At 43.1% G+C, this 144,179-nt stretch overlaps 3 protein-coding genes across 4 annotated transcripts; 1 reads left to right on the top strand and 2 right to left on the bottom strand.

The window, feature by feature from the left end:
* Nucleotides 1–38,682: 38,682 nt before the first annotated feature.
* dusp1 (dual specificity phosphatase 1) lies at nt 38,683–42,437 on the bottom strand. The gene is made up of 4 exons (XM_036548664.1): nt 41,717–42,437; nt 41,181–41,329; nt 40,663–40,882; nt 38,683–39,925 (listed from the first exon to the last, which is right to left on the bottom strand). The coding sequence occupies exons 1-4, from the start codon at nt 42,123–42,125 to the stop codon at nt 39,570–39,572; spliced, it is 1,134 nt and encodes a 377-aa protein (XP_036404557.1). The 5' UTR covers nt 42,126–42,437; the 3' UTR covers nt 38,683–39,569.
* A 6,740-nt stretch (nt 42,438–49,177) lies between these two features.
* ergic1 (endoplasmic reticulum-golgi intermediate compartment 1) lies at nt 49,178–78,844 on the top strand. Its single transcript, XM_036549050.1, has 10 exons — nt 49,178–49,289; nt 58,722–58,783; nt 63,915–63,987; nt 65,866–65,960; nt 72,213–72,337; nt 73,493–73,597; nt 73,784–73,844; nt 74,442–74,542; nt 75,006–75,128; nt 76,590–78,844. The coding sequence occupies exons 1-10, from the start codon at nt 49,270–49,272 to the stop codon at nt 76,695–76,697; spliced, it is 873 nt and encodes a 290-aa protein (XP_036404943.1). The 5' UTR covers nt 49,178–49,269; the 3' UTR covers nt 76,698–78,844.
* Nucleotides 78,845–80,705: 1,861 nt separating this feature from the next.
* Nucleotides 80,706–139,871, bottom strand: flt4 (fms related receptor tyrosine kinase 4). 2 transcript variants are annotated; one of them, XM_036548406.1, is made up of 30 exons: nt 139,649–139,871; nt 110,284–110,380; nt 108,816–109,099; nt 102,007–102,134; nt 101,046–101,220; nt 99,867–100,006; nt 99,472–99,643; nt 98,467–98,584; nt 98,162–98,337; nt 97,618–97,786; nt 94,677–94,818; nt 93,660–93,768; nt 92,759–93,118; nt 91,358–91,504; nt 89,499–89,630; nt 88,465–88,571; nt 87,560–87,695; nt 86,836–86,940; nt 86,608–86,721; nt 86,088–86,176; nt 85,589–85,742; nt 84,816–84,910; nt 84,542–84,664; nt 83,993–84,104; nt 83,331–83,430; nt 82,803–82,908; nt 82,360–82,484; nt 81,694–81,814; nt 81,380–81,465; nt 80,706–81,070 (listed from the first exon to the last, which is right to left on the bottom strand). In XM_036548406.1, the coding sequence occupies exons 1-30, from the start codon at nt 139,704–139,706 to the stop codon at nt 80,878–80,880; spliced, it is 4,173 nt and encodes a 1,390-aa protein (XP_036404299.1). In that variant the 5' UTR covers nt 139,707–139,871; the 3' UTR covers nt 80,706–80,877. The 2 variants fall into 2 exon arrangements, with proteins under 2 accessions (XP_036404299.1, XP_036404300.1); XM_036548407.1 differs by lacking the exon at nt 89,499–89,630.
* Nucleotides 139,872–144,179: the final 4,308 nt, after the last annotated feature.

Here is a 144,179-nt window from a genome sequence, read left to right as displayed (position 1 = left end):
AAGCAGTTACAACCTAAAAAACTAAAAACCAAAGACATCTGTTTATTTTTAATATGCCCGTGGGTTTCCATCACGTTTTGACGTGCAGGAGAGAACTGAGATAGCAGCGTGGGGCGCCAACTGAACAAGCAAACCGTGTCTAATGAGGGAAGAGTGGTGGATGATGCACAACGGGAAAATGGCGGGTGAGCTCTCCTCCGCAGCGGTAAACTGTTCCTCTGTGTCACACACCGAGCGTTCCCGCATCCCCCGCGAGTGGCACGGCGAGAGCGTAGAATGGCAATTAGGGGGGTGATTAACCGCTCCAGATAGCCGTGTCAGTATGTTTTCTATGCCGCTCTCGACACGCTGCTAAATCACAGATTAGGCAGTGCACAGCTCTGACAGCCCCTGCAAGCTAATTATACCTCGGAGCCTGCGAGATCTGGAGGGAAAGGGGGGGGGGGGGGGGGGGTGCCGTCCTGCCCCCACAATGCCAGCAGTCCCTGGCAGCCAGCTCTTCCACCTGGACCCCCACCACGTGTGGCCCTCTGTCAGGTTAAAGGCCCTTCACCTGTAAATAGGGCTGCCATCTGCGGCACTGCACTTCTAATTCCTGTCATTTAATTACACACACACGCACACGAACTCTCATACATACAGACATGCACACATACACACACACACACACACACAGCAACAAGATAATCAACTACAACTATGTCGTTGGGAAAGAAATATTACATTTTCTTCAAGCCAATTCTGACTCCCTCATATATCGTAAAGCTTTTTGTCTGAAATTATCTGACACAAGAACCATAGTGAGGCAGCTACAAAAGTGAACAGATTGTGTGAATCACCTCTGTGTGGCTCGTTTAAGAGAAATGTGAAAAAATCACCTAAAACTCCATGCGGCAACGCTGAGTTATGTCTGTTGACGAACTATCTTGATGGCCATTTTGTCTTTCTCAGGGTTTGAATGGAGCCTACTGGTGTTTTTCTGGGTTCTACCACTGCCTTTCTGCATTAGCACTTTGCTGCACACCACATGCGTGTTGTATGGGTTTTAACTAAAGGGCGACAAAATAAGCAGAGGGGAAAAAAAAAACCTGGAGAAACTTTACAGTTGTGGCAGTTGTGGCTTCCACAAAACCACAGATCCCCACATAGACATTTCCTGTCTCCAAAAGCATTTCTGCAGATATAATCTGTATGTTTCAAGTCTAAGGCTTGAACGTCTGGCCTGGAGCAGACAGATCGACGTGTCAAAGGCTCACGCATCCCAGCGGCTGCCCTGTACCCTTGCTTGTGCTCGGTCTGGCTGTGGCGTGATGTCGCCTCGTTTCAAAGTAATTATAGATGCAGTTATTCCCATAATGTGCACTCATCCCAGTCGCGCAGGGTGCTGTTGTGGGAGAGCGAACGTGCTTATGGTCAAGCGCAAAAACACGGAGACAGCCGGCTGACAGACACAGGAGGAGGTGGTGGGGGACAAAGTGTGACGAACAAAAACTCCCCACATGCGAAAGTACCCATGCATAAACAAACACAGACATGACATGTGATGTCGTTCAGCACGCAATCAAATAAAGGCCTTTTTGAGTGAAGTTTTCAGAGCTACATAGGGCCAGGCAGGCAGCCATTCTAACAATGCCACCTTGAGATATCTTCATGGGACAACAGTTGCGTAGGGCAAATAAGGCCAGAGTTTAACAACACATCTATCCAATTACAGCATTTTACATTTTCTTTACCCTTCCTTAATTTTCCTTAGGCAAAACTTGTTTTCATTAGCATCAGATGTCTGACGCAGACCCCATGGTTTTCGTCCTGTGACAGTCCCTGAGAGCTGCTTTTATTGGAAGCTCGACCCAACAACAGCCAGTAATCTGACTGTTTTAAGTATAGCGTGCTTACCCAGGCATGGGACTTTTCCCTAATTTATTTTTCTGTGAGCGGCCCCAGATACACTTCCTTGGCGTGTTTAAAAAGAGTTTTTACGGCGGTGACTAAGAGAGGGGGCACTGCCTCTGCACGAGAGCAGCGAGGAAGGGCATCTGGGGCGGGGGAGGGGGTAGAGTTCACTGATTTACCATTACCTACAGCAGCGCTCGCGAGCCTAACGTCTGAGGAACAGCAAAAGGTGAATGTTAAGAGTGCTTAGGCGGGTTGCTGGGATGGGCTGAGGGTCTTAAAAAATGGAAGTGACAGGCTGGCACAAAGGCCTAGGTCACAGGGCATTCCTGCTCCAGGGCCGACTCCTTTGGGTGGCTACTACGTGTGACAGCACAAGAGCAGAGGTCAAGGATTCAGCCTCCAGTATCTCTGTGGCACAAGGCTCACTGTAAAAACAGAGGAAGGCCGGAGATATAGGTCACAGGCTGCCTACTCTAAACGGCAACAGTGCACCTACTTCTAACATTTTCGCTCTGTGAGCGCGCTCTGTTTGATGAACTGTGTGGCTACTACTGCACGGCACTAGTTATGGTTTGGGTTGGGGACCTCTCAATTACTCTTGTGACTGGAAAGTAACAAGCTCAATTCTTAGTCAGCATACTGGCTTTGAGCAAGGCACTTAGCCTGGTTTACTTCAGCTAACATCTATGTATATATGTGGAAAGCACGTGAGCTACGTGTGTCAACCTAGAAAAGGATGCCTGCTGAAGTTGTGTCTGTGTGATGCCTACATTCAGTCCTACACAATTTTCCATTTTGATGACTTCCTTACTCATTTCTTTTACATTTTTCTCAGAACAGCCTGAGCTGCTCTTACACAGACACGCAATCACATTTCACTGATTTTTTTAAAGTGTTTCCGACAGAGGAATGAGCTATGAGACGAGAAGCTGAGTGAGTGGGATAGAATGGCCTGGAGAGGCAGAATAGAAATGACTCACAGGTAACGGCGCAGCACCCACACACAGAGGCGGGGATACAGGTAATTACAGCTGTTGCCATCCCCCCTTCCCAGACTGCGTCTGCGACACTGTGGGTGACGTGTCATCCGGTATTTCAAACATTTCAGTCATGAAAACCTAATCAATTAGCAAGGTTCACTAAGTGGTGGGAGAGGACAGATTCAGGACAGTTTGAACCACTGTCGATGGCAGACAGGAACAGGGCCAACATTCAGTCTCTGTACTAACAGCTGAATTAGTGTGTCAATGGACAAAATCCTGATTCTAACTGGCCATCTGTAGACAGGGCCAGAGACTCTATTCAGTTTTCGGACTTGATGAATCGCAACCGTAGTTCAGATTGTGAAGCTGTCTCACAAGTGTCTTCCAGTAACTGCCTTCACGTTGCACATCCTCTCTAAATTAAGGTTCATCAAGCTAATGCATGAGAAAGGAGAAAGACAGCACAAGAAATCGGAAATGATCAACAATAGTGATTGCAAAACAAATTATTGCAAAAACACAAGCATCCAAAATATGGACTGTTTACTTTGTTGTATTTATTTTGTCAAGGACTTATTTATTTGATTCCATTGCTTTTCTTTCAGGGCTGTCATCATTTTCTGCATGATTAATTTAAAAATAACTAATGCACTTTTTTTGCAAGTAGTTTCCGATTTTGAAGATCCTATGTTATTATAAGCCATCAGTTTGTTGGCAAGATGTGAATGAGGAAGATATTGTACCAATTACAGTAGCCCCAAGAAGAGGAGGCAATGCTGGAAAAACAGGATTCTTTGGATCAAAAAAGCTACTTTAATAAGTAAGCTAGCTCTCAACTAGAACGGAATCTGCGATTCAGCTGAATCACACCCTAACCAAAAGGGCAGTCAATCTCCAAGTTTCTCATCAATAATAATGAAAAACCCATTTCTTTTCAAAGTCAAGGAACTGAAAAGGAATCACCCACCCACAGAATATATTAAACATAACAAATTATTTGTTTTCAAAAAACTGATTGAGAAATGTAACATTAGTAATAAAATTTCCTCCAGTATTAATTCAAGAATACAAAAAAATAAAATCAACCTGACAAACACCCTACAACCTTTCCCATAGAGGACCTTGTTAAAATATTTCACTTGAAGAAACCCTTATTAAGGCTACATGCACCCACGTACAACAGAGAACAAATTATCTATACCAATATCAGACCGGGAAACCGATTTCCAGATTTCCAAATTTAAAGTTTGGGAAAACAATTTGCAAATATGTCTTGCTGATTAAGAACCCCAAAATTCAACTCATTCAATATAAAATTATTCACAGATCACACAGCATAGTGTACAGTGTGAGACTGTACAGTCAGACACTGTAAATGTACCAGACAATTATTTTCACGCCATCTGGCAATGTCCTAGCACCCATCAATTCTGGGGAAAAAAATCATTAAAAAATTATTTGTTATTGTGATCTGTAGCTATGACATGCCAGTATTCCCTTCTTTATGCTTCTTAGGAGACCTCTCCATTCTCAGCCCAAATCAACCACAAGAAAAAATACGTTCATATGTCTAACTATGGCCAGGAATTCAATATGGTTGAACTGACAATCCAGGGGAAAAACTAACCACCCCTCAAAAGACTCATCTACTTGCAGAGTGCGTACTCTACACTGGAAAAGACCCACAGGCACCAAAAATGCTCTACTTAATCATTTCAGTGTAACATCTTTTTCCTTCAGTTGCCTGTGAATTAATGCCAAACCTGCCACACACATAGCCCACATATACATTACTATTACATTATTCTATACAGTTTCCTCTTGCAACTCCATCAACCCCTTCAACAGCACAGAATTTATCAATTTGTTACTTACTGTGATATTACTGGTATTTTGTGTTGTTTGTTTATATTGAGTCTTATGTCTTGTTTCCACTGGGGCACTCTGAGCACTGGGGCATGTAGTCACTTGTAGGTACAAGGATGTATTAGACATTTGATGGTGGGAGGAGCAAAGCAAACTGCAGTACAATGTACTTTATGGACAAAAATAAAATAAAATAGCTCTGTGTTGATGGAGGCAGTGTCAGTCATTACAAAAGGTACAACTAGTTTATGCATTTGATGCTAAACAATTCCTTTATCTCAAACACACATAGTCAGTCACAGGACCAGTTTCCTGTAGAGGCATAAAGTGTCGACAAAAAAGCAACTGTTTTCTGTAAGCTGTTAGTGTTTCCTTTAGACCCACAGCAAAATGCCACCAAACGAAATGGAATAAGAAAGATAAAATGAAAACACACCAAGCCAAAAACACATGCTGGACAGAAGTGGAACATGAGAAATCTAAACAGCATGGGGGTTTATTTCTTCCATCTGCACATAGCTATCACTACAAACAAGGGAAGCACTGAGAAAAAATATCAGAGAAACTTGACCGAAACAGTTGGTGATTCTTTGTGTCCTGGACTCATAATGAGTGTTTTATAACCTTAGGCTAATATCAGTAAGCACATGGCTTATAATGAAATTATGAGGTAGTGACACACAGTATGATTCCCACAACTTTGAAAACTCTTAGGGAGTGTCAGCCCTGAGTCCCCAGATTATTTAATAGCCTTTTCCTAAAGTGTCAAGTTCATCTGCATTTCATTTTGCTTGCTATTTTCAAGAATTTTTATATGGGCGTTAGGCTTTATGACGGAGTGCCGTCACTATGGTTGAGTATGTGCTCTGACTGTCGTACCAACAAGCCTGGCTCTTTGGTGTCGCGGTCAAAGTAGCATGTTTGGTACCCCGTAGACCCGGGTTCGAGGCCAGGTGGGGTGACTGCTCTTGCCCTTCGCTACAGGAGTGTTGTTATTATATCTTTATTTAATTTTGTTGTTGACTTGGAAAGACCTTCAATTAAAATGTTATTCAAGTACTTTTGGAAAATTGACTGAAATGATTAAAGTCTCATTTAAAAATAACACCATGCAATTAATTGCACCAATTATTTTAATAGTTTGACATCCCTATTTAATTTTGAGAATATAATACTTTGCAGATGGTCATGCAATGATGATGAAATGCTGAATTTGGCAGACATTTCTCAAAGTATGTAGTAACCTAACACTCTTTTCATACAAGGACCTGTTGAAACAGGTTCAGAAAGATTACAATAACACCCACCACAACTGGTCACAAAACAGGATTTGGTAGCATTCACAACCACTTTTACGGTCCAAGGTCAGTGTGAATTCCAGAGGTTTGCTTGCATAAAGTAAGAAAAAAATACTATTAAAAAAGACAAAAGAAGTTAAAAATAAAAAGCAACTTACCACATTAAACAAATACCTAAGTGAAATTAATAGAGCAGGAGCCTGTTTACAACTTTCAAGGAACCTATTAATTACAGCCACTGCTTGTTAGCTTAATAGTTAGATGAAACTGAAAAATACACACTTTTTGTAATTATCTGTCAACTCTAAAATGTACACTCAGTGCATAATCAAAATAAAACTTGCTATCCATCTATTACTTACACACTTTGTTGATGTTAAAGAAGTTAAACAAGTTGTACTGGAAGTGGAGCAGTAAAAAATGTAATACCTGGGCTAGCTGGAAGCAAATGTAGCTTGCAACTTAGCAAGCTAGCAAGATGCTACTTATTGTGACTTAGCTAGAAAGGTAAGTTCAGAAGCTTTACGGAAATCATTCCTCAGCCATTTCATTTTCAGATCAGTATTGCTGACTAGTCCTTTGAAATCCTTGCTCTGACATCTGTTGGGAAAATATACCAATCAAGTCTAATAATAGTATCTAACCATGCACAGGACATATAATTTATTAGGGCAATTCAGGTTAAGTACCTTGGCCAAGTGTATTACTGCAGTACCGCACTGAGTTCCAAGCGCTGCTCCTTACCACTTCACAACACTTCTGTAATCAATTTGTGATCTCATGGATGAAAATTGAAGAGATCAATATTTTGGTCGGATCCCTAGTGTGAAAGGTAAAAGACCAGTGTTCTCTGTAATAAAGACGCCATGGATGCAGCTTCAGGCGCCTTCTAATGTGCTTAGTGATTGTAGAGAAATCTCATCTAATTTGACGAGAGTCCCTTCCAACACCCCCTCCCTGCAGTGGCAGCCGCCAGGATGCGCAGATCGCCTTCAGAAACCTTCAGCTTTATTTTCCTATGATTCAATCCGCTTGTTTTGGCTCCTATTGCCACCACTCAATTCCAACACAAACAGTATTGTAAAAAGACTTTTTTTCATTTCACAAGGAAGAAAAAAATACAGAAACGGAAGGATTTTTATAGAAATCGCTTGATGATGATCACTTTACTTTGAGATGAATTTTACACCTCGATCATGCTAGTTTTCCCCTTACTTGGACGGTCAAAAAGAAAAACTAAGAATAAGGTGGGGAGAGCTCTACACTAATGTATGATATAACAGAATGAAAATAAATGCATAGAAATGAGGCAACACTGTTCAGATACTTCATGGGTCTCAGGTGGATCACTTAAGTTTTTTACATTAGATGCAGGATTCACCTTCTTGTCAAAAATCTTATTTTACAACACTGGGGGCACAGTGCCTCACAGGAAAGACTTTAAAAGAAGAGAAAGGAAGTTGCTGAGGAATGTAACGGCAGCTTGGATTCTCTGACCACCAACATTTCAACCAGTTACATAACTTTGAGGATGAGGGTGTGTGTGTGTGTGTGTGTGTGTGTGTGTGTGTGCGCGCGCGCGCTGTGGAAATGGGAACCAATTTGTTATCTCCAAACACAAGCAAACATCCCCGCAAGACACCTAGCATTATTCAGTAATTACCATTGGTTAAACTGATTAGACAACCACCACCCTGAGCCCATTCACAAAGTGCGGGACTTGAATAGGTCTGCTCAAGCAGAACCAGATCGAGTACCCAACCCCCACAAACTATTCTGCCTCCTTAGCCTTGGACTGAGCCCTACCATCACTCATTGTGTGGGATGTTTTGCACCAACACTGTTCCAGCTTTACACTAAAGTGGATCAGAGGGAGGGCAGCACACTTGATTGATGAGCCCTGTGCAAACGGCTTAAACAAATCATTCGTTCCGAGTGCAGCTCTCCAGACACTGTTAATCAGGTGCCAAATGGTTTCTCCATTCAGAACTGAAAAAGACAGACTGACAACCAGCTTTAGCACCCATAATCGAGTTCTCGCTCCCATGCAAAATAACTCTCCAGCATATTTTCATTACATGAAATACTACCCCTAATACAGATGCATTGCTTGAAAGAAGACAGGAGAAAGAGCTTTTAAAGGTAACTTAATTAAGATGCACAGCAATCTTCACTGGATGAGACTGTATAATCGGAGCCTTCTCTTGCTGTAATGCAATGCCCCTTCCCCCAATCTATAAAACACCTAGCAGGGAATGTAACAGATAGAAAAGGTTATCTAAACCCTTCCCAGAACACAGACAAGGAGTACATTGCTGGGGTGGTTTAGGTACCATCCATTAAGAGCTAATTGCACGCAGCAGAATCCACTCATTATCTCCAGCCAACTGGTAATTGTTTCACCTTGGAGCTCACGCGAAAGACGAGATCTTTTGTTCGCCCAACGAACGTGGGTGTGTTATGCAACTCTTCAGACATCTGAGACGGGGGTGGGTTTAAGGGTGGGGTGGTGAGCTGACGGTCGCATGCATGCTCCGGCTCACCTCGGCCTCATGCCCACTCTGCCCATCTGAGCCGCTCCTGCCGCCTGCTCTCCCGCCCTTTTCCTCGGGACTTCAGTTTCGGACACGTGCGGGGACCTTTCCTGGACCCCCCCACCAACCCCCACCCCCCCTCTAGGACATGGATACGCTGAGAGTGGAGCATTAGTGGGGGTATATTTAGACCCTGAAAATAAGGGAACTTCCTTCCTGTGAGCGTATCTGATCTCTGACAGGGCTCTTTACATTCTGGGCGACGGGCACAGTGTGCGCTTTCATATCATCCGTTTTATTATTCACTTCCTAAACCCTCCACATCAGCCGTGAGCATAAGCCGTGTAAATAAACGTGTGTGAGTGTATGTGGGCTTGCATGCATATGCATATATACTGTGCATGCCTGTATATGATCGATCCTTTAAAAAAAAAAAGTATGAACCCATTCAGTAAGTGGTATTCAAAGTCTGGAAGGACTCCAGCCTTGGGCCCCATTGTCACCAACACCTCTGCCCCAATCTGTTATCTGGCGGGGGGGGGGCGGGGACACTAAGATGACCTCAAGCCTGTCTGTGTAAACAGCTAATGATGAACATCACATCAATACAGCTCACAAATCACCAGCCTTCTCCATGTTTCCCTGTGTCTCTCCATGTTGCTTTCAATTCAAGCATCAGTTGGTTATTTTTTCCCCTCTTCTTTCATGCTCGGCCACATAGGCCTGCTAGATTTACACCTGTAACCATTTCTTTTTTGTTGACTAGTTTCATAAACCTGGGAGACAACCTTTCTCTGAAGCAAGAGCTAGAAAAGTAAGGGGTACCCTTTTGCCAATACTATACTGCACAGCACAGGCAGAAAAGGCAACACAGGCACCCACTCTTTGAAAACTTTCAAAGGATTCCATTAATTCCATGAGCTCTCTTAAAGCTGGAGGCTCCCTAATCCTCTCCCCCTCAGCCCCACCCCCACCCCCACCCCTGGCTCAGCCGTGCTTCTCTCTCTGATCCCTGCCACCAAGCTCTGATCCTGGGGTAATGTTAGGGGAGCCGAATTCCACTGTCAGCAGCCTGTCCGGATGGCCCAAAAAGTGTGAACACGTGCCGGGCGCTGATCCCCGATCAACTTAGTCCACTAAGCAGCTCTGACCCGAGGGCCAAAAAATTAATTGTTTTCGCAGATGTTGCGACGTGACGATAATCTGGCAGTCGTTTTTGGCACGTGCTTGATGCTTGAAAGGACAGCCAAAAAACAAGAACATGAATTGCTTATATGTCTGCTATAATACTTTTCTCTTCAACTTTAGTTCTTTACTCTAGTACGCAGCTGTACCATTCAGTTTTTTTTTTAATATTAAATACACAATTTACAATACAGCCATCTTGCTCACCCAGGTCAGTGATAAATGGCTTACAAATACCTTGAACATCAGAACTTTGTTTTGTGCCGGTATTTGATGTCAGCAACCTGGCGTCAGTCTGGCCAGCTCAAAATTAACGGTAGTTAGCTGTGCCTACTTAAGATAAAGCTCTTCAGTATATACATTTGCTACATGTGGGGCATATTTACTCCTTCAGAAAGCTATTATTTTGACGATGACTTTCAATTATTCTGAGCTACAACTGCAAAAATATTGACAAATTTTAATAGTACCAATGCACTACTTTGAGAAATTGAATAGTTTCCTTGAGGAAGAGCACATAAAATTACCTCTTGCCCAGGTCAGATGGGTGGGTGGCCACCATGTAATTAAAATGTACTCAATAGGTGGGCTATCTAACCAGCCATGGGTTGGGTTGTCTTAATATTCAACACAAACAGCAGTAACACATAGCTGCAGTTTCTATCTGCTTTCCGATCATGTTTCCGATCGTTTTTGTGACTCATCTTTGATATATGCAGCCAGGAAATTACCTACAAGGTTGATAATGTGCATTGTAGTATGAACTCAGTAATGTCACACCCTGCAAACAGAAAAAAAGTATTTTTGGACAGGAGATGTTGACAGAAGATTGGAAAAATAAAATGCAGAGTGTCAAACAGTGTCTCTTTTTCTCCAAGCCCTGTAATTGTTTCCCTTTTTGCTCCTGTATAATGGTCCTTTCAGGTGTTTCCCCATGTTTTGGCACTGTTTTGTCAAGGGTCATCCTGTCCCTTTTTCCTCACGCTGCGACATAATGCCCTGACATCAGCCCGGCTCGGCCCTGAAAAGAGGAGGGAAGACTCTTTTGAAGTCGGACAGAGTGCTCTGCGAGAGGAAGCGCGCTACTGGCCGAGAGACAGCTAGGAGCCTCTGTCCAGTGGGGAACTTCCTTAAGCGTAGGAACAGAGCATCATGGGAAGCCACTTCAGAAATGGAGGCCCCTTTTCAACACACCGGGGCCAGGGGTCATGCTCTGCCTCGTCACTTCACCTATTCCTCTTATCCGGGCGCTGTCCTGAGGGGGAAGGGAAAACTAACAAACACTCCGAAACACTTTATCACCTGAATTCTTATGTAAACCAACAAGAACTTTTTTTTTCCCCAAAAGCACACAAAGTACACAATTTGCAAAGCTCAGCAGGGTTGACTTTGCATACAGAGGTAAATCAATGAAGACAGAATACAAACACTGTTATTTTATTTACATACCAAAACATTTCTGTGTATTTATATCAACAAATTTTTGTCATGTCCATTTTTGGATGATGTATGCAATCTTTTCTGACCAAAATCTGATGGCGGCCTCTGCGTAACATCCCTAAAAGCAGGAAGAAGACAGAAGCAGACAGAGCCACGGCCATGAATAATGGAAGCCACTTTAAACGTTAAACCGGTCACCCTTCATGCCAGCCAACAGCTGTGTGACGTGTCAGAACAATGGCCATTCGGTCATCATAAAACATTTAAGCATACTGAGGATCGAGGGGTAAGCACGGTGACCATGAACCCATCCACTATGACAAAGTTCCTCCCACAACTAGGATAAAATGGTGGGACTACCTACAGACAAAGTCATCATATCAGAAAATTTCACGGGATAAGGGTCATATTAATAAATTAATGAATATAACAATGAACATAATAGAACAGTGTGTCATTACACAAAAATGAACCCACAAATGTGCATGCCATCTGCACTGCATAGCGCAAACCTTCTTCTGTAAGTATAGTGGTAGGTAAGATTAGGATAGCTAGATCAGACTGAAAAATCATTTTTAAAAAGTACAAACGTGACATTGACTTAGATATAATGAAATATAACTAAATTGTTAGTGTGCATGTTTTACTTTAAAACAATACATGAGTTATTCAAGCAATAACAATAACATGAAACACAACTTTGTAGTACTCAGCTTTGATGAACTGCCATGGACCTGAGGGGACCACAGACTAGTTTTGCTACAACTAAAGCAGGTGTTTAACAATTCTTCAGTGTAGATAACCATATCACCACATTGGCAACCATCTCGCCACTAGTCACAAGAATGAGCTCTGGTTTGATTTGAGTCACCAACAATGACAAGAAAAAGAAAGTGATATGTCAACAATTTCTTTGAACAATGTCACTGCTACAAATAGCAAGGAACTGCTGTGATCAACAGACAATGCATGTTGCTAATTTAGCGGAGCCCTTAGCCGTGGCTGGTGTGGATTTGGCAGCAGACATAGTCTCTGCGATAATTCGCCAAGAGTGTGCTCATGGCTGTCACCAGGCATACACCTCGTGCTCGCTGGCATGCTCATTATTACTGCTATACTGTGTTTCCCACGCAGGTTCATGAGTCATCAGGGATCAGTCTTATAAGATTCCACCTGACATTTTAAGTGCTGCAGAGATGGAACAAAAAATAAAGTAACATAACCATGACCTCGCTGTAAACTCCCTTGTTGAGCGGAAATTGGGTTGAAGGATCTGAGTTTGAAGAGGTGGCTGACATTTTTGATATCACAGCATCCAGGTGGTGCAGCTGATTTCCTTGGGTACTTCCCTCAATATGAAACTTGTTCTCGGTGTTGACCTGTAACGCAACAGGGAAAGGAATGGCAGGCCCTCACTGCAAGATGAGTCCTCTGCTGAAATAACTGAAACCTTCCATTATATCGACTTCAAAATCATCATTTAGCTGCAAGTTTAGCCTGGGTGTCCCCTTTTGCACAAGTACCCTTGGCTTGCATGTACAGAAAATCTGGAAAAAAACACTGATTCCAAGCTGAACAAAAGGCTTAGACACACCAATTGGATTAGTTTATACTCTTGGGTGTCCAATCTGTTACACATAGGCAAAGCATCAATTTGCCTTGAAATGGTTTCTCACCTAAGCTCCTTAGGTTTAGTGATATAAAATGGATGAAAAGAACGAGGACAGAAGGGTCATTTGCTCTGTCCCATGGAGCGGGAACAGCCACTGCGCGCGTAAACAGACCCAGTGGCTCTGATTAACACGGTCTGTAATCACTCTGAGGTTCGCATGCTGAGTGGCTTCATGTTTGTTTATGCAATATGCTTATTCTCCAGCGGTGTGCTGCTCTCGCAAATGCTGTCACCCGGACTCCAGATGTTACCAGTGCGGTTTGTTTCAGTGAAACTCCTCCAAGAACCCAACTGGGCCTGACGCAGTAATCACCATCTGGTATTGTTACAACCCCATCCGTAATCATGCAGGAACAATTAAATCCTAAATGATCATTACTCTCACGTTACAGCCGGTCACAGAACATAAAGCAAGGATTCCCAAACCCCATGCAAATGATTTCCTTTGCAATGTTCCTGGGTTTAATGCATAAAAGTGGTTGGAGCACTTGGTCATGCAATATTAATGCAAAAGTTGTTTTTTTCAGTAGGCAGTGTATGGCGTATGGACTACATGTGAGATTATCTATAACACGCGTGAGGCATTCTGATTTTGAAAAAGCAAAACAAAGTTGCTCTACTGGGACACTTCGATATATTCCATGTTGCCTTATTTTAATGATACTTTGTAAGCAAATAAACCTTTCTTCATTTAAAGATTTGCTGCTGTTGCTCATTTTTATTATATTACATATCATATTTGATAACTCAAATAGCAACATGCTGTTCAGAAAACCTTTCAGCTGAGAGTACCAGTGTTAATTAGGCTAATCTAACAAGTCATGAAACAGCAAGAACAGACTACTGAGTATGGAAATGACTTCTGCAATTACAGAATTAGTGACAGAATTGCAGGGTTGACATGTGAAAACAGAATTTCCACTTCCAAGCATAATCAGGCTCTTCAAATCATTTCCATGGGCATGTAATTGACTGCATCGCAACCATTATGCTATAAGCTAAACAAAGCACACTGTTCAAATGTTGTGTATCCCAACAAAGTAAGTAATGGGGGTGTGTTAATGTATTACCATTTAGGTACAGCATAGGAAGCACAAATTAAAACTGTAGATCATGTGGTCTGTCTCTGTGTTTGGTGTGTAACCTCCTCAGCACTGATACAAATAAATGTTATTTCATGAAAATGTACTGAAAAAATGCGCTCGACTCCTCCAAATGCTTCATCATGGTAATAAGTTATTTACTATAAGTGTTTCTGTGCAGATGTTTTGAACAGTTTTGATTGGTTGTAATCTTATTTTAATGTAAGAGTCTAATGTTAACAGTCGAGGAAAGCTGCGAAAAAACAATAGTGACAAAAACAATTAAAACGTGAAAAAATCTCAACTGGCAACTTTGACACAGAAATTACCCTTTTACATTACATGACAAGGCAATGGCCCTACTGTAGCCAGTTTAGACTTATCAAGCCTATATTCTGGAGTGCACTGTAGCACTGTTATATCAGGGGTCTGCTTGCACTGCACGTCCTGATAAACTCTTCCATGCATTAATAATTATGTGTTAAAAGTATACCATTTGAAAAAGTACACTGCAGGCTTGTCTGATCATTTCTCATGTGATCCCTCTGACTGTCTGACTGCATGTAATGTGTGCTTTACCATCATCAGAAAATTCACTAATAGGCAGGAAAGACAGGATGTGTTTGTTGGAGGGCTACTCATATTATTGCTATAACTGTTATTATTACTCATATTGCTTTTAAGGGCTCTTAAAGTTATCTCAAAGTCAACAACCTCACTCTAACAGCTTGATGTGATTCTTTTCTCAGTCTCCAAGCCAAACACAATGTTATCCATGGCTCTTTGTGATATGTATATGTTTGCATTGCACTGCCCCTGTTAATAACTTCAATGAACACCATCCCTTTGTCTGAACATTTCTTTCTACTGAAGCTTCAGGTGCTGTGCAGACATTCCTTTATTCACAAATGCCTGACTAACTGAGAGCATGTTTATACATATTTACATTAGCAAAATGTGGTATGGTGGAACAAAGAACTCTATATTTCACCTTTAAATCATTTCCTCTTGACTAATTTTACATGTACAGCAGTATACACAATAGCGATGGGGGAAAAAATGGATTGTTATGTATCACGGTTCTTTTGTGCAGCAATTCATGTATCACCACACTGACTTCAAAATCGATTTTTTATTCATTTTTAATTTATATATGTTTGAATTCGAGGTGGTGAAACGTTGCCGTTCCACTATAACCCTACAGCGGGCGTGCTCTAAACGATTCACACATTGGTAGGCAGCACAGCATCCTGGGTGGTAGGAGCGAATTATTTGCTAACTTTGTTTGGAAATAACAGTTATGGTGGATGACATACCAGAGATACGTGCTGCTCCTCCAGTTTAAATCGAATGTATGGAGGAACTTTGGCTTTCCTAATTTAAGTGGTAAAGGGCAGTTGGACATGAGCCATGCTGTATGCAAACTGTGCCACACTAAAGTTAAGTATTGTGGTAATAGTCACAGACAATGTGGGTAATATGGCTGTTGCTGCCCAGTTGGCCGGTTTTCTCCATGTTAAGTGCTATGCTCACACCTTCAACATGGCCTCGCAACATGCACTAGTCGTGCCACTGTTGCACAACTACTAGGATGAGTGTGATGCGTAACTAGATTCTTCCACAAAAGTGCCATAGGCCTCCATGCTTTGAAAAAAAGCAAAAGTTACTGGACCTTCCGGAGCACAGACTGACAACGGACGTATCCACAAGATGGAATTGCTGTTACAATATGGTCGAATGTTTTCTGGAGCAACAGCCAGCGGTTACTGCCGCACTACTTTGCCCGGAGGTAAGAAAGCGCGAGAAGGAAATAAACACCTTCACCAAGTCGGACATTTCTAACGCCGAAGAGTTCATTCAAACCCTGAAGCCAGTCAAGGTGGCAACATGTGTTATGTTAGACGAGAGTAACCCCACACTCTCCGTTATAGCCCCTCGACATGCACAGCTTTTGCAAGCCACCCAGGAGAGCCCTGGTGATGCTCCATTTGTAAGAGACGTCAAAGAGGCCATTCACCAAGACCTAAAGAAAAGGTATGCTGGAGATGACCACACTTACAATTGATCCACGATTCAAAGCACTGCCATTCCTGTCAGAGGATGACAGGCAAGAAACATACAAAAACTCTTTTTTTGTATTTTTTTTGATTGCTGAAGCTCCAGCAACAGCTGAGCAGCGTTCCCAAGTAAGCTCAATTGCAAATAAATTACAAATACATAAAATGATTTATGCTTTAGATTCCTTTAGTAAGTTTTAAAGTCAAACACAGTAAGTCAAACATAATTCTAATGTAATGACTACTTTACATTATTTTATTATATGCTGTTGCCTATGGCTGTATGTGGAGGAGTTTCCAGTCATGTAGCTGAAACTGATTGCTTGCAATAGGTTTCTATTGATGCAGTTTTCTTTACAAACATATATTTGCTTAATTGAAGCTAGTTTACAGTTGATAATACTTTTTTATGTTCAACTATTATTTAAACTGAATCTAGAGTTATATTATTCAGTGATATATAGAGTTATAGAGTTATATTGTTCAGTGATAACATCATGATGTACAAAACAAATTATAGACTTTGCTATTGCTGCATTATTAAATATTGAAATATAACGTGTCAAAAATGAAATTTTAAAAGCAATCAAATTTGTTGTACTGTGTATCCTTTGCTGTACCCTTCAGGACAAGAGTTGTGAGTTTGGGACAAGAGGAGCTTTATTCGGTAACACTTTTGGGGATGTCAGGAAGGCACCAGAAAAATTCCCCAATGACAAAGCAGAGGAAGAGTTAAAAAATACACAGAGGCTGCTCCTTTGCCACTGTCTGAAAACCCTTTGGACTGGTGGAAAGGACATCACCAGGAGTACCCCCTCCTTGTTAAACTGGTCAGGCGGTACTTGTGTGTGCTCAATGTAGCTTTTTTACTTCTTGTATACTTACTTGTTTACTTCTAATTTTAAGTTAAATTTTATACTGTTGTATTTGAAGTTATTTTGTATTGTTTAAATGCTGCCCTTGGTTTTTGAGGAGGGAAAAAATAATGTTATGAGTAAGCTACATTTAATTACTCATGTTCAATTAAGTTGTGCAGCTGTTTAATAAAGCTTTCAAGGTATAAAGCTTTAGAGGTATGACTCAACTTTTTTTACATGGTTTTAAAATCGTAACAAAAAATCTGAAAAAACTAATATTGAATCGGGATATTTATAGAATCGCAATATAAATCGAATCTAAGTATCGTGATAATATCGTATCAGGCAGTCCCTAGTGATTCCCATACCTAATACACAACACAGAAAATAAGTCTTGTGACAAAAAATTAAATCCCTATCACAGCGATATGAATGAGTATATGGGTACCACATTGCATAGCTGTGAATATTTTTTTCATTCTATAACAGATGTTTTATATGCAACTTCACAAGTCATCAAAATTTGCTCTAGAGCATTGCCTTCTCTATGGCCTTTGAATTTCGAAACACAGACTTGAAGCATGACCCACACTTGCTGTTTGCGTCAATGAGGCATTCTCCGCTTTCAAATAAGCGCTGCTGTCCTGGTAAAGCAAACAAGCTCTGCGCCTTTGTCACCTCTCACCGCTCACCTCTGACCTGCCTGTGCGGCCCCAGATGGGCCGTGCCCACTCCCAGTGGCAGAGATCTTCCACAGAAGAGAAAACATTGCAGCTGGTGCTGAGGAGCGATTCTTGGTGGCATCCCTGAAATAGATCACTCAGAAAAGATTGTCCTGAAATACCGCTGAACAAATGGGTTACATAATAAGCACATATATAAATACAGCTGAACAGAGGGCAACGTTGCTGAAGTTCCACAGTATTGATGAGGGCCACGTTCACTGGACCTTTCACAACTGGTCAGAAGTACAGAAGTGTGCCATCTACTGGTTGCACTCAGCACTGCAGCACAATGTCATTGATTAACAACAACTTGACCTGGCTGCCCTTGTCTTTAAGAAGCCATTTTATCATCAACATGTATTCTCCCCTGTACTATACAATGAAACATCAACAAAATGTTCTTCAGTTGATCTCTGAAGAACAGAAGAACTTTCGCCCTGACAATCTAGCATCTAACATCTTTTCAATAGGGCACTTCACCCTGGAAGTGGAGTCAATTTAACAATGTTATGTTTTGTGTTTGTTTGTGTTTTTAATACTCACACATGATTACACATTCTCTGGTCACTGTTGTGTGTGAACTGAAACAGTTTAATATTGCAGTTGTCATCTGGCAACTCTCAAGTGGGGCAGACAACATAATAACAGGTACAAGGAGTTAAAAGAACGAAAAATGGGAACTAAATATTAAGTTTATAAATAAAAAATGTAATGTATTAAGTGAAAAATGCAACAAAATAAAAACAGCAGTAACAGGGATTAACAGGAGAGGAACTAGGGAAAAAAAAGGCAAGGAAATAAAGTAAGAAGGAACAATATATTTCATCAGTAGAAATTGCTTCCGCACACATTAATGCTCAGCTGTTTCTCTTTAACAAAAACCCACAGCCCGTACCCCAAACGCCCTGCATTTAGACTATATTCTCTTGCCTGACATCAATTCAAGCAGCAACAGGTAGAACATACAGGTAGAACTGCTCTGGAATCCAAATCAACATGCAGAATAATAGGCGAAAAGACAGCTCCCACACATAGCGAGTTCATTCATCCCACAGGGAAGACAAGTATCACACACTCTATCCAGGACGCTGCTGCCAGATTGGTCTACAACTTCCTGAAATTCTCACTCCTCTGCTCCTCTGATCCCTCCACAGCCTACCAGTCATTGCTCACATCAAATCCAAGACAATGGTGCTTGCCTGCTGGGCTGCTAAAGTATCAGCCCCTCCCGACTTTCAGCTGGCTGTATCCCCCCGCCAGACCCGGCTGTACACGCCTGCCCTACATCCTCAGGACACATCCAACCAGTCCCCATTGGAAGGCTCATCCCTGTTTCATATCTTCTCAGCTCTGCACCCCCCATTGGTGAAATGCGTTCCTGTTACAAATAGAATGGTTGAGCAGTTGGCATCTTGGCAACATCTTCTGCTGCAGACTGAAAAACCATGAATGAGGACCCTCACCTAGAGCTTTAAACCATTTTTCCTCACTTGTCCACTTTGTATGTTGCTCTGAATAAAAGTGTCTGGTAAATGAATAAATGTCAGCATAAAACAGAATGAATAACCCCAGGTCACATGTAAGTACAAAGAATAATGAACCACATAATAAATGCTAGTATAAAATTACAGTAAAACTATGTACTTCTAATTGGGATCTTCTGTATTGCTCTATGTTTCTCAAGCCTTCTATACTGCTCCGAAAATGTGAGTCATTATAAGGCCAAAAGATCATCCACCATGTATGAACTGCAATCGTAATAAAGCCCAAACACAAATGAATATGACCAGAAAATAAGCAGAAAGGAGATTATCAAAAGCCAAGGAAACACATTTCATGTGATAAGACCATTAATTCATCACATGAACTGCAGCGGTAGTTAGACTGAATGCCTCCCTTTGTCTTGACATCATAACTACTCAGATATAAGTAATGGTCATTTTGAGCTTTTGCAGTGCCCAAGTACTTGATGGCTAAGATTTTGAGTTTGCGTTCTCAAATACTCCAAAATTGTCCAAAATAATAGGCATTGAACAGTATTAAAATAATTGAAATGAAATACATTTTACTAAATATAATTAACAGAAATTCTTCACTTAACACCTATTTTTATCTTTACTTAGCTATATGATGAAATGAAAGACCATTGTCACTCATGGAGGGCATTATTTGTAACAAAATATTTACACACTCTCATCAAAATGTGTACAATAATAGATTTGAACGTAGGCCTACATAGTTAGATAATTATTAAGAGCGCTAAGTCATTCAACTGATGATGTACTACACTCCAATGGCCTGCTTTTTCAGCTTTACAAGCCCAGCCAGATCAAAATGCGACCAATGTGTAGACCCACCGCACACCAGTCCACCACTTCCAGGACTGCAGGGGAAAAACCATGTACCGCACAAGTGGCTGGACTAAAGATAAGTACCGGATACTCAACCCGCAAGCATTAAAGCCATCTTCACTGAATGACAGGGAATGACTTGGACAAAGGCCCTTACTTTCAGTGAAATTCACTGGCGCCACATACTGAGCAAAAAGCACAGTTCTCCAAAATGAACAGAGTAACATCAGCAAGTGGCTAAAGAATGTTTTCCTACGTCCTTTGTTAGCTTTAGTGGCTTGTCTGCATGATTCAACTTTATGTGGTGACAGAATGAGCTGGTGGTTTTATGGAATATGAGATCCGGATGTCAAATCTTTCTTAATGGCTTGCTTTTGGCAGTTTTATCAAATTGTCCATCCATGTTTTTTTTTTTGTTTTTTTTTAAATACTGTATTCAAAGAGTTCAGAGAATGAATATGTTGCTAAGGTTTCAAACACCTGAGCTTTCAAAGCTATCAAACCACCAATCAAAACATTTAAGAGGTTCAAAGGTGCCGCATGTTGTTAATATGTTTTGCTGTCTATCCTTGACACCGATATTACAGTGTGAACATTTATGTGAATGGATCATTCAGACAGTCATCTCTTTCCCTACCTGTTTGAATGTACTGAAATATTGAGCTGATTGCATAGACTGGTTTGCACTGGGCACATTAGAAAATGCAGAGGGAAATACAATGACATCCATGTTGTTGAAAATGCCTCTTGGTGAAGAAGGTTATGTGCTTTTCCTCTATGAAATCCTCCATTTTGTCGCTATGAGGAAATCTGCCTCTGTGGAGGGGCTTATTTTTTGCTTCCTGCAGCGCCCCTTTCTTGCAGGCACACTGAGGAGTTCATGCACTGTGAGATTTACTCTGGCCTTCGGTCCCAGAGTCGTTTGAGTGGAGCCAGATTACATTCCTTCCCTCCCACCTCTCTCCCCTTCCCTCGTCATCATCCGCCTCCCGTCTCCCCCGTCACCCACAAGGCCCTGGGAAACGCATAACACCCTGCCCTCCCAAAACCTCCCGAGAGCCTTTCTGGAAACCGCGCCAGCAAGGGTCACAGAGGGTCGTTCCCTCTTCCAGCGGCGTAGGACCTCCACTTCCTGTCTGGCGGAGCGGGCCACACCCCAGAAAGTCAGTCCTCCATTCCTTGGCATTTAATCTGCAGCATCTCCGCTTCCCGTAGGTCGACCACACTCATGTGAACACATATCATTGTGTTGGCAAGATCAACAGAAAAGACAACAGAAAAGCAACATCCCCATCTGAGCCACATCCCCTGCCATCCGCTTTGGCAAAAGAAAGTAAAATTAGGGGCATTTTACATTTCATTTGTGGGAAAAACAAGACAATTCAGACTACACTGGGGCGGCAGTGTAGCATAGCGATAAGGCGCAGGACTCGTAACTGAAAGGTTGCCGGTTCAATTCCCTGCCGGGACACTGCTGCTATACCCTTGGGCAAGGTACTTAACCCAGAATTGCCTGAATATCCAGCTGTATAAATGGATAACATGTAAATTGTAACCTACTGTATGTAAGTTGCTCTGGAAGAGAGCGTCTGCTAAATGCCTGTAATGCAATGTCATTCAAAACAACTAGTGAGAGGCATCATGTGTGGAAAGGATCCTAATGCAGCAGTGGGCAGGGGCCTGAACTCCTGACGATAACTATCGGCTTTGGCTCTCGGGTGGGACATGCTGCTGAGAGTGTATTTATGGGGCAAAATTCCACTGTTTACTATAACATATTAGGTGCATGTGCACTTTGCAAATCACCCTAGACAATGCATAATACCTTGTCCTTAAATCATTTTCAGGAATCCATGATTAATGGGAAATTATATTTTACCACACAGCCCATATATATTTCGTCTTCTGGGACACTAAGGTGAAAAGTCTCACTGGGCTGTCAACCCTTTTCAATAACTGTGTCTCCATCTTCACTGAAGCATTGCGAAGGCCACTGAGAGGAGGGAAACGCAATAAAAACTCAGCCTGCTGGAGATCTTATCGTTCTGGGAGGATAACTGTTATTAAAGAGATTTATACACAACAATAAAAGCGCTTCACTCACGAGACGCTCGTGATAGGGGGGCAGCCAGTCAGGTAGGCTGTAAATTTGGAAACTCCCATACCCCTTTCCCGCCATTCCGGCTCTTGAGCCAGGCAGGGTCCAGAACTACGGAAGCCCCATTCCCACAACATTCCCGTAACGTTGCAGGAACTGCAACCATCGCAGCGCTGAGAGCCTTGCTTCCCCCGTTTCCCTTCCTTGGGAGAGCGGAGACATCTGATGGAAGTTGTGCTCCTCTGACCCGCCGGCAGGTTGTGCGCTGCGTCACGCCCCGGCGTCACGCCCCGTCGCACCGCTCAGTCACCAGGCACGAGCTGCGCGAGGGCCCCCGTGGCAGACTAAACTTACACAAACCACAGGCGCGTATCCATTTCGAAAAAGGACTGTTGAGCGATGGCTCCGGAGGCTGCAGCGCGAGCCAGCAGCTCTCTCACGCTCTCTCTCTCTCTTTCCGTCCAAGCACCAGACCCCGCCTGGCTGACAAATGGATTCTAGTGAAAATGGCTACCTTGGACACTCAAGCTGGGTACCTGGGACACACGCAAGATCTCCTTATATGACATCATTATGTGCCCTTACAAAGCCTGCAAATTACATCTATTATTATACATCTGCAAATTCATGCAAGAAATTAAAGGTAATTCATGCTACACCTTGGCCCTGGGTACAACAGCAGTGTCACATCTGTACTTGTGCACAAAAGCCTCAGCTTACAATTCCTGTGCCCTAAAAGCTATGCCATACTGCATGGGTCATTCCTGACCCCTCATCCTTCTGACCAGCGCAAAGGAAGGCCCTGTGTTTTTCCACATTTCTGGGCAAATATACTACATAGCTATACTTGTATACTATACTTATAAAAGCAGGGAATTGGCACCTCTCCTGCTCTTTCCCCGCCTTACCTGAAAAGGGGACACAAGGTAGCTGTTTATTATAAAAGCAGTGACACTCCTCCACACTGTTTCGCCTCTCCTTTCATAAACTGTGTATTCTGGATGTGTTGTAGGTCTTTTGTCTCCAAGCCTTGGAACGCGTCATTCCCATGGCTGGTGCGTCATCCTGCTCTAATCGGAGGGGACGGGCTGTGGTCGCTTGGAAAGACAGAGAACAGCTCTGCATGATCTGTCAACTTCTGCAAGGGTGACTTGGACCCCATCTGTGGAGGCGCGGAGAGATCAAAGGCATCTCCCCTCCTCTAGTGACCAAAATTGCTCAGTATACAATACTAGAAAGCTGCAGGAGGACCCAGTTTGGTGCAATTTACTGTTAGTTCATTTTTTTCTCTCTTGTTAAAAGATACCACAGTACCTCCTGAAACAAGAAAAGCATAACTGAACATGAAGGTGAAGACAGCATAAGCATGCTCCTATCAGAATTAGAGAATGTGTAAGTGTGTCTGTCCTTTTATGGTACTCATTTCCTTGACTGACGTTACAGTTTAAGCATCCACTTGACATAGGAGTGGAAATGACAGACTTCAAGGGGACAAGAAGTTATAAATGTTCATGTATCCAAATGCTTTCTTAAACTATTACATTTTTGTTACTCAAACATTTGCAGCAGGGTTAGGGGAAAGCACAAAAATAGTAATCCACATGGATATTTGTAATCTGAGTTATCAAATGAGAAACCAGTTCATCTTTGAAAGAAAAAACAACATTACTCACCAAAACATAATACTCAAAAATTTCAAAAACAAAATGAAAAATCTTCAGGACTTGCGGGAAATGGAGTCAATAAAAATGCTTCAGTACGTCCACCCTTCTGAGTGTCTTTACAAGTATGTGGTTGCCATATTAAAACTACAGTGCCCTCCATATTTATTCAAAAAGGAGCAAAAATATGCTATATATGAAAAATATAAACTTCAGCTTACATTTAAAAACAGTATAATATAATCTTAGTATCACTGTACTGAGCAAATTCAGTTTGCTCACAAATAGGCTACATTTTATTCCAGAGAGCATGAGGATCACATTTATTCACACCCCTTTATTGAAGTGCTCTGTAAATCCTCCACTGACATGGATTACATTGGCAAGATGCTTCCTGTAAAGTTTTATGAGATTCTGGCACTTCTGTGCACTTTCCACTGGTACATCATTTGTTGTTACTATTTAATCAGGAATATTAACAAATATTGAGGGCACTGTAGTTTCACAAAACATTTCCATTTTATAGAGCTCCTCTAAAAGGAAGACATCATTTCATTGAGAGGCATCACTTAGCATGTGCAAGAGAATGCATATTTTTATGTACCTGTGGTCACTTGGGCACTACCCACTCTTCATGAAGAGGGAGTCACTGCTTTTCTGAATGGTTTCTGAAAAGTCTGTATATGCAATGCATATGCCATTTTTATAATCACTGATCACTTGTTATGGTACTCTGACTTCTACAGTTATTTAAAGGTAACATGAAATGGTAACACTGGTGATCTAGAGAAGACAATCACTTGTTATAGTATTAAGAAATACAAATTTGACCATGTCAAGAATTGCACAATTTTTAGCACCTGTGACTGTCGGTCTGTGTATACAATACGGTCAACACTCAGAGCTATGAAGGCCCAAAAATCAAGGTTATAACAAAGGTCACAAAAAATGGCTGCCATATTGAAATTTTAAAGTCTCTACCATCATCAAAAGCAATCTCAGAATTGATCACAATCTTATCAGTACAAACATTTAAAACTACTTTTCCTAAGCTTTAATGGTGGGAGACATATGACATTATTGACATGGATTCTTTTGACAGACTTCTATTTTATCACAAAACAGTAAAATGTTACAAAATAAGAATAATTAAATAAAAATCAAGACTGCAAAGACACAGTTGAACTGTTGCTTTTAAGAACTTTAAGAAGGCAGTATTAATCCACTATAGAACACTTGAGTCATATTACCCAGTACTGTTACGTTCTGCCCTTATATGACTTGTAATTTGTCTTATGCTGGGTAAACTGCCAAAATAGCCTCAACTGTAGCCATTAATGTACTCTCGTAAAAAGCACTTCTCTTATTGGTTTCTAAAATAAGCACACATCAGCTATTATTCTAGCGTATACCTAAGTCACAACAACAATCATTTGGAGCATCACACCAAGGTGCCCAAACACTTAATAATGACCTTCAATAGGCTGTAATGGTAGCATCACCATGAGCGTGCTCACATGGTGTCAAACAATGATTCAGAAGAATGAAGTTATGATTCTATAATAACTTTGAAAACAAATTTATGGCACTGCTAACTGATCTTTTTGTGAATTTGTACATACGAAGTGTAATATTTATGGATCGCAGAATATATTGTTCTCTATATGCGAGTAAACTTTAAAAGCCATTAATCCATCATACCCATATCCGTCTTCGGTTACAGTTTTCATTATCGCATTTGAACACTTAAGGGGATTTCCATGAATATCATGTCATCAAAATTGTTTTGACTAATTCCTGAAAGTAAGGGTAATAAGGACTAAAATGCCGGTCACTTCGCAACTTGGTCAAGGCAATTCAAACAGTGTTTTGTTAAAATGTTTTGTATAAAATAGCTAACAGTGGCTCTAAACAGTTGGGAACTTGGCACCTGGCAGTTACCGTTGCTCTGTGTCGTATCATTTAACCGCACATGAATATAAAATGGCTTTGTCAACCTCGCCCAGGAGCCGTACATAAATAATGAATTACACTACACTGCTTCGCCACGCATGGGAAACCGTACCGTATTTCCATAACTCCAAAGGAACATATAGCGAATCTTTTTCCGTGAGGGTATATTTGAGTGGAATGCATTCGCACACAAGTCAATGTGGAAATAGCTTTACAAAGCATGACACATATTGTATAGCATGCAATATTGATAATAATAGTGCCAATAATAATCAGTGGACTCACCGGTTCTGCAGCTAGAGCGTTGCCATCGGTTTCTTTTGACCTGTATGGCCACTTCATACAAGGACGGCCGGTTCAACAGGCTGGACGATTCGCTGTTTCCCATTTTGTCTTGATTCCCGAACGAAGTTATAAGATGAATTCAGGGACATCAATAAAGTGAAGATCTCAGTAGCGAACCCTGGGATCTGTCGGTTGGTTCTTTCCTCCTACTCTGATTGCTTTGCGCTTTCGAACAAGACCCCTATTATCATGACTTCAAAATACCTAAATTCAAGAATACTGAATTTTCAACAGAAACTCCCGCCTGAACTTTGTTTAAATGATAAAAATAACAACACGTGGATATCCCTACCTTCTCAAAATTGTCCAATAGCTGCAAACGATTCTCCCCGCTCCCGTGGGGGGACGGATTTGGCAGTGTTTGTGAGAGCTCCAATTCCACAGCTGCTGCTTTACCGACTGTATTACCGCTAAAAAAGGGTCCCACAAAATCATAGCACCACTCACGGTCCAGAGTAGAAAGCATCTTTCGTTCCGAAGCTGAATCTGGGCCTCTTTAGTATCCAAAAATTTGAATTCAGCAGCGTTTTGCACTCGGTTTAATATAAAAATGTATCATAAACTTCATAGCGCAATTTTCATAATGTACAGTTGCTTCTGTCACTTAGGCACAGGCGTAACAGGAATGGTAGAAACTACTTGTTACTGTTGTTGTAGCAGTATCGTAGCTGAACATGTGCTGTGGATGTTTTCATGAGCACTGGTTTCACTCACACACATGGGGTATTTGTTTATAAGTTGTTATACGGTAACACAGAACCATGTGTAGAAAAAACAGTCACAATCAGTTGTTACTTATTAACAGTTTAAAAGTAAATATAACCCTGCCTAAGAACCCCTGTAACGTTAACGGATAGAGAAGCACGTGGTATTTGTGCAAACAAACCACCAAAATCGCCTGACAGAAAGGTATTAATTATGGGTGCAACGGCTGCAAGGAGGAAAAAAAGGCAACAGATGCAACACAACCTTTATTTTAAACACAAATATCTGCTCAAATTACAGCTCCTACAAGACCGCCCAACAGCAGAGAATAATCAAGATATACTTAGATTACACGCATCCCACGGTCGCGCCCCTTAGCACGTCCCGCTTTTGGAATATTAAAGTTTGTCAACGCATCATAACCGTATTTACTATTAAACCCAAATGCCGTCGTTGTTCTATGGTTTAGAGTTCATCTAATACTTTGTCAAACCTGGTCTTTAACACTTGAACACATTGGGTAGGCCAATGTAGTTTCTCTTAAAATGAGAACCAGTAAACTTTTACCATAATTAAAAACTTTCCGGTGTCAGTGTGAAATGTAGCCTACCTTTACACTAAACCTTTGCACTTTGAACAAAATTGAAGTGCTCCTTATCGCCCTACCTTAGCAACCTATAGCACATGGACACTTGCTAACAAAGCGTGATTGTCGTTCAAAAGTAGTCAATGAGTGTGAGTACTTCGCATGTCTCACTGAGTCCCCAACCTGAGGTCAGTGTTGGAAAGCGTGGCCATGCGCCTGGGCAGTCTTAACGCACTTACTTGTTTATTTATTTATTTATTTGCACATCAATTATAAATTGATGACTATAGCCAATAGTAGCCTAAAGTAACAATAGCAATGTAAATGAACATTGGCATTAAACCCCTTGAATGGACGTGTAGGCCTATACATGACCTTAACAAACTGTTCAAAAAAGAATATTGAAATGAAACAGGGCCCTTCCGCACTTTTGCTTATCAAAATAATTCGGCCAGGCCAGATGTTTTCGACTTCTTACTGATAAAACTAAACAGCTGTTATTTATCACGTTTAGAATGAATTACCATCGCTGCGTGTTATAGGCTACTTTCACATGAGAGAATTTGTATGATAAGTGCCTCTGAGGTGTCACCATGGTCAGAACATAAAAAATAACACTTTAAAGTTTCAAGTAGTTACAACATTTGATGCATAATAATTACAATTTGTTTTTGTTCCTCAATAGTCAAAGGGCGAACGTTAAGTCCAAGACGGGGTAAAAGTGAGGCGGGCAGTTTAACGAGTGCAATACATCTATACCAGCACTAGATGGCATGCATTCCACATGGTAACATATCTTGTGACGATGGAGTCACTTTCCTGGCCTTGCGAGTTGTGAAGTGACACAAAAAATATTGGAATGGCAAGCATGCCATCTGTCAGATTGTGGATACGCCATACTGCTAAAGCACTGAGTCTTTCCCCCTTTTTAGGGTTCGGTACAGGAATAACCACATTTTCATAGCCATTTTCTTTCACCAGTAGAGGTCGTTATTTCATTATAATGGAAACCTTGCAGAAGTGCTTGATTTTAGCTTCTGAGTGGAATGGGGTTAGTGTGGTGCTGTCTCAGTTATGTGGAAGTTGTCTTTGTGCCTGTATCATCTGTCTGTTTTTCACTATGTAACAGGCATAGAACAACACAGGTGTCACATTTTGGGAAAGAACATAATTGATTCACAAAGGTGTAATTTTGGCAGGTATGCAACCCACCTAGTTAGAGGTTGGCAGGGTGTACTGCCTGCCTATATATCTTTGAGATCTTACCCCTTTTGAGGATTTAAGGTCTACCTGCCAATAGGTTGTGATCATTCCAGCAAGCTAGCAAGATACAATGCAAACAGACTATTTACTTAAACTCAGTTATGGCCACAAAGGTACTTGCTAGCAAGCTACATGGCCACTATATCTCAGTCCTAATTTTGAGTACTGTTTCCTTTGTACATGTTTTCTTACTGATGGCTGTTGACAAGTGTTACCTAATTAATAACCCAGCTAGCTAGTTAAGCTGTACCAAAGCAATGATATTTTTTCTACCTACCTTTCTAGAACTATATCTAGGTATTTAGCTAGAGTCACATACTTCAAACCTGTCAGATATTATTGTATTCCAATGTTTTCCAACTCTGGAAAACCATTTGTTAACTTTGTGTGATTTGATAAAGGCCAAATAGTTTTCTGCAATGTCATTTCTTTTTGATCACACACAACTATTTGGTAAATATGTGTAATTTGGCTTTATTAAACCCTGAAAGTGTTTTTTTTGCCATATAGAAAGCCTCTCAAATTTAAGTTCATGTAACACCCATTAATGGGAAGGCCATAGATCATGACACAAGGTGAATTAGAGATAAACAAAATCAATTGTAACAAATATAACATAAAACAGATGAAAAAATAACAGCAAATTCACAACGACAACAGAGAGCAAATCAGCTGGGGCAATAGAATTACAAAACATCTAATTGCTTTTCAGTAATTATGGGCTGTGCATTAAGAGGCCTGATGCAATACCTTTGAGGCAGCGGACTGCCCTCCGATGATGACGTGCAAGGGTGTATTAGCTTTTCGCCTTTTTAACGACGTGTAACGTTCCAAGTTTATTTTTAACAATGGGAATCACATGTGCTCGGCTTGAAATCTGACAGCTGTGTATCACGTTTCTTGTTTACAGACAGGCTGCCATGTGGTGCAACCTTTGACTTTTCTTCGGGGGTGTCCGGTATCGCAATATGAAGTCGCGATGAGATGCAGCTTGTCACCCTGATCCCTTGTCAAGTGCTGCTCCATGAAACAGCCAAAGTGGATTTAAATGCTTTTCAAAATCATTTTATATCGTTAATCAAAACATCATTCCATTTGTATATTTGCATTGCGGTGTGACTCAGATCAAATCAACATTTGGAATTTAAGTAAACACTTGTCTCTACCCAGCTAATCTTAGCAACGACTCACTTTCCCTCCTATGTACGGTGTTGCCTTCCTATGTGTATTTTTTATATTATATGTGGGTGTAGTGTTTAGCACCTTTCTTTTAAAGCCAGTTGTGGGTGTGGGAATTAGCAGAATTAACCAAAAGGACTGCTTTGCAAACCATTCTGTACACACAGCAGCACTTTCAGGGCAGAGGATGGACAAAATGCATTTTATGTAAAAATGTTTGTGTACATCACCCTGGAAAAGAGCATCTGCTAAACAAGTAAGCCATGTAATGTGATTATGCACTCTATTGTAAGCTACTTCAGAGTGCGGTCACATATTCACCCAGAATTCAAAAGAAGCAACGATTACTCGGGAATCTTTGAATTCTGCGGCATATGTGAACATTAAACCATGCCTCCCAGTAGAGACAAATGGACAAAGCTGTTCTCTTTCCCTTCAAACAGTTGTTCAACATTCAAATGCTGGGGTCCGCCTTGTGTGTTGGAATTGCACCTTCCTCTTCTCCAGTTGCTGTGAGTGATACTGTTGGCTTTTGGCATACAAGTACAGCACTTTTTTTTACTGTTACCTGCTTTTTAAACCTGTACTTTGTTCAAAATCAAGCACTTGTCAATGTAATTTGATCACTAAACAAGATAACAAGCAGTGATTAAGCAACTATTAATTAGATAATGTAAAAATTTATAACAGTAACAGTATAGTTGCACATTCTCCAAGACAAGTAATTGATCCTTTATCGTCTTTACTGTCACTTCCGTTTGGACCATTGTATGATATATGAACTCAAAGGCACAAGGACACTCTATATGTTTTTTTTTTTCAATTTCAGTCAAAGTCTTCTCTTCTGTGCTGTGTTGATTATTATGTGCTCTTTGCAGTGACCTCTGGCCCCGTCTGTTTTGGCATTTAGAACATCAGGTCAGACAGAGAATTCACCTCACATCACCCCCACCCCATCCCTCCCAGATTCTGGGTCAGCCAGGGGACTGGAGATTTGTCAAACATTCATGGAATTTCAATCACAGGTTCAGCCCAGTCTGTCCAGAGGGTCAGCTCAGCTCAGATGGCATCTTTCAGCTGGACACTCTGAAGAGTGGGAAAAAAACCCTGTCCTTTACATGTAAAATGCTACATTTTTGGTTTATTTTAAGATAACATAGGGGCAGGACGAACATGCACTGTGAGAATGTGTTGTATTAGAACAATTGAAAAGGTTAGTTGAAACAGGTCAGATTTATATGGCAAGCAGCAGGCTGGTCTGTAACTCAAAATCTCATGGAAATGATCACAGCAGTCTCATCAAAAATAGTACATGTTTCATTTCCCTTTAGGGAATCCTCTCAGCCACAGGGAGACCGATATTCTTCTTTCACTCGAGCATACCTCACTCCAGTGAACTTTAGGGCCAAGATTTATTTTTGACTGTTTTAGGATGGCCCCTTGTCATCTTCCAACAAGGTGACAGCTACTGTGGGACTGCGTGGTTAAAATTTTCTGCCCTGATGTGGTGTAGACAGTTCTCGCTACTCCTCTGTCTGACTCAGTGGTGATATAAAAATAATTTTATATGATGTATGTTTCACAAGGGAGGACATAACGCTGACATCACACATGCAGTAATTGCACAATGGTGCCCTCTATTTTTGTTCATTTATTTTTTTTAAAAGTCACCCATGCATTTGATTATTTATGTATTCATTTGTTTGCTTTGTGCTTCTCTATTTATATTTTATGATTCAGTATTTCCCTAACTGAAGTTACTAGGAAATGATATCACTTCACCTGGGCTTTTCCTGGAATGTGCAGTGTGTCATACTCCGCGAATACGTGTGTCACCTCCATGCTACCATGCATTGTAAGGTTGCCATGTTGCGTCTCTGCACGCTGCTCTGGATTTAATTCAGAGGTTTCTCCCTAATTAATAACAGGAAACATAATACTATCTGCTGCAACTAGAAGATGAGCAGATGCACCTGTGCAGCTTTTCACAGCGCAGAGGCCCTTGCTATGCCGTCACCATCCCCTGTAATCCTGTGTAAACCGTGGGATTAATCTACAAACACACTCCTGAGCCTCTCAAAATGATACACACCAGCCGTGGGACAGCAAGGCCAGCATTTACTCTGGGAGCTCAAACCAAAGCAATCTCATTTATCCACAGTGATTAAGCACATTTCTGACCTCTTTTCATTTTGAAAGATGTGGCCCTGCTATTCTTTGGGAAATTTTGCACAAGACAGAGGTAACACACAGCTGACTAAACATGCCAAATTAACTCCAGGGCCAAATATCATTCAGCCCCTCTTGCTCTGACCCCTCAGAGTGTTCTGAATATGTTTCTTTCTTTTTGTTTTTAAAATCTATTCTTATCAATTCCCACTGAAAACTGTAATGTTGCACATTATCATTTTCTGCTTGTAGCAGTGCTGGCTGATGCATCACTCATAAACTCACAAGACAGAGAAAAATGAGCAAAAACTGATCTCAGCCTCACCTTTTGGTATGCAGGTACACTAAGTTGCTGTGGATAAAAGCTGCAGAATGACAAAATGTACATAATTAATTTTAAGCTGACCCAGCACATTTCCAGCACCACTTAAACCACCTGTGTTTGGTCACAAGGTAATGAACAGGTGAGGTTTAAGTGGTGCTGGAAATGTGCTGGGTCCGCTTAAAATTAATTATGTACATTTTGTCATTCTGCAGCCAATGGCTAGCTTTCTAACACACGCAACACAGACAATGATCATTAAAATGAATAACTTTGCAATGAATTTGACTTAATGAGCTCAGTTACTGGTGAAGTTGTAAACCGTAATCAATATATGGGATTCTCCCTTAACACATTTAAACAGACATTTTACATAAACATTTTACATAAACATTGGAACACACACAAAATATTATCGATTAACCATAACATTAAAGCAGTTAGTTTCAAGGGAAGCAGTTTTACAGGTGAAGGCTCCTCTTTTCCTCTTCACAAAAAAAAGAAAGAAAAAAATAGTACTGAAGCAAACACCACCTTAAGTTCACCGATGGCTAGTAACAGGGACTGAATGTATGTTATATAAACTTGATGGAAGTAGACTCCATCTTACCTTTTGACCTCTGGCATGCCTTGAAAGTCTCCCATTAAGGTAAAAACATGGACACCTCTGTTGTAACAGGATCCATTCACCTATGGTATATGCAAAATATAAATATAGGCTCAATAATAGGGCATGGAAAAAAAAACAGACGATTATGTAACTGTTCTCATTTAAAAGGGTAGAATGTGCTGGGATGTATGTGACTTGGAGGCTGTGCATCATAGCATGTGGTCCTAATTTGTGCAGCCGCTCGAAGGCTTATGATAGACAGAGAAATCCGAATCCATGCGCTTTTGCTGTTTCTGTTTTGGAACGGCCACAGCCGAAAGAATGTGGCTAATGAGACCGGCTTTATGTAGATTTGGTAAAATAGTTGTTTATTTGCTATTGTGAAATACCAGTGATGTCCTTCTTTAGATCTGTTTTGATGTGTGGAGATGTCTGTTGTTTCATTTTGGGGATTTTTTTTCCCTCAGTCTAGCACTTTTTACATCCTATTTTACACAATCATGTGTGTATGTGCCCTGTTCTTCTTTCAATACAAGAAAATGCAAATCTTTACTTTTGCTTGTATTGCCTGAACTTGGGCCAACACATTGTCAATTCTGAGGTTGGCCAACATATGGTCAGCCTGGGGTAATTTGTGGTAGAAATGCAGATGTCTCACTTAAATTAGGGCTAACTTACAGCTTAGCTAGCTCAGAGGAAGCATGACTACAGGCTCCGTCCTGTCAGTGTTCTGTTTTTTTTTTTTTTTTTTTTTACTGAGGCTGGATGCCGAGCAAGCGTCAGAGACAGCCACTCGAGGATATGATGGAGGAAGGGCCGCTCCCCTGAATCGTGCAATGCGGTCTCCTCGACAGATAGGAAGTCGCTCCGCTTTTGCTTTAGCTCGGTTACTCCGCCAGGCCGTGGCCCAGGCCTTGTCACGCAACGGATGCTGGCCCCGCCCTTTCTGACCGCATTGCATCAGCTCGCTCTTTTTCTCACTGCATGGCCTCACACAGGAAGTCACCAGTCACAGATGCAGGGTGGCACTCGTCATCTGCCAAGGCGAGGCTACAGAAGTCACAAAGCCACCCTAAAGATAGCCTGTGTGTCTTGACAACTTTTTTACCGTTATATTTCTTCACAGAACTTTGTTCCCACCATACGTTTTGTATTTTCATGAGGTAGGGTGAAAGTCTTTTTGTTTTTGACAATCCTTTATGCAGTATTTATTTTACAGCTCTGTCTTAAACTCTGTGGAGGTCTCCTTAGAGAAGACTTCATCCAAATCATTAGTTACTACAACTCTTTGTTAGTACCAGGAAACTGCAAAATGTGACCACAATCTTGTCTTTAATCAATTCAAAATAAAGTACTGTAGGAAGAAAATGGTTACACTATGCCCAAAAATGTGGTAGTAATTGATTGTTTATGATGATGTGAACATGATTGTTTTGAACAAAATGATCCCTGGGAGGTCAATCACTCACAGGAGGATGGCCTTACTTGGAATGCACCACCATCTGATGGCCAGATGAAGGCTGTGAGAACAGGGACAAATGTTTTTTATGGCACTGCTTCTTCATTGCCAGGCTCAGACCCCGTTCAGTCTGGCTGGTAAAAACGCAGGCGCTACTGGCACACAATCCATGCGGCTCAGGCCTGGTTTACCTCAGAGTCCGTTGTTGGCTCATGCCATTGCGGGTCACTTTAAGCCCTGGTTCTCACCGACAGACCTGAGGCAATCGTGAAACGACCAGACAGGGCAAGTCCTCCTGGCGCCACAACCAATGCAATCCCTGCACTGGCAGTGACATCAATGCACAACTTCAAAGCTCCCTCATCAACAGGGATGTGATTAGGCCAGCATTAGGACGGGATAAGGCCCTGGAGAGCTGAGGCCAGCAGTCTGACGCAGGCCGCCAGGAAGTTCGAGGCACGACTGCAGACATACTCTACCTAAGAGGTGAGAGAGACTTTCCATTCCCTAAGCGCCCGCATTAGCCGGCTGAAGAAAACCAGTGGGGCAGTCTCCGCCCTTGGAAACACCCGCACCAAATGTTTACATCTGGGCATTTGCTCAAAGCACCTCTTTAATGACTAGTTGAAGAAAACTTTATTGCATACTACATGTCTTTTCTGAAGGATGATGAAATGGTGAAAAAAAATCCAACCTGTTGGTAGCCATTTGAAGACCTACTGTAAATTGACTGGCCTAATTCATCTTGCCTCACATAATTATCTAGGGGAATAGTTACATTTGAAATGACATTTGTTTGTACATTTGTTAAAGTTTAGTTGTATTTTTACTTAATCCCAGAAGAAGTTATGGATGATATTCAGTACTATCCCTAACTTTGAACCAGTCTAGTTTTCAGATAATACAAACTCAAAGCAAATAGGGGAGCATTTATATGCCTTAGAATGTAACATAACTGCTGACAGAACTGAATTCCTAATAGCACAGGTGGTTCAATGTTTTGATTCAGTTCTTGACAGGAAATTCTATGGATTCAACAAGACTCTAAATCCACAGAAGGGGAAGAGATTCTGTTTCAAGCAACCCATTTTTAACATTCCTGTCATTGTTGAGCTGCTGATATCCGAATCCAGCCTATGACTGATGCCGATTGTGTCTACACAATTTGCCAGTCCATTTTGGAGCTGGCTGAATGTGTTCCTTAAGAATGGCTTCTGACGTTGTATATACACGCATACACACACTTTCCCTCTCATACACACTCTTTATTAGATCACACACACACACACACAAATTCAAATACTCATACACAGACATGTTCTACTTTCTCACTCGCTCATAAATACGCGCACACACCCCTCTTTCTCTTTTGCTCTCACAACACGCCGAAGGAATGTTATGTTTAAGCTCCATGAGTGTTTGTATTCATGTCTAGCTCTCGCTGCTCTTCCTGTTGGAAGAGGAAGAGTGTCAGATAAGGTGGGCAGGCATTGTTTGGTGGAGAATGTCGATTGTTGGCTGGAGGTGGAAGTCTACCTCATGACCCCATACCTCTCTGCACCACTCCCTGTCTAATGGCACTAGAGAGGACAGACCACAACAGGAAGGCCTCATTGTGTGAGGTGGGGCCTCACCGAGTGAGAGCACAGTCACCATCGCAGCCAAAATTCTTCTCAGGCAGTTGCACGTATATTATAAAGCAACAGAGAGTTCTCACTATGCCACTAAAACCTACCCTTCTCTAATGGGGAACTTTTGAAAGTTGCACACTATAAGAATATCCTGCTAACTGTATTAATAATGCATGTGTATGTGTTAGGACATGGATGGGGCTGAGTTTGCACGGTATAAGTAAATTTGTTTCAAAAACATGTCTATGGACACTTACATTATATTTTTGCCACTTAGCAGACACTCTTATCCAGAGTAACATACAAACTGTAGGTTACAATTTATACATGTTATCCTTTACACAGCTGGATGTTTAGGCAGTTCTGGGTTAAGTACCTTGCCCAAGGGTACAGCAGTAGTGCCCCAGTGGGGAATCGAACCAGCCACTTTTCGATTTTGAGTCCTGCTCCTTACCACTCTGCTATACTGCCACCCCACTTAACACTCAACTCAACATTTTTCTCACTCTTATCCCATTGAATTAATGTCAGTTGGGTAAAACAGACACACAAACAAACGTACGCGACTGTTGTATGTCACAAATTCTATAGGCCAGTTGCATAACGGTTGTTGAGATGAATGGGTGTGTTGGGGCATGGCAGGCGAAAGGCCTCTATTTTTCTGGAGGGCGAGAGGCTGGGAGGGGTGGGTGTCAATGTTGTGCTAATTTGGTGCACAAACATACTTGGTTCCCTTTGGTGGGAGTCTGTTACAGTCTCTCACACAGCGAGATACAGAGGTGGAAATGCTGGTGTCTGGCCCAGCACTGAAAGGCTCCTCAATGGTTGCACTTTTCCCAAACGCCTTGCAGCTGCCCCTATTGTCCCATCTCTGTGGGACCACGCAGGGTAATTTACAAGCGTGTTAACCCTCCTGCCGCCTGCCCACCCCCCACTCAGACGACTTTACAGAGAGGGCTCTGTGCTGCTGGGACAATGGGGGACCTCTCTGTGTGTAGCTCCATATTCATTTCAGGCAGCATGCATAGACATGCATGGGGGATTCCGATGTACCCACATTCAAAAGCACCTAACATCACCCCCTGCCCCCCCCCCCCACCCAAAAAAAATGCATGTATGTGCACAAACACGCTTGTATGCAAAAACACACACACACGTGGACACATATGCACACATACACACATTATGTAAATGTACCTCTTCCTGCCTGACGCATTCAAATTTCATGTAGTCAAAACAGTACAATGACGTAATGTCATTGTCACCTTACTTTCAACTTTCATGCTTCACTGTTTTGAATTCCTGTCCATTAGATATTACTTGCAGATCTACATCCTACTTATAGCACAACTGTTTCCTCTGCCCTTTCTTTTGCAATGAACAGGTCATTTTATGACTCCTTTTATGACATCAATCAATGAATTACGCATATTGAGAAAAAGTCGCGAACACAGTAGGCCACATGAGGCAATGTTCTTTTGCAAATGACAATTTTGGTAACAATTCTAGTTAACTGTTCAACTACTTATGGTGTCTAATCTTATATCTCTGGCTTCTGAGAATAGCAAAGGAGGTTAGTGCGGCTAGTGTTGTTTTCACATTTGCATGTTCCACTAAGCAGCCACAGATTTCATCACAGTCCTGCTGCTACAAAGACCGAGATCAGGACCCTTGACAGTGACCTCAGCTATGTATTCGCAACAACTAAAAGACCCCCTTTGTGTCCATAAGGAATAAACACAAACGCTCATTCACTCACATTTATTATGCAATAAATCGCTCCGTCTCCCACGAAAGCTTAAAACCAGAACTGGATAATACGACCACTTTAGCATTGTCTGAAGACTTCTAAGAATATGATTTTGGTAAGATTACGTTCAGGAAAAAAATTTCATTCACTTTCAGTTCACCACTACCTCAATTGAAAATACATTTCCTAGAATGTAATCTGCTGTAACAATCTAGTGTACTGTTAAAATTTCTGATTTTAAATACTTGAAACCCTTATTTATGACCTACACAGTTAGGCATAATGCTAAGATTCTGGGTGGCACAGCAAAAATAATACCATAAAATGAATTGCAATGCTATTTGTATGTGCTTTAGCGAAATGTAACATTTCTGTAACTGATGTATGTTTCACTGTTACGGTCACCCTACACAACATACAGAAAACAATGAATTCCATAAATCTTCCTACATCCCATAAATTGTTATATAAATCATAATTCTAAAGTTATGCTTGGTATTCACAGGATTCCTTAGATCTGTTTTGAAATCGTCAGTCTTGCAGAAACTGGTTTTCAGAAGCAAATCCAGACTAACAGCTTCATTCATTTCCATGCTGATTTGTTTGACTGAAATTTCCTTACAGAGGCGAATGTCCCTCACAGCCTGTATACACTTGATTATGTCTACAACTGGAACTAGCACACCGTCTAGGGAGGAAGACTTTGGGAAAATATGCAACAAACAGACACAAACGTTTAAATTTTGTATAAAAAAGATTTTTATTTCACTTTTATAAAAAACATGGTAACAGAAAATGCAAAAATATATATACGAAATATATTACTTTGGTTCTTAAATATTACATGTTAAACTGCAGTCTTCTGCCACTGGGCTCCCCTGAATCGTGCTTTTGGGAAGCAGCCACATGACTGCGTGACAGTACAGAGCAATGAGGTATTCTGCGGTCATTTTTAGGGACATTCTCAGAAGGTTTAGGAAGGCAAATATTGGCATTACTAAATAAAAAAAAAACAAAGGGCCACTCTATTGATTGTGCCAGCAGTCTTCTGCCGGTAATGAAGATAATACATTCACCATTTACTAAATCAAACATGGGGCCAGAAGCAGTTGGGTCAACCCTGCGTCTACCCACTTGCAGAGAGCAATAGCAGTCCTGTCTGAATAATACCATGGCCATTGTAAAATATAGTAGGACCACTTTGACAGCAACAAAGTACAATATTTATATGTATACAAACACACCTGAGAAAACAGCAATAAATACTTATGTCTTCAAATGAGGCCAAGGGATTTTCCCCTTGCGCTAGCTTAGACAACCTGCTCAAGGTCACGCCACCCCGGCACCGCTGGTGCAAGTTCCCAAAGACACTTCAAAGCCAGAGGCCACTAGTGACCTGCCTCCACTGCACCACGCATTCTTTAACCGAAGAGCGTGCCCCCCCAAACCCCTGCATTTGTTGCGTGTGGCACATTCACTGGCTTTTACTTGTGGGCGTAACTTCTGGTGGGGATGGCCCTTCAACCTGACCCAGAACACTTCCTTCAACAGTACGGGCTGTCACAATACTGCTGTCCGAGATTATTGCACATGGGCATGTGTAGGAATGTCAGCTGTCACAGTATTAAGGTGGGAGTAGTGCTTCGCGACACAGCAGGCCGAGCACGGACTTGGAACATGGCCTTCGCCCTGACGTCCCGCTTTTGAAGCGAAGGACCTCTGGGTGTGGAGGCTCGAGCCGTCTCTAGTCACCCCCTCTCTTTAGCCAATGAAGCCAAGACCAGCTCTGCCCCCTCCCCACCCCCACCCTCCCCGTCCCGTCCCGTCCCACTACACCTAGGGTAAAGTGGGTCAGGACAGTGTCAGTTCTTTCCAGTGTCCCTCTCGAGGGCTCAGCAGCTGGGCGAGGTGGTGATGGGGCTGTGCAGGAAGGAAAGGGGGCTGGCCGCCGAGTGCACCGGGATGGAGACGGGGAAGTTGAAGACGGTGCCGCCCTTGCCCATGGCGGGGCTCCCGGCCTCGGCCGAGCAGGTGGAGGAGGCCAGCACCTGGGACTCGAACTGCAGCAGCTGGCCCATGAAGCTGAAGTTGGGCGAGATGATGCTGCGCCGCTGCTTGACGAACTCGAAGGCCTCGTCCAGGCGCACCCGGTTGGTCCGCATCAGGTACGCCAGGCAGATGGTGGCCGAGCGGGAGATGCCGGCCTGGCAGTGCACAAACACACGCCCGCCTTTGTTCCTCACCGAGTCTGTGAGAAAGAGGCAGAAACAGGAAAGGTCAACACAAACCGAACAGAACGCCAGTGTGAAATCCACAACCTCTCTGGTTTTAGTTCAGTGTCAGGTTAGTTTTTAACACAAAAGGGAGGTGCTGCTAACAGGTGTGAGAGTGCAAACAGAAATGTGCGATTCTCTTCCTCCCTGTCTTCCTCTTTCAGTCGCAAATAAAACTGTTAATGGTGCCGCTTGCGAAAGGGACCCCCATCTCATTAAGAGACAGGAAGAGGAGTTAAATGGGGCTATGAGGGGGGGGGGGGGCAGACTCCCCCTAGGCTGGGCAGACAAAAGCTGACACAAAAGGGGGATGGCTGGCCCCCCGCTGTGTGCATGGCTAGGGGAGGAAGGCCAGCCATCGATTGATGAGACTGCCTTTTGTTCAGGCGGAACAAAGGGTGTGGGGCACATTGAAATGCACCACGCTCAGTTTGGGTCACGGCCTCATGGTTAACATGAAAAGGGGGCGCCTCCTTCAACGGGGGGCAACAGGGATGATGTAAGCTCCATTGTGATTATGCCGAAGGGGATCAGCCCGCCAGCTGGCCGATTTGGAGGGAAAACTCTTATTTGAATCCAATTCAAGGAGCTCCAGAGCCCTTGTTGTTTCCCCAGTAGCATCTGTGCAGGTTCCCCCCCCCCCCCCCCCCCCCCCCCCCCCCCAGAGGTGACATTTGTGAATGTGGGGGCTAGAGTTTGTAAGGGGACTCACCGATAAATTCGATGGCTTCGTTGAACCAGGAGCTAATGTCAGCTTTGTGGTTGTCCTCCACCGGAATGCTCTTGTACTGGTAGTGGCCCTCGAAGTGGTTGGGGCAGTTGGCTGAGACGTTGATCAGGGCTGTGATCCCCAGTGTGTCCAGCATGTCCTTTCTTGATGCGTGGTAGGCACTGCCCAGGTACAAGAATGGCAAGATCTCCACCGGGCCACCCTGACCATCACAAAACATAGAGCATGTTTAGTTAACAACATCCCAAATGAGTTTAGCAAAGCCAAGCCATATCTAACACTCCCATTGAGCAGCATTTATAGCAACTCCTTTCCATAATCCAATTTGAAACGTCACCCCATACAAACAAAAGCCCTCCTTTTTCTTTGTTCATGACAGATGAAATGAGAAAGACCACAGAAAAAATCCAATACATTTCTAAAGATGCATAGTCCCAGCACATTATTTTTTTTTCTGCTCAATGACCTTGAAAAAGATTTAATGTTGGATGCTCTCTTACCTGGTCATACAAGGGAGTATTGCATGAACTGCAGCCGGACTCGGCGCTGTCGGGCTGGCTGTTGGCGCTCAACGGCAAACACAAGCCTTGAGGAGGAGCTGGTTTGGTGCACATCTCAGGGAACTCGGAGGAAAACGTCTCGAATCCACCTGAACAATTGTAACGAATGTTAGCTCTAATCCTACCCCAAACAAACAAGTGTCAGCTGTCCTGAGTTTTTTTTTTCCCCCTTTGCACTGTCAGATTGCCAATCAGATAGACGATGCCAGTTGGTTGACAAGACAGCTGTTAAGATACCAATTGTTTGTCTCCAGCTACATTTCAACTGTTCATGTGTTAACGTAGCCAGTTCATAACGTTAACGCAGCATATAAAAAGTTAAACCATCGTTAACTACATTTAAAGCGCTATAACATAGTTTTCAGTCTGAGATAAAAGTAGCAAACTAGCCACACAACTGTTAGATTTAATAGCATAGTCATTATGTCAACAACCCTGAACAATGTATCTTTTTTTACAAAAAAAAACAGGCTTACCTTTGAGCAAAAATATACTGGCGCCACACGGGTCGCGACACAATGCAGTCACGGCGAGCATTAAAGTCCCATCCTTTTTCACATGGTCAAAGTCCAAGCTCCGATCGTCGAGAAACACCACCGCCTGGTACTCCCCAGATAAGAGACGGTTCCTCGTTTGCTCGTTGGGAACAATATGTTCCAGTCCCAAGCCTCCTCTTGCTCTCCGACGCACTATGGTGCTAAAACGCACGTTCGTTGAGCCGGGGATGTGAGAGGAGTTGAAAGAAAAGAATGAACGACAGTCCAAGACCAGGCAGCCCGCTCCGTCCCCCTCCAACAGATTTCGGAAGGTGGCGCAGTCGATACTGGGGACTTCCATTATGACCATAGTAGTGCGACGAGAGGAAAACGACAAATCTAAATACATAAAAACTGGGTATTTAGACTCTAGAGTTAAAGTTGTTAAGTGTTTATCCTGTTCTCTAAAAGAAGATAGTTTCCAAAGCCGACTTTAAGAAATATAAATATTATTTCCAGCCGTTTACTTCTTTGTTCCGCAGCTGTCGTTAAACAGGAAACTCGCAACGATTCGGTTTCTGATAATAAACCAAAATTTACCTTTGACTACAAACGGAAAAAAAATCGTACAAATCCGTCGATTCTTGAGTATCAATAATAGTTTTTTGTAGTTGGTTCGCTGTAGATCTTGAGTGTAGGTGACTTCAATCTAACTCCCTAGCCTCCGTGGCCTTTTATACTATATCTCCTCCTTGTGAATGAGAAACGATGACGTTTGAGGTCCGCCCTTCTTGGCTCTTTGCCCAGTGAATTTGCACATACGTCATGTATGAGGTTGCGCCAAACCCCACTGCCAAAGATCCCGAAAGTCTTATTCCAGTACAAGGTACTGTGGTTTTGTTTGTTTACTATTATTATTATTATTATTATTATTATGCCCACACACTGGAGGACGTGTAGGTTCTCTAGAGAGAGGGTCAATACAGTGTAGAATGTGGAATCTAGTGGTTATTATGAATAAATAAGTGAAACTATAATGATAATCATAATGATGACAATACATTTTTCCCTTTTGTATATAACAATGTCTTCTTTAAGACTTTGAACCAGAGTATAGTTACTGTGACTGAGGAACTCACTCTACTACTGCCTCCTAACAATATGGGGGTGATATATATGGTATATGTATGTGTGATGTTATCGATATAACTGCATATATGTACACTTGGAATGATACACCCGGTGAACCCTGCTCCAGATACACAATGAAACTAACTTTTTTATTCATCAGTATTTACATGGTCTTAACTTATTCACCTGTAACTACATTTAAAGGTAGTTTTTTTCAGATATGAAGAATGTGCTATTGACCTATCTATTGTGCCTATTGTGCAATCTATTGAATTAGATCAAAAGAGGAATTTTGCTGAATTTGGAAGGGAAAATTCCATGATGTTATTGTTTGTGTGTGCGTTTTATTCTCCCCCTTCAGATGAGAGCTGACAAATATCGAGACAATAAGTGAATTCCTGTCATGGCAGCAATAAAAGTTTATACTTTGTTTTTATTAGGCAGCAGTACGGTGCGTCCGATGAGGGGAGAGCGAAGGTGGGCCATAAAAGTTAATCACTGTGCAACAACTTGATCTCTGGTAGATTTCCACGAAGCTGAAAACAGAGCCGTGGCCATGGCGTGACAGCCCGGCAGCAGGTGGTAGCTTTTCTTTGAGGGTTATACGTGTTTATTTACTCCTCACAGCAAATCCAGTTAGGCAGGTTTATATCCTCCAGAATCATGTTTAAAGTATGGTGACAAAGTCAACATAATCGCTGTCATTTGGGACGGTCTTTCCCCTGCCTCTCATTGTGGGGGTGTTGTAAACATGCAGGGCGCTTTTTTAAGACAGTCACAACGCACAAGCGGTGCCAGCCGAATTGTTGTGACTAACAGGCAACCCACCTGCAGACTGTGGCAGGCGTTGCTGACAGGTGACACACCCGAGCCTTTTTGTTTTTATTTTGTTCTGTGATGCATCCTTGATTTCCTCATACCTGCCTTAAAGTGTTGCCACAGTGTGACACTTGCGTTCATTTTGACTATACTTTAACTGGAATCAGATTTTATTGTTGGAATTTTATACAAATGAAACGTTCCATTGCAGGTTTTGTTAGATGATGCATTATTTTTCTGATACTTTATGTAGCGTATCATTAGTTGAAATCATGCATTCCATGAACCAGGACAGAGAACGGGAGCTATGAGAATAAATGGTGTAACCATTTACCCATTTGATCATTCAAGTCTTCCACACCAACATCTTAACTGTGGAAAAAATATATGATCATACAAGTTCAGACATCTTTCTGAGGAATTGGAAAGGGGAAACTCAGTTTTTCTGGTGTGTTCATGAATCTGAGTTACATAAGCATGCGCAGCCATTGGGTGTGGTGGACCATTTCTCCATGCCTCTCATACACAATCATCCTTAAGATAAATTATGGCAAGCATCTCTCCTTTGGTTGCAGGGGACTCCAACAACTGAGTCATCGGTCACGCCTAAGCGCCTTGTTTTCTTTTTCTCCTGCTAATGGACAGTCACCTGACTTCTTGTTTACAGGCTTCAGGTGTTTAGGGTTTATGAGCTGTTTACGACCTTTGCTCCCTCCTGTAACTGTGCAATGTATGTGATTTCAGTGTTGTTGGACTTGATATCAACCTTAAATGTTTGAGGTTACAGAACCATTAGGTAGCTTTACAGCTTCAGAGAAAAAAATGGATTCATATTAAAAGCTAATACTTATAATTAAAACTTTTTTTTACTTCTCCAAGTGAGTATAAATATAAAGTAGGCTGTGTAGTGTAGTGTAGTGAGAACATGACAGCATACTCATTTCACATAGGAAAATTACCTGCTCTGAGGTATGCTCTTATCATTGCCCATCACAGCTAAATCTTATTTATCACAACATTCTCCTCTTCTTAAAGAATGTGGCCTGGATTTTGAATGTGAGATGGAAAGACATATATAGGTCATGACGTCAGCCCAGCATTTCTGGGACTCTGAGTCAAGGGTGGGCCTGCACTTGAGTGCGGCGTTAGAAACGAGTTTGCCTTCTCTTTTTTTCCTCCAAAACAGAGGGAGAAACAAAAGAGTGAGGGAGAGGGAAAAAAACAAGCAAAAACACAAACCAGGGTATGAAGTTTTGCAACAGCGGAGGTTAGAGAGGAACCTGCGGTTAGCCCTTACTGTCAGCCTCCTCTCTGATGAATCAGACCAATAGCAGGGGCCACAGAGCAGGAGCGTCATTTTGGGGGGGAGGGGACTGGGGAGTCCTGAACACAGTATGTACTCACACGTGCTTCCTGTACATAACGAGGCGGGCTGGGGTTTTGGAACAGAATGATGAATTGGGAACGGGGCATGTGCATTTGATTAAGAGAAGGAATGTGCTGCTTCAATGAGGCAGATTTTCTTGGAATACACAGCAAAGAGCAGTCAGACCCAGAAAACTTTGTGTGCCCAAATCCTCCTCCATAAGAGAGTGCAATCAATCAGCATGAGTTTTCTTGGAACAGGTCTGCTCATTTGCATATAGTCTAAGGTCATTAATTTACAGGGTGTAATAATCCACTCAGAGACATCCTGATGGCTACCGCTGACACTGATGTATGCTAGCTACTAAAATTAAACTCAAACTACATATTTAAAAAGCACTTGTTAGCATTACAATAAACTCCACAGAAAGCATTTTTGTGGACCTGTACCATTACCGAGAAGGTATTTATCAATCCGTTGTGTAATTGGCTAACACTGAAATAGTCTTGGTACATCCAGCTAATCACTTTTCCTTAGGTTCATTTTCAAATTCTTATTGAAGTAATGAAAAGTATTAATTAATAAAATGCATTTCAAAATCAAGCAAGGTACAGGTGTTGTATGGATGCTCCTTCTGAGTATAGAGCTCTAGAAAACACTCCATGCCAACTGGGTAAATTCCATTAGGATGAGTAGAATATGCATTTGAAGATAAAATATTTATAATAAAAATGACAACCCTTGACTGATTACACATTGTTTGTTTCTACACAATTAGACTTGATTACTGCCCCTGCGGGTCTGAAAACCAAGAATGCTTACATAATAATTCCTTGCAGAAAGTGTACTTTAATAAAGGTGTTGTGGTGTTGTTAACAAACTACATGTTTTTCCATTGATTAAGAAACATATGTAGACATCACCAAATGACAGATGGGCAGGAAACTCAGAATGAAAGAAACTGAAGTAAGATGAATGTAAAATACTGTGCATACTTGAAGTATATACCAATCATAGTGCACTTTTGTAACATAGACAATTATCCACATAGATGTGGTTACAACTGGACACACACACTGACTAAATATTTGAATTGTGACGTGCAAAAATCATGAACTCTCATATCTACACTCTTATGACTGTACTCTTCTATTATTGAGATACCTCGTTTCTGATGCCCTGAATGAAATTTGAGGAAAAAAGAAAAACAAAAACATGATATTCTGTTAGTGTCGTATTTTGTGTCCATTTGCTATAAATTCTGCATTTTGTCACTCTGACCATCCTTTGATTGCTGCAATTCAGTGTAAACAGTAAAATTGGGTTTGTGTGTATGTGTGTACCGTAAACTGCAGCAATGATCTGAGACGTGTCATACAGAGATGGCTGAACTTTGTCCTAGGCTAAAAAGGAACTGAAACGTTTGCTGACTGCCTGGTGTTTCCTGTGTGTGTGACCCTTGCTGTGGATTGCTGTCATTTCTTGACAGTTTACCGTCATGGCGCCGCCAGGGCAAGAGGGGAAGTACAAGGGCTGTCCAGTTTCTCTCACTATTTCATCCAGGAAGTACTCTTCTGGACCTCCTTGTACTCAGCCATCAGCTCCCTGTTTCCCCGTCACACCTGCCCAGTTAGTTTTTTGTGTTTGCATAATCGTGTCCTCATAGGAGACCCATTTGTCAATGATTCATTTTTCCTTTCAAGATGGTGTTGCTTTTGGTCTCACATGGATGCAGAGCACCTAATATAAGTATGTTCATAGGGCCACTCTCTGAGGAATGTGCGCACATGAATTTTGTTTTAGCTGTACGTGTTGCGTATTCACAGTAACTTACCAGGTCATTTGACTTGTAAAAAAGAAACCATAAACTCATTGTGAGCAGCTTTTATTCAAAGAAACTTGCAGCAGATAAATGCAGCAATGTGGGCCTTAACAAAAGTGCATTGTTGAATGAACGTTACAATATTTGAATAACTGAGCACTATCATTATCTGTAATGGGAATGAACATGACCCTCTCTGAAGGCAGTTTCAGTTTTAAGACACTAGTATGCAAAATTCTACCAACCCACGCAATCTATTCAGTGAATAGAATACAGGGTCTTTTCAGAATCATGTTTAACACTGGTCCATATGCTTACGTCTGTGACTTGCATACATCTGTGAGTCTCAGTGAAATGACGGCAAATTCAATTTCATTCTTTCCCATAGTTTTCAAATGTCTATAAATATATCCTGGGAATACCCCATCATGTTATTTCTGTCAGACAAATGTTGAAATTCCACGCATTACCGTGAGAGCACAGACTCTAATGAAATCATGTAGTCTGGATTTCTGTTCTGGCAAAATGAAATGAGAGAAATTTCCTTATCTAACTGATGCGCAGAATAAGATTGTACCACAAGACATTTTAATTATTGTTATGATTGTACATCAAAGCTATTATCATATATAATCATCAATAAAACAAAATAATAATTCTAATAATTCTGCCTCAAGCAATACAACATATATACCTAATATTTATGTTCTATACTGGTGAGGTTTGGACATTAAAAGCTCACAGACAGACATGCTCTGCCACATTAACTGTGTTTAAAAATACTGGATATATCAAGCTGATGTGAATTGAAAAATATAGGTTTAAGTAGAGAATTTTCTTTGCTAAGAATTATAAACAAACAGTTGCATAGTTGTTGAAGCTGAAGCAGTAAGCTATTTTACATTTACATTTATTTATTTAGCAGACGCTTTTATCCAAAGCGACTTACAAAAGTTTTCAAAGTTAAACATCAGGTAACTAAACTGACAAGGCCAATGGTGTTAGTCAAAGGGCTGGGTTATTTCTAGAGCAAAGCTAACAAAAGCAATAGTTGATACGTCTGGATGTTATAGACCAAGCCAGTTTGTGAAGTACTCCTTCAAATTCCACACAATTTAGCTGTATAACAATGATTCCTCACCTTGCTGGCCATTTGGGAGAATTTGCTGGGACATTAGGATGTTTTTGTTTAAATGTGAAATACACTACATTGATTCAGCCTCAAGATTTAGGATTGGAATCTGTACCGAATGGCCTGCAGGAGGGGTATCAACAAAGGGAATTACAAAAGGTTTATAGTTACCAAGTTTAAATTTGAATCTTAGAGAAAATCAGGCAGGTCCATCAAATTTGCTGCTCAAGATGTTCAAGATGCTTTGGTGTAGTATACTGTTCAATCAATTCAGCCAGTAAAGGTGGGTGGAAGGGGAAGCTTGAAGCCGTGCAAACCTCATGCTATGTGAGCAGGTTTATTAGTATTATTATGTATGGTAGCATTTTGTGCAGACCAGGTTACATTCATGTGAAGCGTCCAAAACTCGCCTAGTTACGTCTTGATCTGGTCTCACCACTTCATTGGTATTATTTATATAAACCACTGTACAAAGCAAAAGCAGCCTGACTTTTGCTGCGCAAGACAGAGAAGAAGGCAGTTCCTGGAAGGGGAACAGAAACTATTGAGAAATTCTGAAGTAATGTTCAGCTTGTAACTTGTCATTTACTACTGAAAGTGCAAAAAATGCACTGCCAAAACTAAAGCTGGTTGTTTTGCTCCACAGCTGGAAAAAACAGACCTATGAATTACAATAAAATGAAGGAATCTGAAATACACATTTAAATGTTAATTGTCACTATAGGATTAGTGCAGCCAGACATGAGCAGATTCCCACGTGTAGATGACCTGAATACAGACAGGGTGCATGCGACAAGCCATCCAAATGTTACCGAAACAAGCACCCAAGTATCATATAACAAGCTCAAACAATCTTCTGAATTATCCAAACACAAACAGTATCTCAACCACGGAAATCCCTCGCCGATCAAATGAAATCGTGCCAGGTTTTAGCTAAGTAACTAATGTCATATCAACCCGACAAACTACATTTAACATAACTTTCTGTATCCCCCCCGCCCCCCCAAACAAGTTTCACACTGACATTTCAAAGTGTACACTCCCTTGACAAGCAGTCCCACGATTTGCTCAGTTGAAGCGTAAATTGTAAACGTGTTCCTTCTTCAATGGGGGAAACGGAAAAAGAATCATGGTCGGTCACAGCCGAGAGCCAATCGAATTTTGCAAAGCGTCTTAAGCTGACGTCACCCCCGGTGTGAGCAGCCGGCAGGATTGAAGTGCAGACCTGAGTTGTCTTCTTTACTTTACGTTTTGTAATTGACTTTTTAAAACCTGCTAACACAATGACCTTCGATGTGAGGAGGTGAGTATGACTACGTGTCAGTTTGATTTTTCCTTCACTTTCAGCGTAGATGCATTTCATTCAACCCCCCATAGGTAGCTGACTAGCTGGCTGGCTGGATGCGCTGTATTGTTACTGGACCGTTGGCTCGCAAAGCTAGCTGGCTAGCTAACAAGTAAAAGACGCATTTTGTTAACCTGTTAATTATTGAAAACCACATCTAGTACGATTCCTCGAAATTGCATACAGCTATCAACGGGCCATCCATGCCCAGGAGCTGCAAGTAATTGCTAGCTACTTAGCTAATCATAGCTATCTTAAACGTCAAGTGACAGTGATAGATAATTAGCTGCAACTGAGCAACGGTAAGTCCCTGAAAATGTTAAAATATAGGCATATTGAAATTGAGTGTTGCTCTAGCCACCAGCCTTTACTTTTATTACTTTTGTCTCTGTCAACTCGATTAAAATGTGATCCACCTATACTGCAATATTATTACAATTGCCTAGCGTGAAATACTATAATTTAAAATATTTCTGTTTGTATTGTTTATATTACCATGTAAGACAATCTTCCTCTTCCTTAACACACGCACACACGCACACACACAAGTAATATGGCTGTGTACATGTTTACTTAAAGCAGATACTAGGAATCAAACTAGATCAAATTACTCATCCTTGCTAAAACTGTCCTGTTGTCCAAGAGGAAAAGAATAGCACTTCAGTAGCATATAGGATATGACCTTCAGTTCAGCCACATGGCCATTCATGTATACCTCTGTGTGTGTGTCTTTACATGCACTGTATATGCATGCACAAGCCTTTAATTTGACTTTATTCTAATTTCATTTGATAATAGAAAAGGGTACTCTTTAATCTCTGTATATGTAATTATATCTAGGTCTTTTCAGTTCCCAAGTTTCACTGGAGGTGTGTCTCTTTTCATAGCAAGACAAATCATTTGGTGCAAGGTCTCATGCTGTCACACCTCCAGGATGCAAACAGGAAGCAGGATTTGCCTGTCTTTCTTTGCCAAGTTTCCTAGACTACAGGCGCAGGTTATCTCAGGTTATCTCAGGTTAAGTCCATGAGGCGGAGCATTGCACTGGTTAGTTTTGTAGGGAGGAGATGAAGTCCAGAGCAAACTGAAACACACTCTGCTGTCTGTGATTCTGTGCTTCATTTCCCATCATCCCTGTTGCACCATGCTGAGCTTCCTTCTATGTGTAAGGGAACGACACTACTTTCAAAAGAACTTTTAATCAAAATGGGAAGTAAAACTAGAGGGACATTGGACCAGTTAATCTTGTTTTGTCTGTAATGGTTGACAAATTAAACAAGAAATGAGCATTGATTACAGCAAATCAAGTGTGGCGCACAAGGCAAGAATATCTGGGCAAGAATATCTGTCTTAACGGCAGAGTGAACAAGGCAGTCCTGTTTTCATTGCTTGCTTCTCTGTTGTGGGTACAAGAGACAGATATTTAATATGTTTTTCAGAATAGGTGGTAATATGGTGTGGCTTTTATGCAACGGGGCTGATAGACAACATACATTAAGCAGTGGAGGCTTGCAAGTTCAAATCCTTGATGGGACAGTTGAGTTTAACCCATGGTATTTAGCCTTCACTTACTATTACTATAGTAACCATCCAGCTTTGTTTGCCTGGCTGGATACGTGCATCTGCTAAGTTACAGTAAAATATGCAGCTGTAACTTACATGTGTCTCAGGCCTCTTTAATATAAAGACTAAAGAGGAGAAAAATCTATGGCAAAGCATTTGACCATGACAGGCAACACAAAAGACACTTCTGGTCATCATTATTTCTGTGGGAGGCCATTCAACTTCAAGATTTATCTACACAGTGTCCGCCTTTTGGTGTGTCCCCAGTGTGGCTCTTCACAAGTTCACATATTTTACACGGAATAGCATGAGCTCAGAGACTCTACTTCAGGCTCTAGTTAAGTCTGGGTAAATATGTTTAATGTTTCAAGTAATGAAATTCAACAGGACTGTGACCTATGCGGTATGTGGTGACTGGGGACCTGCCTGACATGGTTTTCATTTATTATCCAACAGCTGTGCTCCCATGAGGGTTTCCATTTACAGACCCTGTTCCTTCTGGCAAGTGATATCCCAGAGCACTCTCCCACATCCCTTGGCCCAGCCTGCAGATTAAATATTCACTGTACTTTACAAAGAGTTGAATACACTTTACTAAGTAATCACGAGAAAACTTACTCTGGTCTGGAGTCGATAAAGTCCATATCCTGCCCAGTGCTCTGCATACCTTATGCATAAGTATTATAATGTTCACAAAAAGGAGTCATGGTAACAAGTATCCCAGGGGTTCAAAATCATATATGTCAGAGAGTAACTTCTAACAGGACCTTTTGACTGAGGTCATCACATCTTAGCTATGAAAATGCTGTTTCAAGACTGCTCTTGTTCGTGTTTTCTTCCATGCAAATTCCATGCTTATTTGTCGGTCTTAATGGTGTGTTGATTCGTCAATGTCACGGACATGGTGAATGAGGCAAGACTAGATGATGTAGAGATCAGTTAATGTGCATGCAATCTGCCTAGAATCTGTGCCGTCACCTGAATCGGCATCAGCATTTCCTGGGCATTTCAGGGGGTTGCACGAGAAAGAGGAGGGAAAGGAGATCTCTGTTAGATATCTGTGTGTTTATCTGTGTTTTTTCCCTCCTTCCTGTCTGACATGCCAATTGTTGGTGGGGCAACCAATACAACAGTGCAACCTGTAGAACAGGTTTTTCTGCTGCTCATCTTCCGAAGCAGATAATGCACTGAGCCTGGCTTTTAACCTGCGCCATCTGATAACGCAGGCTAGGTAAGCCCCAGTAAAATCCATTCGATGTGGAATATCCCAGGGAATGGGACACAGTAAGAGAAAATGTAGAATCTTACAAGTGATTTCCTGAACTGAACCGAATGGGTTTTATGGAGTACCTTTGTACATTCCTAAAGCAGGGTTCCAGGCAACACCTGACTGCTATAGATCCCTGGTAAGAGGGCACAAATGGGCAGGTGTTGTCAGCTCACAATGAGGTGCCCACACAGGAAGCAGACAGTGAGGTACCTTTAAAACTATGCCCCAATGTGTTAATAAATTCCCTATTCAATTAACTCCAAACCTTATTCCTCTATTCATTTAATTCGTGGGTGGCTTTTGATTGTTCACTACTTGAATTTGAATATTAAGTGAATAACACTCAAATGAAAAAAATGCTGACTTTAAAATGCAAATAAAGAGGAAGTGAATGTATATTAGCATTTAAAGTAATGTGTATTGAAAAGGCACAGCAGAACTGAAACAGGTTGAGGTGTCATGAAGGAGCAATAGGGTGTTAGATATGACAGTTACCAAAACAAACAAATGAGATGAAAACTTTTTCAGTTGCGTGGCTTGCTAAAAGGAAGCACCTGGCAGTTTGCCAGCCCCCCATTTATTTATCTTTGTAGCATCTTTTGGAAGTGACACCAGGAAGTCAAAACAGGCAGTGAGAAATGGTAACTATAGCAACTGACACAGCTTGTTATGATAATCTTGCCACCAAACCTCACATTTTGACGATTGTGTCATATTACTGCGCATGCCTAATTTGGGGCTAGTTCTGAAATGCTATTTTAAAGTTTAATTGTTTATGGTTAATTGTTTATGTAACAAAACTCATCTGCAGCATATCAGACAACAAGAAGGAAATCTAATTTTAAGAGGATGCTGTCTGTGTATTTTCTCTGCAAGACAGCAACTTTATCTTGATTCTTTAATCACGGAGGCTGGGTGACCTGAAAGGCAGGCCATTATTAACAGAAGCAACCAATGTAAATATTAATATGCCATTGTGACATACTTGGTTTGGAGCTTGACTATAGCAAAGCACATGGGTAAGTTGCTGATCTACCCTTTAGTTAAGATGTTACTCAGCTGAAGTATTTAAGATCAAATAAGGTGATTTAGGGTACAGCAAAACACATTTTCAGAATTGAATGACCCAAGAGGCTTCGCTGACACTCAGGCTGAAATGAAAGTGGGGCTCTTTGTCCGCATACGTTTGCTCTCCAACATAAAGCACACTTCAAGTCTGTCAAAATACCACCACTGTGAAGTGAGTTATGTCAGATTAAGACAAAGGCAGTGTCCCAGGGTTACGCAGATATATTACTGCTTTGCTGTGTACATGTCGATGTGAGGACTTTGATTAGTAGCACAAGAAATTAAAATTCAGCCATATGCTGTACATTTAGACTCTGCCTAGAAATGTGTGTTGTAGCCTCTCGACACCTGTTCCTTTTTCCAACCCTGGGATTACAGTGAATACAGAGAGAAATGGCACCAGATTTTGTGTGTGTGTGTGTGTGTGACAGAGAGATCACATGGCTGGTTATGGAGGACTTGATCATTTATGTAGAAAAGGTACCAGAACTGAATTTGGTGTTCCTCCACTGTTGAATTTGCGTTGCAACAGAAATGGTGCAAGCTAGAACAGCTTTTCAAACAATCAACACATCCCTCATCTCGTGGTTGTAATGTTTCCGTGGTGAGTTGCACGCACTCAGGGTAATGTCCCGCAGCCATTAATGGACGGCTCAAATTAACCGTCTCTGTTTGCCGGCTGAATGGGTTTGTTTTTCACACTTTGGCTAAAGGAACACGCTGTCCCCTCCGTGCCAAAGCCGGCACAATCCACCCCTCTCAGAGCGGCACGGAGAGCCTGGTGGGCAGTGTTACGTCCCCAAAATCACAAAGGTTCAACCTCAGACAGCCTGGCCGTTCTTCTCGCCACGACTGGCCGCACAGAAGGGTCAATATTTATCATTTCTCGGCTCCTCCCCTCTCCTCGTGGGCCATATGCTCCTTGGTTGTTGATGCAATATGTGCTGAATTCTGTCCAAGGCTGTCCTCTTTAGCACTCTTGACAGGCTGTGTGCCGGTGAGTAATGGCTCGCTTTTCCGTCAAGTACAGCTGTAGGAAGCAATAAAAGGGGATGAAAGCTCAAGTCGTAATTGGTTTTGCGCGCCGGTTGTGGAAAAACAACACAAGGGAATAGCTAGCTTTGTTTTCCACCCTCTGTTTTTTCTTTACATTCTGCATCTCATGCTGCATAAACAGGCTTTCAGTGAATAACAGACTGCTGAAGTTTGTTTTATTTTTTTTAAAAGTGTATTGCTTAAAGTTGAAGTAGGCCCGTACACGTTCGCCACTCCTCACTACTTGTGTGTTTTGCCTTATTCTCGTACAGGCCCCACCTGGAAAGCATTGCAAGTGCAGTTGCATTCCCTCTGTTTAATCCAGGCTTTTCATTTTGGAAATGGAAATTCCTCATTAAGTGGCATAACTCAAGAAGCCCTTGATGTTTCCTCCGGCCTGTCAGACCAGATCATGCACGTCTTTTCATAATTACCAGCAAAAAAGGGCTTTGTCAGCTGCTGATCAGCCGTTGCAGAATTCGGGAAATTGCTCTGAGAGAGCTCCGTTTTTGAGGACCTCATTCTGAGTGGTGTCCATCTTTCAAGTGTCTGATAATGAGCACAGCAGGAAGTCTGAATGGCCAGGTTTTGTGATGTTTGGGCTTAGCCTGAGTTGGTAGTAAAGGGGCGGTGATAGATAGGATTTTCTCATATGAGGAGGAAAGCTCTTCTCCATCACATGCCTGCCCAAAGAAAGGCCCTGGACCTGACAGGTGGTGACGAGTGCTATGTTATGGGATATGATTCTGTTTAAAGAGAATGGGGATTACAGCCCCACACCGTCAGGTCCCCCGGCTTTATTTTTGAATTGTTGTCTAGACTACAGAGGGAAATATTATGATGGTTGCAGCGATAGTCTCCCAACAAGCCCTGCCTGGCAAGGGGGGGGGACAATGTGTTGGCCCAACAGCTGCGCTCGGATTTCTCAACTGGCCTGGTTCCTCACTTCTGTGCCATCCCCTCTCTACTCTACAAAGACTTTATAAATTACCAAAAAAGACTTCATATGAGCAGCAGTTTCTGCATATTGTATAATGTGCACCACTGTTGAAAGAAGTAAAGGTAGCCATAATTTTCCCTGAGAAGCTGAATTCTAAAAGCGGTGCAAATACCCTCCAAATCTGACTGAACATACAGTACCAGTCAAAAGTTTGGACACACCCGATTAAGATAATAGGAAATATGCGTTCAGTGGCATCTAGATCTAAAGACTTATGCTTAAATGCTTGAAAGTTGTTCCATAGACAAACATAAATAGTGAAGTTGATGCCTATGTATGAATTTCTTTCCAATTTCTTTATAATTTTAAAAAATTTTGAAGAATCTAAGATATAAGAGAGTTTTGATTTGTTTGTAACATTTTTTGATCACTCCATAATTCTGTTTCTTTTGTTTCATAGTTTTGATGTCTATTATTCCAAAATGTGGGAAATGGTAAAAATAAAGAAAAGTGCGTCCAAACTTTGGCTGGTACTGTATTCCTGTGTCCGTGTGCTGTGTGTTTAAAACAGGTTAAAAACATCACAGGGGTGTGTACCTGCTTGCACTGTGTTCCCTAGTATAAAGGACCACAGAAGGAGTCCCATTTCTCCCAGGGCTATGCGGACACTGTCCGCATCGCAGCCTCCAGTGGAAGGCATTTCCTCTCCTGCGTTGGGTGGTCTCAGCCATTTCAGGAAGGGCACGCATTTTGTGTTTATTTCCTGGAAGTGTAAACAAAGTTTTTTTTCTAGTAGCGAAAAATTGTTGAAATTACAGCGAGCCAAAATAAAAACTCAGACATGCCTACAATTCACTGTTTACAAACAGTGTTGGTGCTGCACCCTCCGCAGGGTCACCCTCATGGGTTATTGTTGCCAGCGTTTTCTCTTGCTGTGTGTTCGTTTATTACAGTTACAGATTACCATTGTGCTCGAACCAACACTAAAACATGGCTGTGATAGAATTCCATATGCCATCTTTTGTAGTGAAATGTGATGGTGGGCCACCATGCTGAACGTTAATTACTTGTTCAATTGTATGATTGGAGCATACATTACATAGGTTACTACTTACGATTCTGGCTTAAGGATCTTGCCCAAGGGTGCAGCCCCAGTGGGGAATCGAATTGGCAAACATTCAGTTACAAGTCCTGCTCTTTGCCACTATGCTATACTGCTGCCCCCTTTTTAACTTTTTTTTTTTTAACCAGAAACATGAGTAGTGCATCCACATAATACATACGCACAGACGAATAAGCTCATCCAAAAAGCTTCATTAGGAGCAAAAATAAGGATTAGTCAAGTGACATGACAAGTGGCATAGGGTAAACGGCTGTGGTGTTGTTTTTTTTTTTTTTTTTGTTAATAAAAAAGGGTTTTTTGTTTTGCATTACCCAAAAAAAAAACATTTTGTACCTGCAAAAGTATGTTTATGCTGTATATGAAAACCTGTCTTGAGTGGTGACAATATACACAAGTGGATGAATGAAATTATTGTAAAATGACTGTAACAGAGCCCAGTTATGATGTAAATTTATCTTTATTTGGGTGTAGAAGTAGGATGAAGCTTAGATCACCGGCAGTACAAAGAGTTCTTTGTTATCGCCAGAGTGTGCAGCACAGATCCAGAATCCACATGGCACAGAGTAGCTTGTTGTGAGGCCTGTGACTGGCGACATTTAAACCCTGTGTCGGTAGCGTAAGCTTATACAATAACCTTCATTTTAGCCATTTGCTATGTCACCCTTTCCTGAATGGCACTTTCCAGGGAAACTGGAAACACTCCCGCTATGCTGGCCGCCAGCAATGGCCGAGACAGGAAGTGAGCGGGAAGGTTTATCGGGGCCAAGCTCACTGTGTACCGCTGTCCCAGGTAATGCTGTGTTGCACATCCTGTGGGCTGGTGCTCCACTTGGCTGTGAGAACAGCGCGATCTCCGTGAGTGAGGAGAGAGGCACGGTGAAGAATGTGCTCTGACAGGAAGCCCCCCCCTGCTCCTTCCTCTGCCTCCTTACATTGCGTCAGCTGTGATTATCTAACTGGTGGAAGGAATCCGCGCAGATGTGAATGTTTGGGGAAGGGGGGGGGGGGGGGGGGGGGGGGGGGGGGGGGTGGGAGGGGGGCCAGCATGGGATGGGGGTGGGAGGGGGGCCAGCATGGGATGAGGGTGGGGGTTAGGCGGGAGTGTTGGAGTTTAGCAGAAAGTTTAATGCCGAAAAAGGGAAGACTTCAGTTCGCAAACAGCATGTGAGCCAGAATAGTTTTGCAATTGAGCAACCGGAGCAATTTTAAGACCAAACGGCAACGCTTGGCGAAGCAGTATCTTTAAATATTTATTCTTTTCGAGGAAGGATGATCAGATCTCTTGGTCGTGATGCAGCCTCTGGGTTGTTTTGGTCAATACTCTTGGGGGTTTAAGAGTGTGTGGTTTTAAATCTCTGGATAGTTCCGGGTAGGTTTGGTGAATGAGCCAAAGTCTTCAGTAGAATATTTAGCTGTTACTAGTACATAAACAAGGAAGATTTTGGTAGGACTGATTCATGATTAAATACAGCTACAAAGCATGTGAGGTGATTTTATCTGAAAACAAAACTAGGGGAAAGCAATGGGTTAAATGTTATTGGCCTGTTGTGTTCTTTCTCACAGTTACTGGTGTGAGCTTGTTATGTCTAAATAAGCACTTTTCCTGTGGTAATTGACTCTTACTGAAATTCTACAGAAAATAGAACTGTATGTGCCTGTCATGAGGTAACCTATTGACATCAGAGTATCAACGGGTGTAAAATGACGTTCGCTGAAAAAGCATCTCTTAACAATCTCTTAATCATCACTGTAAATTCACTGTAGAAATGCATGTTCTACATCGGCCCCACAAAACTGGACATCTTGTCCTTTTCTGAACTGAAGCAGTTGCACAAGAGTAGTTGAGGCATCTGTGCCGAGACCCTTAAAAATCCCCCTTTTTCTGGGCGGATTTGTCTGAAGTCAAAACAAACATTGTCGTTCCATGACCTTTACATTTTTCCTGGTTCAAAATCATACGCTTTTTTCTCCCAGCTCCACAACTCCCGGGAGTGTCGGCCAACTGCAGTTTGCTTTCCAAGACAAAGCGGCCCTTATGAATGACTGAACTGGGCCCAGGTTGCCAGACACTAGCCTTGCCTCTCGTTGCTGTCCGTCTTCCAGCAGAGGAAGGGTTAAAAGAGAGTGTTTGTGGAGGTCAGAGGCTGGAGGCCTCAGGGCAGGAATGTCGGGGTGGAGATGTACGACGCTTTTAAGTTGAAGCGAGCCGACACTGCGAGGTTTTTTGGTGGAAGTTTGCCAGAAGGAACATTCCAGAGCGGTACAGTAATGCCACTCGGAATGCTGGGAACAGGGTGTGCTTTCACACAGATTTTGCAGTCGCACGCTTTGTTTACTTTTTCTTTCTTTTTTACCCCCTTTCTACCTCACCTTCTCTCTTTCTTCCCCTAGATTTGATATCTACAGGAAAGTACCCAAAGACTTGACACAGCCAACATACACAGGAGCCTTCAGTAAGTGCCCCAGCCCGGCTGTCATTTCCTGGCATGGTAACACACACACACACACACTGTCATCAAGCTAATAACCACCTCAAAGGTGACAGGGCTGAATGAGTGGATTAGTATTCTTCCTTTCCCTGTGATGCTGGTTAATACACCCTCCAGCCAAAGGAAGCCATTCTCTGTGACTATCATTGTTTCCATAACCGCCAGCCGAATTGATTATTCACCGGTTAATATGTTCTAAACTATTTGATGTCATTGTTCCCATTTCCCATCTGTTAATGCCCATTGATTACTCATTGTTGTAACACTGATGACACAACAAAACATGTGACCAAGACACACACTTAATGTTATGCAGTCATAGGTGCTGCTCTCACCAGACAGCACCAGTTTTTTTTGTTTGTTTGCGGAAGTGGCTCATTCGGTGTGGTGTCATGTGATGAGTGTTTTTCTCTGTGACTCCTGCATTGTGGGTGTGGCGCCAGGTATGCAGGCTCTCGTTTAGTCATGTTTGATCACGTCCTCCATGGAAACAGACCCTCCTGGAGGCTGAACCAGATACCAAGAATATTTTAGACTAATGCAGTCCAATTTGTCAAAGATTTGTAACACACAACACACACACAAAAAAACATGTCAGTTCCAGGTTTGTGGCTTTTGATTAGGTATCTGTGAAAGGTTTCATTCTTATTTTGGTATATGCCTGTATTTTCTACAAAGTAACTGTGACTGTAACAAAGACAATACCAAAGTTTGCTTTTGCTAATGGCAAGTGTGTTAGCTTTGAGTTAATCCAGACCCAAAATGTACAAAAATCGAACAGTCAGGATTTAGGAACTGTACAGCTGTTGCTGTAAAATAGCATGACATGACATGACAAATTGAAGTTAATAAAGTAAATATTTAATTGGAAAATAACTCATAAAATGAATGCATGGAATAGAACATTTTGGGTTGAACTAGCATTCAGCATATTCAAAATAAGGTCCTTCGAACAAGTAGTTCCTCATTCAATCCAGGTCAGACGCTTTATGAAGGCACTCAGTCTTTAGTTCAAGTGGGAGAGCTGAAGGAGTGCAGACACCATAAATGTTCAAAGAAAAAGACAGCAGAAATGCAGACTGCCTGCCCGGACACCATATCAGTGTTGGCTTGTTCTCATGCTTACTCGTCCGTGGTGTTGTTTTAGAGTTAAAGATAGTAGAGACCAGAGAAAGAAAAGTAAATCCACCCCTCCCCCGCCACCCATTTCCACCTGAGAAAGACCTGGGCGTGCCTTTGGTTGATTACAGATTACGTAAGCATAGCCGAGTATCTCAAGACGTGGGGTGTGTCACGCTGCTCTAGCATTATGGGAAATTTGCAGAACGGCAATTGATTTGTCAGCGTGACAGGTAAGGTCTCTGACAGGTAGCAGCTGATCAGCTGTGCGTTTCTCACGTGAGGGTGAGTGAACTGTGCCTGTGTGACATTCAAGAAAGTCCGTTTAGACAGAGAAACACACCACACCGTGTAATGTCTCTGGAACATTCCTGTTTAGTGGCTCGAGGGCTCACATGGTATGCTCGTTATTCCTTACCTCATGTGAAAAAAGTCACGCTTTCTGAGGAAGGAAGCATGATAGCGGCGTTCATAAACTGATATCCAAGTAGAAAAAACTGTCTTGATTTTGGAACGACATTCTGTTTTATGTTCACGTGAATGTTTTGGAACAGCAAAAAGATGATAACTTTATATTTGAAAAAAGCATTGGACAGAGACATTCTAGTACTTCCTCAGTTAAACCAGGTGTAGTGACAGAATTCAGTGCGCACTGGGCAGCGTGTCCTGTTTTGCATTTGAGCCGTGGCCAGGTGCCCTTGCGTCATGCTATCTGACACTCCGAGCTAATGTGTGCTCGGGGATAAACATTACCGAAGGGGAAGCTGGAAGAAACCGCAGGACACGTAATGAACGAGGCCCCGCGCTGTGGCACGTAACGGCACACTCAGTCACACCCTCCCTGTGCCATGAGCCACTGACTGCACGTCGTGCCGTCTCCCTGGCGACGGTGACAAGCCGCGTTGTAGATCAGCAGTCACCTGTGAAATGCCTGTAAAGTAGGATCTGACTCACGGGAGCTGGTTTCAAAGTTTAGTCGAAGGGGGGACATTCCAAGTGAATTACAAACGGACAATGGCTTTAATTAAAGTTGGGAAAAACACCAGCGGGCCTGCTTGTTATTTATAAATGTGGAACATCTACGGAGCCAAAAAAAACCCTTGTCAGAAGTCTTTACTTTTCAGAGTAATGGGTATTTGTCCCACACAGTATGTGATTTTTTTTTATTATTATTGATAATCTAGTGTCTGAAAATCTTGTCCTGTAAATATTTAAAGAGGCTAAGTCATCCTCAGGAATTTGGACTCAATCCCACACCGGTTAGGCTACCAGTATTACCACTGTAATCTGGTTCTTCTGAAGAAGTCTTTTCTTAGCTGCGTGGATCGATTTGACACAGATCACTTCACACATCTCAGGAGTTGTTTCTACTGAGATCTGACTTGCCATGTGCTTCACATCAACAGTTACAAGACTTTAAAGCCAAGCTCTCACTCCCTGTTATCTAGTTCATCTACTCCACATTCCAAACCCGGCTCTCTGTCTGGCCACCCGACCACCCCTCATTAAAACGGCCAGACGATTCCTTGGCTCAGCTGATGTGTTGGTGCTCTGACTGTTGTTGCTTGTGTCGAGGCTCACTCTCTCGCCAAGCAGATCCGATGAGAAACGGCGCAGGAATGAGATCGGTCAATCAGTGCCACTGCGATTGCACCATCAGCACGTCCTCATGAACATCCTGTGCCTTTTTGTGCAACGTTCTCAGCACACGCTGATTTCAGCCTGACCCCATTACCACTGGGTGGAATGCCTCGTATCTATGAGGCCACAGGTCTGACATGGAAATCCAGCCCAGGACATCAACAGGATGACTCACGGCCATTAAGCCGAGCTGGAGAACAGGCCCTCAGAGTTCTGGCGTGGGGCTGATTGTCCGATCAGCTGCGGACTGAAGGATGACGGTGCCTGTGTTTTTCACTGTGGGATTAGGATGATGCGTATTGTTTGCTGTGACAATGGCGCCGTAGCGGCGCCAGGGAAGATCACATCATTTTGTGGATAGGTGATTACGAAGCTCCTCGCTTCAACCCCCCCACCCCCCAAGGAAACATCCTTCCATCTCATTGTTGTGAAGGCAGCTCACCCTTGAAGCGGTGCCGTGTGTGTGGATGTCATTTTGCACCGCAGGGCTTTGGTTCTCTTCAAAATGATTGGGTTGTTAGCCAAACGCAGAATGAGGAGAAAGTGGTTTCTCGGTGTTCTCTGTCTGTACCAGGGTAAGGGAGAGGCACTGGTTCAGTGTGTCCTCACTTACAAGGAGCTGGGTCTCATTGTCCTCCTTCAGTGCGCAGTATTGCAAAAGTATGTCATACAGCGGGAACCATAGTACTGAAGATGACATGTTTGATACTAATATCAATACTTGTAAGAAGGTAAACGTAAGAAACAAATAAATAGTGAAATAAAGGGGTATGCGAACATTAAAAACGAACATTATATGGTCCCCACTGTCTGTGTTTCCCCCTTCCCCGCCTTATTGCAGCTATTTGCAGCCTTGGCTCCATTCCTCAGTTCCCCTCTCACACTTGAGGTCAGGTAACCTCAACCTCAGTGAATCTCTGCCCACCTCACCTCCGCCGTAAAAAGGGCCAGCTCCTCGAGTCTTACAGCTCCCGCACAACAAGGACAAGCATGTGGACTTTAAACTGGTCTATGCTTACCAGAGTGCCTATCTTATTTCAGCTGATTAGCACATGGGTGGAGGTGAAACTTGCCAAACGTTGCCCTATTACTTAAGAGCTTCAGTAGTGCAAACCTCTCGGCTATAGCTTCGAAAATCACCCGTATGTCGAAACTGGAGTTCCTCTCTTGATTATGAAAAAACGGAGCGAGCCAGGTTGGGTAAAATTAAAGATTAAAACATCGGTAAAGCGTGTTTATTTAAAGCAAATGAGTAATCGGCATGACTAAGCGGGCAAGCTGACAAGCCACACCTGTGATTCTGAACCTGCGTTAGCCCTCTTCGTCGAGTGTGATGTCATCTCTGACTTAGTATTGGACAATAACTCACCATGGGGCAGGTTACAATGAGATGAGCTTCAGTGGGAGCGCACAGTCTGTCCCATGACAGAGTTTACGTAGAAATGGGGTGGGGGATGGGGTGGGAGTACAGAAAATGTGGCAGACTCATACCCCTTTCAGCTCCCTTCATTATCCATTACATTTAGTCATTGAGCTGACTGTACAGCTACAGCCAAACTGACATGACGTTAGTTTCAATTTATCAGACACTCTTATCCAGGGCGACTTACATGGGTTTCAGTTTTTAACTGTTGTCCATTTATACAGCTGGATATTTACTTGGGCATTCATGGGTTAAGTATCTAGCCCAAGGGTACAGCAGTAGTGCCCCAGTGCGGAATTAAACCAACAACCTTTCGGTTACGAGCCTAGCTCCTTACCACCATGCTACAAAGCCGCCCCAGGTGTATTCCAGGTGGAATACACTTGGGGTGGCAGGTGCTTCCCGGCAGATTCCAGGTGGTTTTCCATTATCCATTTTGATTTGTGCTGATTTGTGTCAGCTCATCGCGCTACTGCTGCTTGCTGACCTGTATGCAACCTGTGGGAGGAGTCAGGCGCATCACTACGTTATCTTGAGACCTGTGGTAAACTTGAGGAGATTAGCATGTAAGGAAGAAAGGAAAACCTCACCAACATGCAGAGACACACATAAGTAATAATGAGAATAAGGAGTATGTGGTTTTCACAAGGTTTCCCCCTTGTTTTCACAGTACTAGTTTATCACCTTGTACTGCATTGCCCAGTTGTCCAGGAGGTCATCTCAGCCCAGGCAAAAAGCCTGCACTCTGCATGCTGCATGATGCTGCTGCTTGTGGGTAATGCTCCACTGCAGCTTTGGCTCCAGCTCACATTGACCCAGTTACAATGGACACATTCCATACGGATGGCCTGTAATGTTGGGGCTGAGTTTGCGACACTTCTAACCCTGAACCCTTTCTGTTTCCCTCCACAGTCTCCATCTGCTGCTGTGTGTTCATGCTCTTCCTCTTCCTGTCCGAGCTCACGGGATTCATAGCCACAGAAATGTAGGTATCCTCAGGCCCTTCACATCTCCCAGTCTTGCTATTTATATGTGTGCTTTCAGTGTGTTATTGACACGTCAGTTATCAATAACGAGTTAATGACTAATAATTAATTACATATTCATACTATCAGCTGTTTAGATGGGTGCATTTGAGTGCAGCGTGTGTTAGAAGTATTCAGTGTTTAAAGCAGTAAAGAACAGCTTTAAAGGATGCATCGTTCTTTCCTCTTACCATAGTTTATGTGCCTGAATACGTACAGCCTGATGGCTTTGGCTCCTTTTAGGAGTCCTCTTCTGGAATAAAGAACATGCTTTCAAACAGCCTTTATGAAAGTTACATGTGCGTATTTGTTCTGCCCAAGTGCTGTGACAGACTGACTGGACGAAGGTCAAAATGAATCACTTTTCTTTCCCAGGGCCTGCCGTGTATGTTAAGGATGCTTCCGTGTTGATAAATTTGCCTTCATGACCGAAGTGATTCCATGTCCTGCCCGGTGAAGTGGCAAGTTGTTTATAGGAAAAAAAGGAGTTTGAGCTTACACAGTAGTCTGTTGCCAATGCAATACCTCCTTCCGTATAAATATTTAGCCTGGATGTTTCTGGCAACAAGGTAGGTAGGGGTTTGGATGTCGGTCAGGCTTTTCTTTAAACATTGTTTTATGACTAACCATAAAAAACATCCTTTTGAAACAGACCTTGAAAGGTGAACGTTGTTATTTACTGCCAGCCCTCGAAGAAGACGGTGACATCCAAACACCTCGGTTCATTTACCGTGGTACAAATAAAGAACAGGGAATTAATCATGCATGAGAGGTGTTCTCGCCGCGGCCTCTGTAACGTTGACGGAATTCCGGTGAGCGAAGGAGGACAGATTCAGTTCCTTTTCTCACGCAGGACATTGACTTGGCGTGACGACCGCGCAATCTTTTTAGTTGATTAAGTAAGTAGAGAAAGACAGGAAGGAAATGTCTAGAAAGAAGAAACCTTGCCGTCGTTTGTTTAGAAGGGACTGCCTTGACGAGGCTCTTGTTCGACCTGCGAGAGTGACGCAGGTGAAGTAATCATCTTTAGATAAAAGACCTGTGCGGTGTCTCTTGACCCTCTCAGAGAGGACTCCCACATGGTCAGACTGAAAGACTGCTGAACACACGTCCTACACTCATGGGTAATTCATACACAAACACAAAGATGAACCTCTTTTAAAAAATAGTATAACATTATTATAAATATGATTATTACTAACTCTTGATATGCCCAGTTAGTTATTCCCTGTGCCCTCTTACACTGAGAACATAACATTGACCCATAACTCCAAAAAAGTAGTTTGTACCACTTCTCTTGGCTGTTCTGTGCTTATTACAGGTTTAAATGCTTCTGTTCATTTTCTGTCAGTATAAATACCATTACGCCTAAATGTGAGGCCAAATGTTTGCAGCTGGCTGAGCTAATTGCGTCACATCATGGTATTTGAATACATTTTTACATGGCACTCCTGCAATTAATGGAGACCTTATTTAGAATACAGCTTTTACCTAAAAACTGTTGGACACTGACGCTGGTTTTGTCATTGGATTTACAGTGCAGACCTTCCTGTGCAGAGTGGCCAAATGGCATAAATCAGTTTTTCTGTATTTTTGTGATAGGAGACATTGGTGTTCAGCTGTATTTTACAGGCGTGGATCTGGCTGCAAGGGAAAATCCATGGGTCTGATTTCATGGGTAGTTTATATACGCCACAGCAGCTTCCTCCCAGTTTTATGTGAACGCGTGTGTACACGCTTGTGTGTGTTTGTACACGTTTGTGTACTGGCGTGCAGTTGTACGTGCATGCGTGCATTCTGTGACATGTTTGATGTTTGACCTCTCCCTCTGTTTGCAGAGTGAATGAGCTCTATGTGGATGACCCTGATAAAGACAGCGGGGGGAAGATTGATGTGAGTTTAAACATCAGTTTGCCAAACTTGAACTGTGATCGTGAGTATATATATACATATATATAAATACATCTCTCGCTTTCTTCCATTACATTTCAGTGCTTTCTGTCTTTCCTTTGAATTATTCCCCACATTGTGTTCTGTTTTAAAATCAGTGGCCACCTGGAATGTCCTTCGTTCTGTCTATCTGAAAGATGTTAGTCTGGCCTACATTTTCCCTCGCAGACTGTGTGTGTGCATGTGTTCTTGTATGTTCGTGTCCTTGTGTGTATGTTGAAATCTGTCACGTCACCTGATCAATTAGGCACTCCTCCAGCCGATGTGTAACACACTTTGCTATACTGCTGGGACTCTGCTGCAGTGTTATGCAAGCCTTGTAACAAGGTGATGGTAACTGAATTGCCTTTTTCATGTTGGAAATGGCACAGAGGCATTTCTATAGGGCCATTTCAGGACAGGTAGAGAACTGGAATACGTGAAACACTTTCAGAGCCTCAAAAGGCATGCATTATTTTCTGTACAAGAATAAAGCAAAAATTAAGAATCCATCCATATTAGGATCTTTTCCATAATGATTTCTCATTTATTGGATACCTGCTTCTGCTTTACTTAAAATTCCTCAGTTCTCTTGTCCAGCCTCTGAAAGTCCTTGTCCTTACTTACAGTAACAAAATGACACAAGTACACACACACATGTTTAGCTGGTGATATTCCAAAGTCTAAAGCTTGCCAGGGTATTTTGAGCACACTGGGTATGAGATCTTCATCTGGCAAGGAGCACCCAGTCTATAAACGTCAGTATTCCCCTAGATATCCTTAAAATGAGACCAAACCTGGGACTGCCTGCTTAGGCAATGTAAGAGCAGCTGTTAAGCACAGACTTTTAAGGCGCAAACGCTGCAATCAAAAACACGTGTTTCAGTTTTGGTACTCAAGCGGTGCCAGTGATCCAAGCACAAGTGGGTTCAGCGTGACTTTTTAGTAAGTAGAAGGTGAGACTGAAGTGCCCAATCGGGATACATTACCTTTAGAAGAGCCTTTGTGCCAGCACAGTGATGTGCATCCTTATGCGCACTGGAATATAGGTAAACACTGTCGTGTGAGAGTGGGGATTTGTGAAATAATTATAAAATAAAATTAAAATGCTTAACTTCACAACACTTAGCTAAAGCTAAAGTTAGCAAAAGATAATTTGGAATTTTTTGTATGTAGTTCCTTCAACTTAATATGTCATATCAGTGCCTGAATTCACACACAGATTCAAAGGCACGATTAATAAAAAACAAAAAAACAAAAAAAAAACAGTGTAGTTTATTCATGTCCTTCCTGACCTGTCCAAACAACATAGTGAAGCATGTTGACCATTCTCTCACTGAATAACGCAACATTTCGCTGTCAGGTGGCTGAAAGCTTGCTGTTCTGCAGTTTTGGGTACAGTGTATTAGCCATGCGTAGCTGGTATTCCCGGGCAAGACTTTCAGATGGTAGTTCCTCTGCATAACGGCAGAAATGTCAGTTAGGATAGAATGACACGGCAGCTCTTGTTGAGGGAGATGCAATCTTAGGTTCATAACAGCATATTGCATAGAACTGTAATAAGGATATTTTTGTAAAATGGTGTCTCATACAGAACACAGGTTATTTCATGCTATGCGTGAATGTCATTATTGCAAGGCTACACTGATGTGATTTATTGAACAAGTTCTGAGGGATGGGTAATTAATCAAACCTCTGTAGTGTTAGTGGGTAGTTATCAACTTTCTATGTTGTAGGTATAATCTGTTACAAATTGTGTATTTTTCATATATTTATTGTATACGTATACCTATATAAATGTGTATATGTATATGTATTGTATCCCTAGTTGTAAATTTGTCGTTCTGAAAATGCTGAAATTGCACTTCTGCCTTACGTCTAATCATTGTCTTTTTGGGCCCTCTAAATAGGGCTTTAGTCCTGATGTTGGTCTCTCATTTTACACTTGTGTCAGAGGGAAAGTATGCTGTTTGATTTGAACGCTTTCCAAGCCTTGATATTGACTAAAGCAAGGCATCTGGAACTAAAATACACATTTTCCATCTGTGTAAATTCATCTGCCTGAAACCCTTCACTTGAAGGTGCTAATGTGGAATATTCTTAACTCGTGGGTAATATGAATGAGAAATATTATCTTTTAAATACCACTTCTCTAACCTAACAGGAAGAGTGACCCTCATAGAAAATGATTGTGCTTTAGTCACAGCTGCACAACTGAAAATGTGAAATGTTGTCTAAATGCTGAAAGTGACTTCCTTTTGAACATGCTGAGGTTTCCACAGTACAGACAGTAAGATATAAAGGCATGGGCTTTGTAAACCTGTCTGGTTACAGTAACGGGAGAACATTCTGCTGCCATTTGTATGTCCTGCATTTAGAGCCTGTATTTGTGAATACAGTAATCAGATTTAAGTAGGCACGTCTTCACATGCACATTTAAGCCTTTTGGTTGTGCTACTATATTTCACCTCTATGTGTGATATACTACATATATATGCATGAAGTATGCCATCTGTGTAGTCCTCTGGGAAAAGGTCTCAGACAAAAATCAAATGTCGCCATCTTCTCCCAGCTACTGATGAAGGATTATTTAAAACAAACATAATGGAAATCCTGATCATTCCTTGCAAAAAGGCAAAACAAATCCGGGAACAGTGTCAGGTCAGAGATTACTAGGTAGTGCATAACTCATTTGTATCCATCAAATCACACTTGTCTCCACCAAAACGGAAATCTGCAGTCCACTACTACTAGTTATACTGGATCAGAGGAGCATGGATATGAAACGTGTGATTCTGACCTGTTATAGTATACTGTGTGCTTTATGTTTGTCGTACCATTCATTCCACATTTCATAACTAGTGCACAGTGTGCTGTTTACACATCCTGCTTACATCATAGCGTGATGTCACATAAACTTTATTTCCTTATTACTTCATTCAGAGGTAATTGTAGAGTGATGTCTCTTAGTTAGGCTTTATGTAAGAGAGTAGCCTGTTGAATACTTTCCCTGATTTTAGAGTTCAGTATCAGTGATCACAGTAGATAACCCAAGGTAAATGCAAAACCTTAGCCATTAATTTCTGGCAACATCTGGGGAGTTTCTGCATTGGGGCAGACCCCAGAATTCAGTGGCAGAATGTGGGTGGCAGTGTAGCATAGTGGTTAAGGAGCAGGACTCGTAACCGAAAAGGTTGCCGGTTCGATCCCCGCTGGTACACTGCTGCTGTACCCTTGGGCAAGGTACTTAACCCCCTGGTGCCTCAGTAAATATCCAGCTGTATAAATGGATAACATTGTAAAGAACCGTAACCTATGTACGTCGCTTTGGATAAAAGCGTCTGCTAAATGAATAAATGTAAATGTAAATGTAAATTCAGTGTGATATGTGCTACAGCTCTAGTGACAGGTACCAAGCAGTACCTCTCCTCTCCCCATTTAAACAGGATGTGAACATTATAGCAATGATAGAAGAAAGCTCTCTCACTGTCCCAGGCTACAGTCTCCCACAGACTCAGCTGTACTGAATGCTCCCTGACGCAGTCAGAACAATGCAGGCCCCGGCGGGCCGAGCCACGGCAGAGAGGAGTAATCGCTTATTCCGCTCTCATTACACAGCCCACAAAGCATTCCCCCATGACGGAACCGGAGCTGCCAATCTATCAAACATGGCCAATATCCAGGGCAGAAATCAGGAAAATGAGCAAACTCAAGTCACGCCAAAAATGGCAAGCATGTTGGGGGAAATAAAGAGGAGACTCATGACTCTGAAGTTGAAAATCTCTCCCTTATTCTTTTGGCATTCTGACTCATGGCCTAGAAGCATGTGCTGAAAAAGACTGACACACGGCAAGTGGCCCAAAAAAGGCAGTATCTCACTTGTATGAGTGGAAATTAGACGTTTTCCTATAATGTTGGTTGATAGGGCCTCTTAGTTTGAACATGATGCATTTGGCATTTCTTTGGTGACACTGTTGTCCTGTGTCATGTGTCCTCCCAATGACCTGGTAGAATGTGTAAGTAGTTAGCTTTTCCTTTCTGGATTTTCATCTCCTGGTGCCTGGTCTGGTTTGTCACCCCAGTCGAAAGTCTACCACGTGGCCAAACGTCAAAGACGTTTTAACGCAAGGCCTCGTCACCGTGATGACTTTCATCACAGGAGAGACGGAGCGGTGTCCCAACAGAGGCCACGTCACCAAGGTCAGATTTCGACAGACTCACTCACTCATCGAACACCCCGTATGGAGGCACTCCGCGGTGTCTGGACCGAGCGAGTGTGGGAAGGCTATTGGCACATTGCTGTTGACGACATGACCGCTCATAACTGCTCGACTTCCATGTTGCTAGATAATGTATGAAGGGGTAATCCTGCCACATCATCACATTGCGCCACATCAAAATCACTGCCCACATGGTCCACACCGTGTCTCTTGAAAGACCACCTTGGTCTGTTCCCAGATTTAAAAAAAAAAAATAAAAAATCATCATTTATTGTGACAACATTGTGTAACATGTATGATGTGTGTTGTTGGGTACAGTATGTCCCTGAGGCTGGTTTTCAGATGCGTAGTGTGGCCCTTTGCAAGGCAGGTTTACAGTGCTTGGTTTGATCTGTACGAGCTGCCTTAGATCAGAAAAAACAGTCAGTACCTCATTGTTTCTTTCCACTAGTTATATCATCAACATGTATTTTTTTCCACATCATTTGGCCCAAGCTTAAAGAGGTGTGGTGCAATGGCGCTAAAATCTCCACCCAGAAATCACACCCGCTTATCCGGCCGTTGTCTTTCCTTTTCCATTGGACTTTTATTCATGGAAAAATGGAGTATGACCTTCTCTTTCTCTCTCTCTCTCCTCCCTTCCTTCTTTCTCACACTTCTTCGTTTCTCTCTCTTTGCGTAGTGAGTAATGTGTAGAAACTGGTTTAGTCACCGGATTGCAAAATGATTACTCCCGTCACGTAACTGTCCATGAAGACATCAGAGGCTGTTTCATTTTGTGGGCTTTTCTCACACATTGACATTCACCTTATGTTTTTGTAACAGGAAACTTTATCCAACATAAGCTGAAGCAGACAGACAGCCAATGGTATAATTTGTACATAACCTACAATATACATTAATATGTACATGTTATGTTATGTATCTGTCTGTACACCATTGATACAATGAACCAAACATTTCTTCTTGAGGAAATATATGTAACTGTTTTCATTTAGTTATCTTTGAGCAGCTTACATTTTTGTCGATTTCTTACTGTGTTGTGTTAAACGAAATCTTGCCTTCCAGAAAGATCTTCTTCATCAGACAAAGAAAAATTCAGATACAGACTGGTGTATCAGATTTCACCATCATGTATCTGTTTACTTATGTAATGGTTATAAATAATATCCTCTCTGCACAGACATGTGCGTCCTTGATGCACAACGTTTTTCTCTATGTAAGAGGAAATGGCACTCGAAACGGAAATGGGCGTGCATGTGCCGGGCTAAAAAGAGAACCCATATTTCCTTCCCTCTCAGTAACCTTGTCCACGCTTTATTTCGGAAGCCCTTGCCAGGGCTTGGGCTCGCTCCCAGGGGCTGTCACTTGAACCTGCCTCTGCTAATGCCAAAGGTCAGCATGCGACTCGCCCCTTCTACCAGATCACACCCACGCAGCAGGGGAGCCCCAAAAATAGCGTCCTGCTGACATTTCAATCCTGGAATTCTGGGGAGACGCACACCTGACCAGAGTCTGGTCCAGCACTCCCAACCCCCAGCCCACCACCCCAATGATAGAGGCTCTGGTCCTTTCAACAGCAGTGTGACAAAAATAGCCTCCTGTCCCTGTGCCAAGGTCTGGAGGGGTTGGGCTTGGGGGGTGTGAGGTTGCCTCTGGATGTGTGAGACTGTGTCGGGGCATAAGGTTGCTCTGCCCCACCATATTTGGGTGGCTGTGGTGGTGCAGCGCTCACGGAATTGGATTTGTTACCAAAGCATTGCCTGTTCAGCCCACAGCCATGCCCTTAAGATGCAATATGGATTTCTTATGCTGAGGATGTCTCTATGGAGACATGCCGTGTTTGTGAAGGGTGTCATTCCGGTGGCTGCCTGTCTCCAGTCCTGCTGGCCCTATATTCTGCTGTAGCAATGGCTTTCCAGGCCAGGAGGAATCTCACTGCTTCTTCCCCTCTGTGTTTCCCCCCCTCCCCACCCCCACCCCTTCTACACCCCCTCCTCTCTCTCTCTCTCTCTCTCCCTCCCTCCCTCATGTAGTGGTGGGCCTGGACATCCAGGATGAGATGGGGAGACACGAGGTGGGCCACATCGACAACTCCATGAAAGTGCCCCTGAACAACGGCTACGGCTGCCGGTTCGAGGGGAAGTTCAGCATCAACAAAGTAAGAGCCACGCCTGTCGCAAAGGATGCTAAGGCTGATATTTCCCTTTCCCCTTTGTTTCAACCTCAGACTCGAGTTACGAAACGCTGTGCACCCCTTTGATGCAGGCAGAGATAGGTGTCAGGGGAACACACCGAGCTGAGCGCGGTACACTCAGAGGGGGGGGTAATTACCCCATTACCACATTGCTTCCGTTCACCCCCAGCGTCCCGTAATGAGAGCTTACGTAAAACACGCTCCCTGTGGAAATTGCTCCGGCACCTTGTGTCGAACGGAAATGGTGTTTTTTTTTTTCTAATACCACGAGATGCTGAACGTCTCAAATTGCGCCTAGGAGATTGAAAAACAGATATCTTTGTTCCTCGGCCGTGCCGTCATCACCCCGGGTAAGGGGCCTCAATTCAGCCCGTTAAATGATTGCATTACTGCATGGTTGGCCGTGGCCTGTACGCATTTGCTGGAATACAATAGGTAAATTGAGCTCTACGCAATAAATATGTTCTTTTCTGAATTCGGCCCCGCAATAACGGAATTATGCAAACTGGAGGGACATGCAGCAGTTTGGCCTACAACAGGCCTGGAGACGAATGAAAGCCGTGTTCTGAAAGAACCTTTTTGTTCGGGTCTAATCTTTAACGTCATCCTTCCGCGTGCGTTACGGAGAAAGGAGGGAGGAGCCACTGCTCTCGTTATCTCATTAAACAATTTCCAGGACAGAGGAGATGAAAATTCACGAGGATGGATTTAACAGAAGTTGGAGAGGGGCAGGGGCGCAGACAGGGTCTGGGATACCAGTGAGTGAAGGATATAGTTTATTAATGATATGAAGAATAGGGCAGCACTGTATTGGTATGGAGCAGGGCTGGTAACCAAAAGGTTGATGGTTCGATTCCCTGCTGGGGCATTGCTCTTGTACCCTTGGGCAAGGTACTTAACCCAGAATTGTCTTAGTAAATATCCAGCTGTATAAATGGATAACTGGTAAGAATGGATAACTTACCTATGTAATTCGCTCTGAATAAGAGTGTCTGCTAAATGACAATAATGTGATGTAATGAGGCTTGTATAGCTAGTTTGGGATCTAAAGGGACATAAAGAAAGGGGATAGAGCAGGACTCACTATGGGCCTGTCCTTGCTGGTCTGTCCCATTTTAGGTTCCTGGCAACTTCCACGTGTCAACGCACAGCGCCACTGCTCAGCCCCAAAACCCAGACATGACCCACATCATCCACAAACTGGCCTTTGGGGAGAAGCTACAGGTGGGTTATCACCAGAGGGGCAGCCTGAAGTTTGAGTTTATTGTCATAACAATAAATGATCATCTTTATCAATATGTGTGCGATTATGTAGGTAGATAGATGGGTAGACAGAAAGAAAGAAAAGAGCCAAACCATGCTACATGGACTTCAGTTACAGTGCTCATCTCTTTGTGTACTACCTTCTAGGTTCAGAATGTCCAAGGTGCTTTCAATGCACTAGGAGGGGCCAACAGGCTGGAGTCAAACCGTAAGTAAATGACACATGCTAGTACATGACTCCAAGCCAGCTGTGAGCATGTGGCCATTCATCAGCATGGGGGTATAGGCCAGTCCCTTCCCCACTGTAGAGATGGACCCAGGCTGGCTTCTTGAGTGGAATATCCCACCACTCATCACGTTGCAAGGCTAAGAGTTCACACACTGTGTGCTGCTGTCAGAAATAATATGCTTTTGGGGCTGTTACCATCTGGCTATGAGAGATCATCCTAGCCGAATGCTAGTGTTTGAGTAAGGCATGTGGAGACACCTAGTGGTCAGCCTTGAAATGTCAGATTAGAGATCTCAACCAGAGGGACAGAGCTGGTGTTCAGTTTATTGAACAGTTAGTGATACTGAAAGTGAGGCCTTATCAGGCTTGTTTGAACCAATGAACAGGCTTTTTTCCAATAGCAAAATGTTAAGATGGGTTGAGATTCTCAGTTAATTTTGGGGTTCATTAAGGTTCTTATTTCCATCACTGGTTGGTACTAATGAGTCCCACTCTTAAAAGTCATTAGTCTCACTTACTGACTTTGTGACAAAGCTGGAAACTGTGCTGACAAGGGCTTTTTGTTGGCTTCTGCAGCTCTGGCATCCCATGACTACATACTGAAGATTGTTCCTACGGTATATGAAGATATGGGTGGAAAGCAGAGGTTTTCTTACCAGTACACAGTAGCCAATAAGGTAAGATGGCTGAATCAGGCATTCTAGGATAACAAACTGTGAGATGAGTGCTTGCTACATGGACAGTACCAGTCAAAAGTTTGGACACACTTTTAAAATATTTTTTATAATTCAGATTTTTTGGAAATGGCCGTCAACTTCACCGTTTATGTTTGTCTAAGAAACAGATTTCAAGCATTCAAGCATAGGTCTTTAGGTCAAAAGGTCTTTGGATACGTTTCCCGTTGTCTTAATCAGGTGTCTACTGTTTGCACTGTCATCTGTTAGAGAATCTTCATCTCTCATACTTATCACTAATATGTGTTTACTTGAGGCTCAAGATTCATTTATGGTTTATTAGGACGGTTTGTAACTATTTGTAAATGAGCTCTCAGGAAGTGTTTAGTCAGAGGTACCAAGCAAAGAACAGTGTTTAGGCTGTCACCACCCATGGCTGATTACTGCTTTATTGCTCCCTTCCCAGGAGTACGTGGCTTACAGCCACACGGGCCGCATCATTCCTGCCATTTGGTTTCGTTATGACCTGAGCCCCATCACCGTCAAGTACACAGAGAGGAGGCAGCCTCTGTACCGCTTCATCACCACGGTGAGTGACCAGGGCAACCCCGCTGTCAGACCTCACAGAGTCAACGCAGAAACCTGGGAATGTGGTCAGACCTGACTGAACCAACACAGAAAACTGGGAACGTGTTTTAAAGAATGTGCTGTGTACATTCGCTGATCCTTACAGTATATGGATCAGCTGAGGTAGTGAGGATGATCAGCTGTCCAAATAACCAAAGCTTAACTGGCTCTGTGCAGCTTTGATCTAAAAGCCAAGCCTATCCTCTTGTGCCCTGTGCCTTTGTGGTATTATCTGTTATTTGTTAGCTGGCACTTCAACACTGACTGCACTGACACAACAGGACAGCTTCGCACTTAACACCCCACGTTTGGTGAACGTTCGGTAAAACTTGCCCTGGTTTAGTTTCCGGAACGAGATTCATCATTTTGTGTTTTGTATGGTTAATTGGGACACAGGGGTTTTGTAAGAGCAATTTATGCGGGTTGAAATGTGCATATTGTACTTTTCACGATGACACCTTGAGAAACTCAATCCCCCCCAATCGGGTGATACAATATTGGTGTTTCGCAACTGCTGCCCTTTGTACCCGTTCACCTCGGCGCGGTCTTCGCCGTTCATTGTTGTTCGGCCCGCAGTCCTTTTCACCGCGTAAGAATATTATCACCGCATCTCCAGCTTTTCCCAGTCCCCGTTAATGCGTCCCCTGGTGTGTCACTCCTCCTGTTCCTCTGTCATAAAGCCGGCCCTTTGTTCTCGGATGAAAGGGCGTGAGACAGCGGATGTGTGCGAGCGATTGTCACCACACTCTGTGGAAAGGCTCGGCCTGGCTGTTCCATCTCGGCCGGGACTCGCCGTCCCTGCCTGCGCATGCTGCTGTCACCACGGTGATTTCTGATTCAAGGCAGGCAGCCCCGAGGCCAATGGGTGTCCCACCTGGGCTGTGTAGAGCCCGCTATAATGAGCCGCTCGGATTTAACCTAGTTACTGTAATGAGCGCAGCTTGCAGCTGGCAGATGTTCAACCTGACAGCCCATGCTAGATCTGAGTCGATTGACTCAGGACAGAGGCCCCGCAGATTTCCCAATTCCTTATTATTATTTTGTTAGGCCTGCATTTGGGAAGTGGCAGATTTATGCAAAGGCATTGGATCTGGAAGAGACACCTAGGGGAGATGTATTCTAACCTCCAAGGCTCCTCGCAGTCTCTGCACAGGGGAACAGTGATTATTCTGGCTCAGTGGAAAAAGGTTGATAAAAACTTGGGTAAAGTGACACTTCATGAATCAACAAACCGAAGGGTACAGTGATATATTATCACAGACTCCTTGTTTAAACCAATAAGTGTTTTGCTGTGGAAAGAAAATGTTTTGATTGGTTCACACAAGCCAGTGATTGACAGCATATGGCAGCTCTGTCCGTTTTAGGGTTGTCCAAACCTCATTCAACGGTTACTAACAGGATCCCCCCCTTCCCTCCCCTTCAGATCTGCGCTATCATCGGTGGAACGTTCACGGTGGCCGGCATCATCGACTCCTGCATATTTACTGCCTCCGAGGCCTGGAAGAAGATTCAGCTGGGGAAAATGTCATGAGCATCCTGCACTGGGGCGCCCTTGAGCTCAACATCCGGGCCCTTTTTTTTATTTATACCGTCGGGACCTGTTCCCTCCTCCCCCCTCCCACCCCTGCACCTAGGATAACCTTCCTTATATTACCCTCTGGGGGATGTGTCACTTGTCATTGGCATTGTATCTCCTCAACAAAATGTGTTACTGTTTGTACTCAGAATTGTTCACCCCACAATGCTGCAGACAACAAACCCCACGTCTGTACATTTTTTTTTTTGCAGCTGTCCAGAGAAAGTAAATTGCCAAAGTAAAAGCCGCCTAACTTGTGATCAATTTGACATAGCGAATGGAAGTGCACTACATACGTCGGAAATTGTTTTGGAGTACCAAACTCACGCCCATGTCTCGAAACCTGTATTTCAAGACAGTTGTTTCTGATGAATATTGCATGAGCTTTTACTCTGGAAATATCTCTCCAATGTCCTCTCTCCTTCAACTCAGTACCTTCTTTTTAAATTGAGGGCGCCTCCTAAAATGTGGCCTTTTTTTTTTTTTTTTTTTTAAAGAAAAACAGCTTTTGAAAGAAAAGCAACCCCCTGTCAATTTGTGAAGTCACAAGATTGTAGATTCGGTTTGAATGATTTGGAGTGAGTGGATGATGAGGCATCACACAGTCCTGTAGGTGTCAGCTCTAAAAGAGCTGCAAAGCTGCTCTGAATTTTGAAGAAACACCCCTAAAATTGTGAGAGAACGATTAAGTCCCTTCTGTAAATGTATAGAGATGACAGTGCCACAATGCAGGCAAATTACATGGGTGCCAAATTTTTAGGGCCCGCCTGTCACCCAGCCTTATCCAATAATGCCCCTGACATGTATAACTGACTTTTAGAGAAACCTTGAAATGCTAGTTTTTAGCATGACAAACTGACACGATCAGTTAGGGCCAGGATAAGTGTGGCAGCTCTTTAGTGTTACGACATTGTTGTTAAAGATCCAGCATTATCCTTGCTGAAGTTCCGTACCTCTCTCTGCCTCGGCACTGTCGTACAGTGCGGCCAATAGGAAGAATGAATGGAATCAATGCTTCGTCCATGCTTGTAGATAGTAAGTGTGTATTTTACTTGTCGTGTCGCAAACTGAAGGTTTAAACGTGATCTTGCCTCATAAAACAGCATAGACTAGGACTTGTGCTATATTGTCTGTGAGAGCCCTTGGTTTTGGTGTCATTGACCTGGCCTGTTTATACCTGTGGGTCAAGATCCCAGCTGGTCCATGTTTTCTCTAGACAATCACAGCGAGCTGCACTTTCATCTCTGCCAAATCTTAACTTTTGTATTTCTAATACCAGGGTGGGTCCATTAAAAACTATAGAGCCTCAGGATGAGTGCTTGGTTGGACATACTATACATTTATTCTGTCTCGTACAAGGTTTTAGCTGCATGTACGCTAATGTTACATCCAACTAAACACTACATTTTTTTTTGTTTCTGTTTTTTTAAGAAAGTTCTGGACTACTTTCATACGGTTCATAACAAATATATTTCACGGTCCGGTTGTACGTACATGGGAAATTATAATTGTGAGGTTTCATTCCCTGATGATCAGATCTGATTTTTTAAAGAGCAGCCCTTCGAGCCCTTTAAGTATACATTTGCACATTCAGTTTACTTTGACATTGGAGGCAGGCTGGGGTTTGTGTGTGTTGGAAGTAGATGAAAGTTAGAATTGCTTGGATGTAAGCGTGCGTCTGTTGTCCGTTAGTCACAGAACCCACACTATGTGCCACACATTCCGATTTCCGCTCTAATGTTTTCTGAGGTACTCTTGATTCCGTGAGTGCACAATGAATTTTCAAAGCTTAACCTTGTTGCTGTACCCTAGACCTATCATCCTTGTGAAATCCATAGACTGTTGCAGAAAGACAATTTTGACCAATCTGAATATACCATTTTCACAGAATGTGTTTAACCTAGATTTTGAGCCCTTGGTTCAATATATTTCCATATTGACAGGGTTTTCATTTAAAGTTAGGAGTTAAGATTGAGATTAAGTTTGATTTAAGTCACTCTAAGACTCGCGTGGAAGAAAGTGTGCTGCCGGTGTAACAGTGTCCAAGGTTCAAGCAGCTGAACACCACTGCCAAAAATGTCGCTGTACAAACCTGATTCCCTCCCTGGAATTTTAGATATAAAATCTTCCCTTTGAACATCTGGTCTTGGAGTGCAGGTGAGAGACTGTCTGTACCGTTTCTGCCAGTCAACATGCATGTATTTAAAGATCTACCTGTTCTTTTTTTTTTTTAGTTTTATATTTTATGGTGGCTGTAAACACTCTCTGTATTGAATTTGTTCAGTCTAATCATCAGTATTCTCTCACACTCTATGAAGTTTTGTTACTTGTGAAGAGATTTATCGTGAGGAAGGAAAAAAAAAACTTTTTTTAAAACTGGAAATGTGATGTTTTTTATGGCCTGTTGACAGTCAAATGGAAGACTTGTAAAGGGAATGTTGAGTATTGTAGCAGGCTTATTCAAGAAACTAGTGTTACAAGGTGGAGCTGTGATGTGTAAATGTCAGATTACACTACAAAGCAGTCAGTTGCACAAGCAGACATGGCAACTATAACTATTTGTTACCCGCACACCATGGCAACAGAAAAATATAGGTCTGCAGAAACACTTTGTGCTATTGACAGAGGGTTGCATATTGCCATCCACTCACGTCTCAGAGTACACAGCTGGTCACATTTGATTTTTTGAGGAATCCAAAGTAGTTCCGTTAGAATTCCAAACATTTGAAAGGGATGCAGATAATGACACATGCTGCTGCGCAATACTTTATTTGGACTGAACGGCGAAAATGTACAGGGTAACACATATGCCATGTCATTTTCTGTTTTGAGAAATACTGTGCTGACGTTGTATTAAATCTTGGTAAATAATTGTGGATGTGATGTTTTTTTTTTTACTTTATTACTTGCCGTTCCCTGTTCATCCCTGGTTAGGTGAAGCCGGTATCTGTTTTTACCAGTGAGGGATGGGGTTAGGTATGACCACATGGCCGCCCATCGTCGCTGACGTTGTATTTTGTCGAACCCTCTCTGGGCAACGATTAGATTCACTCCTCCAGTTTCCCTTCTCCCGCTGTCATTCTGCACATCTGTCTGTTTCCTCTTACCTTCCCCTGTGACTCATTCTCTCCACTCCTCTATCTATATATCCATTCTCCACCACCTCTGACACACACCTTCAGGTCTGCCCATTAAAGGCAACTGTTTACTGCCGGCCCAGATGAAACCCAGTCACACATGCAGTCCCAGCTCCTTATATTACCTCCTTATATGCCAGCCTTTTAATCTATTTTATTGTCATAGCATATGGGCTTACAAACATTGATTTTCAAAAACTGACTGACAATTTCACAGACTCTAAGTTATGTACTAAAGCAGTTAAGGTTCATAGTGTATTTATAAGACAGCTGTGCTTGATTCTGGATTTGAACCCGCAATCTTCTGGTTTTAAAATCCAACTCTTTAACTGCTAAACAGTGCTGCTTTCACCATCACTAGCATTAACAATATAAAACTTGAGTTCTAAGCCAAAGAGGAATTGAGCATTAAAACACTTTTTAGACTGGGTGTCACTTGTCATTTGTCATCTCATTCCACCAGGCTCTTTGGGAAATGCAGTGAGTTTAATGGTGCCCACAATGAAATGATGTCTTCAATCTGAACATCCAATGGACTGTGAAATTCACCTCTTGCAATCCCATCAATCTCATTTTACATTTTAACTGCTTATTTTAAACACATTTTAAATGAAATTTAAATCAATGAATTTAAAACAAATTGGAGTTTTTAGTTTTTATCCAGAGAGAATGGCTTTGCTTATTGACAATTTTCCACAACTCAAGTAAAACTTGACGAATCTTAAGAAACAGATATATTGTTTTATTTATTTGATTTTAATTTTTTTGTACAAATACAAAACAAAAGAAGCTTACTCTTGAGATTAGATAAACGTAACAATGCGTGATAAAATGCTAAAGGTTTGATTTGACATAACTGTGCCACCCAGTGGCCGGAAAGAGTATTGTTTTTCTTTTTTTTGTACACAGAGCTCAGTTCAGTGCTGTAGTGGGGCTGTGGGCCCTACCGGATGAGGGACAGTGGCAGTGACAGTGAATATGCTGGGGCGTGGCTCGGTCTACAGGCTGCCCCCGTCCGAGACTCCCTCGCCCGGCGTGGAGAAGAAGTCGCACACGCCCTCCTCGGACAGCTGCCCGTACTCGTTGTTGTAGAAGGTCTGGCCTGAGAGCTGGCTCAGGAAGGGCGGTCGATGCCTGCTGGTCTGAGCCACACCGCCTGTGGCTCGATCTGTACTCCTGCCCGTCTGCTGACTGCAGGGGAGAGAGAGAGAGAGAGAGAGAGCGAGGGATGGAGACGTGAAGGGTGTGGAAAGGAGAGGAGTGAAAGGGATTGAGAGGGAGCGATGGAGGAGAGGATAAAAAGTACCACCTAGTTGGGTTCAAATCTCAAATCCTTTTTTTTGTTTTTAAATTGAGAAGTTGGTGACACATTTCATTTTAAGAAACCACATTCTACAGTTATCACAGATGTTATTTTGAACTATTTCCTGCTAGCAATGTGAGCATGTCCTGAGATGATGACATCAGTTAAGACAAAGACTGGGCTGGTAGATGCCGTACCTTCTAGAGAGAGCTCCTCTGTGTTTGTGTTCGATTCTTTCAAACTCCTCTGAAGCCAGGACCATCCCACTGTCTGTCTGATTGTCCTTCAGAAGGAAAAAAAGACAACTCATGAGTGTTATGTCCAGCTATGTAAATGGATGAAATTGTAACCTATGTAAGTTGCTCGGATAAGCGGATAAGAGCATCTGCTAAATGACAATGATGTAGTGTAATAATGCTGTGTTAGGTTATTAGATAAGCTAAGCTTCAGAGCTGTACAGACATCACTGTAACACCTTAACGGTGGTTTGGTAAGGGGAGTGGGTGCTCACAGGATGCACTTTGTGGGAGGTAACTTCCAGGGGATACTCTTCAAAGGTCTTGACTCGCGTGTGGCAGATTTTGGAGGGCCTGGCAGTCACACACCCAGTGAAGGGCACGCAGTTGTAGTATCTACAGAAAGCATGACAAGCAGGTCGCTCATAGATAGCTCATAGTCACTGTTAACAACAGACTCCATTGTCCACAGAACAGTATTCAGTATCCAGAATGTACCAGTGGAAAATTCATTTTTTGCCCCGTTGACACCAGCAGCTCACTTTTGGGAAAACGCAGCCGTTTTTTCTCCTCATTCCTTCTGAAATCCCTAAAGCGGCATACATAGTTGGGGCCATATTGTTTGCTTTGATGGTCAGGTAACTTGCAAATCTAATTAGAACTTGAAATCACTTTTAGCGTTCCCTGGAAAAATAAAAATAAAACCCAGCGAAAGTTTTCATTTGGCTGCACCAATCAAACACACCAAGGCAATAGCTCTAATGCTCCCAATTAAAACTTGTTCATCCAAAAGCTTTCCCAGGGTTTTATTTTTCTCAAACTGCCCTTGGTGGTGCCCTTCTGTTTCTCAGAAGTCTCCAGCTGTGCTGCAGCTAACAGCACAGCCAGTCACATCCACCTCAAAGATGGGTACCCTTAGTCCCTTTGCTCTCGGGGTATACCTGATGGGCAGGGTATTGCAGGCCAGCCTCAGCTCCTCCTGGGATGGTGGCCGTGATGAAGCCTGGGAGAAGCCGTCATCCTCTGAGCTCTGCGATGCATCCAGGGGGATGTAGTCCTTTCCGTCCTGCCAGGAAAAGAGAGGACGGAATGCACATTAGGCCTCTCTGGTTCTCTCCTAAGGCCCTCTGACACCCTGCATGTAGATGCAGTGAGGGAACTGGACTTGTAACTAGAAGGTTGCCAGTTCTCAGGTGAGACACTCCAGTCGTTTCCTTGAGTACTATTCAACCTGAATTTCTTCACTAAATATCCTGATGTATAAATTGATTTATAACATGTATGTATAACAAAATAATGTAAAAGGAATTCCCCTGAATAAAAGCACCTGTCACGTAACCAAACAACACATCTTAGCATTCCCCTAGCACCACAGTTCACTTACCGGTAGACCATTGTCCTGTAGCAAGTCCCCCAGAATTTCCACCAGGGCGGGGAAGGTGGGCCTCTCCCTCGGCTCGCCCTGCCAGCAGGCCAGCATGATCCGGTATCTGTCAGCAGAGGGAGACAGTTCACATTCATTCAAACACTCATCACCCCCATATTTATTTTTTATCCTAAGATTGTCTTTTCTTTTCCTCCATTAAACAAGTCTGTCTCTACTGTAGAGTTGTTTGCATTCCCACACTCTTTTCAGTCCAAATTCCTCATATTTCTGTTCTCTTCAAAGCTGCTGTGAAACTGACAGGGTTTCTTTGGCACTCCAACAAATAAACGAAATACATTCGGTGGACAGATTGCATTACAGGCAGATTAGCCAGAGACACTAAGGTGGCAAAGAGCATCGATCTTTGAGGCGATCTGTATTCCTTAGTCACCGGACAGAAGGTGTAAAGGCTGGAATAGTGCTTCTAATGGTAATTTAGAGGACGTGCTTAGTGGAAGGGTGCACAACAGTGACCCCCAAACTCACATCCCAGGAGAGGCGTTCTCTGGAGCTCGCATACGTGTGCCATCTTTCAGCCTCTTGCAAAACTCCTCGTCGATCTGAACACCTGGATAGGGGGACGCACCTGAGGAGGAGGAGGAGGAGGAGGAGGAAGGAGTTACACAGTTGCTTCTCAAATCAAAGAACTCCTTCTGCACAGACAGTTCTGTGTTCCTGTACTATCCATTACCTTAAATTACAGTGGATTAATAAACACTCTTTTCAAGTGGGACTCGGATGGCTTAGAATTTTTACATCATCTGTTTTTACGGCTGAATTTTTGCTGAGGCAATTCAGGTTAAGTACCTTGCCCAAGGGTGCAACAGCAGTGCCCCACCAGGGAATTGAGCAAGCAATCTTTGGGTTGCAAGCCTTATTCCTTACCACTATACCACTGCAGCAAATGCTGTTGGGATGTAGAGACTTGTAGCCTTTGGAATGAATGCATAGTTTCTGTCATTTTTATTAGATAAAACTGAGGCAGAAGTATCCTTGTGCTCAGACACTTTAATTTTAGAGAAGATATATCATTTTGCTAGTCCTGCATGGACATTCTCAGTTGAACTGTCATTTCTCACTGTTTGCTAAAAGCTGCGAAGGACATCTTCTAGCCTTACATCTGACCCTTGGCCCCGTCTCTTTCTTACCCAGTGAAAAGATTTCCCAGAGCAGCACTCCGAAGGACCAGACGTCACTCTGGCTGGTGTACACTTTGTCAAAGATGCTTTCTGGAGCCATCCACTTCAGGGGGAGACGGGCCTGTGGGACAACACAGTGTCAGACACACAGTCACTTACACGCTGGCGCGCATAGCCAGACACACTGTTACACGTGTGAAGACACAGCGAGGAAACACAGTCACACAGACACACAATCAGACATGGTCAGATGCACTGTAGGCTCTCCAACAGGCACAGATACAAAATGATGTCCACCTTATTGCAGGCACTAAATTTCATGTGTGGAAATTACATTAAGAGACAGTAATCGGACATGTTAAGAACACAATCAGCGTGTCCATCTAAAATTGCTATATACACATGCCCATGTGATTACAGCTTCTGTTTTTTTTTTCCAAGAAATGACCAGTAAATTTAATATGTAATGAAAGTATATATCAGCCCAAATCGGGCTGCTTCAATCAGCTGCTAAATTGCCAAAATGTATGCAATATGTGAAGCATGGGCCTTTCTTACATTGCCTTTGCGCACGTAGTCAGGGTCCTTGTAGATGTCTCGTGCCAGGCCAAAGTCACAGATCTTCACCACGTTGTTCTCAGACAGGAGTATGTTCCGGGCAGCCAGGTCTCTGTGGATGCACTGCTCAGGGGAGACACACAGCCCTGTTATTCTGAACTCTTATTACCTGCACCTGTTGAAGTCCCTGCAGTTCTCATATGATCCACAAGAGGGCCCTCCACACCTGTGCTGTAGGCGTGCGACTCTGGTGGGTGACAGCCCTACCACTTACCTTTCGAGAGGCCAGGAACTCCATGCCTCGGGCAACCTGGAAGCTGTAGCAGATGAGGTCCTCCACAGTTAGAGGGGTCTTCCACAGGTCATCCACTACAGACAGAGAGAGAGAGAGAGAGAGAGAGAGAGAGAGAGAGAGAGAGAGAGAATAGAAGCAAAAGAGAGTGACACAGCTGGGAGATTTTATATCTATACCATATGTTTTCACTCTGGAGAAGGAGAATTATTGTAATATAATAATAACATATGATCACAATATTTCAAATATTACATTTATTATGTAAGTAATGGTTCTTATTATGACTATTATCATTATTATTTATGACATATTATATATATTATGCCAAATGTAACAATATTACCTTAATATTCCTTAATATTACTTTAAAAAGGCATAAAAATCATAAATAAATATACATTTAAAAATGAATTGGATTTTTCATGACTTCTGGATTTTTCATGACTTCTTAGAATTTAAATTTTTCATGACACTTGTCAGCCTCTTGACTCTTCACAGCGCTTATCATATTCACAGATAAGCTCTGCTGCACCCCCTACAGTAGTCCTTACATTACATTTATTCATTTGGTAGACACTTTTATCCAAAGCGACTTACAAGTGAGGCAGAGTACACACAGTCCTGTTGAAGCTGTTATGAATTTTGTGTGTTAGAATTTGAGATTCCAGTCGCTGTCACCAGATGACAGCTGAAGCAGCAATGAATATTCAGATCCCTTCGCCGCACAGACCCCACTGCACACCCAAACAAACCTTTCTCTGGCGCGGGTGGGACGTCCGAGTCCTGCTTGCTGTTGGAGCGGGTCGGGGTGCCGATCGTGGGAGACGGAGGGGCGTGGCCTCGCTGGTCCACCAGCACCGCCTCCATCATACGCCGCACCTGATTCCGAGTCTTGGGGGAACGATCCTGGGGCACGGAAGGACGACAGACATGAGGACAACCGCGCCCCCTCCCCCTTTCCCAGTTTAAATCGGCACACAAAGCGCCCGCTGACCTTGAAGATAGTCAGGGCAGCGAAACAGCATTAATGAGCTGCCCCGACCTTGATCTAACCCAAACAGCTCCGCGACTTCCTGAGCAATTAAGGGTTCGGTCTTAAAAATAGCCTGTTCCGTGAGACAAAGGCACACTTTCACCCAGCTAACGTTTGCATAACGCTTCTCAGGACATTTCTTTACAGTTCCTGTGTATTAATAGCAACATTGTGAGGACGGTATGTGTCGGCTGGTTCATCAGGCTGTAACCCCTTACTCGGTATGGCAGGAAGAACTCCCTCTTGGCGCGCAGGTAGTTGGAGAGGTTCCCATATTTGCAGTACTCCACAATCACCATTAAGGGGCCTAGAGCAGGGTACAGTGGAGTTGGGAATTATGGGAGACAAGGACAAAAATATGCAAAGAAGCAGGCATGTTGAAACCGGTGTTCCATGTCAAAGGGACTTTGGAATTTCTCTTCAAATGAATTATTTATCATTTCCATTTTAAACCTGACAATCAGTTTTACACTTCTACACAATGTCGGCATGTGCCTAAAAATGAGAACCAGGCCTAGTTTTTGGTTTCAACGAAAAAAATCAGTCCTGTCGAATTCCAGCTGGAAACGCACTTGTGGATGTGTGTCCAACCCAGCCGGGTATTCGTTTTCAGTTTGCGGCTTGTTTTAGTTCTGAGTTACTTTTGAGGGTGAGGCCAGGCGTGGGTGTTCAGAGAGAGGGTCCCCTCCTGACCGCAGCAAGCACCACTGTGGTTGGGGGTTCTGTGTCTGTGCTCACCACTAGGTTTGGTGCAGGCGCCAAGGAGGTTGACCACATTTAGATGGTGGCCGATGTGGATGAGAATCTTCAGCTCGGACATCAGGGCCTTGTGTTCGCTGGCCGTGGCTCCCTCTGTTTCGCACACGCGCACACACACACACACACACACACACACAGTGTAAGGGTCTGCTCTGCTGTGGTGCCTCTGGTCGTATAACAGTGAACCCTGCCGGTTTCAGACCTCACCTTTCAGCATCTTCACTGCCACGGTGTCCAGGCTGTTGGTCTTGCTGATCCCAACGGCAGAAGCTTCTATCACCTTCCCAAAAGCTCCATGACCCAGAACCTTCCCTGGGGAACAGTAACCAGACAGGGAGGGGGAAGGGTGAGTGACGGTGGGCCGGGTGTGTGACTGGACAGCAGCAAGTATTCTTATCTGTATCATCTTGGCAGCAGCGCTGCAGAGGGCTTAAGGAGGTGGCCTTATGAATAGAAAGAAGGGAAGAGCGTTCACTGTAAGCCTACATTTCTGTTGTAGTCCCCTGTCGACAGTTTGTGGAGATTTGTGAAGATGTAGACAGCAGTGTGGTGTAGTTGTAAGAAGTAGGGCTTGTAATCAATATGATGCTGGTTCCATTCCCTGCTAGGGTGCCTAGGTGTGGTACTTAATCCAAAATTGCCTCAGTAAATATCCAGCTGTGTAAATGGGTAAACTTGTACTACTGTATGGAAGTCACTCTGGATAAGAGCCTCAGCTAAATGACAATAATATAATGTATGCAATATAATGTACCAAGGACACTGGATACCACAGGATGTTTCTGGAGGACAAAACAGTGATGTGTTTGTGATTCAAATCAGCGCTCCGGGTCAGGAACATGCTGTCCTGACGACCACTATGCATTCCGGTCAAGCTCCCACAGTGTAGCCTTCCCGCAACAGAATCCCAGCAGACGGAGCTAGGCCTCACCGAGCCTCAGTCTCTCCCGCGGAATCTCCCACTGGCTGGAGTCGTAGGGCAGGTATTCACACTGGTCTTCTAATGGCACCTCTCCAGGGTCCATGATGATGGACAGGTAGCCTGTTTTTATATCAGCTGGGTTCACCTGGTGATAGGGCAGGGGCAACAGAGGTCAGGCAGGGGTGCAGCGTGGGAAGGCAGGGGATAAAATCAGTCAACATGTGGATGGAGAGGCTGCTATTTTGTTCATTGGGTAACTGTGGACTATATACTGAGGCTATATTTTTTGCAGTCCTTTGAGGACAGTAAAAATGACAAAAAAGAGAACTTGTGCTAAGCAGACTTGTATCAGACCACTGTACAGGAGTAAATATTTTATTTTCCCACTCCTGAGCTGCTGACTAACGGCTGTTCTGTGTCTATCCAGTGAAAATAAATTCCAAAGTTTTCCTCTCACTGTGACACAGTACAAACACTCACTGACTCACTGACTCACTGACTGACTATCACTGTCACTACATGATTAAGGGAAGAGCCTTATGTCTTTCAATACAGCTGTTATAACAGGAGAGGACACAAGCCACAGAATACAGAAAGCCAGACAGTAGGTTTCTTGCACATATTAATGGCTTTTTTCATATCAAACATCAAATTGGCTGCGTCACCACAACTGGTAACAGAAGGAGGGAGCAAGAGGAGCTTGATCAAAGCCACTCTGTCATCCTTTCAGACAGCAGCGATATGAGAGGGAGGCTTCATGAGAAAAGAGTTGCTATGTGTTATCAGTGAGTCATGGTTTAAAGGAATCAGAGTTTTTGGAGAGTAAAGTCATTTGATCAGTTCACACAAGTCAGTGATTGACAGCGTGCTGAGGCTCCATGCAGCCAGGAGGGGGCGGCAGTGAGGCCGCTCACCCGTTTCACGTTGCAGAAGATGAGGATCAGGAGGACCCAGAAGAAGATGGCAATGACTCCGGTGCCGATGAGGATCACAATTTCCACGTTGGTCTTGTCATCTGAGCCTGGAGGAGGAAAAAAAAAATCAGACATGCTTGTTTAGAGGACCTTTTCCAGTTAGCCTGACCCCAAACCCTCGCCGCTCACCCATCCTCGCCACCCCCCACCTCCCGTTACACAGAACCACCTGTGTCCGCCATAGCCCCACCCCTGCCAGAATGGGGCCACTCAACCAGCGCTCGGCTGTCAGACTGAATCCTGCGGCTGCTCTGACAGTTGTGAAAATGAATGCAATTACAAACCATGGATCACAGAGGTCACATGTAGAAAAACCACGGAGCAGATGATTACAGTTGCAACGATGGTTAGAGGAGCACACCCACACGCAAATGACACTCGAGATAATACAAGTGTGCGACATGGCAGCTTATTACATACCTGCGGGAAAGAGCTGAAAGTGTCCTCGAAACCCATTAATTAACACAAAAGTAGAAAAAAAAACCTCTAGGGGGAGCTGAAGTACAGAGTTTCCATAACGTAATGTCATCGCTCACAAACACCAAATGACAGTGTGCTCTTACACGTAATTAAGTTCAAAGCCAAATATCGAAAGCAAAATAGCAGTGAAAACCTTTAGCACTACAGATTGCTGAGTTAGGTCACAACAAAACTGTTAACTGAGTGATAAGGAATAGTGACGACTTTGCTTTCCCAAATATGTTAAATCTGAGTGAATGACAAAAGCTTTCTCTCACTGTTTGTGGCAATTTAGGCAATTTGCAGAGAGGCAAAAACCACAAAGGAAGACGATCAGTTAGTATGAGGTAGAAATGTGGTAGCAATTTGCACAAAGTGTTTGTGTGTGCATGTGTGGCAGTGATTTCTGTGTGTGGCGACAGATGCAATGTGTGTGTGTGTGTGTGTGTGTACGTGTGTGTGTGTTTGTATGCATGCGCAGCAGATGCTACCCGGCTCTCGCGCACGACTCTTACCCACGACGGAGATGGTTGCCGAGCTGTGGATGCAGCCCTTCCTGTTGCAGGCGGTGCAGGTGTACAGACCAGCGTCCTCCTCCCGAACCCGCTGGATACTGAGTGTCCGATTGGAGTCCTGCAGCAGGATCCCTGTGCACATCCAGACAGCTGTCAATCACGCCCACCCTGCCTACCTACCTGCCCTGCTCAACCAGGTGCGCCCGCTCCGCCGCCCTGCCCACCTCAGCCACACCCCCCACACATCAGCTCACCTGCCCACACACACCCGGCACACCAGTAAACCCAACCTGTGCCCACAATGTGCCCCTTTTTATAGATCAACTTGGTTATACCACAGAAATAAAATATATAAAAATCTTCCCAAAAAGCCAATTAGACAAAGTAGATAATGCAGGAAAATGTATTTTAATTGTATCTTCTTTCTTCCCAGAGGATTTAAAATGACTTTCCAATGATCCAACGATCAAATTCAACAGGCTGGCAACATTTTCAAAGATCCACCCCCCCCTCCCCACCACCACCAATCCCACAATCCCACAGGGCCACCCTGCATTCCATACTGGAACCACTCGGTTCTGTCAGCAGTCGAATCCCTGTTCCCCCTCTCACCCTGCGCTTAACCCACCCCCACACACACTCACACACATTCCATCTCAGCTCCAAAGCCACAATGCTCCCTCAGAACTGCGCTCCCCATGGCTATCACTCAACACCATTCCGTAGGATAACACAGCAGCTGTCAAGTGAGATGTGTCTTTCATTCACTCTGACATCCGTGTGTGTGTTTGAGAGAGACAGAGAGAGAGAGAGAGAGTGTGTGTGTTTAGGGTGACTTAGGAGGTCAAGTGTTTCTGGAGCCGATCATTTTAAAATGTTGACACGTTGTCTTGGGTGTTTGTGTTAGCTTGTCATGAATGGTTTTGTTATACATACAGAGAGAGAGAGACTGAGAGACAGAGTCAAAGGCAAATACCTTTTTTGCAGATTTTTGGTTTTGTAAAGTCGTCACTACTGCTGTATCATTTTTCTGTTCATTCCAATTCATTAAAGCGTGAAATGGAGAACAAAGAGCATTCTGTCTCTGACAGATATGGACTCAACTGCCGACATAAAAAAAAAAAAAACAGCGATAGCGGATGGCATTATAGCATCACTTATTAATATGTATATTGCCCTGACGAGCATTGTGAAGGGCCTAATGTCATTAAACCTCATGAATATGGATCGCGGGTTGGTCTCACTTCAAATAACCTGCCCCTTTTGAGCCGTTAGGGCAGGTCAAAGGAAAGGCCAGAGCTCCCAGCTCACGGGTCTCCACTTTCATTTCGTGCTCTTGGCTCATCTCCCTTAGAACTGCACAGGTTCTTCCTGTTTACAGCGCTGTCATGGGAGTAGGAAACACAGCACAACCCCTTTGTTTCCAGCATTTCGCCACTGGAAAATGCGCCACTGGAAAATGCCCCGAGACAGACACACACACACACACAAGTGATAGGAAATGTGAGGCTTCATGAAGTCTATGCTCTGCTGTCGAGCTACTGTGTATTCTCAGTCATCGACTTGAAAGTGAACCAATCAAAAGTGTAGGTGAGTCAACCATTGGAAAAACATTTCACCTGTTCATAAACCCCTCTCCCATCAGCAACCATTATAGTTCAGACAAGCTCCTTGGAGAGTTGGCAATGACAAAGGGATGCAGGGGTTTGAGTTAAAAAAGAATGATATCCTTCAGTTCTTAGATTAAATCCAATTGTCTGCCTCGGCCTATGGGGAGATGGTTTGGCCTGAAGGCTTCCTGCCAGGTAAGAAAAGCCTGCAGATACGTGAGATACAGAAGAGGTCACAGGGCTGCTCACCAGACATGGGGTGGAGGGGCTGGTTGTCCTTCAGCCAGGAGAGCTGGGGCGTGGGCGTGCCCTCCACGTCGCACTTCATCAGCAGGGACTCGCTGACGTTCACCGTCTGATTGGTGGGGTTGTGCCGGTAGCGCGGGGGCTCCAGGGCTGTGTGTGTTTGAGAACAGAGACCATTAAGGAGGAGACTGTCACCTCTCCTGCTCCTTCTGTCCCCTGTGCTTCTCCTGGAGTTTCCAGTTTCCTTTGTTTCATATATCAATTATTTGGAGACTCCAAGATTTCAGCAAACACTTCCTTTTTTTGGCTCCCTGTGCCTTTTTTGTTTGGTCTTTAATTAACACTGACAAGTGTAATTTGTAACAGGAATGCTTCCAGAAATCATCAAAAGTCCTAAATGAGTCTGGTTTGGAAATATGGAAATTCTGTGTTTTTGGGCATACCCCTGCATGAATATTCATAATGAGTGATCAAATCAGAGCACTTCAGCTTCAGCAATGGCAGAAACAGAATCAGAATTTGAGTCGCACATCTGTTCAGAATATCTTCAGAAGGAAGGGAAATCATTACACCCACATAAATTCCTGTCCGGGGGGGTGAAATGAACCAGTGTCCTGAACAGGTTTTGTAGTGATGTCACACTGAAACAGCTTAAAAGTCCCATTGAGACGCAGGGGAGGATGTCCAACAAAGGCACGGCTCAAATGGGAAACGTGCCATTGACACAGGCTCCTTTAACAGGCAGGTGTCAGCAATGGGGCCACGTCCTTCACAGGGGTGTGTCATTGAGAGTGGTGGACATGTGCGATTACCAGGCCTGAGTGTGTGTCATTGATATTATATAGCTGTGTGACACTTGTGTTTTGACAGACCTTAAAGACACTAGCAGACTTTTACAGGGCTGTCTCACTCACATGCATGTTTAGTGGCACGTGTATATGACTGACAGCTATATATCATCAATGGAATCGTTGATATTGCGGGCCTACGAGCTTGACAGATCTGTATGAAAAAACAATTTGACTGATTGACAAGCCTCTGCCATACTGACAGGTCTATGTGACAGTTTGACAGGTCCATATGCCTGACTCTGTAGACCTATATGATTGACAAACATGTTGTACCGACAGGCCTGTATGGTTGACTTTGTAGGCCTGTGTGATTGACTCTGTGGGCCTGTGTGATTGACTCTGTAGGCCTGTGTGATTGACTCTGTAGGCCTGTGTGATTGACTCTGTGGGTCAGTGTGACTGACTCTGTGGGTCAGTGTGACTGACTCTGTGGGTCTGTGTGATTGACTCTGTAGGCCTGTGTGATTGACTCTGTGGGTCAGTGTGACAGACTCTGTAGACCTGTGTGATTGACTCTGTAGGCCTGTGTGTTGGAGGGATGCGTCTCTCTTACCTCTGACAGGGATGTACTTGCGGTGACAGTGCTTCTCCCCGGTCCGGCGGTTCTGAACCTCACACACGTAGTTCCCCTCATTCTGGAGCTGAATGTTGGGGATGCTGAGCTCCAGCACCCAGTTGTTGTTGTCGGCCTCGAAGGACAGCTCCCCGTCCAGGCGGTCGGCGTAGAGGTGGACGCTCTTGCAGTCCAGCACCAGCGGCTTGCCGGCCTCGTCCTGCAGGGCTCGCGGGTCCAGCCGGTACCACTGCAGGCTCTCGTAGGTGTAGTTGTCCGCACTGCACTTCAGCCGAACCAGGTCCTGCTCCAGTGGCTCCTCAGTGGGCTGCAGCTCAATCCCAAAGCCCTCTGGGATAGCTGTGGCAGCGGGAGTAAGCACAGACAGTGATCAAAACTGTATTCAGACTCCAGACTGACAGTTCACTAAAGCCCAGAAAACTGAGTGGACTCAGGAAAGGCGATGTCAAGCAGGACACACAAAATGGATTAAAGAAACGTGCATGTCTGACACTGTAAAAGCAAGCACAGTATAGAACTCTAGTTTCAAAATGCCTAAGGAAAACTATTATAATCACCTCTGTGGAATCGCGGTGAGTAATTGAAAAGAGACGGAAAAATAAACTACCAGATTTTGATAGGTCACAACAGCACAGCCCTGACATTAAATTGGCCAGGCACCACAGCTGTGATTATATCTATAACATAAAAATGTGGGCTGGAAATGCTGGAAATATTAGTATTACTGGACACATGGGAACCCCAGCTGCCGGCGCATGTACCAAAAAACGCCAGTTTATTTTTTATGACTTTGTGTAATGGAACATTAATTATGATGCTATGAATAAGCACGTGTTGGAAAAGGCTAAGATGATGACATGAACTTCCTCATGATACTTACTAGTCACATAGAAGTAGATAAGTCTTTCATCTTTTCCCACTTTGTTGTAGGCTGAGCACTTGTACATGGCGGACTCGCTGGCGTTCTGAATGACCACTTTGCTCACCGTCTGTCAAAGAAGAAGCATCTGCTATAAGCCTGACATCGCTTTCATGCAGTGCAGTTGAAAGATTTTAGGGCTGGAAGAAATGTGAACTTTTTTCTGGCTGTTGTCGGAGTCAGACGATCATGCAACCCCCCTCATCACCACTCCCCCCACCCCCCCCCCCCCCTCCCCTACACACATCCACTGCACCATCCCCTCCCACACTGCAGGAAATGACCTCACAGGTGTGCCTGAAAACAGGAAGTGAGTGCTCTCTCCCTGTGTGTTTATTCTCTCTCCCTCCAGGAAGTGTGGAGAGGAAGACGGTTTTAAATATTTCTCATGTGGAAATGGCAGCGCGCTTGGCCTCTCTGTCCTCTTGATTGACAAATGCTGGTCAGGGTTCAGTATTTGGCACACTTACATAAAAAAGTGTCTCTGTTTAGGCTTGGGGACACTTACATAAATTGGGGTGGGGACCACGTACTCGGTCATTGACAGGAATAGTACATAGGCACACCCAAAATGTGCAGCAGGTGCTGGGCATGAATATAGGGAAAAGTGAAATGATGCCCACCTGCAAGATACAGTAATGCTCCCCGCTGATTGATAAAATACAAAGATGTCGAAACCCCAAGGGTCTTTATCTGGTCAGCTAACAATAAGTAGGCTTGTATTAAAGTTGCAATGCTGGGGGCAGCAGTGTAGCATAGTAGAGAGGTGCAGAGCTTGTAACTGAAAGACTGCTGGTTTCATCCCCCTCTGGAGCACTGCTGTTGCACCCTTGGGCAAGGCACTTTGCCCACAATTCAGTAAATATCTCAGTAAATATCCAGCTGTGTAAATGGATAAAGTTGTAACCTATGTCAGTCGCTCTGGACAAGCGCATCTGCTAAATGACAATAATGTAATGATGTGAGAATATTACGTACCTTATTTCGCCCATCTACCATCTCTGTCCAGGTGTCGATGCTCTCGATGGCATTAACCGTGTTATCCGAGTCCATGTCCTGCCAGTTTTGACACTCTGGGATCTGGTCTCTGCGTTGCCGTCCTAATGCACCTCTGCGGGACCTACATTGATCCAGAAAAAGGACGTTTCTATTTCCTACTGATTTCAAAATTCATAAAGATACTTCTTGAGATTATGGAGTCAACTCATTGGTGCAAGGAAGCAAATGATATTTAAAAAAAAAAAATATTACAGCTAATACAGTGACTTTTAACTGAGAATCTCCACCTCCATCAGCAAGTCTTTAATGGAGGTACCCCAAATCTCTCTGTTTGGTACTCAGCATTAAAGAGATGAATGTGGGCTAAGGCCACTGTGATAGAGTGCCTTCCTTTGCACGGGGTACTTGCCCATCAAGGTGCTTCACACAAAGGAAATCAGGAGAAGCTCCCCCTAATATTACCTAAAGACACATATTACCTAAATACTACTGATGCACACCTATAAATACCACAAAAGAAAAAATAAATGTTTGATTACACCACACTTCAATAAGGTAATCCTTGTTGATAGAACAACCCCTGTAGTTGCACTGATAACACAAATCAATTTTGGGGGACAGTTTAGAGAAAATGTCATCCCCCCCATGATGATCCTTACATCCTCCTTGACCAACAGGCATTGTCTGTCTTTGTCAGGACGTTTAGATTGATCACCCCCTGATGAGGAAGTGGCTTTTAGCCACTGCTGCCTTCCTGTGTTTGACTGGGGGTAACTAAGGATACACACAGGCAACAGCAATTGCTCATCAAATTTTAACCACCACAAATTTTGCTGGGTATGTCTGCCCCCCCCCCCCCCCCCTTAAAAAAAGAAACGAAAAGGAACAGCTGCACGGAATATGAGGAAGAGGAATAAAGATGAAGAGGAGGCAGGAGCGATGCGGCAATAAAAGGGATGAAGCGCTTAAGACCTCAATAAAAAATAAATGAAGGCCAGAAAAGGCTTAAGTGTGGAACTCCTTTCGGGTACGCAGAAGGAGGAGGAGATGACGAGCAGATGGAGAGCACCCTGAGCGATGCAGCTGTCGCGGTCTGCGAGAGAGCTCTCTCCTCCGAGAGTCCCGGGCTGGGAGTCAGAAGCTGAGGGGGGGTGCCTCCAGGATGATCAGGGCCAGCCTCTGTGCCTGTCTGAGGGTTATTCTAGTCCAGCTCGGCTGCCAAGACCTCAAAGCCGGGGCCTAATTTGATATAACCGCAATGTGCTTGTGTCTCTAATTTTGATTTACTGACATTTCTCCTTTGACCGTCGCACAATTTTATGAGTTTAGCTGAAATGAAAAAAAGAATGAATAATTCAAAATAGAGACCCAAGCAGACTGTGTCTGGACTGGTTCTGGGCTAGCCTCTGTGTGTGAGAGCTGTTTGAATGCAGACAGAGAGCAGAGCTGTGCAGAGCCCCAGTCTTCTCTGTATGTATTAGCTGTCCAGGTGGGGCAGGGAGCGGGGAGGAAGCCCCTTTTGGGACAGGGTGAACCGATGTGTGCAAAAAATTGTTCTGGAGGAGCTGGGACGGAAGCACTATTGCGTGTCGGGGGAGGAAACAGGTTGGGCTGGGTGCTGTCAACACTGACAGTTCAGCCTGTCCTCCTCCCCCTACCTCAGGGCCAGAGGATGTCACTAGGCTCCCTGGCCCCACACTTCCTGTTGTTCGGACGACACATCACTCCCGATCACACGTCGTATCCCTCCTCGTTTTGCACTAGTGCCCTGTTACGAACAACCTCCCTCCACCTACCGGGGACCCAGCCCATCCCCGCCCCCTCCCTTTCAAGCTCCCTTATCTCTCCCTCACCTTATCCAGTCACACAGAGGAGTTGCAGATTGACGCTTTACTACAGACAAACAAACAACGCAGAAAACGCAACACGGCCTTCTGCCAGAGACTGCCGCAGGCACAGTGCCAAGGAGGACAGAGAGCGTCCAGGCCGAACTCGGTGCAAACCATGTGGCGTCGCACCAGCGCTCTCGGGACAAACATGGCCTGACCCATGACACTTTAAAGATCAGCGGACACTTACAGGGTATGGGGCTCTGGCCTGCACACCCTAATGTACCTGTTGATGCAGAAGACTATTCCTCAAAAGAATGATTTTAAAAAATAGCATTGGATGTTGTGCATTTGTGTGCTCCATAGCTGCGCTGAGCAGTTCTTTTGGTTCAGTCAAGGTCAACTAAGGGAGGCAATGGTGTGGCATAGTGCATGGTATACTGAGGCTGGAAGTAACTTAAATCACTTTGTTAAATGTACCCCATGGTATACATGGACTTTAAGTCAAATGCAATTTGAGTCACTTTGCAAAAGGCTGCTTGCTCTGCAGACAATGAATAATTAAGCTGGACTGGAAAAGCCAACTATTCTTATTATTAAGTTGGCTTGAAAAAGCTAACTTACTGTTCTTCCTAGCATTTCTTCTATTTACTCTTCTTGTTCCATTCAATTTTCTGTACACAACTCTTCCACTTTTTCAGCTACATTTATAAAACATAGATGATACCTTCAGACTGTACTGGATTGCACTGCTTCTGTCTTTTCTGTCAACATCTTATTTTTTTGATATATTTAAGATTTCACATTGTCTAACATGGATAGAAAATTTGAAATCTGAACATGCTAACAAGTGCATCTGACATAAGAATGGGCTTGTTACAGCGGCCACAGATACAGTCTCCCAAGCAAAGCTTGTAACTACTAGTTACTACCATGCCAGCCTTTCTCAATCCAAAGTTTGTCCTCAGACTTTCTAGTTAATAATTGGTAATCACAATATCCTGAACTTTCCCCAGAAGCAGCCAGCAGTGAGTTAATGAAATAAAGGGTGAGACAGGGTGTGGCCAGGCGTGGCCAAACATGGCTCTTACAGGCTGCGGCGGGTGCTGTTGAGTCCGCAGGGGCCCCAGGGCCTCCACTGCCAGGTGATGGTGGAGGGGGCGGGGACTCCGTAAGCCGTGCATGTGAGGGTCTGCCGGCTCCCCCTCCTGTAGGGGTTGGTGGGCGCCGCGGCCTCCTTCTCGTGGATCTGGGGGGGAACTTCAAGAGGACAGATATGTTCTCAATCAGTTACCGTGTAAGCACAAAAAAATATCAATGTGCATGTTTCACTCTCACTATAATGGGAGTCTCCACATCCACATGTGTTTCATGAACAATTACTGATCACAATTACATATCATCTAATCATGACCATACCATGTATGATCATAAAAAGGCATGGAAGGCCTTATATTAGGAGGGGCCTTGCTTTTTTATTTGCTGACAATATTTTTCATCAAATTTTAATGACTGCTAAACTAGTGATGGTGTATAAAATAACCTTAAGTTACAAAAAAATAACCTTAAAGTGGAACACAAAGTACCATGAAGGTTAGATTTAATAACCCCCTCATAAATTGACCTGCTGGTTACCATTTACAACCAAGATGAGACTGAGCCTCCTCTCCAGCAGGGCGGCGTTGTTCTTCAGGACGATAGTGTAGTTTCCGGCGTCCTGCTGGCACACTTCCCTGATCTCCAGAGCATGATGCTGGTACTTCATCCGATTGAACTCCGGCCTCTTGTTAATAAGCCTTCCATCTTTGTACCTGTAAAACAAAAACAATAATAATAATGGTATGAAGGAACTGAGGTGGAGATTTCCTGATCAAAACATGTAAATAATGTCATGCATTTTTTTGTTAGGGCCCCACTGTTTGCTGAAGGTACTAGCATACCATTGTGTTTCTGGCAAGGGGTACGCTGACACTTTGACGGAGAGTCTGAACGTCTTCTGACCGGCGGTAGCTTCCACAACTGGCCCGTCTTTGTAATCCAAACTGATGAAGGGCTTTTCTGAAAGAAGCATCCCATTCAGATTACAACTGCAGGTTGTTCAGTGCGATTTATATGTGCTGTACAACACCTCACAAAACACCCCATTTCAGCATACCTGTCAAATAGTCAAATAACAACACACATGTGGGAGCAATACAGAGGCAAATATTTTTATAGGAGTAATTTGCACAAAGACCCTTTGACTCCACAATGCAGCACAATAATTGAAGGCAGTTATCTACTAATAACAATAATAATTTAATTTCTATTCCTCCCCTTGTATGAGAAAGGCAGACGTTTGAAGCATAGGCCAGATAACACAGGGGTATGGTAATCACCGCACTTTGCAATTTTGCAATGAAGTGCCAAAGTTCCACTCTACAGGCCAGAATAGACAGGTGATAATATAGTAAAACGCAACACTGACTTGCAATTAGCTGAACCTCCCCCTGAGTGGTTGTCATTCCACAAAATGAGTGGCACGAAAGCTGCAAAGTGCTACTGGTTTAACCTCATGTTGAAGTGGTCATTCTCCTGTCATGAGACGCCAGCTTTTTTAGAGTTTTAAAAGCTCCTGTCAGCACAGACAGCTGACCTTGACCTCACAGTCATACCATACTACCATACTACCAAACAATACAACCATACTACCATATGTATGGTACTATTATACCCGATGTATGGTAGTATACTTGGCCTCCCTTGTCTAGTCAGGTTGCACGAGTTAACTTGTGGTAGGGCTTGAACATTGTTATGCTCACAGTCACTGGTATGGGAGTGTTGTTAGCCCGGTCTGACACTGTTGCTCATTTACCTGGAATGGATTCACTTTTCTTCCTTTGTGCTGGAAGTCGCTCTGGATAAGAGCATCTACCTAATGAATGTAATGTGATGTAATGCCGTACCGTGCACTATGACCTGGGTGGAGAGCTCCAGGGCCTTCTCCACGCTGTTGGCGAAGCAGGTGTAGGAGCCGGTGTCGGTAACATTCACGTTACGGATTGTGAGGACACTGGACACCTCGGTGCCGTGTGTCAATAAGGTGCGATCGTGCTGGATGGTCACAGTCCTGTTTATCTAGTATAAGTAATGCATAAAAAAATGCCTGTTTAGTAATGATGCCTGTTTAGGCCAGGTCTTTGACCCTCTTTACTCTTTACATGCTGTAAGAGACACGTGTCAGGTTAGCTTGTGGTGTGTGAACCACACCACACCATGCCACCCCCCCAGACCACCCCCACCCCCCACCCCCCCACGACCACCCGACACACCCCCACCACCCCTTTGGCTGCCTGTTTACCTGTCTGCCCTGGTACATCCACTGGAAGTCCACGCCCGTGTTGAATTCCACCAATGCCGTGCAGTTCAGGACGAGGACCTCCCCCACCATGAGTTCCACCGATTTCTCAGGAAGCAGCTTGAAATCATAAACTTTTCTTCCTGTAGGGGGGGGGGGACATGTAGGGGGGTGGGGGTGTCAGCACTTTTTCCTTCCCCTGCCCCCCTGTTGAAAACCTCATTGAGAGGGGTCCCCTCTGCTGAGGTCTGTACTGGGGTCAGAGACAAGGGCAACGCGCAAAGACCAGCACAACGTCATGGCAAAATGCTAAAAGCAAAAGTTATAGAGTGCACGGAGATACAAGTCTGACATTTGATCACAATGTGAACTGCTGTTTATTTTCACATCTGCGGCCCCCTTCAACCCTTAGTCTGATTACCATGGATGAATCATTTTCAGCCCATACCAGAAAGTGATATGATTAAAAGTGTTGATCTTGGCTCACCCATGAAAACAGTGCGAGATATCTTCAGATTAAAAGTGAGGGAGAGATGACCTCATTCAACGTCGCTGCCACATAAGGTTCCTCGCAGTTCAATTTTAATGAGCAGCGAGTAGGCTATGTGGTCTAAAGTCCCCTGTGTCACTCCACTTTAACTAGCAATCCAATCATCACCTGGGGAAATTGGTTGCTTTGTGTTTTTTTAAGAAAAATTCTACTCATTTTCACACCAGAAATGTCAGTCTTATCCTTGCCATTAACCCTTTTCAGTCTAGCAGATTTTCAAAATGACAGATGAGTTTTAGTTTGTAGAATGGGGAAATGGGTCCAACAGCTTTATCCCTTTGTATATATTCCTATATGCACTTGATGACTGAATCTTGACATGAAATCAGTATGAAAAATAAGACCACCTAAGTGTGAACTGGAACTATATTAACATTTTTCTCCCCACATTTATTGCCCTCATTTGCTCATATTATGGTGTGTTTAAATATATATTGGGTGGTGATGGATAGGACAGATTCTGAGCTTTGCCAACAAAAGCAGCTATATGGAGAAAATTACGATTACAATCACTATTACATTGGTTCAGAACTATTCTCTATCTGGAGTTCCACGTGCAGTATACTGAAGATGCTAAAGATGGGATGGTAGAATCCAATAAAATCTTCATTCTATTGATTTCAGTGTCCCACCTGAATAGTGGATCAGGTACAGAGCGGAACGGAACTCTTTGTTGAGGAGGAAGGTGCTGCAGTATAAACCAATGACAAACGGCCTGCTGTGGATGACTCTGCTGGGCACGGACCAGCCACGCTTGTTGCTCCACGTCATCTCGCTGTCTACCAGGGGGACAGGGTTCGGCTCCAGCTGCAACATCAAACACAGGAGCCGCAAAAGTCACACACACCTCTGCTGTCATCGCTCCACCTGCTGGGGCATAAGATTTTGGGCAGAGACCATAGATGTCAAATACAAATCTCTGTCAAGTGGTGAGGCTGACAGAGGGATGAGAAGCAGAAAGAACGCCTGCACGCTATGATGGAGCTCTGGAGAAAATGCATTTTATGCTCAGAGCTGAACGTTCTTTCCTTTGAAACAGAAGGGATTCCAATGTTCAGGCTGATTCAAAAGGAATCAATAATTCAAATGTGACTGCAAAATTATATATATATATCTATGTATCTCAGAGGCTGAATTTTACAATGTTTTGTGGTCACACTAAACAAGATAACAGATTTGAAAAGAAATTCAAATCAGCAGCTGGATGCTTTCAAAAGCAGTTTTGTGAATCTGTGGGGTGGCAGTGCAGCATAGTGGTTAAGGAGCAGCACTCGTAACTGAAAGGTTGCCAGTTCAATTCCCCACTGGAGCACTGCTGTTGTACCCTTAGGAAAGATATTTAACCCACAATTGCCTCAGTAAATATCCAGTTGTATGAATGGATAACATTGTAAAAAACTGTAACTGATATAAGTCGCTCTGGATAAGAGTGTTTACTAAATGCCAATAATGTAATGTAATGTGAATATATGCGGGATGATAGCATCTGCAAAAAGGTATAAAGACTCTCTAAAGGCCAAAAACACACTTAGTGTCAAGAGAATGGGATGGGACCTGGCTGGAGGACAGAGGCAGGTTAGGACAGACACTCACCAAGTACAGGGTGACATTCAAGTCAGGCACTGCCACCGAACATGGCACCTCTATGTGGGTCGCTGACTTTGTGATGAAGATCGGTTCCAGGTCATTGACGTTTTTCCTGACAAATGGCTGCTCGACGTCTGAAAGAGAACGAACAGTCACCTCTTCACCCGTTCCACTGCTCTTGCCAAATCAACACGTGAGATGAAAACTGTTGATATCTGGACGGTCACTGCTGTTTCCAGCATGCTGAGTAATTCAATGCCAGGGATTTGTCTAAGAGTGTTTGCTTCGCTACATGAAAACATGACCTATCAAGCCTTTGGTATTCCTGATAGGAAGGATATTAAAAAACGCACATTTCTTTGACACACATCAGAACAGCTGACAGACCGTGACGGGCGGCTCGAATCGCAGACAGCTTTTTAATTGCAGTTGGAAACGTTTCCTCTAAGAGTGGGTGGGGCAGGTTTTCACAGGTTATTTCATTTCCCTCACTCAGAAAGCCCGCATTGTTTCCCAAAAAGAAAAAAAAAAATCACTTCCATCTGGAGCGTGTGCCGTCCTCAATGGCACCTCAGCCTCATGAGAAGTTTCTGAGACGCTGTCACAATCCAGCTGTTTTCAGCCCCTCTGTAAGGGATGGACTGAGGAATGGACCCATGTCCACCTGCATCTGTGTGACATGTAGACATTCAGGAGCCTCACGGCACCCCATCCCTGCAGCACATTTCCCATCACCCATCTCACAGACATCAGGGCCTATTACAACCCTACAGTATTCACCAGGATAGCATACAGACACGTCTTCTCCCAGCTAATACATAATTTAACATACATAATAATTCTTTCTTATTTTACTTATTTGGCAGATCACTGAGTCAAGGGTGACAGGCTACTACATCACTTCTCTGCCGCAGAAATGCTACATTACATGGTGTCTACATTCCGACATGTCCAAAAATTCTCTGTTGTAATCACACTGCTTCAAACAGCAATCGCTTCAAGCTTTCAAAACAACAGATCCCAGCCTCTAGGTCTTATATTTCTGCCCCACAGATGTGGCTATGGAAAACCCAGTCCTTGAAGTTACCATATTCCACAGTAAATCACGAGTATATAGTGTGGTTTTGTGTGTGTGTGTGTTTGACAAGGGACAGTTCCAGCGCGGGCCCCGTAAGCTTTCGGCTGTAGCGGAAGAGGGAAGCGAACGGTTTTTAAAGGGGTCACCCCCGAGAGGTCTGGCCCTCTAACCGGAGCCACATGCAGCCTGGGGCGTCCCGCTGCGGACACATTCATTCTGCTTTACAGCTGTGATCTCAGCTGGTCCCACTCAGCCCCCCAGGGAGATCTATGGAAACTGTTTTGGCACCTTGTCAGGAGAAATTAGAAGCCATGTCACAGGAGCACTCTAGTCAGCTTGGTGTCTCCCCAGCCGCCTCCTCTTCACCCCCCCATCCCTGGTCCCCAGCCGGCTCCTCTTCACCCCCCCATTCCTGGTCCCCAAACACCACCACCATCTTGTCTGTTTACAGACTGACGACAAGGAGAGTCTGGCTCTGGTACAGCCTGAACTTGAAGTGACCCCTTGAGCAACCCCCTAACATCCAGGTGTGTCCGGTGTACATAGGGGGTGGTGACAATTCCATCCAATCAAAGTTTCTTTTTGTCAGGGTGAAAGATGGGGGAAGCCATAGTCTATGCATCACAAAGCTATGATGTTTCATTATGCTACACATCCATCCTGTCCTATCCCAATAATGGCCTGTCCCAAAGCCAGAATTAATGCATTGATATAATTTGTGTGCCAAATGGCTTTTCTTCTTTAGCTCAGTGAATTACTCTTCCTGACAGGCCTGTAGATTTCTGATGTTTTTCTTAAACTCATATACATGTCAACTGAAGACAGGAGTAGTTGGTTACACTGAATAAAACTCTGGTCTTGACCCTGAATTAACTACCCTATCAGCAGCAGCTGTTGGAGTAGCCCTCCCCTGCTGTGTGTTAGATAACACTATTCCTGCCCCCTATAACCCACTGCCTCCTACCACTTACAGCCAAAAAACAAACACGGGATTCTGTCCCACCGCTATCTGAGAGCTCAATTCCCACCGGGGCCCTCAGTGCACAAGAAAGAAGCATGGAATGTGTTTGACCCCTTTAAACAAGCTGTGCCAAAGGACCATAATGTCTTTGTGATGTCACTATTGATGTCATTCAAACATGCAATGCAGGTGACACCCGGTTTGTGCATCGATGTGGTAATGACACTGACAACACTGACAAATAGAGTAATGAAAATTCCTGCAGGATAATGACGCAGAATTAAAAACCTCTACCCATAGCTGGACAGGAAACCCTCATTCGATAACAGCCCTACACCCATAAAGCACACCACCAAAAAACCTTGAGTGCAAACAAAAGACTCCAACCAGTAAAATAAATGTTTAAAATGTCAAGAGCTACACAGGCGCAGATTCTGTCACAGCGCGCTGAAATTCTTTTGCAATGACGTCTGCAAATGTATCTTTCGGAAAAACAATTGCAAATCAGCACGCAATTAAACCAACATAATGTAGTATTGCACTGCATGTTTTTCTTCAGAAATATTTGAAACGCTTAATTTCCCATTCTCCCTCCACACATGATCTTATTCACATTTACTGCAATGTAAAATAAACAGACAGGCCGTAAAAATGTTTGGACAACAAAGGGGCAGAGGGTGAGCCCTCTGGCACGCTGCTAATTGAAACCTCAAACACAGATGTTTTCGGGTCATGAGGGTGAGCACTCCTGACCCCATGGAGAAACTCAGGCTCTTGTCCAACTGAGCCTTCAAGCCCTCAGTGTATCCAAATCCCGGGCCGGCTTGCTTAGTTCGTGCTGCGGGTGGTTTACCATGATCTGTTCTTTTTATGTGTGCCCATATCTGCTCCAGCCTGCGAGTGCTACAGCCGCTGGCCCACTTCTGTGACAACTAAGCTATGGGCGAAATTAGCCCATATATAACATATATGCAAGCTATATAACTTGCAAGGACTCCCCAACATTTTATAAATTCAAGGTATCCCTTCAGTCAAATGGTTATTCAGCTACCATGTCTCAATAACATTAACAATGGAATTGTATGCAAAGTCATATTGCCAATATCTAAGGGTTCAGTAGAAATGTGAGTCCAAAATGTGTGCTGTATTTTACTCCTTGTATTTTGTGGTCATAAACTCTGCCAGTGGCGTTACTGGAATAAAACCAATTTTCTTGGGATAAACCATTTTCTTATCAAGCCTGGAGTTGTGCCTTTTTTTGCATTGGTTCTAAAAACTGAGAAGATAAACTCAGAGGGAAGAAAATATACCCCCACTTTCCCAGATTGCAGTAAACAACTGCAGGAAGATAGAATTAATATGGTATCTATTTTCCTAATGGAAAACAGCCTTGAACCTGTGGATATTCCAAGTACTTACCCCATTTTATAGAGGAGCCACCATTCAGTTATTGCTTGTGCTACAGCTCCGTTTGTGAGGTAGTGCAATATTAAAGCAAGCATGATTTAGCCAGACAGACAGCGTTGGTTGTAGCCCATGATAGCCTGGTTCCAGCTCTACAGTGAAAAAGTTACAGACGTCCACTCCCACAGCATTCACAAAAAGACTGCAAACAAGTGCAGTGCAGCATGGTCTAGTGTTAAAAGCACTGTTCTCAAGTGAAATGAGGCAAGTCTCCATCATTTATTAAAATTGAACATATAAACTTGAATTGCATTGAGAAATCTCTTGGACAATGGGTCCTTTAATTATGTTACTTTCCTCTTTTTTGCCTTTTACGAAGCAATAGTCAGCATTAATTACTAAGCAAAGCATGTCATAATATTGCTTCATACTAGCCTGTACAGAACATAGTCAACATCTCCCACAAGATAAACAGATAAAATTTATGCACCACTGTCTGTGTTTCTGTTGGAAGCCTACCATGTTCTGCCTGTGTTTCCTTCAGCATACCTTCCACAGCATGGCTCGGCCTTTCAGAGACAGCATCTGATGTCAACACACTAGTGACCGATTTGCAGTTTACAAGTGCAGCAAAGTCATGTTGTGTCAAAGTAAAACTGTAAAAGCTGAGGTCCTGTTTCCTTCATTAAACCAATTAATTTGACAAGGAACACATGTACAGTGTTATTGTGAAGATGCTTGGGGCACACAACAAAACCATACTGGCCAACCGAATATGCACAGATAATCAAGGAAAGCTGTCTGTATTTGATCTGTTATTTTTTCTTAGGTAAAATTTTTTCGCAAACAGTCTCATTCGGGCTGACGGAAAGGGATAGCCCACACTGACCTTTTAACAGCTGAATATTTTTTGAAACAATTTAGAGGAAATATATTGCTCCAGGGGACAACATTAGTGCCCCACCCTGGAGCTGAACTTACAATCTTCTGGTTTCAAGCCAAGTTCCCTAACTGATGTCACACGACTGCCCAGAAGGACAAAAAGAAAAACAAGTGCAAACTGTATTCATGGACACCTCCTGTGGAACTTATATAATGACATAAAGCTTTCATAGGCACTACATTACACCTTCATAAGCACTGAATAACTATGCATTATCAACAGTGTCAACTGAATGCCTTTATATGGCTTTAAAATGGATGTGGCTTAGGTGTCATTTCTATAACATGCACTACCAAATTAGAATGGTGAGCCAGTCTCCTTTGTGACAGCCTGTATTGGTTTGCACAAGTATTTATCTTATTCAATGCTTATGAAGATGTTATATAGCACTTATGAAGTATTCCCTCTGTAGGACCCTTCATAGAAAGTGACTTTTTTTCATTGATTCCTGTAAATGATTCCTCAATACTCAATAGGCAGGTGATTGATCATTGATTAGTAAACGCGAGATCTTACAACCAAGTCCTGGACCACCACCATTTTGTTTCTGGTCACAGTTTCTGGTTAATGTGTTTTGTGAATCAGGCACTAGCCGTAATTTGATGACAGTGACAGAGACTTTCTGGAGATTTCAGACACTAAGGCCTTGCCTCACTCTGACCTTCAGCAGAGTGGGAAGAGTTTTACACAGCAGGATGGTTATTGACAAAATATAATTTTTATAAGGGGGTCCACAGGACTTGTGAATGTGTTACCCTTTATGCTAGAGGTGAATAGCAACGAGCTGAACGGACCTCAGTACAAGGTTTGTTTGCTTTCCAAGGAACAGTCATGAATTTGAAGAATGGTGGCATGCTTCCTCTAGATTCTCTGACCCCACTTTATGGTAATCTTCATAGCACAGTATTTCTTCATCATCCATACAGCAATCACTGAAATGTGCTTCTTGGGAGGGCTACACAACCAGTAACCCTATATTTAAAAATGTTCCAACTCAATTCATTACATCATGGCAATGTGTAGCACAATGTGTGTTGGATTTGGGTATCACCAGATGGGCGGACCAGAACATTGCAGATACATAAGAAACAAACAAAAAAAACATAATTATGATTGTTATTACTGGTATGTATAGGCAGCAGAAACAGAAACATATTTTTTACTTTTTACTGAATGGATAAATTTCAATCAATAGAGTGTAACGAATCTGAACTCCCACACTGCGGTTACAGGATCCCAGCGAGCAGCAGGCTGAGAACATTAGGTCACACAGTATTTAATTAAGAAGGAATAAGGTGTGCACCAGGAGGTGTGCTTCTTTCCCTTTATTACATTTTTTTCAGCTTTGGTTTATTCCATATTAGGCTCCCTTCCAAGTATTAGCCAACTCCTGAGGCAAAAAAAAATAATCTTAAAGCCCGTAACAGTCAATGGCCCTCTTTGATGTAAAACTATCTCCCAGAAAGGAGATCGATTTTCTGCTAAATGTCTGTAATTTTCTTGTACTCATCCCAAAGAAAAGAGAAACCTTAGCGTTAGACAGCAGAGCTAAGCAGGGGAACTGGACATGTGTAGGAGAGACTAATGAAAGTGGGATAGAGCCACACAAATGGATTCTGCTAAACCCCTGGATCTGATTATTAAAGATTATTTTGAAATTATATTGGGCAAACAAACCTGAATCTAAACTCAGCATGAACATAAACCGCATTAGTTTAATCATATCAAGATGAATGCACTTTCTTAATACTCTACATCAAATACTGTAACATACTACACTCCCTAAAATCACCATTTACTGTGTAGATAGTTGGGGCTTAAAATTGATCAGTGTAAGGGAAAAATATAATAAAATATAATAAAATAAAAAATAAATAATAAAATATAATAAAATAAAATAATATATCATACTCTATGTGTGTCTTTGTAAGTCTTATACTTCCAACTGAATTAGAACAAAGCGAAAATTCCACTAGGAACTATCTGCTGTGTTGTCTCAACCCACAGTTCATCTCCCTGATTCCTTATTATCCACAAACAAAGAAGGAACATGGTTAGAGGTTACTTGAGCATTTCCTATTACTTCCATCAGGTAATAAGACCTACATAATAATGGTGCGGTGCGACTATACTGCCCGGGTGTGTGCCCTGACTGACAGCTATGCACAGCTGCCCACAACTGGTTCATCCTAGACTAATACAAGTAATTTTGTTTCATGTTTCCTTAAATTACTAGTAACTTCAAACTGAAACTCCAGAGGGATAGGTTTCAGCTTATTTAGTTATTTAGGAAAGGTTAATAGATGGTAAAGCAGGCTGAGTGCAATAAGGGCAAACATCAAATTTCCATTCAAGAACTGCAGTGCAGGTGGTATGTAGAAACTGGAATAAGAACTGGATGGGGATTTCTGTCTTTGAAGGGAACTCACCCCAGACGAATACATAGACACTGGCGGCGGTGGTGCCGTCGATGATGGCCTTGATGTCCTGGTAGAAGCAGCGGTAGTAGCCGGTGTCATTGCCGCGGGCGCCGGTCAGCACCAGGGTCTTGCAGTATGGCTTCCCAGGCTCCCCCTGGCACTCCCTGACCCAGACGGCACGCTGGCCTGGGGTCTCTGCAAGCTGCGGCTGCTCCTGCTGCTCCTGCCGGTCTTTCACTTCCTGCTTGGTGAGGGTCTGCTCAGGCCAGGCCCAGTCCAGAATGCGCTGCCCCCTAGGCATTGGGAGGACATACCACGGGGTCACATCCAACGTCAACACACAGCAAAGGCAATGCAGAAAAGATAAATACAGCTGCTATTTGGGAACACTGGGCCGAGGTACAGACATCAGAGAGCAATCCATGATGTAGAATCATAATGGGTTATCTTTCACATGCCGTTCCTTTCCCTGTATTTGCTTGTGCCATTTTGTTGTTGCAAAACAGACTTCAGAAAAAAAAAATCTGGTGTCACTGAATTTATATCATCAATTAACTAACTTTCCAGCCACCAGACTGTTCCTGTAAACATAACAAGCAAAAACAGCCACAGTACTCATCAGCTAAGCAGAAATGATTGCAGACATTATCATCAACGTACTCCTTTCAGTCGATATAAATGCAGCATGAGAATGCTAGACAAGGTAGCCTAATGAGTGCTGACATTTATTCAAAGTCAGTCTGCTTTTAAACATGAACGGCTTTGAATGCTAAACATCCTGGAAATGTATCTGTTAGACTTTCTATCCCTTAGCTCTGCAGAATAAAATTTTGTGACAATACAAACTCTGAAGTCATTCATTTCCCGGCTCAATTCGGATAATAAAATGCCTGTGTTCTCCTACATTAATCCCTTCTGAATAGGGCTTATCCATCAGATTGTACTTGGCCACAGGAAAATGAGGAAAATAAGACTGATTTCCTTTGTAACCAGATTTTGAACCACAATGATACTCTGAACATGAGCCATGTTTTTTTTAAATGCATAATAGTTTTCATGAACAACTCTGGGACAAGCAGCCAAAAACATTATTTTTCTTCCAAAAGGCATGCACTTGCTACTGCTACAAAACAATTTATCCACAGGATTCTTGGCAAAGACGACTATGGAGATTTCAGTGGGATTTGAGGCAAATAAAGTTAGGTTCACCTTCTCATCCTCTGCTTTCAAAACACATTGTTAGCACTTAGTTTCGTGATCACAGTTTCTTTAACATATTCATATCCTTGTCAGAGCCTTACAGGATTATAAGATTTATCACAGTGGGAGTGCAATGTGATGTCACCATAATTTTTATTTCTGTAAACCAGACAGTAAAATCCTGGTCAATATTAATATTCTGTCTGTAATGTATTTCATTAAACAACATAAACATTGCATCAAACAATTATAAAAAATTAAGAGTTCTTTCCTGTACCTGCATGTAATGGTTAATGTGTCATTGGCATGAATCACAATGTCGTCTTTAGGACTGTCAAGGGTGGGTGGAGTCATAGAATATCCAATCACCAGACCTAAAAAGAGAGCAGAGAGGGATTTATCAAGACGTGGGCAAGGAGAGAGGGACGGAGGGACAGAATGAAAGATAGATAGATAGGGGTGGTGTTCCTGGACGTAGATGGGCTTGTTTTAGTGAACAGGTAAGATGTACTAGATTACCCCTCTGGGAAGACACCCTCTGAGCCTTCTAGTTCTCATGTGGGGGAATGCCTCTTCTTGCCTTGAGACCAAGCTCACATCTGTGCAGCCATTAAGACTTTGACTAAAGCCTGATTCATTGCCGCAGCGTTAACTTGAGTTGACTCGAGCTGACTTGCATTTGCAAATGTGGCAAGTTGCAACGTAATTACCCCCCACTTAAAACCCCCCTCTGGGTGTTATTAGGCTTCATCAAGTTGTGCACTAAAAGTTTATAAAAATGTCTTTGTGACTTATGTGGCACCTGGAGATCATTAGAGGTGGAAACACAGGGGTAAGACTGGATGTGACGAATGGCCAAACCTTAAGACGCTCAGAACAATAAAAGGTAGTTAGGCCTACTTCACTCTAGTTTATTTTAAATGTGAAAATGAGCGATAGGAGTGATTTAAATGCAGGTCAAGGTGAACGTCTTTAGCTAATTGTGTACCACACTAAATGTTCCAGCCAGGGCCCCTGAATCATCTCAACCCTGCCATAAAAACCATGAAAAAAACCGAATCAGTCATTAAGTATTTAAATGGAAACTAAAGCTCAAAATAGCTCCATTCCTTACACCTAATTTGGCATGCAAATGATGATTTGTCTCAGGAGCAGAGAACTGTACAATTGGTCTCCTAGTTTCAACTCACGAAGCATCAGTGAACTGCACGTCTTCATACCAGGAAGTGAGAATTGAGTGGAGACTACAGTTATAACTGTGTGCAAATGTCAGTATTTTAACAGTCTCAGTATGAGCCATCAAAGCATATTTAGGTGGCCGTCTTGGGCCAGTTGGGATCAGTTTTACAGCGATGTTATTATTTTGTAGTATTTGAAACAGCTGAAACAGACCCTGATGTGTTCCACATTGCAACTCTCTGCCTCCAGTCCTAAGCAGGCATTGCAAGGCAGTGGTGAATGTCCTCTCTCGAGTCAAATGCAAATTGTACTAGAGGCATCACTTGAATAAATATCCGTGGTTAATATGTGCAAATGTAAGATGTGAAATTTCCAGGTAAAATATGTTAAAATTACTTTAGCATCACCTCCACAGATTATGCACCTGTTCCTGTTCCAGGCTGTTAAAGAGACTTTGCTTCCTATTCACACTTGACTCTCAAACTGGGGAAGGGCTGTAAATGTATTTCACTCTACAAAACAACAGCATCTTTCACCATACAAGAAACTGCTCTGTATCTAGGGCTTACAGTAATGTTCAGAGGCAAAACAGAGGTGACAAAACGTGCCCTTAACAACATTTTTGTGAGTAGTTGCACTGAAGGCAAACGTACTCCCTTTCCTGCCATACATTTTAAAGATGTCATGTTAAGTGATTTTTAATGTTTAACAGATTGTACAGTTATTGAGAGACTGTATTAGCAGATGGCCGATGCTAGTCCCTCTAGTATTTATCAAAGACATACGCCCATCTGGGGCCAACTAAGGGGAAAATAATACAAACCTAAAACATTCCATACAACAGAGAGTAGCTTCATTTGGCCTAAAAGCATGTCTGCGGGAACTGACATCACAAATTCCCAGGACATTGCAGAATTCAGCTGTACAGTTCCAATGAAGCGTCACTGGTGTGAAAACTCGAAGACTCAAAGACCTCGGCCCCATCTCCCTTCTTAAAAAACAGCGCGCCCCGCTTAGGATGATTTGAACAAAACCGTGCGTGACTTGACCGCGCCGTCAATCACGCCTAGAGCTCTTGGACCATTGCGTTCCCTGTGCACAATCCAAATTCTTCAGATGCATCCTGCTGCCCCGGCACACAATAGAAAAATGCACACGCTTCTCTAAATATTTGGTGCGCGGCCACAGACCTCAGACCTGTGTTTACTGTTACGCTCAGTCCAAGCTGGGGGCCACATTCTCCAGCACCCCGCTGCCAGTTGCCTCCACTTTTTACTTTTTTCTTCTTCTTTTTTTTTTTTATGAACCCATTCAAATGCCCAGCCTATTTACTGGAGTATGAAACTTCAAACAGGTAAAAATAGATTGAGGAGTGTAAAAATAGGCTTTGCTATTTTGACATAATCTGTAGAAAACACATTAAAAATAGAGAGAGGCCTTCCTGAGAGGCCGATATGTTTGAACAGTTTGTTATTTATTTCAGCGCGAATATAACAGATTTTTATTACGTAAATATAAATTTAAAAACCGTTTTATTGGTTTTTATAGATCTCACAGTACATTGTTATTGTGGTATGATATTGTATGGGGAATGCTTAATTTAATTTGTTTCCTTCTCATCCTTGGTTGCTACTTCAAATATGTCACAAAAGCAGCTACTAAGTACATACATTCCAGGTTCCAAAGTCTTGTCTATGGTTTCGTTTACTTAAAACATGGTATTAAATAAGTGTAATTAGTATGGACATTTTAATAGCTTTTTAGAGGAACACCCTTTTGTTAGCAGGGCACCACTCCATACTGGGCCACTCTCCTGTTTTGGGCTTTTCTACTGTATCAGCTTGCTCTCCCTTAGGGGGAGTTCTGTAATGGCCCACTCTCCTGTAGCGGGCCACACTCCTGTAGGGACTTTCCTGTAGGGGGCAACTCTTCTACATTACAAGCACAATATTAGATGTGCTGCATGACCAAGCTTCAATTGTTTGCAAGGTACAAGCTAGCTGGTAGAGATACAAGTGCATTAAATCATTACATTTGAAGTTTTTTTTAAAGAAACTTTTTTTTAAGAAACTTTTTTTTTTTAGAACATAACAAATTGCTTTAGATGGTAGTGATTCAGGTGAACAGGTAAGCAGTTGTAGTACTCACTTGTAGTAGTGAGTTCAGGTAGGTAAGTACAGTTTTGCTGGTAGGGGGTAACTCTCCCATAGGGAGCCACTTTATAGGGGGTAGCTCTCACTCTCACTCTCCTGCCACAGCTCTGAGGCATTCCCTGGTCCTCCTGTGACACAATGCTCCAACCGTCTGGGCAGGGCCTCCGTTCCCAGGGTTGCTTCCAGGAGACCAGCTGCATGGACAATCTGAGCACCGCTCTGCGAAAGCCTTTCCTTCACTGAGCAGCATAACTTATTAATTACGCGGAGGCCAAAAGGAAACCCCAAGCTAAGGGAGAAAGTGATTTATTGTTTTTAAGGATGACAGACTTAATATGATTTTTAAGTGAATTAGTCAAGCGGCAAGTGTGTTTTGTCAGGAGTGCCACAAGCCATACTGAAGAATTAGCAAGATTATTTTGTCTGGTCTAGCAGAATTAACACAGAAGACTTATTTTGGTACATGGGAAAAAATGAGAAAGTTTAGAACAAGGTACACAGAACAACAAAGACATGTGAGTGCATGACAATACATCACGTCCACTGTTTGTTTCTGGATAGACAACAAACAAATCCCAGCACAGAATAATGGCTGCTCTCTACTGAATGTTTATAGCCACAGTCCCATCGGGGAATTTCGAGGAGCGGCCTCCTGTTTGAAGACGTAGTGGTACCTGCTGTCTGAGGTGAAGTTGACCAAAGCAATAGGGGGTCCTATAGAGTTCTAGCAGAGTCCCCCACCCCCACCTCCTGCAAGGCTGCCTGGGGGCTGTTTAAATAAACAGCATCCTACTGCAGGACAGCAAGAGAGGAAACTCCCCCCAGGATGGATCACACCTCCTCTATTTAAGGAACAGCAGATTTCCTACCCTTCCGAACACAAGGGGGGAAACAACACCATTCCTCCCGAAAGCAGTCTCTCACCCTGGAAAAGCCAGATCCCAGAGGCTTCACACCCCCGGCACCTCCCCACCCCCCTGGAGCAATGCAAATATGAAGGCTACACAGGCACACTGCAGTTAGTTTGAACCTGGGCCATATCGTGTCTTACAGCAAAAAAGATATAAATAAAAAACACCTCACACTCTAAACACAAATTGCAAAGTTTAAGGGGTGACAGACCAGACTAATTCCACAACACCGTCACACAAGAATGTCTGTTTTTCTCAGCAAGCATGCGGTAAACTGCCAGAGGGTGAACTGTCGGTCTCAGAGACGGCCAGATAATTCTGTAGGCGGTACAGCAAAGACGAGACGGATAATGGGGGGAAATCTTAGATGACAAAACGAAAGACGAAACTCACCAGAACGCTGAGATCGAGGCCGCCCTGGTGAAGCGAGGGAAATGGGATTGCGCATTATACTTGGTGAGGAGTGAGTGCCGATGCTGCGGTAGCAAGCCGCGGGGCTGATTGATATCTTCAACAGCCAAATCGCGAGGGCTGGCTCTGGCTTTCATTAGATGAATGCCAGGCCCCCGTTCTACCAAAAACCGCTGTGAAGTAATTTAAGCGGGACCCCCTTAACAGGACGCAGGAACTGCGGCTCGCTCCCATTATCGATTAGCTTCGCCTGGCAATTTGCGGGGCCCCAGGGGGAGCAGGGGGGGCCCCCTGCCTCTGTATCACGGAACCCCGTTTATGTTTTCAGGCCTCCCCCGCAATTATGAAAACAAATCACTGACGGTGCACAATTTAACGACAGCAAGGGGCTACATTCTGGGGAAAAGAGGAAAGTGAAATTAAGGGTGAACAATCACTCTGCAGCTTTGTTTGTTGACGCCAGTCTCATTTGAGACATGTATTTTGCCAAGCTGGTATTTGGATACTGTTTTGTTCTGGTTCTGCATGTGCATCTATTTTAACCTCTGTCAGTCCCCAGCTTCTATAATCCCTTGGTTTTGGCTAAGCAGAGAGTGATTCCTTTAAAAAAAAAATAAGACTAAGTATGATTGAGTCATTAATGCCTGGCCTGGCACTGAGGTGTATAACGAATCTTATTTAAAACCGATCTGGTTAAACAAGAATAAGCAACAGATACACCCACAGGAATGACTGTGCAAGCATTGGTCTGCAGGACGCTTGGAGCAGAAAACTTAAAAATCCTACATGTAGCAACCTTAAATAATCCATTTTAATCGGCAAGAGAAAAAACTGCTGAAGAACGCCTCCCAAGGCATTTGACTGAGTTAAATTCATGTCAGCAGGACTGTAGGTTAACTAATTGTTTGCGGGGGTAATAATCAAGATGAATTACAGGAGCTGAAAATGTTATTATTCTTATACATCTAGAGGGTCATTTTGTTTAAATTACAAAAGCCAAATGACTTCTGCTTCACTGCTCTCTTTTAATGGAAAAATAGCAACTTAGAGCTACTCCTGAATTAATGTGCTGTTGCCCTCAATCTTACTTTATGATGCTAGATGTTTTTGAGTTGTAGTCTTAAGAGAAGGCCACATCACAACTGAAAGATTTTTTATATTAAAGGTTAGGGGAATTATCATTATTGAGAATATGTTAACAAGCATCTGATGTCAGTGACTGCCTATGTGCTGTAAATTTTCAGAGTGACTAATATCACACATGTATGCCATTTCATTCATATGTTTCAGAGGGACTTCAACTCAGGTCCTTGCTATGCACTTTTTCCAGGCAGCCGGAGGATGACCAAAGGATTTGACTATTTGAGATATGACTCAGATCATGTTTTGGTCAATAATGGTTTCTGCCCGGCACTCAGTGACCTTAACCAGTGAGTGAAGGACCACCAGGACCCATTAAACTCTACTGACTTGCTTAACCATTGGGGCTACTGCTGCTCCGCTGGCCCCTGGCCCCCTGACCACGGCCAAGTCGCAAGATTTATTCCACCTCTGCTGAAACAAAAAGATTTTGCTCAATTGTTTCTCTTGCATGACTCATGCAGGTCTTTAACGTGTCTCACCACTGGCGTAATTCCCCAAAGGCCGCTTTCTCCGAGTCGGCTTCCTGGCTCAGCCCAATTCAACCCCCCCCCCCCCCCACCCCAACCGCCCTGCCCCTTTGACCATGGTCCTCCCCAGTAGACCGTGACAGATCCGCATCATCAATGCATTGCTCTGAGCCCTGGCTTCTTCACTGACGGGAAGGGAGCGTCCCAAATTCATGGACTGGCCCTTACCCCTTACTGTCAGTGTATCTGTGTGCTCTTTTAAAGGGAGGTTTAAAACTAAATTTCTGTAAAAGAGCTTTCAGATAATGATTAATCAAACCCTGATAAACCTCAGTGTATCTTCACCATCCTGTACCAGCTGTTCAATGGATCCAATTTAATACATTAATGTTTTTCCTTTCCTGAAACTGAATTACTAAACTGAATTAGTCTATGCTCTGTTGATATTAGAGTTTGCAAGTTTTCAATAAGGTTACCCCGGTCCACCGGAAAATAGTTGTTGGCAATAGTGGCAAATTTTCCAATTTATGTTTATGACTTTTATTATACCTAATTATTATACCTAGGCATGCTGTAATTCAAAACATTATATACTAAAGTAATCATCCCCCATGGAGTTGCTGTCATTCTGTTAAATCATTTTTTCAGCCCGTGGGTTCTGCTGAGCTCACAAGAAAAATTCTCTTTGATTTCTCTTAATGTCTTACATGTAGACACTAACTTAATGTCTTACACAAGAACATAAGAACATATGATGACGAGAACAGGCCATTCGGCCCAACTAAGCTCGCCATTTCTTAATTAAAGAGTATCCAAAACTGCATCAAGTCTAGACTTGAACACAGCAAGGGTCTCTGCCTCAACTACATGACCTGGCAACCTATTCCATGTATTGATAACTCTTTGTGTAAAATGATATTTCCTTATATCAGTAAGGAACTTACTCTTAACTAGTTTCCATTTATGTCCTCTTGTTTTCCAGACTGAACTCACCCTAAAGAATCTATTATAGTTAACCTTATTGATTCCTTTTATAAATTTAAATACCTCAATTAAATCACCCCTAAGCCTCCTCTCGCTTAGTCTAAATAGGTTAAGTAACCTGAGTCTTTCCTCGTAGCTTTTATATTTCATGCCAGGAACTTACATGTAGACACTCCAAACAGTTAGATGTTGGTATGGTGTACCGCCTCATTAAAAATCATACATTTTCCTTATATACTGTAGACCCCCCACTAGTTACAATGCCTTCTGGGCACCAGGAATTTAAAGTTCCTTAAGAAATCATTACTGGAACACAAGGATTAGTGGAGTTGATTTATGTAGTGTGATATTCATTTAAGGAGTTTTTCAGAATCTGCCAGGTATTCGAAATGTGTTTATATGTGTTTACTGATAGGATTTCTTGTTAATGCTGACAATTCTTTCTTAATACATCCAACAAATGGTATTGTGTTAATAGTGAAGATTTAATTTCCAGCTGTTTGATTAACAGTCATCTCAACTCACACATCACTACGGCAATAGTGGGTGAAGAGAGACAATACACCTGAAGAATTACTGAAGTGACTCCACTCTGAGCTTTAAGTGTCTGGGTTTTTTTTTTTGACTCATTTAAGTTTACAAAACATCTGTGGAAATTTTAACAGCATGCATTAAAAGGAATAAATTGATTACAGTTATGTTCACCTTGACAATTGAAGAGAGAGACAGATCCATGCATTTATTAAAATCTGCTCTTTGTTACCTATGCCTTCATGGTAATAAGAGTCAATTTCACTGTGGCAACAATTGCCATCATTTTGGAAGATGTGGTTTAAGGTCAAAACAAAACAGTTAAATTAACTTCACCAGCACAGCACAACATCACAAAGTTGTCATGAACAGCAACATGGCAGTTAATCAGACTAGGAATCTCCTCCTCTTCTCTCAGGAGTGGGTGAGAGAAAATTCTGCTTCCTCTCTGAACCAGTCAAAGAATGCACAGCAATCACTGAATTGCACCTGCTCACAAACAGCGTAAAGCATGTAACACAAATAAACTGTTTTCATTTAGTTTGGTAATATTAGCAACTCATTATTTACTTCTTAAATTATATGTTTTAACTGACTGCTCCACAGTCTGCCCTTTCAACACTGAAGAACTATATAACACACTTGACATAACATTCACCCAGGAGCAAGTGACACTTCCCTAGCAACCACTTACTAGTTTTTTCCATAAAAGCAAAGCATTCATTGTTATGGAACAAGCTGCAATTGGGTGTATGATGGTGCCTGATACATTCAGCATGCCCATTGTGCAGTTTATAGCTCCTCTAAGTCATTATGTTGCATGCGCTATTTAACATCAAGTTTCCATTCTGTGTACGATACGTACAACAGGAAACCGGAGAAAGGAAGGTAATTCATCAGGTCCTTAAAGCATGTCACTGTATTCTCTCCCTTACAGGTTCAAAATAAAATGTGACAGTGACATTCAGCCCTGTGCTCCTCACTTCGAGACCCAAGGTGTGCACATATTCATCCGGCAAAAAAGATCGCGGTCAATGACACTGAGCTGCACGTTAGTCAAGTTGCATCATTCACCTCCTTTAGATCATTGATCTTTGTCAACATAAACCCCCTCACTCAGCCTAAATCCTCCCACTCGATGGCCATCTCCTAAAGTTCGAAGGTTTTTTTTTTCTTTTTCATTATTTTTTTTAAAAAAAGAGAGTGCTTTGCATCTCGATGTGTCAATCTTCGAGGGGCCGCTCAACAGAGCTCATCTGGAGCTCTTTTACGTTGACTTCTGGAAGAAATAACAGAGCTGGGAGGGAAGATGACACTAAGCAAACCTCAAGGAGCCACTCACGGCCTCAGCCAAGAATCCATTGTCGAGAGAGAGGTAAGGAATAAGACTGGGGGGGGGGGGGGGGGGGCACAGTCTGGCTTCAGGTGATGGCTTGTTTGATGTGTGATTCTGAGAACGTTTCTCTCTTTTGTTGTTTTTTTTAATGTAAAGTGAATGTGTAACAGCAATGGGCGAGCGCCTGCCAGATGCATCCATATGGAAAAGATTGATATGTTTCTGGAGTTGACGAGAGATCTTTTTTTTTGGGGGGGGGGGGGGGGGGGGGTAGGCAGGCTGGGGTGGGGTGCGCTGTAAGACACATCTATGATAAGTGAGATATATTGAAGCCAGCAGGGAACTCATCCAACTTCCATGCACCCCGCGTGTTACCAATTAAATACATCATTCGTTATTGCTCTGTGAAGTCTAGAGTGGTACCAATTAAACAGATCATTCGTTATGCTCTGTGAGGTTCAGAGTGTTAGAAAAAAGAAAAAAAAGATTGCAAGAACCTTGATGCTTCTTTATATGTAGACTCATTGGTTCTTGTTTGTTTTATTGGCAATTCCTCAAATTTCAATTGTTTTATTGGCAATTGCCTTGTGTTGAGAGATTGTAAATTGCCCTAGATGGAACATCATCCGTCTGGTGAGCATGGAGCAAAGTGCTGACAATGCAATCTTTACCACTTTTTAACGAGCAACATCAGTGTATATGACCGCATTTCATGGTGTACATTTTTTCTGTGTGCAAACACACTTCAAGTGCTCTCGTTTCCTTTCAAGTGTGTGTTTGACTCTTCATACGGCGTGTTTTCTGTGCAACAGCATCGGATCTTTTCCATGTGGGTCATGTCCTCCATCTCCATGAACAAGCAAGGCCTCAGGGGCAACTTCCTCCCCTCCCAGAAGGCACAGGGCACCCTAGGCAAATCGTGCAAGTCATGAACACAAGGACGTTCACACCCCACTTCTCACCACCTCAATGCAGGGCCAAGGCCTATCCTTGACATCCCTGTTGTCTCTCTCACCAAAAGCTCTCTTATCATGCCATGAACAGACAGGGTGATACACATTATTCACAAACATGCGCCATACCAGTGACCCATCACGGGATCACCAGTGACATGTTTCGCTAGCTCTGTGTGTTGCTTTCTTAGTTATCTGGCCACAACACAGGAATTGTAATTCCACCGATCAAAGCTGGCTTTATCTGGAATTTTCATTTCCTGTTAGCCTCCACTGTGTTCCAGACATACTCTCTACCTAAACGGAATGCTCACCAGTTGTGAACCACAGTGCTGCAGGCCTACACACTTACTATGGTAAGGAACCTTCTAAGGGAATGAGGAATAAGGCTGTGCTTTTCAGAACTGAACCTGAATGATCACACACAAAACTAAATTCTTGGGATCCGTTCAGTTGTAACAAAATTTAGCTCTGGGAATGATACCTTGCATATAGTCTCTGAAAACTCCATTAATTAAGTCATTCATAAATATCTGATGAGGATGATTGGTTTGTTTAGCTGAAACTTCAGTTGTTCAATGTTCTACCTCAAAATTATCCATATCAATTTAATTTATTTAAATTAAAATAGCTAATATTTGTATTGGCAAATTTTTACACACCCCATGTTTTGTATTTAAACATCAGAACCTCATTTAGCTAAAATGATCCAAATGAATTAATTGCAATACCCTGAGGCCAGACTCCTATGACTATGACTATGATCCATGGTGCACAGGTCACGGTTGTTTATGTTTGGCTAAATAAATCAAAGCAAACATTATTTTTTTCTGTGCTCTACAATCTGCAGGCCCCTTTGTTTTGTGGCCCCTGCTGCGGCCATACAGACCCCATTCGGCCTTCACATCTCCCTGCGTAAATCTCCCCGCCAACATTTGATCCTACTAAGCCCTGCCAAAGTTTACATTTCCTACAGTCCACGTAACTGCTCATAAAGAGGGCAGCAGCCTGATGACTCCCAGGCCAGGTCTCTCTCTCTCTCTCTCTCTCTCTCTTTCTCTTCTCTCTCTCCTGTCTATTGCTCTCCTTTAAGTCCACCTTCAGGAACCAGCTGACCAACTTCACCACAAATGCAAATGAAATATTTACACTTCATCTATAGCGCCAAATCTTACTAGTTGTTTGGGGACCTTTGTCTGCTGTCAGTGCTTCTCTCTCTCTCTCTATCTCTCTCCTTGTGAGTGTGTTTACAGGAGCTCTGCTTTTCTTGCTTGTGTGTAACACTTCAGTTTCCTTAAACCATCCGGCAACAACAAGGAAAAAAACAAACTGCTACTTAACGAAGCAGGGGAATAAATTCCGTTCCTTTTTCTGCCTGGAAAAATATTTTTGGTCTTTCCAAAAATATGGCATACACGTGAGGTCACCGGCCACGGGGATCTTTACAGCGACTGTGAGAATGTCCAGGGACTCTCGAATCTCCAGTGAGATACCGCCGTCATCATTCGAGAACAGCTTTAAGGTGTGGTAGGAACAATCACATCTTTCAGACTTTACAACTTGAAGCAGTGCTTTAAAAAAAAGCGCTACATTGCTCACCCTGTGGGCGAGCACTTACAGTCAATTTAACTCTTGCACAATTTTCTTGCATTTTCCCGGGAGAAACCCCTGATCAAATTTCACAAGCATTATCACCTGGCAATGTGAAGGCGTACTCACGGGTCCCACACATCACTGGAATAACATGGACAAAGGGCTGCTTATTGCACCAGAGTAAAAGGAGAACTTTACCACGCTGAGAAATTAATGTTGCACTGTAAACCAAGACGTTTCAAATGATGTGACTTATGAAAGTGCAAACAACCTGCGTTGACAGCGGTAATATTGCACTGCTCCCACATTGAATTCCATCAACTGGTGCCATATGTTGTCGTTTCTAAGAAACACTGGTCCACTCTGTCATCACAGCAGAGATATTCAGAGCAGCAGCTGGACCTTTGTCAGGGCCCGGGAAGGACACGTGATTTCAGACAATTGCAAACAGACTCTCCAGGTACCTGACCTCCTGATTCTCATTCGGTGCGCACTCAGAAACTCAGCTTGATGATATTAATTCAGGTCAATTAGAACTCCCCAGCCAGTTCATCTGAACTTGAACTGTGGGATCTGTTTCTTAAACTATTACGTCACCTCTCGAATAAGACAGCAGCAAGCAGGTCCAAAACAGCTCGATTTAGGGAACCAGTTGTGGTGTGGAAGCCTGAGAAAGTCTGATTTTCATGCTTCTGCTTCCAGAAGTCACTACATATTTGGAAACAGTTTAACAAAGTCTCTTATATTCAATAAAAGTATCATTTCTTGATTGCACACTGATGAGTTATACTCCAGCCAAGCATTAGTATAAGATTCAGCTTTATCAGCAACTCGGCAAAAATTTTTTGATATCTTGATAATATTTTAGAAAACATTATTGACATGGCCTATAATGAAACAATCAACACATTTAGTGGGGGTGTGTCCACTTGGGGGACAAAGAGGACAGACTTTGCTCCACCATCCACCTCTCCTTCAATGGAGACATTGACCCCCATTATCCGCGGCTAGGACCTGTAGCTGCCAGAGAAGATTGCTGGAGCGCTGAGATTCTTGGGTACCTTTATTCATTCAGATTATAAAAAAAGGTCAGATACGAGAAAAAGAAAAATGATATTTTGGACCAGCCCTTTTTCTGACCACCACTCCCAGCTGAGTTGCTAGATTTGGGCCCCTTTCATATTAGTGAAGTGAGATTCCTTATCCTGGCACCTCCCGCTCCCAGAATTCCCAAGTCAGCTAAGTCAATAATCAGGGTGTTGGCGAACTCTGTCAGACTGACACACAAATACGCCCCGCTAGAGCAGATAGACTGAGGTGGACCTCCCTGAAATCACTCTTGAATTCCAATTACATGGATAAGACAGATGTGAAGACTCCCCATCCCAGCCAATACATAACATTCTCATAGCATTGTGAGAATGCTACAGGTATGTGCTGGCTTGGGTCCAAGAGAAAGCAGAGGGTTAATGCCTCTAACACAGATAGATTTGACATCTAATTTAATGCTGGGACATCTCAGTTAATGCCCAGCAAGTACTCCACTGCTATTATTTGAGCTGCAATGAAGTGTTTTAAGTGGAGACCTTAAAAGCAGCTTCCTGAAAGTATACAGCTCCCCACTTCCAGGTGTCTCAGTGATGTCACCCAGCCATGCTAATGTTGCTCTGTAGCCAGAGCTGAAGTCTTGTGGAAGTTCACACGGGAGGGTGGGGCCTACTAGTTGCTTTTCAGGACAGCACAAATTACCTGTAAGGCAGTGCGCCTCGAACACACATCAACCTGAGAGTAATGATAACACGGGGTATCGCCCAGCAAAATCATATTATACATTTAAAGCAAAACAATGTCTCTTGTGTTGCTGCACTATATGTCCCGTGAAATTGATTTTGCATGGCGGATAGTGGCTTCAATTCAGTAAGCACTCTCCGAGGCCTTTCCTGGGAGGGGCATGGAATACCTAGTGGCACTCGGGTGTCATTTGGTCCATAAATCTGCTGGAAATGCATGATCTTCCTGCCCAAAGGGCTCATTTTACTCCGTCCTGAAAAGCATCCTAGGGCATCGCCCCTGAAAAGCTCAAATCTCAGATGGCACGGCCCTGATATTGCTGTTTTTTCTTTAAACAGCTGTCAGACAGTAAATAAGGAGACCAGGCCCCAGACGCGGATGCCAGATGGCTTCATATGTTTTTTTTTTTTACAGACTCATTGCCTCGGCTGAACTAAATAACCAAGTATCGCATGTCTTCAGCACCGATGATTGAAGAGAAAAGTTCATTCAACGGTGTCTTCGATACCCACACCCCAATGTGATCGGGTGACTTTCTCCCTGCTAGCTAGCTAATTTGTTCGATTTCATATTGTGTAGTGGTCGCTACCCTACTGGGGTAGAAATTCATTGCTGCTCATATACTAACCCACTGACCCACCCCAAAATCAACTGACCTGCTTTTGATAAAAATGCACAATTGTGACAACTGTTGCTATCATAAATTTATTGTTGAAGGTGAATTTTAGCTTGATCCATATTATACCAATAAAGCTATAGCTGCTTACCTTTGCTAACTCAGTTTATTGAGCCAGAACAGGCAATCGCTCAATCGATCTCGGCACTGCATTGCATGAACTCACACTGGACCTCTTAACCAGGCTGTACACCCCATTCATCTTAAATGCGCATTATTAAAATGGCCTGGGTGAGAAAACTGGGACGGAAAACAACATGATCTTTGACTGGCAGCTTTAATTTGTGGCTTCTGGTTATCTCGACGGAGTAGCAGTAATCCCTACATCCCAGTCATCCATTAAACAAATCAACACAAACAAGAACTTCTCCCCAGGAGAGTGCTGCTATCTTAAAGACTGGAGTGCACCACCATTTAATAATCAAGAGCAGATCAATATCAGCTCTGTGTGTCACGTTCAGAAACCGCTATGTGCAGAGTTGGCCATATGCTAATACACAGTTCGGTTTAAAGCATCTAAAAACCAAAACGGAGAAGTAAAGTTTGCTCAAAAGCCACAATACCATTTAAAAAGACAGGGAGATGGCAACCTGCACATTTGCAATGTGTGAACATTTACTGTTGATACAGATGGAAAGATTTCAAAAACCTCTCACAGGATTAGCGACAGAACACATCGTCTATATCTGCATTCGGGCTGCACTGCACCTGTAGAAACAACAGATGTGCACCCATGGTAAACTCAACATTGCTCCCATCTCACTTTTTTGATGAAATATTTGTCATTCAAGGGCAAACCTGAAAAATAGATACATTTCCTTTCTGCTTATTTTAAATTAAACTGTGGACAGCTGATATGTATTCTTCAGATTGTGAGATTGTATTATATTTCATAGTGTTTATCTGTATATGTTAACTTTTATAGTGAGTTTTTGTATTATTAGTGACATTTCCCAGCTTTAGACCACATGTCTAAAGTTTTACATGTAATGAAAGCTTTCAAGCTGAAGAAGACCTGGTATAACTTTTACTGCACCTATTATGCTATGTCATAAGGAATGATCGAGTTTCATGCCTTGCCTTAGGAGATTTGTGTCAGAATTACTGTGGTATGTGCAATTATTATTGCCAGGAAAATGCACAGAATCTATCACTGTTAGGGTAGAAGTCATTTTTGTCTACATAACAAGCTTAATTAAGCTTCACGATCCCAGAACTAGCACAAAAAAATTGGTGTTCCAGGCAAATGGTCTTTTGAAGACACATTATCTCCCTTGAGGAGTGGAGTGTTTACCCAATGTGTAATAAAAAGTAAAGCAAATAAGCCTGAATTGGAGACAAATTTGCTCTGGAATGTGAAGCCCAACTGAGATGGATGTAGGGCAGTGAGAGGGATTTTCTGAGTCTCACTTTTGAACTGGATGGCACCTTCTCTAACCCCAGACAAGCCTATCGTGGTCTTTTGACTGGGAGTCAACAACAGCACAATGGAATGCTGCGTTTTTTCTCTGGGGATAGCAAAAACCACTGTCCACTAAGCAGCCCGGCAGTAACAGCCAGAAATCTGGTCTTGAGGAAGGACTCCTCAGGATTTTTGTAACAGTCCGAAATATTTTTCCCATGGTTCACGATAATGCATCTGTTATCAGATTCTCTCTCACTCAGAAAGTCTCTCTTAGTGTGTCAGCTACACACACACACAGAGCTTCATGCCTGCAAATCTTTACCCATAGCCATTTCATAAGGTGTCAAATATGTTGAAGTTTTTATCAATATTTAATTTTCCATAATGAAACCATTCAAGCACAGATTACTAAATTGCCTGGCATTGCACTGCTTAATGGTAAGACTACAAGGTGCTGCTCCTCAAGTCTGGAGCTTTCATAGCCCCTCAGTTCCTGGGTTTGATAGTTACTTTCTCCAAATCTTGGCAGCCATTCATTTTCATATTCTCCTCTGCAGCTGTGGGTACCAGTCTGATCAAGACAGATTGATGAGGTTTATTTGAAGATTATTTGGAGAGATAATCTTGTCTTCAACATACCGTGTGGGTTGGGCCTCTGCTGAGTAAGCTAAGCAGTTAGAGCATCGATTTGTCATTGTCAGGGAGTGTTGAAATCAAAGCTGTCCTGCCTGTTTTAACATAGAGGTCTCCCGCAGAGACGGGATTAATCATACTCTCAGTTTGGTGGTGGCCATCTGACACATTACCATTTACTATTCTGAGAATGATGAAGAATGTGTCTTGTGCTGCGCTGGACCCTAAAACCACAAAGTGAAAAAGATCTGTCCTTTTTGCCACAGGAAACGTGGAGCACTTTCATGCACGCAGATATTTCTCTTCCCGGCAAATTTCCTGCTTTCCTGTTAACATTTCTGCCTTTTCATTTCCTCCCTTCACAGACAGAAAAATGTCGTGTGGGGTGCATTTCCTTTGTTCTCTGTTTTTCAGTCTCTCTGATGAATCCTCTGGAAGGAAGGAGGATGCACAGACGCAGGTTTTTACGATACAAAGAATACTTCTGTCAGAGCCCCAAATTTCAGCAGACAGGATTTAAACACAGCACTGGTTTGTCACTGACATTAAAGTACAGTTTTTAAGCATTTAAAGCGAGGCAGTTTTGAAGACTTAAACTTTTTTTCTATTTGTTTTTGATCTCGATGCTATGGTGTCTGCGTTTGCTTTTGTTATCTGAGATATTCACTTGAAAGAGCAGGCAAGAAATTTATGTCTGCTGAATGGAACATGGAGGAGAGATGAAAACAGTCTGGTTTGATTGGGGACCCAGGGGTGGGGTTCACATTAATGAAGGTGGAAGGCACTTTGGCTAGGCCAGATTCCATCCCCTCCGTGTCACAGAACTGGGGCTCATACCTAGAGCCCCCTGTGTTCTGAAATAGCACTGTGTCCGGCCAACGACTGGAGGGCAGCCAGGCCACACAACAGACCTCCTCCCGGATTTGCGGAGTCAGCATCCCTCGGTCCCCATGGAGGGGGCTGTCCGACACTCTAATATGGTGGGCGGGAGGGCGTCGCACACCGAGACAGAAAAAAAAAGCGACAAGGCCCCACTTCCCTCCTCTTTGGGATACCGGGCCAGCGAGAGTCGGAGGCCGGCTTTGATTTTTCTCCCGTCGTTCCGTCCGGCATGGGAGAGCTCCAAAACCGGACGGGAAGCTTTGGCATTTGCCGCGCTTTTTCCCCTTTCCTCTCTCTGGATACATGTGCAGTGAGGCTGTCGCCGGGACCATCTGTGCGGGGTTTCCTACGCACAGCTCCCCCCTACCCCATCCCCCCACCACCCCCACCCCCCAGCGTCCCTGAGTACAGCTTCCTGTTCCTGCCACATGGGCCCACAAGACACCTCTCATCCATTCATTGCTGCTCTCTGTTCTCACGTGTCATCATATTTATCCTCAAATCATTTCCCCTCGCCCGTCACGGCGAACGATTTGTGCTGGTGACAATTCCCGTACGGGGGGGTCAGAGGTCAGCCTTCTTATGTGCAGAGTGACTGCCAGGGCGAAGCGCAGCAAAACAAGCCCTGTAAATAACCTTGAAACGCTGGAGGTGACAATGACAGCTCATGATGAGCCTGGATATCCTGGCGCCAACGCCTGCATTTGCCGGACTGTCTCTTCCCTATCTATTTTAAAAACGCCAGTTCATAAATGCTATTAGCGAGAGCATGCTTCATGAGAACCAGAGCACTGTTCCTAAGGCTTTTGTGCAATCTACATTTGACAAAGAGGTACACAGTCAATGTAGAACTGCTTAAGACCCTGATTTTAATGTTGCAAGACAAGTCTCTCACAGAGTGCAAAAAATGGTCAATCGCTAGACAAACAGGCTGGGTCGGCACAGTTGTGGGAAAACCTCCTACTTATATTTGTTGCTGTTTATTTTACTTGTAGTATTGCAGTGTGTTTTGGATTCTGTGATGTAGTGACTGTTATGTATGGTAGTGTGTGTACTTGGCTCCCCTTAGTTTCTAGCCTGTCCAGTCAGGTTAGCACAAGTTAACTTGTGATAGGGCTTGAATGGTGTCATGGTCACATTCACAGTCTGGGAGTGTTGTTAGCCTGGTCTGACACTGTTGCTAACTTGGATGGATACACTGCTGCTCCTTTGTGCTGGAAGTCACTCTGGATAAGAGCATCTGCTAAATGAATGTAATGTAATGTAATGAAAAGAGGCAAGTGGGCCAGTGTTGAATGAGATGTCGGTGTATGGAAGATGTATTCAACAGCAATGAGAACAGAGGAAGTTAAAGAGAGCAGAATTCAAAAGTCAAGAAAGAATGAGCCTTGTTGAATTCCTTCCATTAATAAAATAAATTTGACACTGATTGTAGTATTGTCTCACACCTGTGAAATTCACACTGAGTGTATGTATCCACACTTCAATCCACACTTGTATATGTGTGTGTGTGTGTGTGTGTGTGTATGTATCTTAGTTTTCACATCAACTGTTATGGTTGGGCATGTCATATGTGAAGAAAATTGTCTATTAATAGGACAAGTACCTCTCTCTCTAGGTATAGAATGTCTACAACACCAGCTGACCACCACACATCACCCTCTTGCCTTGGGCAAAGTACTTGTGCAGTTGGGAAAAAATGGCAAGGTTGGCTTTGCTGGCATTTATTCCAACCACACTGGTATTATACTACCAAACACAACCACACTGGTGTCAAAGTATCAGACACAACTGCACCGACATTAAAGTACATCATCATCATCATCAGCATTGTCATTTAGCAAACACTCTTATCCAGAGCAACTTACATTTCCCACAGTTTCCACATTATCCATTTATACAGCTGGATATTTACTGAGGCAATTCTGGCAGCAGCGCCCCAGTGGGGAATTCAACCAGCGTTGCTCCTTACCACTATGCTATACTGCCTCACCAAGTACCAAACACAACTGCACAGGCATTAAAGTACCAAGCACTGCTGTACTGAGTGCATTAAACTACCACACGCATTGCGATGGCAATGAAATAGCAAACATAACTGCACCGGCATTAAAGTATCAAACACAACTGCACTGGTATGAAAATGCCAAATACAATCACACTAAGTGCATTTGCCAAACGCTCCATGTTTTAACCACTGAAATTGGCCCACTTTTGTGCTCAACACGCAACATTAACAATTAGTAGGAAGGCAGATAAAACCAGATGAGATTACTTACATTTTAGATATAATCCATTTATGCAGCAGAATATCTGGTGAACTCAGGTTATGCTCAAGGGTACCACAGCAGTATTCCACCCGTTATTCAAACATTCAACAGTACAGTTTCGTCTTTCTTCCCCATCGCTACACACTCCCACCTCATAATGAAAGCAGTTATTTAGCACCCAATATCTCCAGTCTCTGCTTAATGTTTCCCAAAAATTGAACTACTAAACTAAAATTGCTGGCTTCGAAGAGGGGAGGCGGAGGGCCTACCTTAATTTATTCATTATCCTCAATCTGTTGATTGGTTTTGCATAATTAATAAACATGAACCCAATGGCAGCTTATTCTTATTTACTTGATGGTGTATGCGATGATGCTACCTTTGTGCACTTCCCTTGAGAAATTTATTTATAGTTCAATCAATATTTTGAACCACTGCTCTCAGTTTCATTTAAGTATAAACTGGTGTGCTGGCCTTTTTAAAGAAGGTTCACACTCAAACAGGCAGTCGATTGCTTCATTTCTTTTGTACACAGTAGCGTTACTTATTCATAGCCCAAAACACAAATTGTGTTTCGACCCTTTAGCTGCCTTCAGTGACTCATTCCTCTCTCAGACAGACCCAATGATATCTGTAAATCATTTGATTTGGGTTTGTCTGGAACTCTCTGTTCTTTGCCTTTTGTCATTCTAATTATCTGCTGTATGATTGGAGTGTAGACCTTTTCTAAAATAGGGCAGTTCTATAATAATTAACATGATTTAACATGAAGTGCACATAAGCACATCCTACAGCATTAGACATAATTAGGTAAAAAGCACTCAGCGACTGATGGATTAGCCTCGCTAACATTTGCAAGCTTTTTATTCATAAATAACAATTAGGAAGGTCAGACTAGTTATCATTTTAAGGTAGCATTCTGCCTCCACTAATTATTGCTCATGGGCTTTTGCTGACATGAAGGGGTCTCCAGAGCTAGCAGATTTACTTTCTACGTGACCACCGCTGATCCCGTAACTGCGAATGACTATGCAACCACATGTGGAAGTGTTGTTGGTCAGTAGGCAATTGCAGAGATTTTCTAGTGGACTAAATAAAGCCAGGGCAGGGGGGGTAGTGGTGTTGTGTCCGTTTGAGATCGAGGTCAGTTGGAGAGGGGGGTGGGGGTGGGGGAAACGGGCAATTTCCGCAGGCCTTTCCAACGCTCTCTTTCCCATGAACCCCCAGTGACCTTCCCCTGACAGGGCCAGCAGTATCACTGACCAGGGAAACCCAAAACCCTGCGCCCCCCGTGGCACTGCCGCGAGCCACCCTGGAGTCAGCCCTGACCCAGCATGCCTTGCTCCCGCAGCGTGGAGATGCCGTAAACCAATACCCCCTCCATCAGCTCCTGAAAAATGTGTGGTTCTACACAGCGCAAACAGCCTTTGTGTCCATTCTCCCAGGGCCAGAACAAAACATGCTTTAAAAATGTAAGCATGTGAAGGGCTCCCAAGTAGCTCAGTGGTTAGGGCTCTCGACCTGAGCGCAAGCTGAGCTCTGTGGCCTGGGTTCGACCCCAGCCATGTCAGCTGCTGACAATGACCAGGAGCCAGTTGCAAAACAAATTGGCTTTGTTCCGCTGGGGATGCGGGTGGGTCGGCCAGTGTCCCCTCGTCACACCCAGTCTCAGGCACCCTGTGAATTGTCAGGTGCCTGTAAATTGCTTGGATGACGTCAGCAGAGCAGTGCCCAATCCACTGTAGTGCACTGCCTGACTTACAGTGAGCAAAACAGCCTTCGGATGCACGCGAGTGTATTGGAAAATTGTCTTAATCTCACCTCAGGACTGAAAACTGTCCGCTGGAAATATCGACTAAACAACAATAGAAAAAGGCAGAGTGAGGTGTTTTCTTTTCTTTCAATTTAATATAGTTTCGGGGGTCAGTTTGTATTGATTGTGTTTCACAGAGTGGAACGTACCCAGCAGATTTCATCTGGTCTTATTTTCCATTAATGACATTTCTCTGAGGACAGGCGCTGCCAAGAGAAAGCTTCTGACCCCTTCCGTAGACCACCCCGATGCCAAGCCCCCACCTCTGCTCCAGCAGACAGGGGGCACCTTCCACAGCAGGCCCCCGGAATGAAAAAGTGGCCTAACCTCCTCTCGCTGCAGAGATCGTGTAACACGAGCGCTCAAACTGAGAGTCATTACACGCAAAATATGCCACTATCACTAATAATTTAAGATTCCTATGTAAGAATGAAAAGAGGCCTGTTTAATGGCCCCAGGGCTGTTTTATGGATCGCTGTGGAGTAATGTTTCGGCCTCACGGTGGTCAAGAATGAAAATCTATATTTTCAGTATTATTTCATTCTTTCAGAACTGAAGGACATATTCATAAACTGCCGCGCAGTTCAATAGGAGTGTGTGCTCTTTATTACACTATCCCACAGTTTGACAGCTATACGATGTTAACTTGAGTCCATGCACACACCCACAGGAAGACAGAGCAGGAGCCAGCAATTAATTAGATTATATCAGTTACTTCTATCATTAGATCAATTATTAATAGCAACAATATCAATTAATTATGGGACTTAAGTGGCCTTGAGGAGAAGTCATCCTTCTCTCACACCTGCCAGTGTGACAGGTTCCAGACCAAGTTGTGCCACATCCCATGAAGGCTGTATCAACTGCCTCCCTGCGTGATGGACATGCAGTAAAAATTGCCAACCTGGTATTTTTTTATGCAGACCTGGAGGTGATTCCCTCCGTATCATTGTGAAACATTGTTTTGAAAGTGTTAACATTGCGGTTGGGTGTTCTGACGGGTTTGCCTAAATTCACCATGACGTGTTTACCCTGTAGATACGTCATATCTCTTTATTCTGTCAAGTCAGCATTTTGTCTAGCCTGCTTTGCTGTCAGCATAGTGCACTGTGCTGCATCTGAACTCCGCTGGGGTGAGTTCACACCAGCACCATTATTTTCTTTGCTGGCACCGAGCGGATAACTCAAAGTGGCAGTTAACGACTCCGGGGGCTTGTAAACCACCTTTCCCCCCGATATTAAACCCACAATTCTTTCCAAAACCGCCAGCATCAGGCGTATCGGGCAAAAAAAAGAACCACGCTGAAACTGTCAAATAAACCGACAGCGAGGGCTTCGCTCAGACTTGGTCCGCCTGGGGGACGCACATGGGCATTTACCCCATTCTCACATGCAGTTTTCTGAGTTACTGTATATTGAGGCATACAACTGCCGTAGTCCCGAGACTCGGAATGGAGATTCACTCCATGCTGGTCAATGGGAGAGAGAATATCCCAGCTGCAGGGTGCGCAATAGATTGTAGCATGGTAGGCGATTTATGCTGTCCTTTTCCTGAATGCCCGACATAAACCCCCTGCCACCTGTTTTTTCACCCTCACGCAGTGGTGATGAGATGAAAACACAGACCATTTTGGAGATAATAGCGAGGGCTCTTGAGCGCAAAATGATGAGTGGTTTTAAGAGCCAGGCCATTAATCCACTCCAAGGAAGACAAATAGACAGAACAGCGATTAAACAACTCACATTTCTCTTTTTAATTGTGAAATGAAGGTTAGATCATTCAACTCCGCAAAAAACAGCGCCCCTGTCACATAATATTTCACCGGCATTTCGCAGACCGGGGACCTTGGGGTTTTTTAGTGCAGGAGAGAGAGAGCACTCTGAGGTCAGTTAGTCTTCCGAGTGCTAATCACTTTCCATTTGCAGACACGGCTGTACGCCTCGCAGATGGTTGCGGGGACTCCAAACTAGAGTGGAAGATCTTCAAGGATTGCTTTCCACTGTTGGGCTGGGAAATCACCGGTACTGCTGATTGGGAAACAAGGCCTGGTAAATTGCAGAGGGCTCCTCGTTTTCTGTTTTTGCGAATTCCTCTGCTGGATTAGGTAACATGAGATCATTTAAAGTGGTCTAATTTTGCGCAGACCAAAGGGAAACAACCTAGGTCACAGCAATGGTGTAACCCTCCATATGGATTGCGTTAGTAAAGATATCTTACACAGACACATAATTCAGCATCTGATAGCTATGGAATCCTGGGGTTGAGAGAGAGAGCACATCCCTCCAGTTTGGAGATGGAGCTGGTATGCCACCGCTGGGGAAGTTAACTCTCTCCCCTTCACGCCCCCCCCTGCACAGAACTTGCTGACTGACACCTGTGTTGACAGAAGCACCTGACCTGACATTTCTTTGGATTCTGTCGATGGGGGATTCTTGCTCTCACAAGTGATATGAGAACTCCCCTCGCCTTCCTTAGCTTTTCCCTGCTGATACTACAAGACCGGCTCTACATTGTAGAGCTGGGCCTCGTGTTGGCCATGACAGTCTGAATTCTCTTTGTGGTTAGCTGGAGAACTGACTCTCAGCCCTGCATCAGGTTTCAAAGCCTGTCCATCTCACCAAATGGAACTTTTGCAGTCCAAACAAACGCAACAATAAACAACTCGTAGGTCCGGTTCACACTGAGACACTTTCCTGATTTGGTCATGTTTGGGGTTGAGTGAACTTTGTCTGGGTGACTGTGGTCAGAAAGCTTTTAATTACAATAGTGAAAATTCTAGGAGAAATCAGCGACATCAGGACAACCCATAAACTGCAGCTGGAAGCTGTAGCATTGGCCTTCGATGAAAACTGCCTTGTCTGCCTCCCTCACAGAATAACAAGAACTTGTCCCACATCTTTATGAACAGAACACCTAAAAGTAAGGCTGAAATTCATTGCAATTTCACTGACAATTATGACCACATGCAGTGTACCAACAATAGCGTACTCTCTAAATCTGCACAACACAGTCACTCCAACTCCTCACTGTAGGTGACCACACAGAACCTCACAGCCTAAACAAACACTCATGGCTAGTTTAATTTAGAAGTCTTTGAGTCACATCATTCCTCCTGGGACAGTTCCTCCAGAGGAAAAAAAAAACATCCATCCTTATGGTGGTATACTGCACACAAGTATTTTTCACCTCTCTCTGCTTTTGGAGAATGGAGAATTGACCAGAGCAGTCATAAAGAAAACAAACAGAAAAACCTTTGTACATTATTCTGAGTGTTCTCCAGGACAGTAGCTCAGCTCCTTACAAGCTAAAATCCTACTAGTTTCAAAGGTCTCTGTCAATTAGCAACAGGCATACACCTGGAAGACTAGGTCAGCTGACCTTCTGTTGAGATAATATCTGGTGATTACTGTAAGCGGTGATACTGAATTGAAAATCTTCAGTGATGGTAAATCTTCAGTCCCGGCCTCTGACAGGTTTATGTGTCAGGTATGCCAAAAGATAATACGCTTCCAGCTTGTTAAGTCAGCTGCTACAGATGGCTGATATGCTCTTTGAGTTCCTGCATGTTACGTGCTGAACTGAATGCAAGGATAACCACACTTTGGAAGCCACAAAAATGTCCAAGAAATCTAAAGAGAAGTGTGTGTACACGTGCATATGTGCATGCACATCATTGCAGACAAAACATCCGTTGATTCTTCCCTTTGACTTACACTGAGGCTCCTCCCAAGTCAAGCAACGTGAGATTGAGCAGATCTATGATATAAAATCTGAATGAACCAATGGCTGAGTGAGTCCAGTCCACTTTCAGCAAATCAGCTAAGCAATCAAAACAGCATGTATCTTTAATGTGTTTAATGTGTGTTTGCCAGCATTGGGTGTTTGTCATCTATATGTGTGTACATCTGTGTACACTTGCAGCAGTGTGTGCATGTATGTGTGTGTTTGTCATCTGAGTGTGAATATGTGTGCGTTTGTCATCTTTGTGTGTGTGTTTGCTTGTCAGTTGTATGTGTGTACATGACCGTATTTGTCATGTTGTGAGTGTACACGTGAGTGTTTGTCATCTCTGTGTATGTGTGATTGTGTATCAGCAGTGTGTGTGTGTGTGTGTGTGTGCGTATGTGTGTGTGTATGTATGCGTGTGTGTGTGTGTGTATGTGTGTGTGTGTGTGTGTATGTACATGTGTGTGTGCCAGCAGTGTGTGGGTTTTGAGGCTCATGGGCAGGAAACCAGCAACAGCATACAGTGAGGTCATTCCTGTGCTGCCGACTTCAATTATGCGGTTAAAAAAAAACTTTTTAAATTTTAAAAACTCAAGTTTCAACCACTGTGACACACAGTGGTCCACCTGCCAATGAATGCACTGAACACTGTGCGTACTGAATTACCATGTTCAAACCTCAAGAATCAGAGCATATTAGTTTACTGGGGTGTGAAGAGAGTTGACATCCTAGTGACAGAGAGCCGGTCCACACCAAGGCCTGGCTCTGTATGACTTCATCTGTCTCGCTTCAGAGGGGGTTAAGTGAGCCATCTCCTGACAAAGTCGATAAATAATCTTCCACAGCCTGAGGTTTTCCCTTTAGCCCTGTCACAGCCGGGCAGAGGAGCAGTGTGTGTAAACATCTTTCTTTTCGCTGGCACCCAAAGCCAACATGCTGTTTACACCTGGCTCTTGTCGCCCACGCAGTTCAAACCTGGCAATCTTTCTGCTCGCTCGACTTCGAAATAATGGCGCTTGTTAAAAAGAGGCTTATTCTAAAGAAAGCAAAGAGCTCCCAATAGACTTAGCACACGATGTGTTACCTGGTGATACCTACACTGAACCCTCCGCTCTGGCACTTGCATCTCACGCCTCCTGTCTGCTCTTATTACAGATGTCATTTTTAATCAAGCCTCCCAAGCACTGACGTGTTCAAGGAGGGAAAGAGCCAGGCCGAGACGGACTCCGCGGGTTTGGAACCTCCGGGCAGCCATTAATTCAAGTGCCGGAGACGTGAGCTGACCGCCTTTTTGGAGGGGGTCTCTCACTCGTTCTTCAAGCCTGCTAACTGCCCGTCTCACAGCGTGGTCAGGCTCGAGGCCAGCTCAGTAGCGCAGCAGGGCAGCAGAGAGATGCAGTTTGTTGGTCAGGGGTGCATATATTTGTTTCATTGAGGTGTTCCCCCTAATGCGGCACGCAGACTTGCCGCTTAAGCGCACTGTCACATAAGGAGTCAGATTGCATGACACGGTGTGAAAGTTTGCATATTTCACCTCACATCACCTGAGAGGGAAAAAGACATCCTTTGAAACATGTGCATGATAACTGAAGCCCATGAGACAGCAACGAGAATACTGTTGACTTGGCATGGGACTGTGACTGAATGAGGTACATTTCCAAACGTATTTCAAGCTGAACAAGGAGGAGCATCCTTTGGCCCGTCCACCAAAGAATTAGTAAGGTATTAAAAGCTAACCTGCCCGCAGTGAGAAGCCACCCATTGATTACGTCTGCTTTGGTTTCCCTGTTTATGTCTGACTGTCTGGTGGCACCAAGGAGAAGTCTGCCACAACAGTCCGCCAGGGTCCAAGTTGGTCTGAACTCATTTCCGTTTTTCTCACATCGCTAATGCCACTCGCTGGAAATAGCCCAAGCAAGCAAGCTAATGAGGGCTATCGCTGGGCCGGGCTGGTGTAGACCGCAGAACTCATCTCATGCTGCTCTTTGTTCTCCCATGGAAAAAAAATGGCCCCCAGTTTTCAACAGGGTGTTTTAAGTTTGCAGGGCTGCAGTGAATGAAGACTCTAAGCAGTATTGTTTAATTTCCCACCCACCATCAGTCATTGACATCAGCAACTGCCTTATCTCTCATTGAGTAAGAGCCAGAAATACACTTGCTGAGCATTGCTATTCAAATGATGAAGTCCACTGCTGTTTGATTACTTCTGGGCCCTTATTAAACAACAGGACGGTCTTTTATATTTTACAGTGTACTAAAATATTCAATAGCTTCACCTGCATGACACAGGGTCCAACAATGAAGAACGCACACAGTGCATTCACAGGTTTCAGAAAACAGCGATAACAAATGCACAGCACAGGAGTAAAGCGCTATGAAATAGTAGCTAGGACCCTTGGCTTGTAACCAGTGAGTTGAAGATTCACACCCTCAATGCAGCATTGCAGTTGTGCCCTGGAGAAAGGTAACAGACTTAAAGTGTTTCAATAAAATACAGTGTCTAGGTGAATAAAATATATAAATAAAACAGATAAATACAATTGTAATATGTGAGCTGCAAATAACTGTCGGCACAAAGAAGCAATTTCAATGGCTCCATAATATATTTTTTTCTGAGTCCTCCCAAGCAACTTCCAAATATCTATAAATACAAAGATGTTTTTTTTTTTTTTTTTCCACAACAATTCATCACCACTTAAAGCTGGCATATTGTGTAAAACAACCTCTCAAAAGAAATGTTGCCCTGCCTGCACCTTTCGTTATAAAATCCGTCAGTAATGACACTGTCTCCTCAATCGGTCTGGTATTATTCCTCCGATTTTGTAAACTGGGGTAACTTTTTAAACTTTGTTTAAAATAGGTCTGCTGGTGGCATTTCATTACAGCTTCTAATTACAATATCGATCTCATTATCACATGCTAAGACATTAATTGCCAATGTGCATTCTTGAACTAGGTGCATGTTGCTACAAAATTATCAAGTTGAAAGATCGCTGGAAACTTCCTGCGAGGATTAATGACTGTCTCGCGCACAGCTAACTTCAATTCCAGTCTTCTGCAACACGAAAAGCCATAGGCTCAAAGAATGAACGTGCTAATTAGATGTTATTTCCAGCAAACCTAAATTTAAAAATCATGCAGTTTAATTGTGTATAATGCAGCTAGATGAAGTCCAGATTTCAAATTTCTCTACATTCAGTCAAATTTCCATTAAAAATGCCATTGGGCGACTGCCCAACGTTCACCTAATTACCAAGCGGTTGTATGGAATGAAAACGTCGCAACCGATGCCTGCTCCCTGAAAGGGAATCACATTCGCCTCTCCTTCTTAAATGTAATTATGCTCCTGTGGTGGGAAGCCATTAACGGAGATTGACGCTGATTCTTGACAAGTAAGCCTACAATTTCACATTTGGGTCCAAATGGAAAACAGTGTGGATTACCTAGGTAACAGTACATGTTTTTATACGGGTCTCGCAGCAGTTAAACTACAGGTCTTCATTACGTTTCTTCTGTTACAGTGAGCACTGTTGCAAGTGGCGCACGTAGTAAATTGCCGAGATTTACTACTTCAGCCCATTATAACAACATCATCTGGATTCATCGATCAATCCATCATCATCATCATCGTCGTCGTCGTCATCAACAACAACAACAAACAGTGGGCCAGTGTTGTAACAGGAAATTACCTTAACAGTCTGTAATAGATAAAATAAGCTTTAAATTCATACATACATCACCAAGGTGCCACATTGCAATTTAGGCATAAATAATCAGTTCCCATTGTAAGGGTTTGATATTTGGTTTTGTAATTGGTTAGACCGTTAGCCTATTAATTACTGCTTATAAGTCATTTTCGACAGCTACAATAATATGAAGGCTCCCTCTAGCGGCTGACTGTACATTGAACATGACAGAAAGGCGTTGTCTTGTCCTGCTAGTGAATTCATCTCTTGGTCTGGACCATCACACAGTGGCTGAAGTCCCAGTTACTGTCAGTTTTAAATGAATGCATTTTGTCATACCTTTTGAGAAAAGAATACAAGACATTCCAAACTATAGATGTGTAACTCCATCGTGGGGCTTGTGGGAAAAATATCTAAATTCTACATATGACTGTATATCTATGTACGCTTAAAATCAAGTATTTGTCTCATTAGCAGCTCAAAAAATACATATGCGCAATATTATTTTATTTTAAAAAGTTCGAAAAACTAACGATCAAGATACCAAGTGACAGCAGTGCATCCAGGCGTGTTTCTGTTGATGAAGAAATTTAACACGGTTACTAAAGCACAAACTATCATGAGCTTCGTACAAGCTAAAATTGATTAAAGTTTTTTTTGACCGGTCAAGACTGCAAAACCTGTCATTGTAAGGGTCTTAAGAAATATGGTTTCTTGATATCGCCTAATTATGCAACAATAACTTTGCGACCTGTTTCCAGTTCAGAGGTTTAGAATATTGTCATGTGCGAGAGACGAATGACATAATGTAGACGAATAACATGTAGACGGGTTCACTGATAAAAGTATCTGAACAAGATAGACGGGCCTCGGTGTTTACATCATACTAAATCAAATAAATAATTGCGAGTCGCATAAACAGTCTGTACAATCACCATGAGTGAAGAATCCTAGGAGAGGGAAAGTTTCGCAGTGTCATGCCAAAGAGTTAAATGAAGTTTGTATTTTTTTCTGAGCAGCTAGCCATAATCCACTAAACTTAACATGCACTTTTAAATTCAGTAGCTTGGAACACTATATGAAAACGTTTACTCTAACCTGAAAAACAAGCGATCCCAATCCAAATCCGACAGAAAAACGTAAAATCTCTCTTCATTTCCAGATTTCCAGTCCTCGGATGTTTTAAATCTTATAGTAATGTCGGCCGTTCCTGTTATTAATGAAGTCAAATGCGGGAAAGCAAAGGAAAAGTAGCTGTCCCCGTTAGACGCGAAACTCAGGTGAGCTTCAGAGACTGGTTCCTCTCTACTCGGGAGCCTCCGCAGAGGATGTGTGAAATGTCAACGAAGAGAAAAGCGCTTTTCCTGTTAAAAGGAAACGTTTTTTTAGAGATCAGAATGGATTTACAATGATTTCCTTTTCCCTCTTTTTCTGCTCGTGACTAAGGCTTACATCCACCCTTTACGTATAGAAAATACAGGGCGGATTTGTAGGACTGCCTGAAAGACCTATGTCAAAACTCCCTCCTCACCACATAAAAAAAACACAATCCCTCCTTCACTTTTGTAATATTAAGCCAATACACACCCAAGACATGTGTCAGAATGTTTCAGATGACAATTTAAGAATGCTGCCCTTCAGCTACCCATTAAAAGCACATGAAAACTTACATTGCGAAAGTAATCTTGGAAAATGCATATTGCACATTATTGTTTGACAGTTTGTGTGTGCCTTGTCAAAGTAAGTATAAGAAATGCTAATGAAATAATTTGATGTAAAATACTCTTGAGCTGCTTTGCTGTTGACAATCAATCTTACAAGACAAGTTTTAATAACAGCTTTGAACTGTGCCGTGGAATGCGAAACATTATTAATTTGAAGTGTGTTTCTGCTGTCTTATCAGCAATGAAAGAAGACGTATGGGAGTGCTGAAGTCACCGTCTTTTCAAAGACTTTTAACAATTTGTCACCAAGACCAGATAACGTCTCTGGCCAGTCATGCCTTTAACGTTTAGTCATCAGTTATGCACATAAACACATTTGTGCGCGTATACGTGCTGCCCCTACCGCAAATACACGTGTTTTCATTTGGCTCACGCCCATTTGGTGTATGTTAGAGTTAAAGATTGTTTCACAGAATGCTGTTCCCAAAGGCAGCTACATCATCTGTTGTCATGTCCATGAGTTTTTTTAAAATTTCAAATCATCAACAGGAAAGATGAACAGTGTTGTACAGCTCTGGCTTTCAGCGGACCTTTCCAAAAGAACTACATAGAGGGACACCTTTCACTTTTCCCCTTCCACCCCACCCTTCACCCCTCTCTGTCCTTCTTCTTTAGAGACTTCAAAAACCCGTCGGAATGAGAACCATGTGCAGACCACAGAATCCCATTAGGCAAGCCTTTGGTGAGCTCCTATCATTTCGAATTGATGTTTGAAAAAACAACAGGACTTTTGGAAATCAAAAACCATTGTGAGGGAGGAATAAGGCACTCAAACCCGTCGATACGTTCAAAAAGAAGCTTTGGGAAACCTGACGATCAGATCCCCACCAAGGCCTGTAATTCCAGAGCTATTTGTGTGTTTTCTCAGAAAAGTCCCCCCCCCCCCCCCCCCCCCCATTTGTGTTTGATTTGGCCTCAGCCGGCTCCATCGGCTTGAGCTGTTTTTGTGGGCAAAGGAGGATTGGGCCTGCGGAGCCCCGAGACCACTATAAACACACACGGGATGCCGAGGGCTAATCGCTCACTTCGTGTTTCCTTAAGCAGTCAGGGCCCGTGTTCATCACTGACAATCTGGGCACCCCCCCCCCCCCTCCCCCCCCCACCAACAACAGCACCAGCACCAGCACCAGCACCAGCACCTCAGCTGCAAGGCCGCTCAGGTGTGAAAGACAGCTTTGCACCTCCCTGCTTGATGCCTCTGTGTACAGCTCACTGGCAGACAGGAAGTGCAGCCCGCATAGGTGCCTATTTCAGTTACTGAAATTACTGAATAGCCCCAGGCAGGCTTCCAATATATTTCACAGGCCAGCAGACTGGGTCGAGCAGAAACCTGAGCCTCCGAGTCGGATTGTTTAATACTTATCAAACAAGTGAAAGCATCGGGACTTATTTTCAAATTTCGCTGAAAGATACACATCAATAATACCACCCAGCCCAACATGTGTTGCAATATTATTGCAGGCGCCGCCGGAAAAGCTTTCATTTCACCCCCCAGGCACCCACACCTTCTGACCCCCTAGCACAATGTGAGCATTGAACTTCTTTCGATTTTGGGCCTATAACCTACAGCAGGTTCCTCCTGATTCAACAGCATTCCTCTCATGGCGAGTAAACACACCCGCCCCATGTGATTCACCCATGCTGGTGAACTACATTGACATCACTATTGAGTGTGTGTCCAGATAACACATAGTGCTGTCTGAATGTTGCAGGGACAACATTAATACAGACATATCAGGCATCAAATTCATTTATTTTCTACCTTTGTGCACCTTTTGTGATGATTCTCATAGCAACGCAACAAAACAAAACACTAAGGCCTTTAATTCATGCACTGTTTATTGTAGAGGAGCTTAGTGCTTAGCCCACTTTGGCCACATTAAGTATTGTTTTGGAAACTGACCCGGTCTCAGCTTGGACCACGGTGTGCTGGGAAGAAATATATATTAAAAAAATTGTCATGTTCAGGTGTAGCTAAAACCCTTCTTGTGTAAACAGGGCAATAAATTTAGGCTGACAGAGGATGTCACCAGGGGCTCTGTACAAAACTACATATGTCAGTGTCAATGTAGCTGACTTCAGTGAGCGAGCATGTTAGTGTCAGCTACAAAATGCTGGAGGGGTTTGATTAGGTCCCCTGGCTAAGGACATTGGTCTTTTGCTCAAAGCTAGCAAAGCTAACATGTGGGCAGTGAGTCCCCCAGTTCCAGATCCACAGCAGACCTTTCTCATGTTTGTTTTATAGGATATACAGTGCTGAGATTTCATTCTCATAAATTGAATGTATGATCAAATATGTGTATCGTATTATGCAGATATGGTTACGGAACTCGAGGATTAAGAATGCACAAGACATTTTTAGTGGTTGATTATATATTTTCAGAAGAACTGTGTTTCAGAAATATGGGAGTACATATACTTATAAGAAAAAATACTAAAAGTATTTTACCAGAAACAATAAGTTTAATTATACATTTACATTTTGGAAAAAAATAATTTGGTAATGATTTTTTGTCTTTCAGATGTGTTTTTGGCATAAGATTTAATGCTTAATAATAATAAGATAATGAATCAGATATTTGGATAATCTCATTGGTTATAAGGTCATTTTAAACAAAGACCCAGCAGGATTAACTGTATATATATATATATAATGTGTGTGCGAAGGAGAACCTTCACTTGTGCCTTCACTTTTAAAACTGTTTGAATGATTTAATTGTTAACTAATTAAATGTTTGTAAAAGAACTTCACCATAACTGAGTTCCTTTCAGTCAACTGAGTTTAAACTGTTAATTGTTTAGTTATAATCCTCTGTATTAGTAAGTAATTATCTGTGTAATTGTACTAGCCTAATTGAAGGCCTATTATACACAGGTGTGTGGTTAGAGAGTATGGACGCTGTTTGAGTTGGCTTTGGCTGTGTGTTCCAGCTGGGTCCTTTTGTTTGTTGTTTTTTGTTAATAAATTACTTGGTTTTGGAAAGTTGCTCCTTCTGTTTTTTTAAGAAGCATCTGCCTGCTTCTCTTTGTTAGTTATACATACTTATCAAGTCATTAACTGAGTAATGAATGAAGGGAAATCAGATTAGATTGTATGTGGCGCTATAGCTGGATTGGGGAGCGGGCATGATTGGTATTCAAATGCCACAGAGCAGGCCCCTTTCCTACAGTAACGACCCTGGAGAGCAGGCAGAGTCCTGGGCAGCAGGTCCAGCGGGGGGTCTGTAATGTGTTTCCTGACCTCAGGACCTGCCGGATGGAGCAGTACCGCTTCAAGGCCCCGTCCTTGAGCCAGGACCCACGGGAGCCCGCTGGAAAGGAAACTGTTGTCTTTCAAGTGCCAACCAGGAGTGATTATTATTATTACTATAACTTAATATTATTCATATTATTAATATTATTATTATTATGAAGAAGAAAATGATGATGATAAAAGTGAAAACAAATAAACACTCCCTGTTTCTTTCTTTTTTGTGTTTTCATTGCCCAGCTGATATCCAAATGCTGTTTAACATTTTTAGTTACTGTCAACCCTGTTGATGAGTTTTGGGAAGTGGCACAGGTGGTTGTGTGGCATGGGGGGGAAGTTGGTGGAGTGTTCCCTTTGGTTGCTACCTAGAGTGTGCAGCAGAGGTGACAGGACTCATTTATGGAATGTGATGTATCGAACGTGGCTGTTTCTCTCCCACACCTAATCTCACATCAAGAACACAAATGCAGACCTCTTATCTTCTTTCCCAAGAATACCTCCTTTTCTAGTGCTTTATCCCCAAATCTCAATATTTTCTTAACCTCATAAATGTTTGTGTTCCAGCTATATCAGATTGAGACTCAAAAAAGAGCGTTTCCAGTGTTACACAAATAAGATCAAATCTTTTTTGATCAGTCAGCTCAGCTTTACTCAA

Source organism: Megalops cyprinoides, chromosome 16, assembly GCF_013368585.1.
Source record: "Megalops cyprinoides isolate fMegCyp1 chromosome 16, fMegCyp1.pri, whole genome shotgun sequence".
NCBI classification, from domain to species: Eukaryota; Metazoa; Chordata; class Actinopteri; order Elopiformes; family Megalopidae; genus Megalops; species Megalops cyprinoides.
Note: the sequence above shows the minus strand (reverse complement) of the source record. Positions and strands in the feature narration are given on the sequence as shown.

Excerpts from the sequence above, each read along its gene's own strand:
- flt4 (XM_036548406.1), bottom strand. The coding sequence starts at position 139,706 with ATGAAGAGAGATTTTACGTTTTTCTGTCGGATTTGGATTGGGATCGCT. Across the intron at positions 110,381-139,648 it reads TGGGATCGCTTGTTTTTCAG|GTCTGGTGATTGGATATTCT; the intron begins GTTAGAGTAAAC and ends CTCTCTTTTTAG. Across the intron at positions 81,071-81,379 it reads AGAGGAGCTCTCTCTAGAAG|TCAGCAGACGGGCAGGAGTA; the intron begins GTACGGCATCTA and ends TCTCCCCTGCAG.
- ergic1 (XM_036549050.1), top strand. The coding sequence starts at position 49,270 with ATGACCTTCGATGTGAGGAG. Across the intron at positions 65,961-72,212 it reads GCCAAACTTGAACTGTGATC|TGGTGGGCCTGGACATCCAG; the intron begins GTGAGTATATAT and ends TCCCTCATGTAG. Across the intron at positions 74,543-75,005 it reads AGTACACAGTAGCCAATAAG|GAGTACGTGGCTTACAGCCA; the intron begins GTAAGATGGCTG and ends CTCCCTTCCCAG.
- dusp1 (XM_036548664.1), bottom strand. The coding sequence starts at position 42,125 with ATGTATTTAGATTTGTCGTTTTCCTCTCGTCGCACTACTATGGTCATA. Across the intron at positions 41,330-41,716 it reads CAGTATATTTTTGCTCAAAG|GTGGATTCGAGACGTTTTCC; the intron begins GTAAGCCTGTTT and ends ACAATTGTTCAG. Across the intron at positions 40,883-41,180 it reads ATACTCCCTTGTATGACCAG|GGTGGCCCGGTGGAGATCTT; the intron begins GTAAGAGAGCAT and ends TGTGATGGTCAG.